We start from the raw sequence: 127,799 nt of genomic DNA, 5'->3' as shown, positions 1-127,799 counted from the left end.
CCAGGAAACAGGTTTAATGTGGCAGAATTTGAGCCCACCAATACGCTTCTTCGTCCATGAATCCTAAAACGTCACAGGAACAAAGGCCACCAGCTTTACACATCATGTTACGTGAGAACTGGCCTTTTTAAAGATGGATTCCTGATAGAATTGTCGAGAGTTGGGTCTAGGTGATGTGATAGAAGTCTAAATTCATGAGGGATGTCATAGATCCTAATAGCAGAACTTCACGATGCCTTAGCCTCAGGTCGACTGGAGAGGCACGGATATAAAAAGAGATTCTTCTATGTGCTAGGCACTGCCCTGGGGTATTTCTTACCACATGTGATACAGTTAAGATAAGATTTGACTGAAACACCACACTATTGTACCCAGAGCTTAGAAGGAGTCGTCTGGGTTTGGAACAGTTTTTACAAAGACCGTTGTACCTAGAGAAGCATGAGTATGTGTATAACTGACTTGTTTGGGGCCTTCCTGAGTGCGGAAACTGCAAAATTTACCCAGGTAACTTCAAGGACCGAGCAAGTAAACAGCCCAGGGCCAACTTAATCTACTCGGTTTTAAATTTTTAAAATTTTTTTTCATTTGAATAGTTTTACACAATCCTGCAAAGACCAGAACCTCGCAAGCTACTTCATATTTTCTGTTACTCATCTTGTGTCTAGTTAACCACGCGTCACCTCATACAGGCATAGCACGGAGATATCGTGGGCTTGGTTCCAGACCACCGCAAAAAAAGCAAATATTGCAATAAAGCAAGTCAAATTAATTCGGGAGTCTCCCGGGACATATAAAAAGTTCCGGTTACACTCGACTACAGTCTTTTAAGTGTGCGATAGCATTGTGTCTAAAAAACAATGTACCTTAACTTAAAAGATATGTCTATTACTATTGTTATATATTATATACATATATATGCATATGGCAATTTTGTAAAAGAAAACAACAATAGTTTGCCACATTGACGGACTCTTCCTTTCACAAACAATTTCCCTGTAGTGTCTCTTGCTGTTTGATCGAATTTCCCCCACAGTAGAACCTCCGTCAAAACTGGAGTCCATCCTCTTAAACCCTGCCCTGCTTTAACTTCTAAATCCCGTGTTGTCACGTCAACCAGCTTCACAGCATCTTCAGCAGGAGCACAGTCCATCTGGAGAAACCACGTTCTCTGCTCAGCGGTGAGAAGCAGTCCTCACCCCATCGCGTCCTGTCACGAGATCGCGGCATCGCCGTCCACCTTCAGGCCCCGCTTCCAGTCCTGGTTCTCTCGCTGTTTCCACCACATCCGCCGTGACTGCCTCCACCGACGCCCCGAGCCCCCAGAGTCATCCCCAAGGGTGGGAATCCACTTCTGCCAAACGCCAGCAGATGTTGATATTTTGCCCTCTGCCCGTGCATATTGAATGTTCTTAATGGCATCTAGAATCTAGAATGTTCTTAATGGCATCTAGAATCTAGAATGTTCTTAATGGCATCTAGAATCCGTTCCAGAAGGTTTTATTTGCTTAGCCCAGATCTATCAGAGGAATCACTATGTATGGCAGCTATGACCTTACAAAATCTACCTATTAAAATATAAGACCTGAGGGGTTTTGTACACAGCAGGGCTCTCGGGTGACCAGGTGTATTGGTCCGTGAGGAGGAATATTTTGAAAGGAATCATTTTTCTTAGCGGTAGTTCTCAACAGTGGGCTTCAAATATTCAGTAAACCGTGCTGTAAACAGACGTGCTGTCATTCGGGCTTCGGGGTGTCATCTATAAAGCACAGGCAGAGTCGATTCAGCATAATTCTGAAGGGCCCGGGGGTTTTTGGAATGGTCAGTGAGCACTGACTTCACATCACCAGCTGCATCAGCCCGACAAGACAGAAGCTTTGAAGCCGGGCACTGCAAGTCCTCAGTGGCATCTTCTTCCACTAGGAGGCCATTTCGTCTACACTGAAAACCTGTTGTTCAGTACTACCACCCTCGTTACCATCGTACCTAGACCCGGATACGTTGCCGCAGCTCCATACCGGCATTTGCGATTTTATGGCACAGGGACGGCTTCTTTCCTTAAAGGTCATGAGCCTTCGAACGTTTCTTCTGGCGCTTCCTCACCTCTCTCGGCCTTCACAGAAAGGATTACAGTTGGGTCCTCGCTGTGGATTAGGCTTTGGCTCAAGGGAATGTTGTGGCTGTTGTGATCGTCTCTCCAGAACGCTCAGGATGCCTCCGTATCAGCGATAACACTGTTTCACTTGCGTATCATTTGTAACACAGCACTTTAAACTTCCTTCAAGATTGTTTCCTCTTCATTCCCAGCTTGGCTAGTGTTTTTGCTGCAGAGGCCCAGCTTTCGGCCTATGTTGGCTTTCACCATGCCTTCCGCACTAAGCTTAATCACGTCTAGTTTTTTTTAAAGCAAACTTTTTTTTTTTAAAACGTTTATTCATGTTCGAGAGACAGAGCAGAAGCAGGGAAGGGGCAGAGAGAGAGGGAGACACAGAAGCGGAAACAGGCGCCAGGCTGTCAGCACAGAGCCTGACGGGGGCTCGAACCCACCAACCGCGAGATCGTGACCTGAGCCAGGGTCTGATGCTCAGCCGACAGAGCCACCCAGGCGCCCCTCGTCACTTCTGGTTTTAAGTGAGAGACATGTGGCTTTTTCCTTTCATTTGAGCACTTAGAGGCCATTACAGGGTTACTAATTGGCCTAATTTCAATATCGCTGTGTCCCAGGGAATAGGGAGACCCAAAGAGAGAGAGAGAGAGGATGAACAACCTGAGCAGTCAGAACACACACATTTATTGACTGAGTTCATCGTCTTATATGGGCGCCGTTTGTGGCACCCCGAAACAATTACAAAGTGATTGTGGGATCACTGATCACAGATCACCACAACAGATACAATAATGCAAAACGTTGATGTATTGCAAGAACCAGCAAAATATGACACAGACACCATGAAGTGAGCCAATGATGTGGGAAGAATGGCCCCACCCACGACTGCCACAAACCCTCACAGTAAAACGCACAATGAATGTGAAGAGCAACAACACGAGTTGTGCTTGTGTATTTCCGGCCATTTGTCTTCTCCCTAAAGGCATCTGGATTTGTACCAGCTCACATAAATAAATGGAAGTTTGCTTGGGGGGAGGGGAAGTAAGTGGGGGGGAGGGGGGAAGGAAGTGGGGGGAGGGGGGAAGGAAGTGGGGGCGAAGGAAGTGGGGGGAGGGGAAGGAAGTGGGGGAGGGGGAAGGAAGTGGGGGGAGGGAGGGGGAAGGAAGTGGGGGGAGGGGGAAGGAAGTGGGGGGGGAAGGAAGTGGGAGGGAGGGGGAAGTGGGGGGAAGGAAGTGGGGGAGGGGGAAGGAAGTGGGGGGAAGGGAGGGGGAAGTGGGGGGAAGGAAGTGGGGGGAGGGGAGGAAGTGGGGGGAGGGGAAAGGAAGTGGGGGGAGGGGAGGAAGTGGGGGAGGGGGAGGAAGTGGGGGAGGGGGGAAGGAAGTGGGGGGAGGGGGGAGGAAGTGGGGGGAGGGGGAAGGAAGTGGGAGGGAGGGGGAAGTGGGGGGAAGGAAGTGGGGGAGGGGGAAGGAAGTGGGGGGGAGGGGGAAGTGGGGGGAAGGAAGTGGGGGGAAGGGAGGGGGAAGTGGGGGGGAGGGGGGAAGGAAGTGGGGGGAGGGGAGGAAGTGGGGGAGGGGGAGGAAGTGGGGGAGGGGGAAGGAAGTGGGGGGAGGGGGAGGAAGTGGGGGGAGGGGGAGGAAGTGGGGGGAGGGGGAGGAAGTGGGGGGAGGGGGAGGAAGTGGGGGGAGGGGGGAAGGGTGGGGCATAAGACATCCATAGTGACAGGTAATGCTTACTGAGGACTTTTCGATGCACCAACTTACCAGATCCTCCTAACAACCCGGTGAGGTAAGTGCTATTATTATGCCCATTTTCGAGGCAGGGAACCTGAGGCACAGAGTTAACTTTCCCTAGATGGCACAGTTAGTAAGCAACGGAACCAGGATTTGAACCCGGCTGCGAAGGCCACATTTGTATCCGCTCCGCTCTCCCAGCTCATGGAAAAGAGCCTCCTTTCAATTCTAGCACAATGAGGCCGAGAGGCACTGATACTAATATACGTATTATATACATTACGCCGTATAGAATCCACTCTGACCTACGTCCTGAGGCATTTTGCGACCTCGGTGAACGCCTGTAGGGTACTTAAAACAACGCCTGGCACTTTAGGGGCCGATCTTTCCCTTATTCCCCCCTCCTCCTCCGCCCCCTCCCCTCCCTCCCCCTTCCCGGCTTCGTCTCCGGTCCTCCCCCCTCGGCCACCGTGCTCCTCTCACGCACGCCTCCCCGTCGCGCCTCACACCGCGACGAGCTCCGTGCCGCCTGCGCCTGCGGGCGGCCCTCGTCCCTGGAACATCCTCCGTCCCTCGGCCGGTCGCCTCCCGGCCCTTCCCGGACCCCGCCCCCCCCCCTCGGCGGGAGCCGCGTGACGACCGACCGGGGCCTCGTCGGCGAGGCGAGCTCCGCCCCCCAAGGCCGCAGGGCAGGCGGGACGGCCGACCGGACGCGCGGCGGCCTCGGAACCGAAGCCGACGCCCGCCACGCCCGAGGCGCCTCCGGCCCCGGGGCCCCTGAAGACACAGGGATTGCGACCCGCGGAGGGGTTCCGTCCTCCCCGGCCGACGCGACGGATTCGAGGGCTCTGCGGGCGCCTCGCCGACCCGCTCCGGGCCGGCACGTCCCGTTTGCACCTCAGCCTCCCTCCCCCACCCAGTTCCCGCGAGAAGAGCCGCCGGAAAGAAAGACGGAAAGAAGACGGCACGTCCGCGGGGCTCCAGCGTGGCTCGCACGGCCGCGGTCGGCGCTCTGGCCTTTCTCGTGGCTTCCGGTCTCCCCCCCCCCCCCCCCCCCCCCCCCCCCGAGGAGACGGCTTCTCCGGGCGTCAGGCGTCCGCCCCCTCGGCTCTGCAGGGCGGCGTTTTCCGCGCGCTTCGCCAGAGTTCGCCCGCGCGTCTGGAGCTCGTCAGGGGCCGCTTGCCCCGCCCCTGGATTTGACCTTCGCCGTTGCCCCTCAGCACCCACCGGGCCTCCTGGCCACGCGGCCTCGGCCGGCCGGGGCGCCTGGCGACGCGTGGCGCCCCGCCTGGGGTGTTCCTGAGATGCTCCCGCCCGCCGTCGCCGTCGGTTGACAGAACCGGGCGCGAGCGGCGCGACCGCCGCTCCCTCTTTCTGAAGATCACCCTGCCACGCTCGCCGAGCGGAGCCCCGTGGCCCCGACGCCAGGCTCCCGAAATCTATTTAGCAGAAAGGAACTCCTGCCGGGTGCACCAGAGACGGTTCGCGGGCCCGGGGTCGAGGACGCAGGAGCGTCGGGGGACGAGATGGAAGCGGGAGTTTTTCCTGTGCATATATGTTTTGGATACTTTTGGGGGGTTGAATCACCGAGTGTATAACTATTCCAAAAATTAAATAGATTGAAGATTTTTAGAGCTTCAGCAATATATTGACGCGACAACATATATGTTTTTACATGTAAATGTTTATTTACTCTCGAGAGCGAGAAGGAGAGAGAGAGGGAGCCAGAGGGTCTAGAAGGCTCTGTGCTGACAGCAGGACCCCCAAAGGGGGGTCTTGAACTCAGGAACCAGGAGATCATGACCTGAACCGAAGTCGAACACTTAACCGACCGAGCCACCCAGGTGCCCTGATGTGACAATATTTTTTTAATTCCTAGGCACAGCCTAAAATTGTTTTCTTCTCCGGGCGCCCGGGTGGCTCAGTCGGTTGAGCATCCGACTTCGGCTCAGGTCAGGAGCTTGTGGTTTGTGGGTTCCAGCCCCGCGTCGGGCTCTGTGCGGAGGGCTCAGAGCCTGGAGCTGCTTCACCTTCTGTGTCTCCCTCTCTCTCTGCCCTCCCCCGCTCATGCTCTGTCTCTCTTTCTCTGTCAAAAATAAATAAAACATTAATAAATTTTTTTTTTTAAATCACCGAGGGCTTGTAGACAAAACCATGCCAATTTGTTCACCTATGCTGAGTTCCTTCCTCCCCTGGGCACCGAACACACCAATCGCTCCTATCATGTTGACTTGCCTACAGGTTCACCTCTTCTGCCGCCCGGTCTACTCCAACCGTAGGGGGGCATGTCTTCTCTGTCCTTCCACGGATCTGCCCTCGGGTACCTGCTTCCCTGCCCATCTGCTTCAATACTTCTCCTTCACGGACCTCCCTGGTCCCAGGAGGCACGTTGACTCCTTCTTTTCCACCCGTGCTGACCCCTTGGATACAGTGACTCAGCTTTTGGATTGGCCTCTTGCCTTGGCACTTGGCCCCTACACGATTCAGCTTCCTGTACCTGCTCCCTGGCCACTCTCCGTCTGCCAAGCAGCTGAGGTCATTTTCCGCTTGTCACCCTGTATGGGAATGGACAGCAAAAGCCGCCATCACCCAGTCTGGAAACTTCAGCATCATCCGTTTCTTCTGCTCCTCACCCCCTGGCCCTCCATGCAAGTTCTTTCCACGGCAGCGTTCCCTCGAGTATGTCCTTCCTTCTGAACCCACCCTTCCATGCTGCCTGAGATCAGGGGCCCATCCTCCCTTGGTGAGCCACGGCACCAGCCTCCCGTCTGGCTGCTCTTTAGTCTGTGTCCCTCCGGTTCTCTCTCTACATGCCCGGCAGAACTCTCGTCCCCAGATGCACATCTGATCATGGTGCTCTCCTGCTGAGAAAGCTCCCCAGGTCCCGGATGCAGTCGGAGTTCTTGGCTCACCAGAACAGGTCCCTCACGCCGTATCCCTCGCCCTTCGCTCCAGCCACAGCCCGTCCTCCGACTGCACCACACTCCTTACTCCGACGCGCCAGAGGGCTGGCCTTGCCCGGGCTGTTTCCACCATCCTCGCCTTCTCCCGCGTTCCTCCTCCTTCCAGGACTGACCACGTGGCTTGGTTTGCCCAGAACGGTCTCTGCTTACACCTGTCATCCCGTGTAATTATTAGGAGCCTCCCTTTCACTCTCCAAATGCCCTGGTTTGGTCAACAGATGACGCGGCCCCACTGCAGTCGGTCTGACTCTTCACCTGGAAAATCTCTGCTCATCTTCGAAGATCTGCTCCAAGTGCCGGAAGAAGCGCTGGGAAGCCTCGTGTGAGTTCCCTGGAGGAAGTCGGCTGCTCCTTCCGTGCCCCTCCAGCCTTGTACGTGTAATTCATGACAGCGTTAACCATGGTATAGTACTAGAGACTTGTTTATATGTCTGTCTTCCTTGCTAGACTTCTTGAGTCTTGTGTACCTTTGCATCCAGAAGAGTCCCGGACAGGTAGTAGGTGTTCATTTACAGTTTGCTGAAGAGGAATGCGAAAAGGAATTCGTGAAATGTTTATTAAGAACTACGTGCCAGGCACCGTTCTAGGTTCTTTGGCAAGACAGATGAACATCCACATTCTCGCAGAGTTTACACTTAGTCGGAGGAAACAGACCAAGTGGGTTTCTGAACAATCTACTGGTGAGAGCGTAAGTACGGGGTTGGCTGTAACTAGGCAGGCTCACCCCTGGAGCTGGGGGCGGGAGTCAGCTTCCCTCGACGCACCGGGCTGTCTGAGGGATGGGGGCCCCCCTGGCCGATACAAGGATTCAGTCAGAAGGGAAGAAGCAAAGAACAGATTCAGGTAAACAGTGTCCGTGCGGGGCGGGACTGGCAGAGTGATTCACTTCCACGCCCCAGCTGCCTCCGGTAATGTCTCCCTTCAATCCTGTCAGGGTGTCTCTGGGACGGTATGTTTAATCTCATTTGAATATAATCCAGAATGTTATTGTGAAGTCTTGGATGAAAGGCTCCCCTGGCACACACGACATTTAAAGCCTGTTGTTCATCTGTGTTCACGGTCAAGATGGGTCAACCTTGTCATGAAAACTTCCCTTGACCCCTGCTGCTCCAACTTTTGCATCAATGGTGTTTCTAGTCATCATAATATCAAATCTGTAGAAAAAAACATACCCACGGAAACTGTTACCATTCAAATATTAAAGTAAAAATAGATCTACAGGCATGAAAATGACAATATTATCTATTCCGTGGACATAGTTCTGATAGAAGCAAGGCACCCAGGGACACTAGCTCCAAGAGAGATCTCTTTAGGATTAGGCCCCAGCCTGGAGAGCCCTAAATACCTTCCCTCCTGGGTCCATAATTATGGTCTGAGAAAGTCTCAATCCTACCAAAGGCACATCAAAGAAAATTTCTTCAAATTGTTTTTTTCCTTATGAGATGATGGAGTAACAAGTTTACGGATGAGACTATCAAGTAGACGCGTTGATGACGTTGATAATGAAATCGGTTGGAGAACATGCAAACTAAATCAGAAAATACTGAATGAAAATCCTCCTGTGCTTTTTCCTTTGAACGCCTAGGTCAAAGCCACCCATGCCGTTTTCTGCAATACTGCACCAGTGTTCCAATGAGGCAAAACCCGCTCAATCCGAGTGATCCGTTATCTGTTGTAACCTGAAAGGTGTCACTCTCACTTGATCCCCTTTTATGCCATACCACAACTTCAATTTAAATAATTTTCCTGCTCCCGATATTGCCGTAGCTTTCTTCCTCTCTTCCCCCCTTTCTTTCTTTCTTTTCTTTTCTTTTTCCTTTCCTTTTCTTTTCTTTTCTTTCTTTCTTTCTTTCTTTCTTTCTTTCTTTCTTTCTTTCTTTCTACTTTGTATTAGGAAATGTTCAAACATACTTTAGAAAGTAGACAGAATAGTAAGATGAACTCACCTAAACCATTACCTAGTTTTTCTACATAAAATGTACATATAGTAAAATGCATAAACTTTAAGTGCACAATGTGTTTTGACAAATGTATGTGCCTGTTTCACTGCCACTCCCAATCAATATATAAAACATTTCCATCACCCCAGAAAGCTCCTTAGCCATCCCCCAATTTTACCAGGTATTAATACATGACATGCTTGGTTTATCCGTATCCCTCCCCCCACAACTCCCAGGATGATTTTGAAGCAAACCCAGACATCGTATTATTTTACCTGTAAGTATTTCCTTATGTTTCTCTAAGAGATAACCAAAATATTACTATCACACTTAAATGAACAAGAATTTCTTAACATTATCAAATATCCAGCCTGTGTCCACGTCTCCTCAGTTCTCTTTTAATAGATTTATAATTGGTTTCTTTACTTTGATCTATCCCACTGATTTTAAAAAAACACCCCAGATGAATATTTCCAAGCCGTTGTCACGATTGCCTACTGAGTACTCCTTAGGCTACTAGAACCTGGATTCAATACAGAACTTTCCAATTTCAGTTTCCAATTTTCCTCTTCATGCAGCTTAGCCTTCAGCAAAAGTAGGCTAATTTTTGTATGAAAAAAACAAAACCCTGGCTTCCACGACTCTAGAATTTGATTATGTGTCTCTTCTCTTCACCCTGCACGCAAATGGTCATTAAATAAATCTCTGTTCAACACCTACCAGGCATCAGGGACCAGTTAGTAGCTAGAGAAGCCAGCAGTCAACAAGATAAGTACAAATCCCGCCCCCACAGAGGATTATGGCATCTCCTCTCTCTACTTACTGAAATCGCATTTACTTAAAGGTGAGGTCCAAATGTCGCGTTCTGTGCGAAGTCGGCCCTGATCACTTCAGGCAGAAATACTCTTGCTCCTCTTAAACTCTTGCTTTACTTCATTTAAGCTGCCCCTAGAGTATATACCACATAAGGAATCTGAACCAAAGACATGTAGAGAGAAGTCCTTCATTTTTGTAAGACCTTCAACATCTAATGGGAACATAATGAATGAGTAAATGAATATGTTAAGAACAGTTACAACACACACACACACACACACACACACTCAGCTCAGCTGACAGTGTGTCAAACTCACCATGTGAAGGCCCTGAGTTCAGTCCTCAGGGAGAACAGCTCTCTCCTTCCTTCTTTAGCAATTGGTCTGGCCTAACATTATGTTGGCGAAAAGAAAGGGTATATCAGGGGCACTAAGAAAAAAACAAAGAAACACATGCACAAAAAAAAAAAAAAAAAAATCACCCACTGACTGCTGAACCTGAACCAACTGTTTTAAGAAAAGGTATTATTGAGACATTCTTCACTCGGTACAAGGGATTACACTGCTTTAAGGACACTTCCAGGGACCCCTGGGTGGCCCAGCTTGTTGAGCTACCTACCGACTTCGGCTCAGGTCTCACAGCTTGTGAGTTGGAGCCCTGCGTCAGGCTCTGTGCTGATGGCTCAGAGCCTGGAGCCTGCTTCGGATTCTGTGTCTCCCTCTCTCCCTGCCCCTCCCCTGCTCATGCTCTGTGTGTGTGTGTGTGTGTGTGTGTGTGTGTGTGTCTCTCAATAATAAATAAACATTAACAAAATTTTAAAAAGGGGCACCTGGGTGGCTCAGTCGGTTAAGCGTCCGACTTCAGCTCAGGTCACGATCTCGCGGTCCGTGAGTTCGAGCCCCGCGTCGGGCTCTGGGCTGATGGCTCAGAGCCTGGAGCCTGCTTCCGATTCTGTGTCTCCCTCTCTCTCTGCCCCTCCCCCGTTCATGCTCTGTCTCTCTCTGTCTCAAAAATAAATAAACTTAAAATAAAAAAAAAATTTTTTTTTTTAAAAAACAAAAAAAGGACACTTCCGGGGGAAAGTCCACGTATAAAAGCAAATGAGAATTGGCCTGGAGATGAAGTGGATACACCTCAAAGTCTTTTCCATCTTTTAGTTATCTCATTCCATTAGGGTACGTTTCTGAACGTGGTGCACAGAATTAAAAAGCTGATTTTCCGCAGTCAGAAATCCTGAAAAATTCTTCTCTAAATTTTTGAAAACGTAAAAAGACATAAAGAAGAAAATTAGAATCCCCCATAATCCACCAGTCAGACAAAAATCGTTCTTGGGGAGCTTGGGTGGCTCAATCGGTTAAGCACCCAACTTTGGCTCAGGTCATGGTCTCACGGTCCGTGAGTTTGAGCCCTGCATCAGGCTCTGTGCTGACAGCTCGGGGTCTGGAGCCTGCTTTGGATTCTGTGTCTCCCTCTCTCTCTGGCCCTCCCCACTTGTGCTCTGTTTCTCTCTCTCTCAAAAATAAATAAACATTAAAAAAAATCGTTCTTAACATTTTGCTGTGTTTCTTTCCAGTCATTTTTTTGCTGCGAGTAGAAAAAGGTTGCTTTTGGGGCGCCTGGGTGGCTCAGTCGGTTAAGCGTCCGACTTCAGCTAAGGTCATGATCTCGCGGTTTGTGGGGTGGAGCCCCGCGTGGGGCTCTGTGCTGACAGCTCGGAGCCTGGAGCCTGTTTCGGATTCTGTGTCTCCCTCTCTCTCTGCCCCTTCTCCACTCATGCTCTGTGTCTCTCTCCTTCAAAAATACATAAACATTTTTTTAAAAATTAAAAAAAAAAAGAAAAAGGTTGCTTCGGAGTACTAGATTTCACACTGGTGCTGAGGATGGGTGGGCTTACCCAAGGAAAACGTTTTGTTTTCCATATTAAGCAGGGTGGCCTTTGTTCTGCCTTTCCTCACAGATGACTCTCTTTTTTCCCGACCTTTTGTTCTCGCCCTTTGCCCACCAAACCCACAGTTCTGATCTGTGACCCTAATTGGAGTCTTTACTCCCATCTCTGGTCCCAACATCATGTCCCAGATCAGGATCTCAGAGTCCTATCCCCCTTTGTATCCATTCACCTCACTGCCTTGACTCAAAACCAAGTTCCTGGGCCACATCTGATCTTCACTATAACTTGTTTTCATTTATCAGCATTTCCCCCACGACATTAAAGAGACTTTGTGAATTAAAGTTGAATAGTTGCATATTATTCTCATCTTAAACATTCTCCTCATATTGACCTGATGTTAGTTTCGATTATGAATTATGAATAACTCCGTAATGAATATGTTTGCAAACAATCTTTACCCATATATCAGATTACTTTCTTTTTGTTAATTTTTTTAAGTTTGTTTATTTATTTTGAGAGAGAGAGAGAGAGAGAGAGAACACAAGTGGGTGAAGGGCAGAGAGAGGGAGAGAAAGAATCCCAAGCAGGCTCCACGCCATCGATGCAGGGCCCAATGTGTTAACCAGGTCTCAGACTCAGAAACTGTGAGATCATGACCTGAGCTGAGATCAAGAGTCGCCTGCTTAACCGAATGCCCTCTCCAATCAGATTACCTCCTTAAGTCAGACACATAGAAATAAATGTATTGACATAAAATATGGCCTAAAAACACCTGATACATACCGCTAACTTGATTTCTAGAGAGCGTGCAAACTTACCCTCCCACAGCAGAGCGTACTGGGTCTATCTTGTTGACTATTGCCAACACGGGGTGTTATTGTTAACACAGAGAACAAAAAGGAATTTGGGAATAGAAAAAAGCTCTCGGTGTAGTCAAGAGCATCTATGAAAAATGTACAGCTAGCATCATACTTAACAACGACAGGCCACATGCTTTTCCCCCAGGATCAGGAACAAAGCAAGGATGTCCACTCCCACCACTTTTATTCAACAGTGTATTATTTTTAATATTTACTAATAGGAGATATTTAAAGCCACTGTACTTTCACATTTGCATTTCTTTGTGAGAGTAACTTGTTTATTAGCAATTTGCATTTTCTCTTTTGTGAATTATGTATCTGTAGTCCCTGCCCATTGGTATCCTAGGGCTTTTTAAGTTATTTCTGTAGGCTGCCTGTATTTTTGTCTTGAATATTTATTTCTACACATCTTGTTGTTGGCTTTGGTTTGAATGCCATATTTTTTGCTTTAGAGAAGTTTATGTCATTTTATTTTATTTTCTGTGAGCAGAACTACTGAGTCTATCTCATTTTATTTATTTTTTTATTTTTTTTATTTTTTTTATTTTTTTTTATTTTTATTTTTTTTTTTAAATTTTTTTTTTAACGTTTATTTATTTTTGAGACAGGGAGAGACAGAGCATGAACGGGGGAGGGGCAGAGAGAGAGGGAGACACAGAATCTGAAACAGGCTCCAGGCTCTGAGCTGTCAGCACAGAGCCCGACGCGGGGCTCGAACTCACGGACCGCGAGATCATGACCTGAGCCGAAGTCGGATGCCCAACCGACTGAGCCACCCAGGCGCCCCAGTCTATCTCATTTTAAATTGCATTTATGCTTAACCATTTCTTCTTTTTGTTGTTGTTGTTACATAAATGAACACAGTTACTATAGGCCAACCGGGTGTCAAATGGTGGAGATTCTACTGGTCTGGAAATTCCTTTAGTCTTTTGCTTTTGGAAAATTGTTTTATTTTAGAGATAGCGTGCAAGAGGGGCAGAGGGAGAGAAGCGTAAGCAGTCTCCATGCTCAGCATGAGCCCGATACGGAGCTCGATCCCGTGACCCTGAGGTCATAACTTGAGCCAAAATCAAGAGTCAGACACTCAACCGACTGAGCCACCCAGGTGCCCCAGTCTTCGACATTTTTAATTTTCAGTAGGCCCCGTTGTCCAACATGGAGCTTGAACTCATGACCCTGAGATTAAGAGTCGCATGCTCTACTGACTGAGCCAACCAGGCGCCCCTCAATTCCTTCAGTCTTTTGATGGCTGCCTTTACAGTGGCGGCAGAAGTGGTGTTGAGGGTCCAGGCACCACCGGCTGCTGTTTTCATGAGGGAACCACAACCCCACAGCTCATCCCTTCAACTTGGTTTTGCCACAGAAGGAGCAAGTGTATTTGGCACGCTGGCTTCTTTCACTTTTCTTCACCATTTTCCCGAGGGAGGCACCATAACAGGGTGAGGGGGATCTTCTATTTACCGATGATTCCTAACATCTTGGCGTGTTTTACCAAGTTGCTGCAAACCAGGTCCCAGCCCAGAGAGTAACCTTTTTTTTTTTTTTTTTTTTTAGATAGTACTGCATGGTACTACAGTAATTACATTGCTTCTATGTTCAAGAACTAGTAGGTTAGTGGGGCGCCTGGGTGGCTCAGTCGGTTAACCGTCCGACTTCTGCTCGGGTCACGATCTCCCGGTTTATGGTTTCGAGCCCCGCGTCGGGCTCTGTGCTGACGGCTCGGAGCCTGGAGCCTGCTTCGGATTCTGTGTCTCCCCCTCTCTCTGCCCCTCCCATGCTCGTGTTCTGTCTCTCTCTGTCTCTCAATAATAAATAAACATTTAAAAAAATTAAAAAAAAAAAAAAAGAATTAGTGGGCTAGTACACAGCCCTGTGATTTCAACAACCAATTTTGCTATGAAAAGTAGTTCTTGTATCTTGCGATTGGTGTTATTTGTTTCATTAGGGTGCATCAACAGGGGAAAAAATGGCTCAGAGAATCCAATTTGCAATATTGGCTCAAAGTTATAATGTGCAGGGTTTATACTCAGTTCTGGGTCATGTTTTCATCTATAAGACTCAATTAAAAGGATAGCGAGGTTCATATCAAAAATCATATAGTAGCTAAAGAGTATCATTTTATCTTGTCTGAACCAACGCAATAGAGCCAAAATCTTTAAACAATTATATAGGTGCATAAAATTTTATGATAGAACTTCACAGGGAAAAATACTTTTTTTTTTTAATTTTTTTTTCAACGTTTTTTATTTATTTTTGGGACAGAGAGAGACAGAGCATGAACGGGGGAGGGGCAGAGAGAGAGGGAGACACAGAATCGGAAACAGGCTCCAGGCTCCGAGCCATCAGCCCAGAGCCTGACGCGGGGCTCGAACTCACGGACCGCGAGATCGTGACCTGGCTGAAGTCGGACGCTTAACCGACTGCGCCACCCAGGCGCCCCGCAGGGAAAAATACTTTAATGTGAATCGAAATTCACCTAACTATTCAAAATGGAAGTGGAGAAGTGTTTCCTCCTATTCGAGAATAGCTACAGAGTAAGGAGAACAAATAAGTTATTTTCGTGTACCACCAATCAATAGAGTCTTCTGAGCGTTCGGAGTATTGAATTTTCCAAAGGTTGCTACTCTACAAAGGGATAATTATTTAAATGTTAGTCTGCTTGTAAAAGTGACACTGAAGAATCTTTTATTTTACTTTATTTGTGGCTTAACTCATATAGAGTCCCTCCAGGTTAATACCTGCCAAATTACTGTATTTTTACCCTACCTCGTATTCTCTTGTTTGATAATGAGTTGGATGTCAGTCACTAAGACAAGATGTACCTCGGAGTAACTATCTTCCAGAATTATTATAAGCATGTGATGAATAAGATGTTTATGATACCAAAATTCTCAGCATAAAACAAAGGGAAAATTCAGATGAAGCAATTTAGAAGAAGAATTTAGAGAAAAGTACAAAAAGGAGTCCTGGATTACTGAACTTCAAAAGGAATTCATCAATCACCATTTCAAAACACATCAGAGGAAAGAGAAGAAAATGGCACCAAACAGCACAGCTGCAAGGTGTTCTGGACCCGCAAAGGACCCTCACTGACTCTGCTTCCCCCGTGTTCGGTACAGTTCAGCCTTTCTAGAATGTGCTTTCTGCACCAGCACAGTGCCTGCTCGTAGCAGGCACTAAGTGGATGATCGCTATGATGAACACCTTTTGGTAGGTCCTTGGGGAACAGAATCCACCTTAAAAAGGTGTACCGAGGGGGTAGGCTCTGGGGCCAGACTGTCCAGATGCAGATTCCAGATCTGTAATTTACCCACCGTGTGACCTTGAACACGGTCGCCTAACTTCTGAGTGGCAGTTTACTCTCATTGGAAATGAAAAGAATCATATGCTTTGTGTCAAGATTAAATGAGACAAAGCATAAGAAATAACTGGTGTACAGGGAGCATTTGGTATACTTGAGCTATTCACACACAGAGGAAGGAAAAGCATAACCCACTAGATATTTCCTATCTGTATCAGCCTATGCGAGTAAAACAAAGCAAAACGAAGTATATACAAATGCATTCTCAGGGCTATTGAGTCTGTCAGGATTAGGATTTGCTGCATAGATATTCAAACCAGCAGTTTAGAAAAATAGAAATTAATTTCCCTCATGCAGAAAATAAGCCAGAAAGTAGGACTTTCTACTGAAAAGCCCAGGGCTGGTCTAATGGATTCACCATTAGCTGGATCCAAGTTCCTTTTCTTGCACTGCTTCTACCTCCTTAGTGAGCCGCCTCTTGGTTCTGGAAGGTAGCTTGACCGCCGTGATCTCCTTGTCCAAGCAGTGGAAAGGAGAAGGGGGGTGGGGGGCCGTTCTGCCCTAACCCTTTAGAAATATTTGCCAGAAGCTGCATCCAACACTTCCACGAACACTCCACTGGCCAGAACTTGGTCTCAGAATCACATCCAGCTATAAGGAAGGCTAGGAACGGGGCACCTGGGTGGCTCAGTTGGTTAAGCGTCCAACGTCAGCTCAGGTCATGATCTCGCAGTTCGTGGGCTCGAGCGTCGCGTCGGCCGGGCTCTGTGCTGACAGCTCAGAGCCTGGAGCCTGCTTTGGATTCGGTCTCCCTCTCTCTCTCTGCCCTCCCCTACTCACCCTCTGTCTCTGACTCTCAAAATTGAACACGTGTTAAAATAATAATAATAAAAAGGAAGGCTAGGAAGTAGTCTTTACTCTGAGTGGCCTTGTGCCCAGCCAATAATTAGGGGTTCTAGTACAACAAAGGAAAGAATGGACATTAGGGAGGAAAACAGGGTTCCTTACCACAGCCTGGTAGGTAACAAACTGACTCTGAGAGAGAAACAGAATGATGATATTCAAGAGAGTAAAGGCAATCCTAAGATTTATGTATTTGCTCGCTTATCTGCTAGGGCACAATTGTCAACGGTTTGTCTTACTGCATTTTATGCTTCGGTCCTAAAACTCATAAAAAGGGATTATGTTCTCAGCCCTCCTAGAAATGCTCACCAGAGTATCCTTCCCATTCTGCTCTCCTTGGCTTAAAAGAGAAGGAAAGCTCTTGGGAGGATTTCAAAGAAAAGCCACCAGAATGACTCACAGCTCCAAACAATAAGACCTAGAACGGACTTTCAGGAACAGCAATGAGTCAGACAGAGAAAGAAATGGCTAGAAGGTGACTACATAATGATGTTCTGCTACAGAAAGGGTTCTGACGCAAAGGCGGGGGGGGGAGGACAAGGAGGAAGGCCAGCTGTTCACCTCCACCAAGGACTGAGGAAGGAAAAGGGAGGCCGAAGTGACTTCAGGTGACAGGGATTATACAGTGAACTCTCTGAAGGCTGAGATGTGCTCCTCTTGAGGGCAGGGACTGGGGATTGGAGGGGCAGGGCACAGGCAGGGGGCAGGCGGGCGACTTGAACAGCTACAGTTGGCTTCGTTTCCTGTGCCTCAGTTTCCCTCATGGAATACTACGGTTTCGAGTTCAGAAAACAAACGCTACGTTGACTTGAAAGTTAAGCTCTGGTTTCGCATGGGTGCAAAAGAGTCAACTGTGCAGATGTCAGTGTGCTGCAGAATAATCCTAGGAGGAGAAAGGAATGGCTTTTCTGTTTTCAGATACCTTTTTTTTTAGTTATACCAGGAATGTGATGGCAGTCCAGTCAAGACGGTACCAGAAGATGCATTTCACCCACGGCAAACATTAAGCGATGCCAAACAAAATATACAAGGAGAGAAGAAAGGGGAGGGGGCGCATGGTTGAAAAACAAGGTGATCACTTCCGGCAGGGGGGGAGGGGGTGGGGTGGGGGCACAAACAGAAAAGAACAGGAAGAGCAGAGGGAGGCAGAACCCGGGCCCTGGGTCTCAAAACAGGCAGTGGGAGCTGAGAATCTGGCTGGGGCACAAAACCTCCTTCCTCCTCCTCTCCCCCCTCCAACCCCCACTCCCCAGGGGTGACTACTTTCCCTTTTGAGCTCTCCTGGTGGCTGCTCAGGAGATGAGGCCCCTCAGCATGGGGGGGGGGGCTTCCTACCTCTGTCCCCTCCCCCTTGTTCTGTCGGAGTGTGCCATTGTTCTAACACTTTCACTCTGTGCTGGAACCCTAACCAAGTCTTCTGCACTCTTGATTCAAGTTCGCTGTGAAGGCAAGTAATGGGACTGGACCCACAGAAAATGAAAAGTAGCCTATGTCATTACACCTGTGTCATGATTGAATAGAAAGTTTTCTAAATTCTACATATGGGTCAGAATCATGTCCTGTTTTAGTTGGCTTCCTATTTGGATCATGGCTTTCTTTTTTGGGGAGGCAATGTTTATTTTTTTTTTGAGAGAGACAGAGACAGAGCACAAGTAGAGGAGGGGCAGAGAGAGAGGGAGACACAGAATCCCAAGCAGGCTCCAGGCTCTGAGCTGTCAGCACAGAGCCTGACGCGGGGCTCGAACTCATGAACTGCGAGATCATGACCTGAGCCGAAGTCTGGCACTTAACTGATTGAGCCACGCAGGTGCCCCCGGATCACGATTTTCTTATAGAGCATTTGTTTCCCTCAAGGGAAGTTTCTTATCTCCGTGTGTGTGTGTGTGTGTGTGTGTTTGTAAGTAGTTATCGAAATGTCTTCATTTTATTGTTGACAACTTCCAGGTTCCTCAATACTCGGTGTGTGTAATGACATCTATTTTGTTTTTTAAAGTTATTCTTTGCGGAGCCTGTTTACTCCCTCCTTTAATTTGAAATGACAGCTTTGCAGGCCCAGTGGCACAAATGACCCCCTGCGGTTTCTTTTCAATGATTTCCTGAGCTGGATTTGTGTCTCCCTCTTCTTGGATTCCTTCTCAGCTTGGGAGGAATACATCCTCAATTAATTAGTTTTGTTTTTTTTTTTCCAGAAAGGGTATGTGTAGACATAACCTTTGTGGGTGTTTACCGTTTTTATTTTATCCTCGCCTTACTTGTTTGACCGGATATGGAATTCTCGGTTGAAATAATTTTTCCTTATCAATTCAGAGTCTTTGCTTCACTGCCTTCTAGCAGACAACACTGCTTCAGATATGTCTGGGGCCAGCGTGGGACTCATTTCCACCTGCGAAACTTATTTTCTTTCCTTTCTGCAGAATCTTAGTATTTTTCTTTAAGTTGGCATTCTAGGGGCGCCTGCGGGGGGCGGGGGGGCAGTTTCAGTCTGTTAACCTTCAGAGTCTTGATTTTGGCTCAGGTCATGATCTCATGTTTCAGGAGATCAAGCCCTGGGTCAGGCTCCGGGCTGACAGTGCTGGTGCCTGCTTGGGATTCATTCTCTCTGTCTCTGTCTCTTTCAAAATAAAATAAACACTGAAAAAAATAAAGCTGGCATTCTGAATGTTCCCCTGAATACATCTAAATGTTGACTCAGACCGCCCTCTGCCCTCCCCAGAATGGGAGGTGGGCAAGAAGTTTCTTTCAATCCCAACACTGCAGTTTTTCTACCACCTCAGGGGAATTATCTGCTATGTCTTTTTTTTTTTAATGTTATTTATTTTTGAAAGAGCGACAGAGCGAGTGGGGGAGGGGCAGAGAGAGAGGGAGACACAGAATCCGAAGCAGGCTCCAGGCTCTGGGTTGTCGGCACAGAGCCAGACGCGGGGCTCATGAGCGGGGCTCGAACTCATGAGCCGTGAGATCATGACCTGAGCTGAAATCAGACGCTCAGCTGACTGAGCCGCTCGGGTGCCCCAACTGCTCTGTCTTTAAAAGCTTGTTCCTCATCCACCATCTCTTCCCGGAGGTCCTCACAGATAGATGTCGGCTCCACGTTTGACCTTCCCTTGTTAGGACTCCATAATTTGGAGCACCTTTCTGCCCATCTCTTCCAGATCCACGTTCGATCGTTTGCTTCATTCAGTTCTTTTATTCTCAGTTTTCATTTTAGGGATCCTGCTTTTAATTTCCGAGAGTTTTTCACTTTCTGAGTGTTCTTTTTTCATGGCCATCTGTTTCTATTTTTTTCCTCAATAGATAGTATGTCTTTTTGGAGCTTAGATTAGAAAGTGTTCTCAAGTCCTATTTCTTGCCATTATCTGTCTCCCACTCTCTAAAACGACGTGTTCTGTTTGTGCAAATCGGTCTTTCACAGCATGAATTTCTTCCAAATGCCTCATGATTTTGATTGACATGGCTGATAGACGATGGGATATATTGGCTTCTCTGGTCAACACACCTGAGTTTGCTTTGCAGATGGGAAGGCCTGTTTACCCCAAAGGCCTCTCCTTCACCCCACTGCCACCCTCCACCCCCAACAGCCCAGGAGGAGAGCAGGAAGACTCTGGGTAAATGGGTGTGTCCTCCCCACAGACAGGATTCTCAGAATTGCCAGAATAAGGAAGAATCTCCCCCCGAGAGTGGAGTCTCCTGCCTGTGGCTTTCTGTGGAGGCCCTGAGTCTCTCAGCACCTGGTCTGCCTCAGTCCACAGCACCCCCCCCCCCATTTTCCCTCACCCTGGTAGCTTTTACTCTGTTGGCAGAGGGGTGCACAGGGGTGCACCTGGGGCAAATGGTGCTACTCCAGATATTTAATGGAGGGGAGGGGCTGATTGAGCCATCCTGTAGATGGTCCTTCAATCCATCACCCCTCCTCTCCCAACCTGCTGACTCCGTATCTTGGAATTTCTGCAGAGTTCTGCCAGGCAAAACAGCCACCACTTCCATGGTGGCTTAGGGTTACCATTTTATTCTGCTATAATCCTATCTACTTTCCTTTTTTTTTTTTTAACGTTTTATTTTTGAGAAAGAGAGCACATGCGCACCCCCAAACTAGCCAGGGGAGGGGCAGAGAGAGGGGGCGGACAGAGGACAGGAAGTACGCTCTGCACTCACAGTAGAGAGCCCAATGTGGGGCGGGAACTCACCAACTGCACGAGATCACGACCTGAGCCAAGGTTGGATGCATAACCAACTGAGCCACCCAGACACCCCCCCATCTACTTTCTATCGTCTCTAAAGTTCAAAATGTCTTGTCTGTGGATGGGGCTTTCTTGTTTGAAAGGCTCCCACTGTCATTCCACTGGTTTTCTGTCTCCTTTCCCATTTCAGTGGGATCTGCTCAGCTCTGGGATTACAACTGGGAAGAAGGCAGACACAGTCCCTTCTCACATGGAGTTTATGTTCTTGAGCAGTGAGTAGTAGTAAGCAAGCAAGTACAGTCGAACGGACCAATCTGGCATTAACACAGTAAGTCTTGCAGGAGGGATTCCCTAACCAGATTTTCGGGTAAGAAAAGGCCTGGAAAGGAAAGGATGTCCCGGCTGAGATCTGAAGAATGGGCAGGTATTATGGCAAAGGGAACCAGCACTTATACATGGCTTCTGCTGGAGATGCTTCTGCACATTATCTCCCGAATTCTCTCAGTAATCCGGTGAGAGAGGCATTATCGATACCAGTTGAGAAGTAAGGAAATTGACGATGCAGTTAAGTAACTTGCCCAAATCGCACAGCCAGTAAGTGGTGATGCTGGAATTTTAATCAGTTGGGATATCTCTAAGAGCTACATGCTTTTCTACATTAGGTGCCAATTTCTTTTCTAGCTTTTAAAAATTGTAAAAGACACATAATGTGAAATTCACCATCTTCACCATTTTTAATCTTACAGTTCAGTGGCAGTAAGGACGTTCACACTCTGGTGCGGCTACTACCACCATTCATGTGCAGTACTCTTCATCTTGCAGAACTGAAACTCTATCCAGTAAACAACTCCCCACTCTCCCTCCTTCTAGCCCTGGCACCCACCGTTCTAACTTCCGTCTCTAGGAGTTTGACGACCCTAGGTACCTCATATCACCGGAATTGTGCAGTATTTGTCTTTTTGTGACTGGCTTATTTCACTCAGCATAATACTCTCAAGGTTCATCCATAGATGCCAGTATCTTTTTAATACCCTGTACCTCCTGATAAGCTCTAAAAGGAAGAATGTGTCCCAGCCTGAGCTGAAAAGGGGAGGATTAGGTTGTGATAAAACTCGATTATTATTAGCAATACAGTTGAAACTATGATGAATCAGCAGAGGACCCTAGAATTTTCAAAACCTCAAATCCTGCACTAAGGAGCGCATACGATCTGTCTCCATTGTACATTAAATAGTCAGAAAGTACATCGTGTCCTGGCAGTGTAACTTCAATCAATGTGATCCAGAGAGCTTCCTGTCCAATGACATGACTCCTAAATTCTATGTCTGAGCAAGGGACCCTCCTTTAACATTGGATCAGGGTCCATTTATTCTTTCGTATACAAATGTGCCCTACATCATGTACCAGTATGGTGAATGGTCGCCATGTGCAATTCCAGACCCCATCTCCACCTTTTCCATTCTGCCTTGGGTCCTCCAGGCTGACCCATAGGGATGGATTTCAGTTGGATTTGGCTAATCGGAGGCACTAGCAGGAGACTGGGGAGTGGCTGGCATATTTATTATCCTGGCTCTCTCTCAGCAGCGTTGCTGTGAGTTGGCTGCTCCAAAGGCAACACTTTCTGGCACCTGGTATGCAGCTAATGACCTAGAAAATGCTTTCACTACTCCCCTTCTCTATCGGCAAAAATAATTAAAAGTGGTGTGCCTTCCTATGTCAGGGACAGCACTATATCTTAACTGTCTTGCTTCAGGGCCTAAATCAAATCCTGCTGTCATAATTTAATCTAGAGGGATGTGTTTGTCTTGATATTCTACAAAACATCACACTGGTCCATTACACTGATGGCATTATACTAATTGGATCCAAGAAGTGGGAGGCGATAAGCACCTTAGGCACATTGATAAAACACATGCATGCCAGGGAGTTGGGAGATAAACCCCCAGAAGTCCAGGGGCTGCTGAATCAGTGAGGTTCATAGGGGAGCACTGGGGTACCACGTTGTTCCACAAGTGAGGCACAATTGTTGCACCGTGTTCCAAATACTACACAGGAGATACAATGCTTCTTGGCTTTCTTTGGATTTTAGAGGCAACTTAAACCAGAGTTTCATGTGCTGCTCTGACCTAATTATTGGGTAGCTTACAACGCCACCAGTTGTGAGTGGGCACAGGGTATGAAGAGGTTCTGCAACAAGTCCAGGCTTCCTTACAAGCAGTCTGACCCGCACATCCAATAGCATGGAAGAATCTGTGGTGAGCAGGGATGCTGTAGGGAGCCCCTGTCAAGACCCACTAAGACCCAAGTGAAGTCAACTGCTGACAACTATTTTCACTTGAAAAGCCGGTCCTGGACTGCCTGAGGTTCCCAATAGAGGCTGAATATCTGACCCTGGGTCACAAATGACTATGTGAGTTAAACTGCCCACCGTGCCCCGGGCACACTCAGCAGGATTCATCGTAAAATATAAATGATATATGTGAGACCAATCTCCAAGCAGATCTGGAAACCACAGACTTCCGGACCAGGTGGTTTAGGCTCCCGTGGTGCCTCTTCCTACTGCTGCGCTGCCCCTCTCTCAACACACATCAATGGCCTTATGGGGAGTTCCCTGTAGCCACTTATAGAGGATGAAGAAGTGGGGGCCACATGTATTAATGGATGTACATGGTATGATGCAACCACACAGAAGTGATAAATTGCCCAACTCTAGTCCCATTCAGGGATGGCCTGATAGAAAAGAGTGAAAAGCAACCTTCCCAGTGGGCAGAGCTTCAGGTACTACACCTGGTTTACTCTGTACGGAAGGAAAGGTAGTCTGAGGAATGACCCATCTGATTCCTGGGCCGTGGTTAACAGGTTCGCCAGATTGTTCAGGGAGTTGGAAAAAATAAATTGCCTGTTTGGTGAGATGGCTGGGGCAGAGGTTTGTGGATGGATTTTTGGAATGTGCGTGGAGTATAGAGATAGGTATATCGCATGTAAATGCCCACCGCAGCATCTGCTGTGAAAAGAGTCTGTCAATAATGGTATTAGTCATCTCAGGCTGCCGTAATAAAATTCCAGACCGGGGGGCTTAAACAATAGACATTTTACTTTTTCACAGTTGTGAAAGCTGAAAAGTCCAAGATCAAGTTGCCATCAGGGTTGGTTTCTGGTGAGACTTCTCTTCCTGTAGAAGGCTGCCTTTTTTCATGTCCTCACATGGTTTTTTCTTCAGCGCGTGCAAGTAGAAAGAGCTCTCTGATGTCTCTTCCTCTTCTGGTTTTTCCATCATTCCATTTATTTGTTTCTTCGTTTATTTCTGTATTTCTGTATAACCTTTCCCCCAGCTTTATTATGATATAATTGACATAGAATCTTCCTCTTTTTATAAGGAGAACAGCCCTGCTGGTTTAGAGCCCCACTCTTATGGCCTCACGTAACCTTATTTCCTCCTATGGCTGTCTCTCTAAATACAGAAACACTGAGGGCTAGGGTTTCAACATATAAAAAAAACTCTAAGACAATTGGAGAAATGCGATCAGTAACTGAACACTGACGGTATCAAGGGATTGTTGTTAATTTTTTTAAGTGTCCTAATGGTATTTGGGTTACGTCCTTTAGAGACGCACATTGAAATATTTATAGATGAAATGAGCTAATGATTGGATTTTCTTCACAACAGTCTAGAAGAGTAGGAAGTGGGTGCTGACATTGATGAAACAAGATTAGCCATGAGTTGGTAATTATTGATGCTGGGTCAATAGTATATGATGGTTCACTATACTGGACTATTTTATGTATGTTTGAAGTTTTCTATAATAAAATTTTTTTATCTTTAAGAGTCAGTGTAAAAATATGAAGCATTGAGGCTTGAGGTGGGGTTCAAAGGAAAATCATCCTGGGATGGGGGTGAGGATGTTGGAACAGATGGACAGGATGATTGCTACCTCGCACTTTTGCTCAAGGTAAGATTGGAGATTCTGACTTTTCCCACTGGGAGGTGGAATGTCGATTATTTGTTTATTTTTTAAAAGTGAGATATAGTTGACATTACATTAGCCTCGGGTTTACAATATAGAGATTTGTCATAAGAAATCTAGTTAATGTCTATCACCACACATAGTTACAATTTTTTTTTCTTGTGATGGGAACTTTTAAGATTTACTCTCTTAAGAACTTTCAAATACATGATTTAAGATTTACTCTCTTGGGAACTTTCAAATACAGTATTGTTGACTGTCGTCACCATACCGTGCATTACATCCCCAGGACTTATCTACTTTATAATTGGAAGTGTGTATCTTTTGACCTCCTACACCCGTTTCTCCCACCCCCTACCCCCTACCTCTGGCAACCACCAATCCGTTCTTTGTAACTGTGAGTTTGTTTTTGTTTTTGTTTTTTTAGATTCTACATGTAAGTGAGGTCATATACCATTTGTCTTTCTATGTCTGGCTTATTTCACTTAGCATAATGCCCTCAAGATCCATCCATGTTGTCACAGATGACAGGATTTTCTTCTGTGTTTTGCTGAATTCTATATAATATGTTTTCTTTATCCATTCATCCATTGATGGACACTTAGGCTGTTTTATGTCTTGGTTATTATAAATAATGCCACATTGAACATGGGGTGCACATATTTTTCGAGTTAGGGTTTCATTTCCTTCAAATAAATACTCAGAAGTGAAATTGATGCATCATATGGTATTTCTTTTTTCTTTTCTTTTCTTTTCTTTTTTGAGGAACCTCCATACCGTTTTCCACAGTGGCTGCACCAATTTATACTCCCACCAACAGTGCACGAGGGTTACCTTTTCTCCACATTCTTGCCAATACTTGTTATTTCTTGTCTTTTCGATACTAGCTATTCTGACTGGTGTAAGGTGATATTTCATTTTGGGTTTGATTGCATTTATCTGATGACGAGTGATGCTGAGCACTTTTCATGTACTTGTTTATCTGATTATTTCTTTATGATCAGATTCATCAAAATGATGATGTGAGTTGCCTCCAGATTAAAGTGGGAACAAGAATCTTAAAAAGAAAGACCTTTCCCCAGTCTTTCCCCAACCTCTTGATCGAAGATGTAGCAAAATGGCATGCAGAAAGGAAAGCAATTCTGATGACCCAGAGCTTCTCAAACTTTATGTTAGCCATCACCTGGGGACTTTGTCAAACTGTAGACTCTGATTCAGTATGTCTGGGCCAGGGCCAAGATTCCAAATTCTAACAACATCCCAATGATGTTGTCTTTGGACCCCACTTGGAGTACAGGCGATGGCTCTGTGGTTCACAAAGCTGTTATCGTTTAGAATTACCTGGGAACTTCTACAAAATACTAATGGCTAAGTCCTTTTAAGAAATACTAATGGCTAAGAACTTTAGAGATTGTGATTCAATTTAACTGGGGCTTGGGTATTATTTTTTTAAAGTCTCCCATATAATCCTAATGATTCCTTAGAGGAATATTTTTAGGACCAAGCGACATAATCTATTCTTCCCATTTACTAATGATGCATTTTGAATCAACCATTCATTCAATCATCCTTTCATTTATTCAATTTCCAACTCTAATGATTGAATGCTCTATTTTAGAGAAATTACGTCTATGCATTCCTCATTTTTCGAATAGTTTTTAGCATCTTCTAGAAATATCTACATTCTTTCTACTGGATTTTCACTGGGTTACTGCATAATGAAATTAAACTCTGAATAGCATCCTTCCCACAAATTTCACACTAAGCTGCTGCTTTTGGAACTAGACAATGGCACAGGAGAACAATATTAAATAGTCTAGAAAGGAAGAAGAAACACCTATTTTCAGTTGATATTTCATTGGAGGTGACATGCTAGTCAGATGGTATTTAAAATTATCTGGAATAAAAAAAGAATGAGTAGTTTTATGAACATTTCCTTTGTTCAATCTTAAGCACTTCCTCAAGGAATTATGCAGAATGAGCTTTCTAGGTGACTTCAGCTCTGGGGCAGAGATGCAGACCTCGGCATTTATCGAATGCTTTCAGAAAGCAAGGTAGAAATGTGAAGTTTTACTCTTGCTGTGGAATGTCCTTATGGATGTCTCCCTAGGCACACGTGCAAAAGTCATGATGGTATACACACAGGCGGAACTGCTGGGTTTCAGGGTATGTGAATGTTCAACTACCAAGATATTACCAAATTGTGTAGTATTTATGGAAGTGCTCGTGTATATTTATCATCCCACCAGCAGTATGGTAGAGCTTCTATTCATCTCTGAGACTTGTGATTATGACTTCTTAATTTTAGCCACTTTAGTAGGTTTTGTGTGTTATCTTGTTATAGTGTTTTTTTAAGTTTGTTTATTGTGAGAGAGAGAGTGTGTGTGCACAAGTGAGGGAGGAGCAGAGAGAGAATCCCAAGCAGGCTCCATGCTGTCAGCACAGAGCCCAATGCGGGGCTCAAACTCAGGAGCCCCAAACCCTGTGAGATCATGACTTGAGTCATAATCAATAGTCAGACACCTAGGGCGCCTGGGTGGCTCAGTCAGTTAACCGTCCCACTCTTGATTTCGGCTCAGGTCATGATCTCTCGGTTCAAGGGATCAAGCCCCACATCAGGCTCTGAGCTGACAGTGTAGAACCTGCTTGAGATTCTCTCTCTCCCTTTCTCTCTGCCCCTCCCTGTCTCTCTTAAAGAAGTTGAGCAATTTTTCATGTTTATTCTCCTTTTGTGTTTCGTCTTCCTGGGAAACATGTTTGGATGGTTTTTCCATTGGTTGTTTGTCTTTTTCTGTTTGTTTCAGAGTATTAATCTGAATACTATCTTCTTTGCCAGCTACAGGTGTTGCAGATATCTTCTCCCAGTTTGTAGACTGTTTTTGCCCTTCCTTGTTGGCATCGCTTGATGACCAGAAGTTCTTAACTATAATATAGGCAGATGTAGGGGCACCTGGGTGGCTCAGTCGGTTAAGCCTCCGACTTCAGCCCAGGTCATGATCCCATCCTTTGTGGGTTTGAGCCCTGCATCAGGCTCTGTGCTGGCAGCACAGAGCCTGGAGACTGCTTCAGATTCTGTGTCTCCCTCTCTGTCTGCCTCTCCTCTGCTCACATTCTGTCTCTCTTTCCCGAAAAAATAAACAAACGTTAAAAATTTATAACATAGCCAGATACATCAATCTTTCTGATTTGAGCTTTTTGTGTCTTAAGCACTTTTTCCTTACACAAAGATAAGATAGTCTTCTATTTCTAAATGTTTAAAGGTCTTACCTTTACACATTTACATGTTTAATTATTCTGGAATTAAGTATCAAAAGGCCACCTTTTTTTTAAAATGTTTATTTATTTTTGAGAGAGAGAGAGACAGAGTATGAGTGGGGGAGAAGCAGAGAGAGAGAGAGAGGGAGACACAGAATCCGAAGCAGGCTCCGGGCTCTGAGCTGTCAGCACAGAGCCTGACGTGGGGCTCAAACTCACAAACCATTAGTTCATGACCTGAGCCAAAGTCAGACACTTAACCAACTGAGCCACCTAGACATCCCATCAAAAACCCACTCTTCAGGGCTGATTCACATGTGGAAAAGGTATCCGTAAATTCCTCCCAGGAAAAGTTGCCTGGTGTCTGCTCTATGGCTTATGAGATCCTCCCCTTATACATATTTTGAGGTTGTCACTTGCAGGCCAGGAACAGTCTAACATGGGGACCCTTACAGTCATAGTTACTTCAGGGTGACCTGGTAGAGTAGATTAATTTCTCAGTTCTCGATCCCAACAGATCTGATAAAGGAAGTAAAATACTTCTGAACATAAAAGGCAATTATAAGGCTATGGGCTGAACAAAATCCCCCCAAAAAGCATAGTTTTAGACCTCCATAGGATGCGACTGCATTTTTGATAACCGTTAAAAGGATCTTCTATGAAAACAACTCTAGTTACTCCCGTATAAATAAGTCAAAGAACACACACAAAAACAATTAATGATGCTGAATTTAAAAACAACAATCACCACCACCACCACCACAAGCCTACCCTGCTATCAAATCCACATCTTAATGGCAGGAACTTGACTAAAACAGGGAAGCAGGAAGCCAACACTGATACATGACTCTACTCCCAACACAACCGAGCACTTCAGAGACGGCAATAAGGAAAAAAGTAAAGCACTTTGCATTCTGAGCGAAATTAAAAATAACAGGACCACCCTAACTGGCTTGGGTCTCCAAGCTCTTAAAATATGGAACATCCCATAAACCTGGTTTCCAAACAAAAGCAATTCCGCTCCTGATCTTGTTATGTTGGCATCTGAGACTATGACTTGGTCTTTGTGACTATAACGTCACGTAAGGAAGTTGTCTGTTGCCGGCATTAACACACGGATATAAACTTGGGAAACTTGATGACTTTATGGTTTCTTGAACCAAATGCTTACCAGGTTCTCCACTGGGGGAGCAGATCTTTCTGAAATCTGACTTCCTTCTTGTCTTTGCAAATACTTTCCCTTTGAAAGCCTTCTGTTTCGGAGTCCGCCTTTAGCTTGTGCAGTTGGGTGCTTCATCTGCCTATCGGTCATCTTTCTCGCTTGGCACGTTAAGCCTTCAATGTGATGACGTCTTCTTTGTTCGCAGCTCACCCACACACCTCATGTTTTGACTGGGAGTATTTTCGTTGGCATTTTACACAGATTCCTCCTGGATACTGTCCACAGGCTAGCTCTTGGTTTCCTTCTAAAGCAGCCATTCACGGCTCCGTCCTTTCAGAAACATGTAAGAGGAAGCCAAAGGACACTTGTAACGCTACCTCTTTGGTTTGTTGTGGCTCAACCTAAGCAAAACCTAGCAGTTGGAGGTAAGCCAGTCATTAAATTAGTGACTTCTTGGGGCGCCTGGGTGGCTCAATCGGTTGGGCGTCCGACTTCAGCTCAGGTCATGATCTCACAGTTTGTGGGTTCAAGCCCCGCATCAGGCTCTGTGCTGACAGCTCAGAGCCGGGAGCCTGCTTTGGATTCTCTGTCTCCGTCTCTCTCTCTGCCCCTCCCCTGCTCTCTCTCTCTATAAAAAAATAAACATTAAAAAATTAAGTTAATGACTTCTTTTAGCAATTTTTATCACAAGCCTTCCTTATCAGGAGAAAAAAAAAACCCCAGTATCCTCAACTTTATAAACACCTGTAATGACAAAAGATCTTGGGCCTATAGGAGTCAACAGTTTTCTTCCATTTGCTCTTTACTTTGGACAGAGTTTACATGTCTTCTTGGGGTGACTGTGGCCAAAGTGGAATATCTGTGGCTCCCTTGGGACAGATCTTCACATTCTTACCCCTAGAATCCTAGAATAGAGGGTTGATGCAAAGGCCCTGAGGTAGACACATTTTTTTAAATGTGAAGAGATGCAAACCATCAGAGGCATCAAAAAATGAGTTGACTTTTAGGTCAAGCCAGGAAGATGCTCACCTTCTGTAACTTTGCATGTGGAGAACAGTCCTCGGTTCGGATAACACAACTTCACATACTCCTGTGAGGCTCCCAACACTAAATCTGAGCTCTGAAGACACAGGGAATGTTCCTTGACAATGGGCAGATGCCAAGCAAACACCTATATCCCATTTCTACCTCCCTCCCATTTCCATCTTCTAATCGTTGCGGCCAGAAGTGAAGTGGAGAAGCCAGGACGCCAGCGGCGGAGAGGAATGTCTCAGGAGTCTCTACCAGACTCGAGCAGACATACCCTTCTGACACCTCACATGTCTCGGAGGATGTGAGACAGTCGGTGGTGGTTAGTGAACCCAAGTTCACATTCACATAAAATCCGAGCCTACGGCAGCACGGGCTTAGCGCAGGCGTGAGCACCTTCGTCTCAGCCACCCTCCCAAGGGCCGTGTTGATCCGGATCTTGCGTATCTGAGGAACGTCCAGATGCTGGCGAGAAATGAATAGCCCGTCTGGTGCTTTCTCGCCAAATGCTGAAGGCAGGGGAAGCATACGTTGTTGGCAAGATGTCAAGCAGAGGTCTTCAAAACAGTGCAGGTAAAAGGAAGAGATGAGTCTTTTCCGGTCTTCTGTCACGGTCACACAGAAACCCGCCGACCTAAGGCCCATGCTCAGGGCTCGACTCCAGAGTCCAACTCTCTGAAAAGGTCCGCCAAACGTCCTGCTACCGGGTTTTCCTGGCCTTACTTATTCTGGGAGAACTGAAAGCACCCGGAGTGGATGAAAAGCCTCGTCAGTCTGCATCACCGAGGGGCCCAGGCACCTTGGACAGAAGGTGCGTACGTTATGGAATAGGGTTCCTCAGAGTAGACCCCACAGAAGGGGCAGGTCGATGATTTCAGGGCTCGGCCACAAATCTCCTCAGGCATCCAACTCTCAAGACTCCCAGATAAGTCGGAAGGGATCTGGACCGGATGCTGTCCTTTTGTTGGAATCGGGAATACCACACCCGTGTCACCCATTCTCTCCACAGGACAGACGTCTCTGAAAACAGCAGAGTAGACAACTCCAAACCTTCATCCCTTCATAAAAGCAGTGGACAAGCTGGCAAGAATTGTCACGATGAAGTTTTTCAGAACCCTAGAATCTTATAAAAGAAACTTTCAGCAACCAGAATAAAGCTCACTGGAAAAAAAAAAAAAAAGCCGGCTGAATTTTGGTAAGAGAGCATTTTGACTTACCTTGTTACCATCCCCAACGCAGCTACAGACTTGAAGACAGAAGTCCATTTTCCTGGTGCAGGTTACTGGTACCGGAGGGACCAGAACCAATCTTATCTTACCTCAAAGAACTGTGGATCCACGTTTTGACCTTAGTAGCTCCCGGAAGCTCCCCAGAAGCTCCTTGGAGGATCTGCTCAAGGACTTGCCTTTGTTTCACACGCCTCAGCTCCAAGGCAGTTTCCTGGGTGACATTTGCAAATGTATAAGCGGCTGCCATCTGTGGCAAAGGATAACAATTAGGGCAAGCGATAGAAAAGCCAAAACACTGGGAAGAAAGAGGCTGGAGAAGGGCATATTTCAGGGAATAAGGGCTTTGAGAAGCTCCCATTTAATCCAGAGAACTAGAAGACTCCATGCATGCCTGGGCTGGATACATGCTCAGAAAAGACCTGAGAAGATTCAAAGATCTTCTCATTGGCTGACCTTCAAGCTCCATGCAAGCAGGAAGTAAATGGCCCGGCCAAGTATCGAGGAGTGCCACGACACAGAGCCCATCTGAAAAGACTGGAGAGAGTTTTTAGTGGGCTTTTTTTTTTTCCTTTTTTTTTTTTTTTTTTTTTTTTACTCCAGGGATTAAAAGAACTCTCTGCCTGACCACTAGCTGACTAGTAAACTAATGGAACAGAAACGTAAGTGACCACACATGACAAAGAATATACTTTGAAAATTAGTTCAGGAAAGCCATTTAAAAAACAAGCAACAACAACTACAACAAACAGCAACAACACGTCATGGAGAGAGAGGGAAAAAGTGATTTCCAAAGTTGCCACATGATAATATTCAAAATATTAAGTTTTCAATGAAAGATTACAAAGTCACATGTGAAAGAAAGAACCATTTGTAGGAAGAAAAAAATTAATAGTTCTTGAGGAAGCCCAAATATCAGACTTAACAGACAAAACTTTATTTTTTTTAATATTTGTTTTTGAGACAGAATGCGAGTGGGGGAGGGGCAGAGAGAGAGGGAGACACAGATTTGGAAGCAGGCTCCAGGCTCTGAGCCATCAGCACAGAACCCAATGTGGGGCTCGAACTCATGAACCTGTGAGATCATGACCTGAGCCAAAGTCGGATGCTTAGACTGAGCCTCCCAGGCACCCCGAGAGCCACTTCTTAGAAAACATCTATATACTCATTGCCCAGTTTTAATATTAACATCTTGCCATTTCTGTTTCATCTATTTGTTTTTTACTGAAGTGTTTGAAAGTAAACGGGGTGTAACATTTGTCAACGTTTTGGTTATGTCCCACTTTGTCTTGGCTAAAGTTTCTCATGTTTCCTTACATTCTCAGGGAAATCTCCTGACCTTCTTTTCTCCCTTTCCCTCACATAAAATGTCCAACATTAGTTCCTTATTCATCGTTTAGTCCCATTCTCTCATACTTCTTTCCAATAATACCATGGTAGGCTCACATGTAATTCTTTTCTCAGAATTGCCTCCTTCTTCTGAGAACAATTTCCCGTCATCCTATCCAAATTGTTCTCTCAGGATCTCCAGTTATGACACAACGTCACACACACATCTCTCCTCCTCCTGTTACAGTTGCTGTGTCTAGATCTTGTGGCCCAGTGAGGGTTTTCCCACTGGTCTTGGACCTAGGGCCCAGAGAGTTGAGGTGGTTTCTCTGCAGGTGGCCAACTTGGTCAGCTGCAAAGCTCAGGAGCTATCAGAGGTCAAGTTTCTCTCATGTGTTGAAAGAATGCTTGCAACGAGAGAGAAGAATGAGGTTGATACTCAGAAAAAGGGGAGCAAACAATCCTTTACTGTTGGGACCCTGACTTTTTTTTCTAACCTCACTTGAATTGGGATTCTGTGGGCACCTGGGGGTCTCAGTGGGTTAAGCATCTGGCTCTTGGTTTTGGCTCAGGTCATGATCTCATGGGTCATGAGTTTGAGCCCCACATCAGGCTCTGCATTGACAGTGTGGAGCCTGCTTGGGATTCTTGCGCTCTCTCTCTCTCTCTCTGCCTTTCCCCCACTTGTGAGTGCACTCTCTCTCCCTCTCCCTCTCTCAAAATAAATAAACTTTTTAAATAAGTAAGTAAGTAAGTAAGTAAATAAATAAATAAATAAATAAATAAGGATTCTAGCGCCTGCAGCCAAAAGAGCATGTAAGTAAGTGTGGTCTGGCCTAGGGGATATCAATAGGGAGAATTAGGTAAAACCTTTAGTCTACCCCCAAATAAAAGTTATAAAGACCACTCTAACCAATCCATCCAACCTCAAATTCAAAAGACTTGAGAAGCTATAGTTCTGTGTATGTTTTCAAGGTCAAATATTAATACATAAATCTATAAAACTTAAAAAAAAAAGAAAAGAAAAGGCAAGGAGCTCACCAATGTATGTAGGACGTAGAATTTCAGATTGTTACTTTTGTACATTACACGTTCATTTAAAAATCGAACAAAATTTTATTTTGTACCTACTTTTTGTAGAAAGTGCCTCAGAAAGTATAATGTGTTTGCTGTTGAACCGGAAAATCTAGTTTGTGGTTCTGTATTTTATTCTAAACATGATCAAATACACCTCCACACACACACACAAGAGACAGGAATGTGTATACATTTTATGACTTGTTAAACATACCAACAAACAATAAAAAACAACTGACAAGCTAGAACAACATTATTAAACTGAAAAATTCAGTTAATAATTCTTCTCAAAAATCTATGTAGCCACAGAGATTTGTGAGTCTTTTTCCTAGACCATACCCTACTGAGCCAAAATGATTACTCACTTTTGTATCCTATGGTGAAACGTATACGTCTCAAGGGTACAGATATAATCATATAGATCAACACAAATCAAAACGTGTTGAGCACATGTGCCGATACTGTCACCTACTCCAGCAAGTCTTTCCTGATCTCGCGGATGAGGATCGTACCCTTGATGTTCTCACAGTCTCAGCTGGTCCTTCGTGGCACATATAAAAATAACTCTTAAATTACCTCCCAATGACTAGTTCAGTATTGTCTCCCTGGAAAATTCATAATTTCCCAAAAGACACGGGCTTTGTTCCCCTCTTCAGGAATGGGCCCCAGTATCAAGCAGGCACATAATGAAATGCTTAGTAAAGATTAATGAATAGGGGCGCCTGGGTGGCTCCGTCGGTTGAGCATCTGACTTGGGCTCAGATTATGATCTCACGGTTCGTGGGTTCGAGCCCGGCGTCGGGCTCTGTGCCGACAGCTCGGAGCCTGCAGCCTGCTTCGGATTCTGTGTCTCCCTCTCTCTCTGCCCCTCCCCTGCTCATGTTCTCTCTCGCTCTCTCGCTCTCTTCCTCTTAAAATAAAAATTTTTTAAATTAAAAAAAAGATTAATGAATAAATAGGTCACACCACAGAGAATTTTATAAAGGAAGGACTCCGTGATTTCTGTCGGTTGTCTTATTTCTGGCTTGTGCAGAGAATGAGAACGGAGAAAGGAGCGCGTACTACTGAGGGTGAGCGAATGTCAGGCTCTGGCATTTGCGGGCTTGTTTCCCTCCCAGCGTCCCGTCAACTGTCAAGTGCAGCAAGGTGTGCTTTGTACTACACACAATCGTAGGAGTTTCTCAGCTCGGTGTCCTGTGTTTCAAAATCTTTTTAACTACATGGTGATGGATGCTAACTAGACTTATTGGGGTGCTCGTTTCACAACATGTACAAATACCGAATCATTATGTTGTCCACCTGAAACTATATAATATTCTAAGTCAATTTATGTCAATAACATAACATTTCTTTCTTTCTTTCCTTTCTTCCTTCTTTCTTTCTTTCCTTCTTTCTTTCTTCCTTCCTTTCTTCTTTCTTTCTTTCTTTCTTTCTTTCTTTCTTTCTTTCTTTCTTTCTTTCTTTCTTTCTTTCTTTTCTTTTCTTTCTTTCAGAGAGGGAGCAAGTGGGCCAGAAGAAGGGAGAGAGAATCTTCAGCAGGCTCCACACTCACCCTGGGATCATGATCTGAGCTGAAATCAAGAGTCAGATGCTCAACCTACTGAGCCACCCAGGTGTCCCTGATCACTCTATTTTATTTTTAACATTTACTCATTTTTGAGAAACAGAGACAGACAGAACGTGAGTGGGGGAGAGGCAGAGAGAGAGGGAGACACAGAATCCGCAGCAGGCTCCAGGCTCTGAGCTGTCGGCACAGAGCCCGATGTGGGGCTCGGACCCACGGAGTGCGAGATCATGACCTGAGCCGAAGTCGGAAGCTTAACCGACTGAGCCACCCTGGCGCCCCCCTGATCACTCTATTTGAAACTGTGATATCTCATTTCCTCTTTCCTGCTTGAGTTTTTTTTCTCTATGGCACTTGTCTCCATCTGTCAGAATATACACATTGTAACAGGATAGTGTAAATAGTGTACTATTTACTGTCTTTCCACCACTAGAATGTAAACTTCGAGAGGATAGGGATTTTTGTCTGTTTTATTCCCCTGTATCTCTAGCATTCTGCCATGTAGCAGGTGCCCAATGAATGTATGCTCCATGAATGACTGAATGAACGAATGCCCTGAGCACTGCTTGAGGAAACCCGTCAGCTGGGCAGCAGACTAAGTTGGATTAATTGTCAATCTCAAATGGATCCTAAATATCAAATCGTCCTGTTACAAAAGATGCTGCTACTGTGAGTGATCATTTTCTTCAAACTCCGTTCATGTTATTAAAATTACCCCTATTGACACTGATTCAGTGGGGTCAGCTTGCTGCTCCCTTTTCCCCCGTATTTTCCATCTCGGTTTCCAAATATTTTTGAGCCTTTACTATATACGGTATGCTAAGCACTGGATACAAAGTGATAGGCCTAGAGTGACAAAGTCCTTACCTTTACGAAGCTTACAGTTTTCTGAAATTCACCGTGTGAAAGTCACCAGACCACTACCTCTCCCCAGTTTCAAGTATCTTCTCTCAGATCAACTAAAATTAAGTAGAATTCTAGCAAATGATTTCAATTCAATCTTGTCCAATTTCACGCACATAAACCAGCTTTCAAAGACCACCGAAACCTAGCTTGAAGCACCACAGATATCTAAAAAGTAGTTTGAATAGATGGCACTGGGATTGCATCTATACAATATGAAAGCTGAGTGCAAATTAGCAACATGAAACTGGTATCTGACGAAGGTTCTTCATGTAATTTTACGCTTTGGCTTATATAAATCCCAGCGCTAAAACCTTTAAAAGCATTTGTATCAATTATTTTGCAGAAATATTTTGATGTCATTGTGGTTCATTATAATGGTTAAAGTTATTGTCAGTTTTCCAAAAAAAAAAAAAAAGAGTTTATTTCAATAATTCCGGGCATATATGAAACTGTAGCCAGAGTAATTTTTCTAATGGCTAAAAAGGTTTTAGTCTTTTGTCAGCAAGGACTGTAGTTAAAATTTTTCAACCGCAGAATCTTCTTATCCCGTTGGAGTACAGCCAAGTACCTGCGGAATAGTTCGGAGGTAGAAACAGGACACTGCCAGTCAGCAGAAAATTTTGAATCTATCATAGGACAGAGGCCTAATTGCTCCCCTATTTCATTTGACAACCAGAATGGCTGTTTTGAGAACACTTTTGTGGGTTTCTTTTTAAAGTGTTTCCAAGTTTAATTTTAACAGGCACAACAGAGTGCCAGTCCCCTATCTGATTGTCCCACAAAATTTGACCTGCTTGACTTCATCAGCAGTTGCACTGGAAATCTAAGGACATGACAGGGTAACAGTGAAGCAAAATCAGTTTAGTTACAGGATAAATTAACAATTGCAGACTGTCAGCTCAAGGCAAGTCAGCAAAATTGTACCAAAGCTTGTTCAGAATCCACAGGGCAAAATGGAAAATAATCCCACGTGCCCATGTTTCTGGGTAACTTTGCAGGGGCAAGATTACCCTGGGAACATGCATATTTTGACGTGGAATTCACCCTAATAGTTAACAGTCAAAGTTTGCGACAAATAGGGGCACCTAGGTGGCTCAGTCGGTTAAGCGTCCGACTTCGGCTCAGGTCATGATCTCACGGTCCGTGAGTTCGAGACCCGTGTCGGGCTCTATGCTGACAGCTCAGAGCCTGGAGCCTGCTTCTGTTTCTGTGTCTCCCTCTCTCTCTGCCCCTCCCCCATCCACGCTCTGTCTCTCTGTGCCTTTCAAAAATGAATAAATGTTAAAAAAAAATTAAAAAAAAAAAAAAAGTTTGCGACAAATAGGGATTACTTCCAGAATCTGCAGGGACATCTCTGGCTCTTCTCTGGGGATCAGAGCACATGCAGCGGTAGCAGAAGTAGGGGACTAGGACAGTGTTCATAAGCTTTTGATCCCAGGACTCCTTTACCTCTTAAAAATCACTGAACTTTCGGGTGCCTGGGTGGCTCAGTCGGTTGAGCGTCCGACTTCGGCTCAGGCCACGATCTCACGGTCCGTGAGTTCGAGCCCCGCGTCGGGCTCTGGGCTGATGGCTCAGGGCCTGGAGCCTGCTTCCGATTCTGTGTCTCCCTCTCTCTCTGCCCCTCCCTCGTTCATGCTCTGTCTCTGTCTCAAAAATAAATAAATGTTAAAAAAAAAAATTAAAAAAAAATCACTGAACTTTCATTTATGTGGATTTTCATCTATCAATATTTATCAGACATTAAAATAAAGAATTTCTAGAAATATTCATTAACTTCTATAAAAATAATAATAGAAACCTCATACATGGTCACATAAATATTTTTATGACAAGTGACTGTATTTTCCAAAATAAATTCCTTTTCACTGCATTTCTTTTTTGCTGCACCATTTGGTGACAAGTGTGGCATTGTCTCACCTTTTTGTGACATCCTTAAGGTCTAGCTCGGTCGAACACAACTGGACACTCATCTGCCTCTGCATTGACTCTATTGCCATGTGCATTTGGTTGAAGTATATGAAGAAAACCTTCTCACACAGGTGTGCTAGAAAAGGGAGCAGTATTTTAATAACTTTTTCAGGTAATTGTGGCTAATCTTATTTGGTACTATACCAACACTCCACAGTGACAGATTTGTTTTTAAAAGAGTAGTTGCAACGTGGAATCTAAGTAGTATCAGTGACATTTTCATACTGGTACATTAAATTCTGTTGGCCCACGTAGGAGTGCCTGGTGGCTCAGTCGGTTGAGCTTCCGACTTCTGCTCAGGTCATGATCCAGCAGTTCATGAGTTCGAGCCCCGCGTCGGGCTCTGGGCTGACAGCTCAGAGCCTGGAGCCTGCTTCGGATTCTGTGCCTCCCTCTCTCTCTGCCCCTCCCCTGCTCGTGCTCGCTCTCTCTCTCTCTCTCTCTCTCAGAAATAAACAAACATTAAAAAAAAGTTTAATTCCATTGGCCTATCTTACACTTCACATGATCTTTTCCCATTTCTTACTTTGTAACATTATGTACTGATCATTTGAAAATATGGTTCACTCAGTTATGCAGATAATCCAAATGTGGAAACATTTAACTATATAAAACAAACTGCGTTTGTTCATATCACCAATGATCTTAACAGAAGAGTATCTCAGTTGTAGGAAGCTGTCAGGCTCCCGGTGGTGGATACAAGTTCTCCAAACTGTAACTTTTACTTAAAAGCTCAAATTTTCTCCCTTGTTTCCCTTGAAGTAGCAGTAGTCTGGTTTAGCCCATCAGAAGATGTCAGCCAAATACCCAACTCTGAATAACCCTAGTTTGTCTGTTCTTTCAAGTAAAAATAGTATTCAGTGGGAAAGGTGGTGTTAGTTCAGCTTGCAACTCAAACAACAGAACAGGTGCTTTTCCTCCAGACAATCATTGTACTGATTATATAGCACAAATGTCTTATCCACAGTTCCCATTTTGTCACACACAGTTTATTTAAAAGATGTGTACTCAGATGTGGAGATCAAATAAAATTAATGAGTTTTACTGCCCTCATCACACCTATTATTAAGTGAACTGGTTTTATTTTTATCTTAAGAGTGCATGGTGGCGAAAAGTACAATAATGGCCAGTGCCACTGCCTTGATTCGTGGTAAAGCACTAGGTTGTTTTTCCCATTGTAGCTTTTGCATCACCAGAGAAATGGCAATGCAGTAAAAAAGGCAAATAATGTCTTAACACTGTTCTGAAAATAATTTTGACCTCACACATCCCTTACAAAGGTCCCAGAGACACCCAGGGGCCCACAGACCAGACTCCAAAGGAGAGCAAGGGAGAGGACATGCTTTGGGCCTCCCGGGTGCCAGTGCTGTACAAAATGGAAAAGATGTTCTACATTCATTTTCCCAGGTGGGCTTATAAGTCCGAGATTCTCTTCAACAAGTATCTGTGTTTCCACTCTAAAGAAACAGGCTTTAGGAAGTGACAGAACATAGAATCTAGTCTGTCGGGCTCCAAAACTCATGTTTTTCCTCCACAGTGGAAAAAGATACCTTCTTTCCAGCTTTGATTTAGGGACCCTCTTGCAGACTGCCCACCACCATGATAAGCCATGCCCCACACTACCATCTAACCTGTTTCCAAGTCTGGGCAAACCTTTTCCTCTAGCAGTAAAACTACTTCTCTTATACTAGTTATCTAAGCCAGAAGTGAGAAGAATAAGGTATAAGAGGTCTTCCCCCCCTCCCAATAAGCCCCCACTGGACATTAATAATCTTTACTTTTCAGTTAGCCTGGACTTGGCCTCAGAAACATCTCAACTCAGGTCCAGGTAGCCATAATCAATCAATCAATCAATCAATCAATCAATCAATCCGAGCTAACAACAGACTTGAAATTTGTCAGCCCTCATTTCTAAATCATTATGAGGCAAGTATGTGGGAACAGAGCACGAACCTCTTCCTTTGTTACTAAGTTTGCCAGGAAGAGATGTGCACAGCTCCAAGTGATTGAATTACCTAGGAAAAAAACCAAAACAAAACAACTAACATAATCATTACGAGCAAGGACTGTTGACCCTAACTGAGGAGACTCCTGGAATTTATTACAAGTTCAACGGTCCACTAGATGTTTCCTACCTACTACAAAACTCTACATCGTATCTTTTCCCACTTTTCCAAATTGTACTTGACTGTCTAAACGTAACTAGGCTTCCGTAAATCACTGCAACGGCTTCTCCTACTCTCACGGCAACACTCTTCCTGTCTGAACACTTCTGATACTTGACTAGCTTCTTCCTCACGTTGCACTGGCCTTAAAGTCTAAGGTAGTTGAAGGTATTTTGGAAGCTGGAGCAAACGCAGGATTTGGGAACAGAAACATCTGCATACAGACAATGAAGACCTGGGTTAGAGGGCTGAGACTCAATCAGAATGTCCAATCACATGGTCACAAGCCTGGTAATGCTTCACTGTTTGCAGGTAGAAAAATTCTGGAAGAGTGCAATCTTTGCCTCCTTGATTAAAAAATAGATTTTATCTTGTTCATTTCCACCTCCCCCTTCCCCTCGCTTCTCAGGATCTCAAATGAAAATTTTTATGGGGAAAAAATGATTCTTTTACATAATTATTCTTCACTATACATTTTTCCATTATTCATAGTATTTCAGTTCCCATGACTTCAGTTATCATTAGTGACATTTCCCTGGAGACAAGAATTCTCATTATATACTTTCTACCCCAGAATTTCCTAATCAGTTCTCATTTGAAATTGTTCTCCTGCCAACCTACCAAGACAAAGGGCAAATCAAAAGGAGTCGACTGAGACTCATAGGGACTTCCTAACCACAGCCTCACACAGAAGGTGGATCCAGGTTTCTTCCTAGCTTGGAAAATTTTTTCCTGCTGGAGTTAAACTGCCAGTGTCTTCCGAAAACCAAAAAAAAACAAAACATACACTGAACTTTATTAAAATTCCTTCACAGAAGAAAACATGAAAATGGACATAGCTTTAGCTTATGACTTTAGCTTAATGACCAAAAATTATGGGTTTTGTTTCGTATTTTTATTCAAGCCTGGTGCACAATTAATTTCCCTCATTTTAATAAGTCACGTTCCTGTTCATTTGTTGACCTTATTTTCTAAAGCTGTTGGATGACCTTCATTTCCCCGAGTTTTGAAAGTTGTTATTCAAAACAACTGTGCTTTTACAAAAGTTAAAATGCCTTGGGGCGCCTGGGTGGCTCAGTCTGTTAAGCGTCCAATTCTTGATTTCGTCTCAGGTCTTAGTCTCGCGGTTTGTGAGTTCAAGCCCCAGGTCGGGCTCCGTGCTGGTGGCAGAGCCTGCTTGGGATTCTCTTTCTCCCTCTCTCTCTGCCCCTCCCCCCACTTGCATTCTCTCTCTCTCTCTCTCTCCCCTCACAGGACCAATAAACTTAAAAAAGTTAAAATACCCTCTACCTAAAATACCCTTGCTACTTGTTCTATGGTCAAAGCGTTAACTGTTTCCTCGAGTCCAACCTCCTCCGTGAGGCTTCCTTCTCGTCCGGGGGCTCGTCTCTCATCCACTCCCCCCTCTAACGCACACACACGGTGGCATCCACATAATGCCTGCACTGCTCGTGTTCAGTGTCCTCTCCTAGGGCACTTAGAATATTGGAACACACTCACCTTTTCCTTCCACCAAACTCTCTGTGGAGTCCTTGAGGGCAAGGCTCATGTTTTATTCATGTTTATAGTTCCATCACTCAGCACAGCACCTGACTTAATCTGGATGCTAATAAATATTGAACGACTTTCGAGTTTCCCTTCTTTCCACGTTCAATTACTGCACACTTCTTTTTAAGTTTCAACGCTGTTCTTATTCTTTACGTTAATGATCTCAAAGTAGAGACAAATTGACTGTTAGAGACTCAGGAAACCACTTTGGTTTTCAGATGTGTATGACAGAGCTAGTGACACAAACCGATTTTAAAAGCTTGCAGTAGAAACAAATGCCTTACATTCTTTGGAGGAATATGCTAAATAAATAAAATGGGGTTCACTTGGAGAAACCGTTTGACAATTTTTTATGAAGTCAGAGATACACCCACCTTACGGTCAAGCAACGTCAAATCTAGGTATTTCCCCCCCAAAGACATTAAAACATATTCACAAAACGTTTACGACAGTTTTATTCATAGTATCAAAAAATTGCAAACATCCCACTTTCCCTCTAGAAAAGAATGTCTACATAATTTGTAGTATATTCACACAGCGGAATACTACTTAGTAATGAAAAAGGAATCGCACTATTGGTCCAGATGACGTGATGCAATCTTGAAAACACTGAGCTGAACAAAAGAAGATAAGTAAGAGTGCAGACTGTAGGGCGCCATTTATGTGAAATTTCAGAATAGGCAAAACTACTCTATAATTGTAGAAATCAGGATATCAGATGGTTGTGGTGGGGAGGAGGGTTAGCTGGAAAGGACCATCAGGGAATTTTCCACAGGGATGGCAATGGTCTATACCTTTGTCGTAAATACTGGTTGTAAAGTTATAAAAATTAGTCAAAAAACCCTCCACGTATACACTTAGATGTGTGCATTTTAGTGTATGTATTTTAAAAAAATCTCTCAGTCTCTCTCTCTGATGTATACACACATATATACCTATGTGTCCATATGTGTATACACACATAAACGTACATTATACTGGGGTTCAATTACTTATTATTCAAGATAGTCAAGAACAATATACAAAGTCTAAAGTGGTGGGCCACACCAAGAACACATTAATTCTGGATTTGTTGTACTATTATTTTTATCTTCTTAATTATGATTTTCTTAGGCTAAAAGTAATATGATTTTGCTTACACTTAGCCTGGACCAACTGATGAGTGACGTAAAAGACTATGCTAAAAAACAACTGCCGCCTTCCAATTATATTTTTTCCTATGACAAAAATCTTTAAAATCTCTAAAAAAGATTTTTAAAGAGTTACCTCAAATAGAAGCACAGTAATTGCCAATACTTTGGTCACAGCATCTGGATTTGTTCTATAATTTAAACACCTTACTAAATTCCTAACTATGCAGATGCTAATGCTTAGGAAGCAAAAAAGATGAGAAAGAATGAGCCATGGGAAAGGCAAAGGGGAAGAGTGTGCATAAAACCCCTGAGGCTAGAAAGCCTCAGGCTAGGGAACCACAGAAGGCTACAAATGAGCGGGGGGGGGGGGGGGGGGGGGGGGGGGGGGGGGGGGGGGGGTTGGAAACCAAGTGACCCTGAGAAGATAACCCAGAACTGGTTTATACAGGACCTTGTAAACCAAGGTAAGGAGTATAGATTTTATTCTAAGAGCAACAGAAAGCCTTTGGAGGACTTTAAGCAAGGTTATGACACAATTGAGTTTACATTTCTAAAAGATCATTCTGGCTGCTATGTAGAAAATGGACAGAGCAGAAGCAAGAGAGAAAAAAGTGACCTTAATGGGGCCATTGCTAGTCTGGGGGAGAGATTCCAGTGGTGGTGGTGGAGATGGGAGGAGGTAGGCCATCCGGAGATATATTTTACAGGTATTACTGGAAAAAAATATGCTGATGGATGGGATATGGTGGGGGGAGGAAAACTTAAAAATGAAACTGAGGTTTCTGGCTTATGCCACTTACTGACATGGGAAATACTGCACTGAAAACAGGTTTAGGGATGGAAAGGTAAGTTTTATTTTGGACACATTAACTTTGAGATGCCAAAATGTATCCAAGAAGAGATGTCAGGCTGAATAGTTTTGAGAAGAGTCTTGAATTTAAAAAAATAAATGTGGTAGTAAGCAGGATAGAGACGAAATTTAAAATTATAGGTATACGTGGATTTCCCCAAGAAGAGGGTGTAGAAAGAAGAGAAGGGAACCAGTTCCAAGTCTTGAAGAAGTCTTTTAGAGGGCAGGAAGAAAAAGAAAACCAGCAAAGCAGGCGGTGGATTGGTCAGAAAGGGTAGTGTTTCAAGGAGGGAGCGGCCAAAGCTTGTCAGAGATTAAGAAAACCATGAACATAGAATATCTTTTGGTTTTGGCAACGTGGAAGCAGTCTGAAGAGCATGATTGGGGCAGAAGTCAGATCAAACTGGAAACAGAATGGGATGTAAGGAAGAGATCATAATGATCACGTATTAGGTTAAATCATAGGACACTGCTGAACTCTGACAGTTTCTGATGTACAAAAACAGTAATTTCACATGATTCTTTTCTAAGGAGCTTGATGGAAGAACATAGAAGGGAAGATGAGGTCAAGTAGGGCCCGGAAGGAGAGGGGAAAGACCAAAGCGTGTTTGTACATTGATAAAAATGAAGCAACTGTCAGCTGAAAAAGGGTGAAGTTTCGAAAGGGACGGAAGATTTGGTTACTGAAGAAAAAAACATGAAATAATCTTCACAGAGAGTAGGTACGTAAATTAACTGAACTGCAGTGGCGATGTTAGGCACCACTTGAGAGCGGTGTGACCATGAATTTGTGGCACAGGCTAAAAGCTCCAATGCCTACAGGGGCCAAGACAAGTGAACCTGAAGCAGGCTAAGTGGACACGAAACTCAAGAATATATATCCCGTCTCAAGGGGGTGGCCACTGGACTGCTGCCACCAACACTGTCAATCCTATGTTGTCACATCCCCTGATTTAAGAGGAGCCAGAAATCTTGGTTTTTATGTAACATATCTTAATTTAAAAAACACTCTATGAGCCACCGGGGTGGCTCGTCAGTTAAGCATCTGACTTAGGCTCAGGTCACGATCTCCCGGTTCATGAGTTTGAGTCCCACATCGGGTGAGTTCAAGCTCCACTTGTCGCTCCACACTCTCAGTGCGTGGGATTCTCTCTCCCTGCCCCTCTCTGCCCCTCGCTCACCATGCCCTCTTTCTCTCTAAAAAACAAAACAACATGGGGCGCCTGGGTGGCTCAGTCGGTTGAGCGTCCGACTTCGGCTCAGGTCACGATCTCGCGGTCTGTGAGTTCGAGCCCCGCGTCGGGCTCTGGGCTGATGGCTCGGAGCCTGGAGCCTGCTTCGGATTCTGTGTCTCCCTCTCTCTCTGCCCCTCCCCCGTTCATGCTCTGTCTCTCTCTGTCTCAAAAATAAATACACGTTAAAAACAAAACAACAACAACAACAAAACCACTCTATGTGTTGAAGAAAACAGGTTGCATTTATCCAAGGTGGTACATTTTTTAGGAGAGTGATACGGAAGACTGATTTGAGTTAGTTGAGATAGAGTGACCGTAACAATGAACTACTAAAAATGAAGCTGGATAAAGAATATAGAGACCAAAGGAGGGTATAATAGTTACAGTGAAGGTAGTGGACCAGTTTTGTACATTGTTGAGTTTTTGGGGGGGAGGGTTTTTTGCTTATTTTAGAGAGACAGAGAGGGAGAGGGAGCATGGGCAGGGGAGAGGGGCAGGGAGAGAGAATCTTAAGCAGGCTCCACACTGAGTGTGGAGCCCAACATGGGGCTTGATCCCATGACCCTGGGATCATGACCTGAGCCAAAATCAAGAGTCGGATGCTCAACCGAGCCACCAGGTGTCCCAAATTTTGTACAGTGTTGTCAACTGAAGGCCACGGTTTATTCAGACTTCCTTAATTTTTACCTAATATTATTTTTCTGTTAGGATCCCATCCAGGAAACCACATCACATGTAATTATCACGTCTCCTTATGCTGTGGCAGTTTTTCAGACTAACCTTGTTTTTTACAAGCTTGACACTTTGAGGAATGCTGGGCAGATATTTTGTAGAATGTCCCAATAGCGGAATTTGTCTGATCCTTTTCTCATGATTGTATTATTTTTATGATGTTTTTTTCTAAAAATAATCTAAGCAACAAAAATCTTAACCTGCTTGAATTTAAATAATGTTATTCCATTGATTTTGAAATTTGACTTACAACCCCTATGCATCTGGACTTTGTAATTTTTAAAAACTGCATAGGCTTCAAAATTTTGAATTTATACATTCTGTCTGTAGTTTCTTGCCTTGAGCTCACTTGCTCAAGAACTTAAGGAATCAGGAGACAGTCTTTATCGAATCCTTTTTTTTTTTTTTTAATGCTTATTTATTTTTGAGAGAGAGAGATAAAGTGTGAGCGGGTGAGGGATAGACAGACACACAGAATCTGAGAGAGACAGAGTTATCAGTGGGGGAGGAGCAGAGAGAGAGAGAGAGGGAGACACAGAATCCCAAGTAGGCTCCAGGCTCTGAGCGGTCAGCACAGAGCCCAACGCGGGGCCTGGAACCCACTAACCACAAGATCGTGACCTGAGCCAAGTCGGATGCTTAACCCACTGAGCCACCCAGGCGCCCGCAAAACCCTTTCTTGTACTACTCTCCAGTTCTTTTCCTACTGGACGTAAAAATTCTAAGTTCGATTTTTACCCCCTTTTATTTCTTGAGTACTTCCAACACATATGCATATATACCTAAGCAATATACGGTAGCTTTACATGTTTTAAGATCGTATGTATATAAATTGTCATGCTGTATACTTTCTACATCTTCCTCTTCTGGCCTCATATTTCTGGGTTTAGCACTGATTTACTGGCATATAATATTCTCTCATATGAGCATCCCATTCATGTATTTGTTCTCACCAGGGGGGGGTTTCTAATCTTTTGCTTCTACTCAGTGCTGTTACGCATTCTTGCCTAGATGTCAAAGGTTCTGTAAGATACAAACTTAAAAGCAGAATGCCAGGATACAGTATTTGAAAATTTGCGGTTTTACTTCATTCTGACAAAGTGCTTCCCAAAGTGGATGTAACATTTACGCACCTACCAGCAAGAACGTGGTTATGCCGTGACTCATAGAGGAAAAAGAACTTTTGAAAGACACAAACTGGATAATATGCTTTCCTCATTGTAATCTGCCCTCTGTGCTCACGTAATCATTTCTGCAAACAAACATACGACTGCTAGGAGCCCCGCAAAAGGCTTAAACTCCGTCAGGCCAGCCTCTCCCCGGCGCCCGGAGACGCCAATACACGCCCACTTCCGGCGTAAGCTCAACGTAAAGGCGAACGTCGGCACGCGTAGGACGTCGGCGCCCTGTTTGACGTCCTTGAAGGCCCCTTTCCGGGCTGTCTGGAAAGATTCAAGTGTCAGCTTGTGTAGGTCTATTGCCTCTTTTTCACAAAAAAAGAAAAATATTCTAAGGGTTCCCCTTGTTCTCTGAGAAGATCCCTTTGCCCGGAAGAGTGGCTTTCGGCTGGCGTTTCTTTCAGGCAGTGCCGCGGGCAGCCCGTAGGCCCTTGTAAGGCGCGCGCTGCAGCCCCGCCTCCTTCCTTTCGGCCGGAACCGCCATCTTCCAGGTAAGGCCTGCGCGTGGCTCTCGGTGCCGCTTACCCCCCAGACCTGAGTCCTGACCCTGTGACCGCTCCGCCCGTGCAGTGAGGCCTTAAAGGGACTGGTTAGACTGTTCGGGGCCCACCGGCCTGGGCGGTGGAGCCATGTCCAATCAGACCGGGAGCGGCGTGCGCCGGGTCTGGGCCGGGGGGCTGAGGACCGGACCGCGAGGCCGGGGCCCTGCGGGGGGAGAGGCTCCAGAGAAGCGAAGTCGAGATACAGGGGGGAGGCGACTCGGGTCAGTTTAGGGAATCGTTGGTTTTTCTTCGGTCCCCGCGGCTTTAGACTCCATACTCTGGGCCTTCGGACAGGCTTTGTGGGGCCGCGTGGCCCAGGCAGGCCTTTGGAACCCAGTGTGGAGTTTTGGCCCCTAATGTGCAACCTAAACTTGAAATGAGTTGGGCGGGGACTTACGGTCGTTTGGGATGGGTTTAAAACGGGCTTAAAGTCAGGAGCTTTAACCTCCAAGGAGGCCCCGGGGTGTGTGTGAAAGCCCGGGCCCGTGGTCCGAGAAAAGAGTGGATGCCCGCTTCGTCGCCTCGCAGGATGTGAATCCCAGACCCCTCGGCGTTAGTGCTTGTGAAATTATCCCGGCTGTTACAGATTTTAGGCCCAAGTCGCATTTGGACAAACGCAAAGTGCGTTCAGGTTGCCGCAGGTATTTTGTTAAGGCCGGGGCAGCCGGTGAAAGGATTCCCGAATAGTTGTGTGTCTCATGTAGACTCTTGGGGGGGGGGGGGGGTGGAGTTAGTGAATTACCACTTAATCTTAGGTTTTTTGGGGAGGGGGGTTCTAGTTTGTAAATTTTAGCTACCAGAGCTGAGCAAACCGCAGGTGGGGCGCAGGTTGGTGCTTTTGGAGACTCTAAAGAAAGCATCACTATTCCCTACATCAAGTATCATTTTCAAAAGCGTGTGTTGGGTGATTTCTTACTGGGGAAAATGGATCTGGTGAAAGAATGGTTTCTGGAGTCCGAAATTACTTCCATTATCGAGTCTGCCACTTCGTGACCGGGGGAAGTGATTTGGACCTGCAGAGCGTCCCTTGTATATATGATGAACTTCACGCTTTTGTATGCGCTGGGTACAAATGTAGAAAATTTGAGGATTCACGCAGGGTAGCTGGCACTTCATAGATGCTTAGTTATGTTTTTAACCCCGCTTTGGCGGGTCGGGTGAAACATTGTGTCCCTTTGCGTCTCAAGTTACACGAAGAAGGTGCTTTGGAGTCACTTTTCTTTTAAGGAGTGTTCATAAGTTAAGGGATTTATGTTAGGGTCTCATCAAGTTAAGCCTGACTTCCATATATTTTGCCTTGTGGTTGGAGTAGTTCCCAGCGATGGGAGTTCTGCTCTCCAGCGACCTGAAGCATAAAAGCCATTGTTTCAACCTTTTGGGGAACAGTGAAAGATGCAATTTGAAATGCCTATTTGTGAATTCTTAGATAGCGATAAATTAACTACCACTTAATATTAAACACATACACTAGAAGTTGCTCGGTGGGGCCGCCTGGGTGGCTCATTTGGTTGGGCGTCCAACTTCGACTCAGGTCATGATCTCAGGGTTCGGATTCGGACCCCACGTCAGGCTCTGTGCTGACAGCTCGGAGCCTGCAGCCTGCTCCAGATTCTGCCCCTCCCCCATTCGCACCTGCAAGCTCCCTCTCTCTCAAAATGTTAAAAAAAAATTGCTGAGTGCTTTGTAGATGTGACCCTATGTAAGAGATACGGGGTCACAAAAAATTATCTCAAGAGAAGGGGTTTAATCCACCACTTAAAAATGTAGGGTTGAGTTGTTTTGCTCTCCAACGGTAAACTACTGTCCAGTTAGTAATTCCAGTGCCTTTGGCATTCTCAGATGGGTTCTACAGAAGTGGGGTAGAAGTTTTGTTTTATGTTCTAACAGGGAAAGTACTGGTGTGGGTTCCAAAATTCAGGTCTTCGTAGCTTTAGTGTTAATAGCACTTAGGCAGTTTGCGTGAAGATCCTACATGCCAAAATGATGGGGTTTTATCCTTTATGGGAAATAATTGGTGAGTCAACTTAGATTTTTTTGTTGTAAAGCAAGCATTTGAAATTTACGGGGTTTGATTGGGTTTTTTTTTTTTTTGTTTAAAAAGACAATTACCAATTTTGCGGTTTTGTTTGATGTTTTATACTTACTGTTTTCAGTAATTCGCCAAAATGACCAACACAAAGGGAAAGAGGAGAGGTACTCGCTATATGTTCTCTAGGCCTTTTAGAAAACATGGTAAGTAGATACTTCCTTCTTGAGAGCAAACATAGTATATATTCATATAATGTGTTTTTAATAAATGGTGTTAATTAACCAGCATCTACCTAACTTGTTCTTTGTAGTAAATAAAAAGCATAAATTTCATATAGTTGTTTTTTGTCAACAAGATTTTAAAAACACAACTGTCAAAGATAAGAGTATGTTGAAAGCTAGTAAGCTTACATGTATTTTTTAGTCTGGACTTTTTAATCTTGATACTAACTATACTGATTTTTTGGGGGACAGGAGTTGTTCCTTTGGCAACATACATGCGAATCTACAAGAAAGGTGATATTGTGGACATCAAGGTAAATTCTAAAATTGGGTAAATAACCTACAGAACAACATTAGAAGCTAGAAAAGTGTAATACTGAAATTCAGATGCTAGTGTATATTGTATTTTACCTGTTGACTTTTTATTCTCCTAAATGGGAAATTTTTGGCCTAAATAAGAGCTCATAAGTGTGGAATGGCTAATTTAACTTCCAGAAACCAGAGTTTTTAAAGTGCTATTCTTGAATCTGAAAACTTTCTTACTACTTGTTTGTTAACAGGTAGTGGAAAAATCAGGTGTTTTAAGGTGGAAAGGAATAATACGTTAGTACAGAATTTAATTGTTGATGAAGATGGAGATTGCTATTTTTTAAAAAACGGTGAAAGTTATGTTCTTTTGTAATGGGTAAATGAATCCTGGTACTCTAGAGCTTAATGATGATTGTCTTTTTGATTGCTTAAAGCAATGTGAAAAACCCATTTCACCGGCTCTGAAAGCTCTTGAGTTGCCATTTAAAAGAAAAATTCTAAGAGTGTCTTAGTTACTTTAGTAAGAGGATGTAAAAAGAAGGGAAAATTGCTGGCATAACTTTGATCTCCTTTTAACAGGGAATGGGCACTGTTCAAAAAGGAATGCCCCACAAATGTTACCACGGCAAAACTGGAAGAGTCTACAATGTTACCCAGCATGCTGTTGGCATTGTTGTCAACAAACAAGTTAAGTAAGTAATGTCTGGTTTCTTTCTAGCTGATTGGTATTCCCTCATACCCCCCCGTTTCACTTTGCCAATTGGACTTGTGTCTTTATTGGTCATTCAAGTGGGGCAAAGGAAATATCCTTTCAAAACTCAAGCAAACTGGGTGTTTGTCTTGTATCCTGTCAGAGGAAACAAATTGAACTAGACCTAATGAAAAATGTTCATTAGAACTCGGTGTTAAGCAACTCTGGTGTTCAGAGTATAAAAGGATGTGTAACGATGTAAATCTAGTTAGCGATTTGGTTTTGCTTATTTAGTATTGGAAGGTCTGTCACCTCATTAAAAGAAAGCTTACAAATGGGGGGTGTTTGCCTCAGCGCCTCTTCCAGTACAATCAATAAATGATTGTAAGTTAGCTGTACCTTGCTGTTTAATCCTATTTGTTGGTAAAAGGTTTGTGGTTGATTTATTTTAAATGGATTGTGGTTTTTTTGTTTATTTTGGGGAGAGAGTACATGACAACAGGGGAGGGACTGAGAGAGAGGGAATCCCAGGCTCCACGCTGTCAGCACAGAGCCCAGTGTGGGCCTTGATCTCCCAAATCAGGATATCGTGGCAAGAGTGGGACACTTAACTGACTGACCCACCCAGGTGCCCTTAATGTTTGTTTTTTCTTTTTTTTTAATAAATGAAATTGGCAGAAGTGCTTGTGGACTTTGTTACATTTTTGCTGGAGCATTTATAGGAATTTCTGTTCTCCAGGGGCAAGATTCTTGCTAAGAGAATTAATGTACGTATCGAGCACATTAAGCACTCAAAGAGCCGAGACAGCTTCCTGAAGCGCGTGAAGGAAAATGATCAGAAAAAGAAGGAAGCCAAGGAGAAAGGTACTTGGGTTCAACTGAAGCGCCAGGTGAGTGCTTGGCAGATGGCTTCTTGGTATTGATCATGGGAATTTTAAAACTTGCTCAGTGGTCATTTTCTTTTATATGAAAGTTAATTGACTGTGTTACTTTTTTTTGGTTCTAGAGTACTTTGAAATTGATGATTGTAGTTTACATGATTGTTCCCTTGCCTTTTTTTTTTAATAGCCTGCCCCACCCAGAGAAGCACACTTTGTGAGAACCAATGGAAAGGAGCCTGAGCTGTTGGAACCCATTCCCTATGAATTCATGGCGTGAGAAATGTAAAAAAAATAAAAGACATCAAGACTGTACAAATGTTTCTTTTAATTGAGTAGCAGCGTGGTATTGTCTTCCCCAAAGAAGTATTTAAAGCAAACTTTATATCCGAATTCACTGGGGGATGGCTTTATTCAAATTTTGTGGGTTTTGAGGCACCTGGATGACTCAGTTAAGCATCCTACTTTGGGTCAGGTCATGATCTTGCAGTCCATGAGTTTGAGCCCCGTGTCAGGCTCTGTGCTGACAGCTCAGAGCCTGGATCCTGCTTTGGATTCTGTGTCTCCCTCTCTCTCTGCCCTCCCCTGCTTGTGCTCTCTCTAGAGTCTCAAAAACAAACGTTAAAATATGATGGGGTTTTTGTTTTTGCTGAAAGATGTGGTTTATTGTACAATATACTCAATTGATTAGGAACTGCCAGATAGTACCTATAACATATTTTATAGTAGTTTGAAAATAGTTCCTCTAAATCACTAAGAAAAAAGATTTTTTTAAAAACAAATGAAAGGTTATCTGTTGAGATTGCATTTAAGCACGGAAAGTTGAGTACTTGTAATTGTATTAAGTCATAAGTAGCTATGTTTTAAGGATAAAGAACTTCCATTTGAAGCCCATTACTTAAAAAGATTGTTTAAAGCATTCTGGTTCCCACTAAATTGTTTTCCCTGTCATTTCCTGTTAAGTGTTTTTCTGTATGGTGTTAGGAAAAATTTGTTTATTGGAAACGCTCTTTGTTGCCCCAGGTCCTTTGCACTTGCCTTTGCCCAAGACTGCCTGTGCTTTCTAAAGTTGGTGAATTTCTGATTGTCCTTTGTTCACCTTGCATGTCATAAGTGAACCTTCCCTAATGTATTTTAAGGAGAAAGGAGAGGAATGGAACTGGAATCAAAGGAGAAAATCTGCTTTGGGATGATAGAATTAAATCCCTTATATCTATTACCACGACAGATGTGTTTGCTTTTTTTTACAGTGTTTATAATTTTTAAAAACTTGTCTTCCCCATCACACCTGAGGTTAGCGATTGTCTTCGTAACTTTGCACTCCTAAGGCCTGGCACATAATAAGCATTTAATGAATGCTCTTGGGATTAATGAGGAAAGCACTGTCCTTTTTTTTTTTTTTTTTTTTTTTTTTTGATGTGCATTTTCTCATTCGTTGAATCTTGTTTTCCGGGATTATTTAAATCTCCCGCATGCTGTGGAAACCTCAAGAAACCTCAACAGTTCTTGGTTTGTCTTCCAGCAGCTCGTGTTAACCTCACTTTCTGTTGTCCCCTGTGAAATAAGGGTGTTCCCCACAGGAGTATAGGGATCGGACCACACGGTTCCCGGAGGTCCTTTGTGCACTCAGGGCCTGTGATTTCCTGTTAAACCATGACCCCCATGACATACTTGTGAGAAGAGGCCTGGCGGAGGACAAGATGCGCTCGGTGCGGGAGGGCTGGCGAGGCTGAATGTTGAGGGGAAGAAGGGCCGCAAGGAGAGCTGGCTTAGGGCAGTTCATCAGGACCCAGGAGCTCTCCCATCTGGGGTGCAGTGCAGTCCGTGGCAGCGGTGGTCCTGCGAATGTACGTAAGGCATTTGGGGCTTTTCGGACGACGCTTTAAAGATCGTTCTTCGCACACAGCGTGGAGTCTAAAATGTGTTTTCCAAATTCCCAATTCATTGAGAATAAATTGTTTTCCCAAAGGATTATACTAGTGTGCCCTCCCGTGAATGAAAATGCCGGTGTCCGCACCCTTCAAATTCAGCCTTTGCTAACTTGGTGGGAGGATACTGCATTCACTATGGAGTTGGCTTCACCTCCTGCAGCACTTGCCTGGTTTCCCTTTGCCTCTTCATGCAGTCTTGGCTGTGTCTTGACTGCCTTTCCGACCTCCAGATTCTCAAGGGCCTTGTAAAAACCCACATCGTCTGGTCAGTGCCTGCCTTTCTGACCTCCTACTCCTTGAGCCCAAGGTCCAATTCAATTACGCTACCTTTACGGTGCCTCAGATAAGCCAAGTTACACGCTTGCTTTTGTACTTGGTACGTTTTGTTGGGGTGGTTATCAACTTAACATTCTTAGGGTAGGGAATACTTGTTACCTACTCTACCAGAGAAGTGGGGACAAACTGCAAAGATGACCGTCTAGGAGGAGCAGTTAAGACTTCAAGCTGTGTCAAACAAGGTAAGCTAGGACGGCACGGTGTGTAAAGGGACAGCAGAGGGGAGAACGTTGGTGTTGACATGCGTCTGCTCTCGTTTCGCTGATTATTCCTGGATCTTGTACCCTTGACCCTTTCCGCTTGCTTTTCGTGGACTTCAGCTGGCAAATTAAATGACGCGGCTTCTCCTGTGCATGCCTTGTCCCGTTTGTAACTTAATTTCCTAGCGCCCCAGTGCAAATCTGGCTTCTGCCCCCACCGTTCCTATGAACCTCCTCTCGGGTCACCAAACACGTCAATTTTGATTTTACCTCCTTGATGTTTGACGTGCCAACGACTAACTTTCTGTTCCAGAGGCTTCTGCCATCCTACTTCACCCAGGTTTGCCTGCCTGTCTGACTCTGTACCCTGTTTTTCTGGCTTCGTGATGCTCCGCATCTGTCTCTATTCTCTGTATTTTCTGCATGACCCGCCAGTGGTTCTCAAGTATGGTTCCCCACATGGCATCTACGTTTTTTGGAAATTCGTTAAAAATGTGGGCCTACTGAATCAAATTCCGGGGCTGGGCCCAGCACTCTTCACAGCCTCTCTGGGTGGTTGAGGTGCTTGCTCAAGTTTGAGTCCTGTCTAATACACTTGAGACTCAAATTTCAGAGCTCACCTTCTCTGAAGCTCCGACTGTATTTCCAGCTTCCTCTTGGGCAGCTCCATCTTGATATCCTGCATAGACACAGATTCATTTGGAGGGGTTTTATTACTGGTGAAATAAATTGCATCCAGTTCCCTGAGCTTTGAGTAGTGTGTGTGTGCACTGGTCGATTACGTACCCGCCTTGAAACGCAGGTCCTTTTAAAAACGAGTAATTGTTACAGGTTGTGAAATTGTAAGTGAATCTCTTACCATGCAATTCCCTTTTTGTACACTTGACGAGAATGAAGGAAAATGTTCTAACTATAAAACTTTTCACCCTGTTTTTCAGTTAGAGCCATGACCATAAGTGAAGGTGCCTGGCTCCTTGAACTTTTAATTCTTTTCTCATCTAGCTAGGTGTCTTTTAAGGCCTCTGTTTTTGTTCAGTTGAGCCCAATCCCGAGGGTTGAATAAAATTTGTCACGCTCTGTGGTAGTGGGGAAAAAAAAGCCCCATGGTTTGATATCTCTTTGATGTTCTCACTGGTGTCTATAGGATCTCTGTACTCTGGTGGGAAAAGAAATAGGAAAAATATAAACAATGTTGCTAAAATATAAACAAAACAGGTTTATTTTTTGAGCGCAAGAGAAATAATTTTAAACAATTGGCTTTGGAAGACCAGTATTTGTCCCATCCCCACTGAAAAGGAAAACAGTTGGTATTGTTCGTACGAAAACCTTCACGGAATGTGCTCGACAGGTTATTTGGTTATGAGTAACAGTGAGGCAGCATCTGCTTGCTGTTCTTGCTGAGGTGGGAAGTGTGTGCAGAGGAGGGAGTAAGCAGCCCGGGGTTTCTGTGTTGTGATTCTTTTCAAACTGCCAGAGTGTGTGGTGAGGAGTAACCGACAGGCTAGCTCATGAAGCCCCAAACGGGAAAAGCACAGAGAAAATGCTCTCATACGTACTTGGCTAGCAAGACTGGAATGTATAGAAATCATTTGGCTTGGAAAAGAAATGCAGTGAGGTACTCTGTTGTCTCTGAGATGGGGTGATGATGATGGCTCAGCTCAAGTGAAGATGTGATTGAACTTTTTGCTCCTGAGCCAGAAGGAGATGCAGAAGAATTGCTTCTGGGAGATGAGTAAGTAAATAGTTTCAAGATCCTTGGGAGCAGAGATGATACTCTGTTTTTCACATGCTCCTAGCACTGACAGTTGCATATTGTTCCCTCCTCGAGAACAGTTCAGTGGTTTTCCATGGGCCCCAGATACATTCCCGAGCGAGCGTAGCGTTCATTGCCGTCCGTGGCGGGGTCGCCAACTTCTCGGATCACGCTACATCCTAATGTTGGAGTCTGCCAGCTCCCCGAACTTGAATTATACTTTCTACCTCCATGATTTTGCTCATGCTCTTCCTTCAGCTTGACATGCTCTCTCCTGCTCTCTGTGCTTCCACCTATCAAATATCATTGAAGCTCAGAGACCAGGCCGTTTCTCCCCGTAGTTTTCCCTGATGACCACCACCACCCCCGCCCCCTTCAGATTTAATTCTTCCCGTTGTAGCTGTACTGGGAGTTGGCACCCTGACCTGCTTTGTCACTCCTTGTCCACGACTGGTGCGTTTTCCATCCTGCTCTCTACCTTGATGGGAAGTGCCAAGACTGGACATCAGAGGGGCTGGGGCGTCTACTGCTGAATGGCTCTGTGACTTTGGGTAAGGTACCGAACTTGTCTGAATCTCAATTTAGGAGATATTTAACCCGTTTTACAGGCTTAATCTAAGATTAAGGAAGAAATGGGGCGCCTGGGTGGCTCAGTCAGTTAAGCGCCCAACTTTGGCTCAGGTCATGATCTTGTAGTTCGTGAGTGCAAGCCCCATGTCAGGCTCTGTGCTGACAGCTTGGACCCTGGAGCCTGCTTCAGTCTGTGTCTCCCTCTCTTGCTAACACTCCCCCGCTCACACTCTGTCCAAAAAAAAAAAAAAAAAAAAAAAAAAGATTAAAGAAAAAATATGAGAATTTTTTTTGTAAATTAAGCAATTTTATAAAAGGGAATTAATTTCACTGTTTAACTAGGGATGTCTGTGATGGCAGGCGGGAATGTCTTACACTTTGTCTCCTCAGTAAATGGTAACAAAGCTGTTCTCTGTGTTTTGTACCAGCACTTAATAGAGCTTTGCAATGACTAGATTTTCAATAATTTTGAAGATTGAAATAAAGTAGGGAGCTGGTACAGAAGCACAATTTTTATTCTGGGAATACTACCAAAAGGTAGTCTGTGAGTCCCCAGTAAGCTCAGTGTTCAAGGATTTAGGATACGCAGGAAAGATAGTTGATATTAGGAGATGATGGGCGGTGGGGGGAGAGATGTTCTTGAACTAGACAAGTACCCTCAGCAAAGTTTTGCCTGAGGGCTAGAAATCAAGCTTACTTGGCTGGTAAAGGGTTAATAACTTCCTGAGGCTGATACTTGCAAATTCCCAAATTCTGCCCCTCACACGTATTCTAAACACCCACAGGATTTGTGTGTCTACATCTGTGCCTACGCATCTCCATTATGTTAAAACCACTTCAGTATGCCTGTGAATTATTGGTTGCAGTGCAATTTTACAGCACTCTGGACACAAAGAAATCCAAAATGAAAGAGAACACAAGCTGCAACCATTTAAGGAAGGCTATTTATAATGTTCAGTAACAGTTCGGTAACATATTGTCTGTATTAAAAGGTCATGGATTATCTATCTGCAAATGCAAAGAATAACATTTTGAACTCTGAGCAAAGGTGCGACATGAATGCAAAATGGAACATAATCATCAGTGGACAGAGGAACAGTCTTAGGAATCTTACTTATTGGGTGACCTTAAGTCAAAACGATCTTATTTCTGACGGAATGTGAGCTGGGGAATGTGAGGTGAAGAGATAAGCCCAAGATTCAGCCAGGAAAGTGCTCTCCTTTCCCTTGAGAGTTCTGCATTTTTTTTTTTTTAATTTTTTTTTTCAACGTTTATTTATTTTTGGGACAGAGAGAGACAGAGCATGAACGGGGGAGGGACAGAGAGAGAGGGAGACACAGAATCAGAAACAGGCTCCAGGCTCTGAGCCATCAGCCCAGAGCCTGACGCGGGGCTCGAACTCACGGACCGTGAGATCGTGACCTGGCTGAAGTCGGACGCTTAACCGACTGCGCCACCCAGGCGCCCCGAGAGTTCTGCATTTTAATGGGAAAGTGAGGGGTGTTTGTGGCAGGTCCCATGGACTCCTGCTCCACAGCGATCCCCCTCTTCTATTTCTTGATTTTTAATGGGGAAGCAGTGTGCCTGCTAGCTCCTGGGAAGGGACGACGATTGTCCTAAGGGAGTGGCAGTCCCAGTCTTTGCGAGATACTTGGATAAAGTCTCAACTTCTCAGCTCTGGAGATTCAGAGATAAGAGAAAGTCTGCGGGTTCTGAGAATTATTTTGTCATAATAAAAAAGAGACCAAAGAATAGAGTCCCACCCTCCCTGCTTTGCTGAGGACTTGGTGTTTGGCGAAGCAGGGGCCCTTTTGTGTCCAAGGAGAGCCAAGAGAATCTGGGAGACAACAACTTGGACCCCTATTACTGAGCAGCTGAAGGACCCTTGGAACCGGATAGTTTCAAGGTTTTGTAAATAGTAGCTGTCTTTATGGTACCTTCTCCCCGTCGAGGAAGGAGGCGCCCTGCTTCAAATCTTTCCAGTTAAACCGAGGCTTAAAAGACTGCCTTGTGAGCCGGCAAAGGTCCGTGCAACTGAGATACGGCAGTTCATCTCAGGACACTTCCTGGAACGCTTTCTCTTGAGAGCATTTTGCTTTCAAAACCGAGGTATTTGGATGATGGTTATACATACGGTTTCTGCCCTTTCCAGTTCACACAGGGAAGACATCATTTACTCACTCACTCATTCGGAAAGTCGGTCCGTGAACAAAGGACCTTGTAAGTCCCAGCTACCACTATGTGCTGATGCTAAAGGCACAGACGAGAGTCTCTGCCCTCCTGGAGACAGGCAGGAAACCAGTTGAACAGCAAGTGACAGTTGAGACCTGTGCTGCCAAGGGCCTCCCAAGAGAGAGGAACTGGGAGACAGGGGTGGGGGTGGCAGCAATGATCAAAGAAATCTGAGAGAGGAGAGATTCCTAGTCTACTGCAGGAGCCCTGAAGAAGCCAACTGAGAAGCGAGGACAGCAGTGGGACGGAGAGGGGAGACACCAAGGTGTGCAGGCCGTAGAAATGGTGGAACTCAGAAGTGAGAGTGGTTGGAATCAAGGATGGCTCACAGGTTGCCGGTCTGGACACGTGGGGAGCCGGAAGGAACATGCATTAGTGTGGTTGGTTGCAAACATGGATCCCACTCTCTACCCCTCTCTGCATACACTCAGCCCTTTCGAATGTGACTTCAGCTGCCTCCACTAAGGAGTGGGGTGTATCTTCCCCCTCTTGAATTTGGGCCGGCATTGTGTCTCGCTTTGGCCCACAGAATGCAGCAGGGGTGATGGGTTCCACCACGGAGCCTGGGATTCAAGAGGCCTTTTCTGCTTCTGCTTCCACTCGCTGCCCAGCCGCCACAGGAGCAAACTCGGGCCAGCCTGCGGGGTGGGGAGAGACCTGTGACTCCGTCACTGCTCGTCCCCCATCACAGCTGACTGCCTGCCCGCCACCGCCCACCCCCCTGCCAGCTCTCCGCAGATACGTGAAAGGACCCAGCCTAGGTCAGCTGATTCTGGCCTAGATTAGGATAACCCCTCCACTGACCTACAGACTTGTGAGCAACTGTGGGGGATTGTCGTTTTAAACCATTAAGTTTCATGCAGTTTGTCCTGCAGCCAAAGCCAACTGACTCAGCCAAGAGAAAGGGGTGTAAGGGTGGGGCCGCCCAATAGGCAACCGGACATTTGAGGTGGGTACACAGGAGACCAGAAGCATGAAGTTCTGAACCTACAAGGATAAAATCCCAAGGCTTCTGCCTTCCGACGGTGGGCTCCCCAAACCCGAGAGCAGGCCACTTTTCCCTTTTGTGTCCTCTTCTTCCACTCCCCATCCTCACCAACTTTCATTTTAGTACTTGAGTAATAAAGCAAATGCCTGACTCAAGTGTAGAGAGCAATGGAGAATCAGTCCAAAGCCAAAGCTCCCAGGGGACGGAATGTGCATTGAGGGTTCCCTAATGAGTGGATTCAGCCAAGGCCAGCGGCGAGGGGCGAGGGTCGGGCGGGGAGGCCGAGTGGTTCCCTAATGAGTGGATTCAGCCAAGGCCAGCAGCGAGGGGCGAGGGGCGAGGGGCGAGGGTCGGGCGGGGAGGCCGAGTGGCAAACAATTACTGCCCGGAAGGGGCCTTCACATATCCGGAGCCAGATCACCGTGACCGAGTTCCCTTATACTGACACGAATTCAGGACTCCACCCCCCTCTTTCTTCCCTATTAATGTCATCCCTTAGCACCTTTTGGAAATAAACAGGGCCACTGCACTCAACAGGAATGTATCCCTCCCGTTGTTGCGGAGACACCCGACCGAGTGCACCGTTTCCTCTTTCGTTCCTCCTCCAGCTCACGGGGATCTCAGCTTCACCCACCGGCCCAGTGACCCGGGTTCGTCTCTGCGGGAAGGAGGGGCCTCCAGGGCTACGCAGGCACAGCCTGACGCGGGGCCTCCCACGCACTCGCGGGACGGCGGCGGTCCTTGCAGGGGCCGCAGGCGGGAGCCGCGCACAGCGCGTCAAGCGGCTAGGCGGCGCGCACGCCCGCGGCCACCGGCCCCTCGGCTCTCCCAGCGCGTCCCCTCCCGGCCGCCGCGGGAAGGGGCGGGAGGAGGAGGAGCCGGAGGCGGCCGCCGCGCCCCCACCGCGCGCGCCGAGCCCTTTAAAACGCGCGGGGCCCCGCGCGCTGCGCCGGCCGCCGCGGTGCCCGCGCTCCAGCGTCCCCGCGCGCTCTGCTGGCCGCCGCGGCGCTGCGGCCGGGCTCGGCAGGTTTGCGCTCTCGGCGGCGGGTCCCGCTCGGCCGGCGCGCCCTCCATGCGGCCGCCCAGCATGTCCGGGCACTGTCTGCTCGCGCCCATCCCCGAGTCCTCCTCCGATTGCCTCCCGCCCAAGGACATCAAGCTGGCCGTGCTGGGCGCCGGCCGCGTGGGCAAGAGCGGTGAGTGCCCGGGGGGCCGCGCCGGGGAGGGGGGGGGGCGGGGAACCGGGCTTCGGGGAAGAGCCGGAGCTCTGGAGCGGAGGGAGGCGGGGTGGAGCGCGAGGAGGAACCTGGAAGTTTCGGCGCGGTCCCCGGCTCTCCCCCGCCAGCCCGCTTTTCCCGCTGCTTCCCCGGGGTTGTCTACTCCAGGGCTCCCTCCCGCCCGGGTTGGCACCTGCTGGAGAATGGCGGGGGGCTGGTGCGGCAGGCCGGGCACCTGCAGTCACACCCCGACGCGCGGGAGACCGCGACGGCCGCACCCTGGGTGTTGCAGAGCCGTAGGACTGGGGCAGTACCCGCTGTCCTGCGGCCCATCGCCCCCTCCTTTTCCTCGAGAGCGTCCGGGGTGACTGGTTCCAGTCGTTTAGCGGACTTCCCCATGGTTCCCTTTCAGCAATGATCGTGCGCTTCCTCACCAAGAGATTCATCGGCGATTATGAACCGAATACAGGTTAGAATAATTTCGTGCTCTCTGCTTCCGTGGCTGCATGCCCCGAGCTCCGGCTTTCTCTCTCCTGATAGGAGGCTAGGAATTTAAAAGCAAACTCTCCTTCACTCTCCAGGCAAGTTGTATTCACGGCTCGTCTATGTAGAGGGGGACCAGCTATCCTTGCAGATTCAGGACACCCCCGGGGGCATCCAGGTAAGGACTGCCAGAAGCAAACAGCTCACCACCTTGCATACCCCGGGGGCGGGGGGGGGGGCTCCCAGGCTTGAGCAAGATGTCTAAACACACCCGTTTTGCCTTTAGATATAGAAGTGGGCTGTCCCCAGGTGGGGGCTTAGAAACCCTCCTGGGGGCTTGGGCAGGGTGGGTGGATGGTTAGGGAGGCAGCATCCTGGTGTCCGTCACCTCCAAAGGAGAGAGATACTTGACCTTTCTTTACAACCCTAGTGGGGCATCACGGCTTGTAGGGATGGGTCCTCCCCAGCTTCCAGCACTGGGCCAGGAAACCGTTAACAAAATTATTGGGGTGGGATTCTGAGGAGGGGCTCCTCCCCTAGCAGGGACTGCTGACGTGCTTCTAACTGTTCCCTCAAGTTAGTAATTGCAACCAGATAAGCCCTTGGCAAGCAGTCAGGAATTTAACTTGATTAACAAGTTATTAATTGCACTCTCTTCTAGGGAGGCAAGGTCTAGTGGAAGAACAGAAAGAAGGAATTTGTTTCTGTAACATTCTCAAAAAGGGCATGCTAAAAATATTTTTATGGGCTTGGGAAAAGATATTTACTTTGGCTTGTTTTCAAAGTTTTGTTTATTCCCAGTTCCCTAAAGATTGCGCCATTCTCATTTGAAAGTTCTCGTTGAAGTCATCCTTCAGTCAGCCAGGGCTCACCACAGAATACCTGCCAAGCAGGGGGCCGAAGGATCGAGCATTAGTGGCAGCCAATAAAATAACCCAGGCAGGGACCTGGCCGGAGAATCTGTTCTCCCCGCAGCCAGAGCCGCCTTCCGCAGAAGCTAGGTCGAGTCTGAAAACTGTACTTACGATTTCTTTTTCGAACTTGTTTTCCCGAGGGTCCCTTTGATCTTATTTTGAGTCCGCTCCCACTGCGGGCTTCCTTGATCCAGACTCGTGTTGATCTTTCTCAGGTCCAAGACAACCTCCTCCAGGTAGCTGATCCGCTGTCCAGGTGCATGCAGTGGGCAGACGGCTTTCTGCTGGTCTACTCCATCACGGACTACGACAGCTACCAGTCCATCCGCCCCCTCTACCAGCACATCCGGAAGGTCCACCCTGACGCCAGGGTCCCCGTCGTCATCGTGGGCAACAAGGGGGACCTTCTGCATGCCCGGCAGGTGCAAACGCATGATGGCGTTCAACTAGCCAACGAGCTGGGCAGCCTGTTCCTTGAAATTTCCACCAGTGAAAACTACGAGGACGTCTGCGATGTGTTTCAGCACCTCTGCAAAGAGGTGAGCAAGTCGCACGGCGTCAGCGGGGAGAGGAGGAGAGCCTCCATCATTCCCCGGCCGCGCTCTCCCAACATGCAAGACCTCAAGAGGCGCTTCAAGCAGGCTCTGTCTTCCAAAGTCAAAGCCCCCTCTGCGCTGGGGTGAACCCGGCTCACCCAGACTCGCCTCCTTTTTACTGCCCGTTTGTGCAGCCGAAAAGACTGGGGATCTCCCTTTTTAGCCGCACATTCAAAGTTTATTTTTATACAGACCGTTGGTTTTCGAGTGTATGTGTGTTTCTGAAAATTCAGTGATTGCCTAGAAGTTGGATAGTTTGTTTGTTTTTTTTATTAAACTAATTTTTTTTTTTTTTTTTTTTTTTTTACTGTAACTGCTAGCCACTTTTCCATTAAAGGCAAAATGGCAACATGGCTCCTTGTTTTCTAAATGTCTTTTTATAGATCATACTTGCACCAGAGCCCAGAACGGCTCCACACTTGCCCTCAGTCTGAACTCCTGTTGGTGTCTTGCGGTAAGGGGGTTGATGTAGGGGGATCTGTTGTGGGAGAAAGGAAAGAATGTGCAGGAGGAAAGACTTGAGCAACTGTAGGATGTCTTTAATTAGGGCGCTTTGCCACAGGCATGAAATTGACACCATGTGATTTTCAAGGAAAGGGGTTCATTATCCGCTGGTGCTACAAAATTACGAACAGGAGTAACAGTTTTATTTGTTGGTGCAAATGCCGGTTTACCCTCTCCACCCTGTTCTAAAAACTAAACATGCCTAGGTCAGTAACCGCACCCTACCCAGAGTGGTGAAAAATTCTTCCTCCTCTGCCTCCCGGACCCTCACATCTGACAGGGCATCTGAAGGGTCCATTCCCCTCTTTTGCTCTAAAGCGTCACTCTGCCACAATCTAGGCCTGTACGGGTGTCGCCGAGACTGGCAGGGAAGGTGAGACTGGTTTCTTGGTTTCTGGAATGACACCCTTCGCATGCTTTCTTCACATCAGGACAACCTGGCTAAAACCAACCCTAATCTCTTTATTTTCATGGCTAAAGAAACTCAGCTGTTTTCCCCTTATCTACTGGGTAAAATATAAATGAGGCATGAGATCATTTACCACCTCTCCAGCCTTATCATCTCCTTCAAGCACGCGCCCACACACACACACACACACACACAGACACACACACACGATGGACTGAAAGCCCATTCAACAGAACGGTCTGCCGTTCTCAGTACATACAAAGCTCTGTCATGCTTCCTGCCTTAGCACGAACCAGTCCCTGTGCCTTGAATACATTTTCCTCTTCTCCCCCGAAAAGATCACAAACTCATTTTTCAAGCCCCAAGTCCTGTGCTGGGCTCAGCTCCCGGGGTGCCGTCTCTGAGTCTCCCTGTAGCATTTGTGTGAAACCCAGCCACACCATGTAGCTATTTGTCACCTCCGTTGCAACTGCATTTTATGACTTTGTATCCCAAGCTTCTGGCCTCCGGCTTGCACAGAGTAGTAAGTTTTCAGTAAATATTTGATGAATAGTACGAGCTGCATGCGTTGATTTTGATGCCAAGGGACAGTGATGGGAGGTTACGATCAATGTCACTTCCGCAGAATAAGGAAAGGAGGTGTTCCGAGTAGTTAGAGGTACTTGATTGGCAGCGACAGAGAGGAAGTGACACATATGTAGCTTCTGGTCATTTCAGACAATTACCCTGCCTTCCAGGGACCCCTGTGTCCGCATCTGTGCTGTTACCACCATTCTTCCCTGCACTTGAGGGGTGTCTACCTGGCGTGACTACCTGTGCTAAATGGCATGAAGGATTACAAAAATCAGGTAGTTCAAGGGGCGCCTGGGTGGCTCAGTCGACTGAGCCTCCGGCTTCCACTCAGGTCATGATCTCGTGGTTTGTGGGTTCGAGCCCTGAGTCGGGCTCTGCGCTGACAGCTCGGAGCCTGGAGCCCGCTTCAGATTCTGTGTCTCCCTCTCTCTCTGCCCCTCCCCCACTCACGTTCTGTCTCTCTCAAAATAATAAACATTAAAAAACACTTTTTTTTAAATAAAAAAATTAAAACCCCCCAAATTAGTTCATGCCTAAAGCAGCATCGAAATAATCAAGGGAAAATAATATAGTTTTGGATTCTATTATGTTTGAAAAAGTGCCTACTTCTCCTTGCTGATTCGCAAGCACAAAACTAAAGCAGCTCTTTCTATCATCGGCCATTCCTGCTTCTAACCATATATCTTCCCTTCGGAGGTTAGGACACGAAAAGCACAGTTGTACTAGTTACTGCTATGCCCACAGCCTGCCGAGATCCCCACTGCGCAGGGAGGGGGCTCCTTTGCCTCTAAGGAGCTGAGCCCAAATCCCATGGGAATAAGGCATCCCACATCCCAAGGGGAAAGCCCTACTGTAGAAGCGAAAGAACAACCCAAGAGATGTCCCAAGGCTGCTTATGAAGAAGTTCCAAGTGAGGGAATGTTGAGGACAGGAAGTACCCTTGAGCTCTCCAGGGGAGAGCACAGTGTGGACCAGAGGGGTCAAAAGTCATGGGGCAGTTCCAAAGGGAGGAGCAGAGCCTCTAGGGACCCGGGGCCAAGCAGAAAGCACCCCACATGGTATTTTTCCCGGCCTCGGCATCACAAATAACTGACCTGGGCCTCAAAGCTTCCCTTCTTTCTGGTTGCCAGAACGGACCCAGGGGACGACCCGGCTCCCTGGTCTCACAGGGACCTCCATGCCTGTTCCCCAGACCTCCTGCTGAGGGGGCGAGGTGCACAGGGCAACATCCAGAAGGCCCCCCCCCCCCCCCCCCGGTAGCAACCGTGCAGATGTGAGAGGGGAGCATGGAGTTCATGGGGGGGGGGGGCACTTAGGGTGGGACGTTGTTGGATTTGTGTTCAGGAAAGAGGATGTGAGGATTTGGCCTTGACTGGGTGCCGAGGAGGCCCTTAGAGTGGAAGCTGAGCTCCCAGCTAGCGTCCCTCTGCCTCAGGAGTGGGGGAGGCAGAGCCCTGGGTGTCGCTCCACCCCTGGTGGGGACACACCTCCTGGAGCTTTGGGGAGAATATCGGGCAGGTGGGGAGGTGGGGCGGAGACTGTCTACATCTCCATCATAGGTTTGCCGTCCCTCCGGGCTGTCATCCTCACTGTCACCTCCGTCCTCACGCCCCGCCCCCGCCCCCACCCCTCACTCCCCAACCCCCCCCCCCCACGTCTGTTTTTGAGATTCCCCCGTCTCCACTGACACCACTCATCCCCCTTCCGGTCAAGGCTCCATGCTCATGCTGCTCTGAAGCTGCAGAATGATTTAATTAATGAGCCTATTTAATTAATGGTCCTGGAGATAATGGAGAAGGTCCAAATGACTACATCCGGGAAGCGTTCTGTACGCCATGTGCCACTCGTGGAGAGCAAACTCGAATAATGGAAAACGAGACCCATTATAGCCTCAGAAGATAAATCTGCTTTGCCTGGGTTGAGGTGAAGGGCACAGCGGAAGTCCCGAAGTTTATTCATATCTCCTTGGAGGAACGGATGAAAATAAGTCGCCGTGGAAGGCAATGGAGCAGATGGGAGAGACAAGGTGACTGTTTAGTCATGAACTTGGGGCTCGAATCGCCTTTTTGTTCCACGTGTGTGCTGTCATTTCGGCTTCTCGCCGTGCACAGTCACCGGTCCGAATTTACGACGCGATGAAATTTGGGATGATTCATAACTTATTCTTAACCATTTGACCCGTCTCCAAAAGGTGCAGTCTTTTTCAGGACTTTGTTAAAATTGGTCTTGAGCCACTCGGACACCCAGTGAGAGAGGTGTGATACATAAAAAAAAAAATCCCAACCACCCTGAAGTTCTCTAGGGGTCTAGGAAAAATGAACCGTGGTAAGCAATGATTAGTTGGCAACCGCAAAAACGGTCTTCCATAGACCGCGCAGAAATTTGCCCATCCTGGCTCGGTCGGCCCTCACCTTCGGATGCCCGCATGCACCTCTGCCCCAGGAGGAATGAGCTCCTCTAGTGCTCGTCTACTGGCTCATCCCCAGCCACCGCACCTGCTGTAGTGTCCGGTAGAAGCCAGGATCCTCAACGTTTGCTAAGGTGAGCCATCAGAAAACTTAAGGAGCATTTCCAGTTACTTGGGTACAGCCGGGAGGGCAGTGCTGTGTGTATCTGTATTCTGGGCTCCCGCTGTCAAACGATCCGAATTGGCCCTTTACCCATTCTCCACGGCGTGGCTTCGTGAACAAAATGAGTATTATTGCTTTTGGTTTTCCTCCTATCTTTCTAAAGACCACCACGGTAGTGATTTGCACGGTTTCAAATCACATTTATGGAGAACATGCTTCCTACAAAGCTCTGTGCCAGATGTCGTTGTGATCAAGAGAGCTGTCCCTCTCCAGAAACACGGTCCCAAGGGAGTTCTAGGGAGTCCGCTTTGAGGGTGGGACTCTGGGGGATGAAAGGCGAAAACAAGATTCAGACCCGAATCTCAGGGTGTTGGGGAGCCTGGGTGGCTCAGTCGGTTGAGCGTCCGGCTTCGGCTCAGGTCATGATCTCGCCGTCTGTGAGTTCGAGCCCCGCGTCGGGCTCTGTGCTGACAGCTCAGAGCCTGGAGCCTGCTTTGGATTCTGTGTCTCCTTCTCTCTCTGCCTCTCCCCTGCTTTCACTGTCACTCTCTCTCAAAAATAAATAAACATTAAAAAAAAAAAGAAACGTTGTTAACAGCAAAGCTTACTTACATAAACAAATTTTGCCTGGAAATACTACCGTGTATTTATGACTGTGGAAAATCAGGGAAATTTCGGGAGCTCCTGCTGATGAGACAGTTATTCACCAGCTTTATGAAGGTAGCACAGCGTGGGTCCCAGACTGAGATTGGGTTCAAAGCCCACTTTACCTGGGTCAAGGTGCAGTATGGGTTTCCTTCTCCAGTACCCATCAGGGAGGATTGTTGCCAGAGCTTGACACATAGAAGGCATTCAGGAAGTTGTAATTTATTATTATTATTAATAGTTTCAGTTATTTTTTTTTTATTTAAAAAAAAAATTTTTTTTAACGTTTATTTACTTTTGAGACAGAGAGAGACAGAGCATGAAGGGGGGAGGGTCAGAGAGAGAGAGGGAGACACAGAATCTGAAACAGGCTCCAGGCTCTGAGCTGTCAGCACAGAGCCCGATGCGGGGCTCGAACCCACCAACCGTGAGATCATGACCTGAGCCGAAGTCGGATGCTTAACCGACTGAGCCACCCAGGCGCCCCTTTATTATTTTTTAAAGGTACACTGGTACATTTATGAAGCTGCTTTTGGAAAAAGAGTGCTTTTTGAACTTGCTCGTGTACTCCAAAAACTATAGTAGGTGCTCTGCAAGATGTGACTTTTTCCATCTCACATGTGGGAGAAAGAAAGTTTTCAGGGGAGCCGTTATTCCCTCAGTGATAATGCCTAACGATTACTGATCCTTTACTCTGCACCGAGCACTTTTATTTTCTCTTGAATCCTTTGAGGAAGAGCCATGATCACTCCCATCTTTCAGATGAGGAAACTGAGGCTCAGAGAAGTCCTGCGATGGCCACAAGCCATATAAACCCAGGAAGCAGGAGGTCTGGCCCCGGGGAAGGGGAGAGAGTGCCTTTCAGCTCAGGGCTGTTTCCCTTGGCCAGACGCGTGCAGGCCCACGTCTTTTGGAGAAGCTGTTCAAAGCAAAGATCCCGGGGCCCAGTTCCAGGGATTCTGTGGGTCTGTGGAGGAGTCTGCTTGTTGACGAGCTCCCTGAGTGGTACGGAGGAGGCCGGATATCTCACATTTGCAGGTTTCAGCAAGATCATCCCGGCTTCCTGTTTCCCCAGGGGAAAGTGGCACCTGGAGGGAAAGGCAGGAATGCCACAAGGGACGGGCGGGGGACCCCCGTGGCTGGCCTGGGGGGCCGGGGCGGGCTGCTCTGCTGAGTTTCTGTCTTCAGCAGCACCCGGTAGCATGCAGTCTTCTCCAGGCTAGGAGGGTCTCTCCCAGAGTCACCGTTTTGAAAGCCATGGGTGGGGGGGGTGGGGAGGGCGTGCAGGGGGCACTAAGTCAGAGGCCCCGGGGCACCCCACCCCCGGCCATGCTGTCTCTTGAGGCTCTTCTCCGACCGGGGCCCTGAGAAGCAGCCTCCACAGCGGCCCCCAGAGATTCAGGCATTTTCTTTTCTCCTGGAGCACCTGGCGGCTGATGTCAGCGTCCCAGGGGGCTGTGGGAGCCAATGGCGTAGGGAAGGTGCCAGAAGCAGAAATTGCCAGTGCACATCCGGGAGCTAAAGACGCCTCCCCACCCCAACTCAGTGTGGCGCAGGGCAAAGTCTGAGGCTGCTATGGCGATATTCGAGGGGGCTTTGCTGGGGGCTGTGTGTTGGCTCCATCATTTATTTGTAGCATAATACTAGAACTCACGCAACAAACAGCTACTGTAATCGCTGAATGGGCACTATTGTTCCGTGTATTCCAGTGTATCGGGATTGCCCAGCGAAATAGAATCAACAGAAAAAAAAAAAAAAAATATATATATATATATAGTATAGTGTATGTATAGTATAGCATTATTATATTATATAGTATATATAGTATAGCATTATATACATAGCATTACATATACATAGTATAGTGTATATATAGTATATATAGTATAGCATATATATAGCATTATATATACGTAGTATAGTATTATATAGTGTATATATATGTTATAGTGTGTATATATATATACTATATGTTATATAGTATATATTATATAGTATATATAGTATAGCATTATAAACATAGCATTACATATACATAGTATAGTATATATATAGTATAGTATTATAGTATTATATAGTATATATAGTATAGCATATATATAGCATTATATATACATAGTATAGTATTATATAGTATATATTATATAATATATATAGTATAGCATTATATATAGCATTACATATACATAGTATAGTATATATATAGTATATATAGTATAGCATATATATAGCATTATATATACGTAGTATAGTATTATATAGTGTATATAGTATAGCATATATATAGCATTATATATACGTAGTATAGTATATAGTATTATATAGTATTATATAGTGTATATAATATATAATATTATATATTATATAATATATATAGTATAGCATTATATATATAGCATTACATATACATAGTATAGTATATATATAGTATATATAATATAGTATTATATAGTATATATAGTATAGCATATAATAGCATTACATATACATAGTATAGTATTATATAGTGTATATATATACTATATATTATATAGTATATATTATATAATATATATAGTATAGCATTATATATATAGCATTACATATACATAGTATAGTATATATATAGTATATATAGTATAGTATTATAGTATATATATAGTATATATAGTATAGCATATATATAGCATTATATATACGTAGTATAGTATTATATAGTGTATATATATACTATATAATATATAGTATATATTATATAGTATATATAGTATAGCATTATGTATATAGCATTATATATACATATAGTATTATATATATAGTATAGCATTATATATATATGTATTGGAGGAGCTCCGCTTACAGGAGGGAAGTCAGCCTTTCTAGTCTACGCAGGCCCCCCCAGGGACTGGAGGGGGCTCATCTACATTCAGGAGGGCAGTCTACTTTTCCCAGTTCACTCATTCAGGTGCTAACCTCGTGTGGAAACACCCTCACAGACCCGCCCAGGATAACATTTGACCAAGTATCTGAGTATCCCGTGGCCCCGTCAAGTTGACAGGTCAAAGTAACCGTCACGGCGCAGTAAGAGTCTCAGGCATATTATCTCGTTTAATCCTCCCAAACAATTCTGAGCAGCTGAGTATTACCATCGCCGTTTGACAGACCAGGAAAACGAGGCTCAGAGAGGTTCATCAACTTCCTCATGGTCTCTCGGCCAGTAAGGGGCACAGTTGAGATTTCAATCCACAGCTCTCTTTTAAAAAAAAATTTTTTTTAATGTTTATTCATTATTGAGACAGAGACAGAGCATGAGAATGAGCAGGGGAGGAGCAGAGAGAGAGGGAGGCACAGAATCCGAAGCAGGCTCCGGGCTCCGAGCCGTCGGCACAGAGCCCGACGCGGGGCTCGAACCCACGCACCGCGAGATCGTGACCTGAGCCGAAGTCAGACGCTCAACCGACTGAGCCACCCGGGCGCCCCATCCACCCACAGCTTTCTGATTTGGAAGCCACCACGCTGTATTGCCGCCCATGCCAACGGTCCTACTCTCTGCACCCTGAGGTCACCTGGAAGCTGCTAGCATTCTCCTGATCAACCATTTTGGCCTTGAAAATGCCACAGGGTATCACTAGGGAAGACTCTGCCTCATCCATAAAAAGGGGCTAGTGAGTCGTTACCGCATCACCGGGCGAGCTGGAGAACCACAGCTGGGGCTGTGCAGCTACGAGGGAGGCCGAGAAAGTGGCATTTTCGGCATCTGTTGTGGCAGATGGTCCCTGTCCCCGACGCGTAAGGTACAGGCTCACCCCAGACCCTGGAAAGGGGCTTGGGGGACGAGCAGGCAGAAAAGCGGGCAAAGGCCACTACATTCGTCTGATGATTAGACGATGCGAAGGGGCGCCTGTCCTCAAATGTAGACGTGACACTGGCACAGGCCAGACCCAAGGCACGGCCCGGGGACTTCCTAAATACTAGGCCTCGAGAATGAATATATAAACCTGACATTGGGGAAGCAGGTAATAAGGCATTAAGGAAACACCCAAATTTTATGAGCAAAGCGAGTGTTGTGGGCTGAACTGTGTTCCTCAAGAAAACCCATACGTTGGACTCCTAGGACCTCAGAATGTGACCTTATTTGGAAATAGGGTCTTAAGGGAGCTAATCAAGTTCAAACGAGGTCATCAGGATGAGTCCTAAATCAAAATGGCTGGTGTCCTTATAACAAGAGGAAATCTGGGGCCTGGCTGGCCCAGCCGGTACAGCATGGGACCCATGATCTCGGGGTCGTGAGTTCAAGCCCCACGTTGGGCATCGAGTTTACTAAACAAATGAATACATACATAGTTTTAAAAAGACACAGAGACAGACACGAACAGAGGGAAGGTGATGAGAAGAGATGCAGGGCGAAGGCCATGTGAGGGTGGAGGCGGAGATTGGGGTGAACGCCCACAAGCCGAGGGACCGCCAGAAGCTGGAGAGAGGCCTGGAACGGATCCTTCCTTAGAATCAGAATTAGGCGTGGCCCTGCTACCAACTTGACCTCGACCCTCCAGCCTCCAGAAGCAGGAGACAATATATTTCTGTGGCTTAAGCCATCTGGCTGGGGTGCTTAGTTACGGCAGCCCGAGCTGACTGGTACAGTTAATAGACGGCTGGGCCCATATTTGAGTCTGAACCTAAAGCCGGGACTCTGCCCACCGCACCCTTGCGGCCAGGCACGGCAGCCCAGAGCAGGGGGAACCATGGCTCTGTCCTCTAAGTACAGTTCTCCACGTCTGTGTCAGGATTGGGATTAGCTGCCCTGACATCTGCATGGCCTGACGAGAGACAGTTTGCGTCTCCCACACGGGCAGTTGAAGCTGGGTGGGTGGCTCTGCTCCGACATTCCGGGGCCCAGGAGGCCCAGGAGGGGCCCAGGCTCCACCTCTCTGTCACTCTGCCTTTCCTGGTGTCACCCTCATTCCAGGGTCTACGATGCCTCTCAGCCAGTCTGCAGCCAGAGAGCAGGAAGGGGCCAAGACAGGAGGCTCTGTCTCTTTAAGGTGGAGACCCAAAAGTCGAGGCCGTCCCCTCTGCTGTCCTTCCCTCATGTGACTGAGGGATGCAGACTTCAGCTGGGCGGTTTGCTCCCTGCCAGAAATTCCACTGCTGGGGGCACCTGGGTGGCTCAGTCGGTTGAGCGTCTGACCCTGATTTCCATTTTTTAAGGGACAAGAGAATGGATATTGGAGACAGCTAATGGTCACTGCTACAAAATCCATCTCAGGACAGATTCATCCTCTGGATTTTCACGGGTTGGTAGAGGACAAGGAAGAGAAGGGAAGAATTTCCTTCATGTCTGGCTGAAGAAGGAAGGGGAAGTTTGCCCCCAAATGGCTCTGCCCAGTGTCCTCTCAATGGCTTGTCTGCTCCTGGTACCTGAGAATCCTGGGGACTCTGGGAAGTGACTTCAGCTTCTCCCAGGCCATGCACACAAATCATAGCAAGGTCCTCTGCCTTGGAGGGATGGGGTCAGACTGACGAACAGTCTGATAGTCAGACATTCTTTTTTTTTTTTTTTAATGTTTGTTTATTTTTGAGAGAGAGAGAGACAGAGCACAAGTGGGGGAAGGGCAGAGAGAGAGGGAGACCCAGAATCCGAAGCAGGCTCCAGGCTCCGAGCTGTCAGCACAGAGACTGACTCGGGGCTCGAACTCACAAACCGCGAGACCATGACCTGAGCCGAAGTCGGACGCTTAACCGACTGAGCCACCCAGGCGCCCCAAGGGCATTCTTATTTATGAACTTGAGTTGCTTAGAACGGAGGAAATGGAGTAAGTGGTAATTCGTGGGCTTTGCTTCTCTGGCTGCAGATAGGAAAGGAGTTGGGTGTATCGGCCAAAGCTGGACTTCCTGCCCAGGCCAGTTCTGTGGCCCTGGTCCCCTCTGGGCTGCCCTGGGTGGGGAAAGCATCTGAAAACCAAAAAAAGTTGGTCTTCTTGAGCGTTCAAGCCCCTGAATGATGAAAGATACACTAAACAGTGGCTTATGCAAGTCCTTGTGGGGCCTGGGTGAGTCATTTCCCCTCGCTGGTCTCCAAGCTCCTCGTTTATGAAACGAGAGGTTTGGGTTTCGTTAGCGGTCCACACATGCCAGGATGCAGTGGACTCGCCTGGGGGTGCTTGCTTAAAATGCAGTCTCCTGGGCCGACTCCCAGAGACTCTGATACAGAAATTCCACGTGGAAATTGCCCAACAAAAATACCTAAAACCTACTGAGTCCTTGCCGTGTGCCAAACACTACTTAAAAGAGTTTTTCGTGGATTAACTAATTTTATCCTGCAACGATCCCGTGACATATACTATTCTTAGTACATTAGGGCTAATTAGTATTATCAGTAAATTATTAATAGTATGAACGATGATTATCCCCTGTTACAGATGTGCAAATGGAGGCACACGGCTGCGGAGAGGCTGTCCCAGGTCACGCCCCCGTTGGGAGAGGCAGAGCTGTGACGCAGGCCTAGTCGACCTTGGCTGTGGGTCTCAGCTAGTGCTTTCCCAAGAGGCTGTCCTCAGCCACGCCCCATCCATTCTGCTGGCTGCTAGCATACACAGTCGCCCTGAATGGATGACTTTGGTAAAAAAGATAAGATAGACAGACACCTCACAGAGTACTGGGCAAACCCAACAGAAGCAACCAGAAAGGGACAAGCAATGTGCTCTGGGAACAGAGGGGGTGGTCAGTGAGGGGGTTCCAGGAGGGGTGCAAGTAGGCATCAGAGAGAAGGAGGCATTTAGAAGGAGTTGGGTCCAAATCAGTTGTTTGGACTCCCTCTGAGTAGAATCTTCAAGAAATGGTTGGTCTTCTTCCTCTCTCTTGTCTATATCTAGATAAGAAAGAAAGAAAGAAAGAAAGAAAGAAAGAAAGAAAGAAAGAAGGAAGGAGGAAAGAAAGAGGGAAGAAGAAAGAAAGAATGAAAGAAAGAAAGAAAGAGAAAAAGGGAAGGATGGAGGGAAGGAAGGAAGAAAGAAAGAGAAAGAAAGAAAAAGAAAGAAAAAGGGAAGGGTGGAGGGAAGGAAGGAAGAAAGAAAGAGAAAGAAAGAAAAAGAAAGAAAAAGGGAAGGATGGAGGGAAGGAAGGACGAGGGAGGGAAGAAGAAAAAAGAAAGAGAAAGAAAAAGGGAGGGAAGGAGGGAGAGAAGAAAGAAAGAAAGAAAGAAAGGGGGAGGGAAGAAGAAAGAAAGAAAGAAAGAAAGAAAGAAAGAAAGAAAGAAAGAAAGAAAGAAAGAAAAAGGGAGGAAGGAAGGAAGAAAGGAAGAAAGAAAGAGGGAGGGAAGAAGAAAGAAAGAAAAAGAAAGAATGAATGAAAGAAAGAAAGAAAGAAAGAGGGAGGGATGGAGGGAGGGAAGGAAGAAAGAAAGAGAAAGAAAGAAAGAAAAAGAAAGAAAAAGGGAAGGATGGAGAGAAGGAAGGAAGAGGGAGGGAAGAAGAAAAAAGAAAGAGAAAGAAAAAGGGAGGGAGGGAAAGAAGAAAGAAAAGGGGGAGGGAAGAAGAAAGAAAGAAAGAGAAAGAAAAAGGGAGGGAGGGAAAGAAGAAAGAAAGAAAGGGGGAGGGAAGAAGAAAGAAAGAAAGAAAGAAAGAAAGAAAGAAAGAAAGAAAGAGAAAGAAAAAGGGAGGGATGGAGGGAGGAAGGAAGAGAGAAAGAAAGAAACCCAAATGAACAAACAAAAAGCAGAATCAGGCCCATAAATACAGAGAACAGACTGACGGCTGCCAGCGAGGAGGAGGGACGGGCAAAACGGGTGAGGGGGAGTGGGAGACACAGTCATGGACTGAACGAGTCACAGGGAATACAGTCAGTGGCCCTGGAATAGAGCTGTCTGGTGACAGGTGGCAGCTGCACTGTGGCGAGCACAGCAGAACCTACAGGGTTGTGGAATCACTATGTTGTACACCTGAAGCTGTCACGCTGTGCGTCAACTGATGAGGTTTGGGGGTAATGGGGGGTTTTCGTGAGGTCCGGAGCCAACGGCCAAGAACGAATTCTTGAAGACGTCTTTGGTGCAAAAAGGTGATTTCATTAAAGCTCGGGGACAGGACCCGTGGGCAGGAAGAGCTGCCCGGGACCAAGAGCAGAGACTGGTTATATACCATGGAGCTGGGGTAGGTCAAGTCCAGGGGAAGTTTCTGGTGAGATTTTCATATGCTAAAGAAGACTCACTCGGGGTACTGGAGGCCTAGCTATTGCCCAGCTCAGGTGGTTTTTCCCTCTGGCAAAGCATTAACATCAAGGCAGTAGGAAGTTTCTGGAGAAATATTTTACTCTGCCAGCCCAAGTTATTTGTCAACGGGCGGCAGGTTATAAGGAAATTTAATTTTATCTGCCATTTCCTTCTGCCTTTGTTTCCCATGTCATCAACTATACTTAAATAAAAAACAAATAGATAAAAAAGAAAGTATGAGCTGGTCAAGGGTGGAGGGAGGTGAGCACCCTCAGGCTGAGGGAGGGGCCTGAGCCCAGAGTCCCAGGTGCTCCTGGGACCTGCCTACTCTAAGGAACAGGCCCTATGGTTTGGCGGGTGTGTGGGGGCCAAGCAAGAGGGGAAGGGGGCAGGGTAGGGAAGGGGGGGGGAGGGGCTGGGGGGGGGGGTGGAGGTGAAGTGAGCCTGTGAGGAACTTGATGATCTCCTAGGTCGGGAAGGTGGAGACTTCATCCTGCAGGCGGGAGGGAGCTGGTCACAGGAAGCTGTGCTATCTTGACTGTCTCTAATCTCTGGGCCGAGGCGGGGGTGTGGGCAGGAGGCAGCAGGTGCAGCGGGACAGGGGTGGCTCAAAAGTGGAGTCCACTGGACAACTGGAGGAAAAGAAACTGGGGGACAACTGGGGGAAAAGAAACACTCTTTACCAACGAGGGCAGCCCCAGAGAGCTGGGTGGAGCAGAGAGTTCAGTCGAGGAGATACGAAGATGCCCTCACCTCGGAAGATGACTCGGGGGACAAGCGGGAGGACTCGCCTGGGGAGGCGCTCGTCCATGTGAAGTGGGCACTTGTGTAGCCCCGGAGCAGAAGTTACTGCCCACGAAGAGTGTCATGTTCCCTGGCTTAGAATTTAATGTCGATCTTTTTCTGTAAAGTCACTTAATTTTACAGTAATTACAATAAAACTTTCAAGAAGGGGAAACTAGGTTGTTGTTAAGACTCTACTTTTCTCAGCATAAGGAATAGGTACACAAAAAGCAGTGTTTGTTTGTTTTTTTTTAAGAAATCTATAAAAACAATGTTTTCTTTTAAAAAAAAATTTTAAACGTGTTTATGGTTGGGAAAGAGAGAGAGAGAGAACATGAGCAGGGGAGGGGCAGAGAGAGAGAGGGAGACCCAGATTTGGAAGCAGGCTCCAGGCTCTGAGCCATCAGCACAGAGCCCGACGCGGGGCTCGAACCCACGACCCGCGAGATCACGACCCGCGAGATCACGAGCCGAGCCCGAAATCAGGAGTCAGACGCTTAACCGACTGAGCCACCCAGGCGCCCCAATGCCTATGTTTTCTAGGCGACGCTTCAGGCGGCTGGCACAGTGTCCTCGTTTTCCGTAACACGTATTTATTCAGCCTGTGGTAGACACTTGGCACATTCTCTACTTTGTCACCGTTCGCCCTCGGCATCCTTGCACAATTACCCATTTTCTCTCTTGCAAGGGGCTCACGGGTCACTGCTGCAGATGACTTGACCTCTTCTGGAAAACTGACTGTTTCACATCAGTGGTGAGGATCCCCTGTGGCCAGTGCCCTCAGGAGATGGTTGGTTTTCCTCGTCTTCGGTTTTTCTGTCCTGGCTCCTTGTGACCAGGAAGGAGCAAGAAGACAGCAGGGCCCCGCCACACTGGGACTGTGCACGAGGGGCCTCGCCTGTTGGGTTTTGGCCAATCTTAGCCGCTTTTAAGGAAAAACGTAAGTACTTTTAGGTTTACGGGAGCGTTACAGATACGGTGTAGAGGCTGCTAGTATATCCTTCCATCAGCTTCTCCTACTGCTATCCTCTTACCTAACTGATGAGGGAGGGTGAGTGAGGCGGGCTGAGGGCCAAACACAAGCTGGCATTATCCGACCACCCCCAGGTGGGATCTGTGTGACGTTCCTCAGGCCCTCCTGGCTGCCCAAGAACAAAGGAAAGGAAAGAAAACAAATGACTGAGATAGAAATCACAGTCTTACAGGAAGTGGGTCTCCATCAGTTTACAAGTATCTTAGTCAATTACAAGAAAAAGGCAATCTTATCAATAGCTTAATGCCCAGTAACCTGTGGACTCCATTTCCCCGGAGCCCCAACGTCACCCTTCCATAGCGATGTGGGGACCAGAGGCAAGAAGAAAATGGCAGGTAGACTTACATTTCCTCATAACCTCAGCCCATTGACAGATACTTGAGGCAGGCGAGGAAAATGCTCCTCCAGGAACTCCCTGTGTCTTAATGTTAATGCTTTGCTAGAGGGAAAAACCACCTGAGCTGGGCAATAGCTAGGCCTCCAGTACCCCGAGTGAGTCTTCTTTAGCATATGAAAATCTCACCGGAAACTTCCCCTGGACTTGACCTACCCCAGCTCCATAGTATATAACCAGTCTCTGCTCTCGGTCCGGGCAGCTCTTCCTGCCCACGGGTCCTGTCCCCGTGCTTTAATAAAATCACCTTTATGCACCAAAGATGCCTTCAAGAATTCCTTCTTGGCCGTCGGCTCCGGACCCCGTGAACCCCGGCATCACCCCCAAACGTCATCATAACCACCACACTGCATTCAGCAGACAACGCCACCGCAGGAGCTTCCTGCGGCTGCTGTTAACAAATCACCCAAACTCGGTGCTCTGAAAACAAGATTCATTCCCGTACAGTCTGGAGGGCAGAGCTGGGGCTCGATGCCTCATCAATCGTCTCAAGACGAGGCTCAGATCTACGTGTTGGCAGTGCTGTGTGTCTTTTGCAGGCTCTGGGGAGAATCCATTTGTCTTTTTCCACCTTCCAGAGGCTGCCTGCGTTTCTTGGCTTGGGAGTCGCCTTTCGTTGTTTTTTGTTTTTTGTTTTTTTTTTTTAAATAGACTTTATTTCTAGAGGGGTTTTTGGTTCATCAGAAAATTGATCGGAAAGTACAGACCTCTCCCGTACATCTCCCGTCCCCACATATGTCCAGCCCCCCGCCGTCAACATCCCGCACCAAAGTGGTACATTTCATTTAACTGAAAAGCCTGCGTGGGCATATCACTCAAGTCCATGGTTTACCCCAGGGTCCAGTCCTGATATCGTCCAGTCTATAGGGTTTGGCAAACGTTTAGTGATGTGTATCCATTATTGCAGAATCACAACAGAATAGTTTCACTGCCCTAAAAAAACTTCTTTACTTCTCCCTCCCTGTTAACCTCTGGCAACCTCGAATCTTTTTACCGCCTTTGTAGTTTTCTTCTTCCAGGATGTCATAGAGTTGGAATCCTAGAGCATATATAGCTTTTCCAGACTGGCTTCTTTCACTGAGTAATATGCATTTAAAGTTTTCCTGTGTCTTTTCCTGGCCTATTAGCTTCTTTCTTTCTTTTCTTTTTTTTTTTTAATGTTTTTATTTATTTTTGAGACAGAGAGAGACAGAGCATGAGCAGGGGAGGGGCAGAGAGAGGGAGACAGAACCTGAAACAGGCTCCAAGCTCTGAGCCGTCAGCACAGAGCCCGACGCGGGGCTCGAACTCACGGACCGCGAGATCGTGACCTGAGCCGAAGTCGGACGCTCAACCGACTGAGCCACCCAGGCGCCCCAGCTCATTTCTTTTTATTGCTGCTTGGGCGTACCACCTTTCATTGGTGTGTTTGTCAGTTAATGGACATTTGGGCTGTTTCCGTTTTCGGGCTGTTATGAATATGCTGCCATGAACGTACGCGCGCATGTTTTTGTCTGGACATACGTCTTCATTCCTCTTGGGTACACACCTAGGTACGCCTTGTTACGTTCCCACTAGCAATGTGTGAGGGTTCCATTTTCTCCACCCCCTTGCCAGCACACGTGCTTATCTCTGGTTATAGCCATCCTACTGCGTGTACAGCAGTTTCTTACTGTGATTTTGGTAAGGGTCTAGTATCCAGTAATATTTTTATGGCATTTTTTTTCCATCTCTAGCAGAAGATCCAGACACACAATGTATTCAATTATCAGGTCTTAGCCTCCCTTAATCTAGCTCTAATGTTCTGAGATTCCTTTCTTCCCCAGCCCAACATTTCCTGATGGAGGCATTTTTAGAAAACAACGTACTTCAAGTAGCGTTTTGCATTCTTTTTTTAATTTTTTTTTTAACATTTATTTATTTTTGAGACAGAGAGAGACAGAGCATGAACGGGGGAGGGGCAGAGAGAGAGGGAGACACAGAATCGGAAGCAGGCTCCAGGCTCCGAGCCGTCAGCCCAGAGCCCGACGCGGGGCTCGAACTCACGGACCGCGAGATCGTGGCCTGAGCCGAAGTCGGACGCTCAACCGACTGAGCCACCCAGGCGCCCCGCGTTTTGCGTTCTTAACACAACCTACCTGAACAGCATCACCAGACCTTTCCAGTATGGTGGTGTCTCACTTTGGCACAAAGCAGTCCACCCCTTTTTGGTTTTCGTACTCCAGAAGGGAAGCAACACACATTTTACAAGTTTCCCGTTATTGTTTCTTGGGTGCCCCGAAAACCCTGAATCCCACGGGCAAGCCAGAAGGAGCTGCCTGGTTGACAATTTGGGACAGGAAGCCCCTGCTTACTTGAATCATCCAGCTGCATTGAACACTTAGGACGGGCTGCCCGGGAACCCCATTGGTCCTCTCAAACTCCCCGTAGAAGGGGCTGTTCTGCAGTCTACAGACCCCTCTTTTTCATTGTCCCACCCCACCCGCACCCCAGCATACTTTAGGAAGCCAACGTGTTCACCTGTGATTCTGTTCTAGAACTGGCAGGTGGGGGTGGGGAGCTGTCTTATAATAGGAACTAACTCCCGTCTAAGAAGCCAATCTAAGCGTAAGCGTCTCTTGGCTGCTATCTAACTGTGCTTTGAAAGGAAGCATCTGCACGAACATGTATACCATCCGGTGAATGGTACACAAACAAAATCGTTCAGCCGGTGAGAGATTTAGATGCTCGACCATAGACAATCAAGTCACGTTTCCCACACTGCCATGCAAATCTGAACGCCCACCAGGATGGTCAGAGTCCAGGTACAATACATTCCAAATAGAGGGATACTTGGCCGTTATAGTCGGAGCACCATGTGATTGTCGCTGTTCCCTTCCTGTCTCCATCCTTCCCTGGAAGGAGGAACTACCTGCCTGCCTCCGGGTCTCCCGCCCCTTCTCCTTGGTCTCTGCAGGTTGACTTCAAGCTTGTGGGAAGTGAAGGGCAGGTGGTGAGGTGGGGTACCCCTCTAAGGCACAATCACATCTTACCTACCCTTCTAGACTGGCGCCCTCGCTGCCCTTACGCAGTCCTCCCTCCGTTCCCGCGAGACCTTATCTACTCATTGACCCTGAACATGGCTTGTCTTTCCTGTTTCCTGGCATCTATGCATGTTCTCTGTCCACCTGGAGTCCCTTCTGCTCATCCAGATCTCAGCCAGACTCATCTTGCCTTGAGTCTGCAAGGGCAAACTCAAACGCCACTTCCTCCACGGACCCTCCGCACACCTCCTTCCCCCTCCGCCCTGAGCACCAAGCACATAGTAGATGCTTGATCAATATGTGTTGGGGGAGGGAGGGAAGGAGGGAGGGAAGGAAAGAATAAAATGTTCACTGCCTGAGTTGCCTGGAGACACTGATTAGAGAGGCAGAAGATTTGAGCACAAGTGGTCTTGGGGGGCATCCAATCCATGGGACGCTGATGGTTGTCACAGGCTGGGCTGAATCAATTTCACATGTTCTTATTCTATTTGTGCCAGGAAGCTGGACGCGGAGATATGCTGTAGCAGGGCACGTGGCCCCGGTTCTTCTGTTTTACGCGGTCAAGGATCTAGTCTTGCTGACCCTAAGTTTGTTCAGGAACCAGAAGTCTGATGTTGGCAAATAGCCTTTTTGTTGTTGTTGTTTCATGTTTGCTTATTTTTGAGAGAGAGAGACAGAGAGACAGAGAGACAGAGCGTGAGCGGGGGAGGGGCAGAGAGAGACGGGGAGACCCAGAATCCGAGGCAGGCTCCAGGCTCTGAGCTGTCAGCACAGAGCCCGATGTGGGATTCGAGCCCACGAACTGTGAGATCGTGACCTGAGCCGAAGTCGGACGCTCAACCGACTGAGCCATCTTCATTCTGTCCTCAGTGTCAACATCAGTCCAAGGCTCCTCTCTTCTTGGAGGCAAGTTGGCGGCCCAAGGGCACTGGGGCTTCATGGCAATCAGGAAAAAGCAAACATCTTTCCTCCACCATGGAATAGATTTTTTACTCAGCCTGGGCCATTCGAGGACTCATACCAACGCCCAATCCATGTCAAATGTCAGGGGGTGCCTGTGCTGATGGACTTGACCAAGTGGGACGTTGGGAGGGTGGACACTGACCACTGCTTCTCTGTCCTCTCCTTACTGTGGCGTTACATCACACCCTTATGAGCGAAGTCTTATTATCAACCCCCTTTTACAGATGAGAAGACTGAGGTTCAGAGAAGTTAAGTATCTTGCCCAAGGTTGCGTGGCCGGTAAGAGGCAGACTCGGAATTGACACCCAGGCTGAACGGCTCCAGAATACTCCCTTAGCTGCCAAGCGAAGCCATCTCTTTCGATTAGCCTTTGTCTGTGGTCAAGGACATCCGCAGACCGGGAAGGTCACTGCTTGCCACCCCTTTCTACTTGCTGGAGGGGCAGGGAGCATCGAAGGGCGTTGGAGCAGAAATGAGTGCTCTGTGTCTAGAACCAGACTCCTCGGCTGCTGTCCCTCCCGCTAGGGTTGTGGCTTAGTGTCCCCAACCCGGTGGCCACGTGGTCAGCAACAGTGAGAGCGAGAGGCTCGAGCTTCCTGCTTCCTCTTGCTCCTGAGCAATCTGGTCCAGAGCCCAGAACAGAATCTTTCCATGCTGCTGAGAGGCGCCGTTGACAAGGACGGTGATTCAGGCTGACTGCCTCGAGGTTTAGAACAGGCTGAGTGCATCCTGATGGTTCCGCCCGCTCCTTTTTTGTGTGTCAGGGACAGCCGAGCTGTTGAAGAGGCTTTATCAAGCTAGTAGAAACAGATCCTGGTAGTTCTCTGCTTGTTGTTAGTGGATTTGCATTCACCAGAGGGGACAGGTGTCTGTGTGGCTGGGGACAGGGCTCTTCAGGGGACAGTGGGAAACTGGGGCTGGCTGGGAAAGGGTCTGTTACACAAATGGCTGGAGGTGGAGGTGAGAGCAGAGAGAAGGGGCTCGGATGTTGAGCTAACAGGCGTGTTTTACACCCGTGGTCCTCACCAGCTCTATGACCCTCATCAAGAGTCATAACAATAGCATGTATGGACCACTCATTACACATCGGGCCCTATGCTAAGCATTTTATCCATATTTATCTCATTCAGTGTTCACAGCAACCCTGAGTGGAGTGGCTGCCTCGTTTTACAGACGAGGACATCAAGGCTTAGAGTCAGCGAGGCTGAGTCACTTACCCAAGGCCATAAGTTTAGTATAAATTGCTGGGTTTTGAGTCAAGATTGTTTCCATCTTTGTTCCCTCTTTCCTGGGCTCCCTACCCCCCTCTCCTTTCCTCCTCTCAACAAATGTTCGTGGCATCTGAGGTGTTGGGGTGCTTTAGAAGCTTCCGGAGATGCAGTGCTGAATGAACACAGGCACAGATTCCTGCTTACTCTTCCTGTCTCCCAGGTCAGGCAAGCCTGTCCCAGCATGGCGCCATGTGGACAGCTTGCTCTGTGAGGCCTCCCAAAGTCTTTGCTTGGCTCTTAGATGCATCTGGAAGCGGGCATGTTGAGACTGAGGAGCCTGCAGGGCACGTGAGCTGAGCTAGTGGGGCCCTTGGTTACACCTTTCGAAGCTTGGGGAGAGACTTGGGAGTGAATCCCTTTGTCCAGAATCCGGCCGTGGCAGAGCTGTGGGAATTAATGGGTGAGCAAAGAAGGGCAGCCCAGGACAGGACCAAGGAGGAACGTCAGAGATCGAGGGAGAGCCAGAGGAGCACACTATTCCGGAAGTCAAGGAAGGCTGGAGCGCCAAGTCACAGGGTGTGGTCAACAGTGTCACCTGTCCATGGCAGTTCGGCCATTCTTCCGCAACATTTCTTTTTTTTAAAAGATGCTTACTTATTTATTTAGGGAGAGAGACAAAGAGAGAGAGAGAGAGAGAGAGAGAGAGAGAGAGAGAGAAAGAGGGAAAATCCCAAGCAGACTCTGCACTGTCGGTATGGAGCCCAACCCGGGGCTCAAACTCACAAACCGTGAGATCATGACCTGAGCTGAGATCAAGAGTCAGATGCTTAACTGATGGAGCCACCCAGGAACCCAACAGCATTTCTTTTTGGTGGTCTGTCTCGCTGATTGTTAGTTCCCAACGATGATTTCTTCCGAAATCGTTTTTTGTTTTTGATAGGAAGTGAGCGATCAATCTCCCTCCTAACTCCGACTCTTTAGCCACCAGGACCACTCCCCTGAACCCAACCTCCACTCCACCAGTGCCTTGTCTATCCCTTCCAGAGAGGTTCTCTCTGGTTCATTTCTTTGAAGAGCAAAACCCTTAAGGTACGTACCCATTCACCCCTCTGACGTGCTTGTGTTCAAGTCCCGTGAACCCAGAAATACCCCCAATTCTAGTTTTTGTGGGTTTTGCATTTTTCTTCATGTACTGCTTTAAATATTGCAAGTTTTGTACTATCTTCAACCTACGGCAGGGTTGGTGGTTTGAAATAGTATGTGCCTTAACCGCTCGTACGAGTTTTAGGTATTTCAAATGTATAGCATTCAGATGATGCTTGATTTGAGCCCTGTTTTTCCCCTCCTGAAATGTGGATTCATTTGACAATGTCAAATAGTTTAGGGAGGAAAACACGCCTGTTAAAGCTAACTTTTGACTTTGAATTCAAACAAAAGATCTTATTGTAAACGCTGTGAGTAGTCTTTTTTGTTAGAGTTATAGAATTGGTTTTTTCTTTTCACCTTGTCGGAAAAGCAGCCCGTCCCCCGATGTTCAAGTGTTTATGGTGTTCAAACTGCCTTTTGAACAAATTACATTCCCCAACGAATAGTCATACCTCTTGAGTCAGTACCTCAAGGACTTTGACCCAATAAATAATCTTCCCATTGGGTTACAAATTGTCTTTTGCCAAAGAGCATTTCACAGTGCCTGTTAGGATTCAAAACAGGGCAGAATGAAATACTGTGTGTGAGTTCCCAGGTGCCTTGAGTCAAGCTGTCACTGTTTCTGGTGCAAAACCAGTCGCAAGGTACACAGTGATATTAAAGGCTCGTGGGCAAAACACCTTCCTCAGCCCGGGAGCAATGCCTGTGGCAATATAATTTGATAAAGGAGGCATCGCCGTTGAGTTATTGGCTTTCTTTTTAAAGTAAACACTTCAGGCGTCCTATATCTGAGTGAGTTTTGGGCTTCGAAAGCAGTGCTCAATGATATATTTCCCCCAAAGATGCTTAAATTCTCTAAAGTGTTTTACGACTCTAGTCGCTCTCTGAGCCAGGTTACAAACTGTCTAATAAAACCAGTCTCATTACTTTATATTTATACTGGATTTATAAATCAAAATGGCATTTCCTTATCTGGGAATAAAATATAGTTGTATTCTTAGTCATATCTTACACCAAAAGAAAAAAAACAAACGGGTAAAGCCTTAAACATTAAGGAAAGAAACCATAAAAAGGGTGAAAAAAATTTATGGCAGAAAATGGTTTTAATAATCTCAGCGTGGGGAAAGTCTTTCTAAGTATGACATAAAACATCTATTAGTCAGGGTTCTCTTGAGAAACATAATCAACAGAAGACACACACACATATACACACACATATACATTATAAATATTATACATAGACACATAGCAATGTATGTATATAGCGTGTGTGTGTGTGTGTGTGTGTGTGAGAGAGAGAGAGAGAGAGAGAGAGAATGGGATTAATTGGAATTGGCTCATGGGATTGTGGGGACCTTCAAAGTCCAAAAGCTGCATGGCAAGCCAGCAGTCTAGACAGTCAGGTAAGAGTCGGCATTATAGCCCTGACTCAGAGTCTGGAAATTCAGGGAAGACTTCTACATTGTAGTCTTGAGGACAGTTTTTTCTTCTTTGGGGATCCTTAGTTTTGCTCTTAAGATATTCAACTGATTGGATGAGGCCCACCCGCAGGATGGAGGGAAATCTGCTCTACTCAAGGCCTGCTCCTTTAAAGACTAACCACACCTAAAAATACACCTTCGTTTGCGGTTCACAAAGATCACTCAAAAAGCAACAACGAAAACAACACACTTCCACGGTAACATCGGGGCTAGAGTTTGAGCAAACAAGCCGGTCCCATGGCCAGGCTAAATTGACACATGAAATTCACCATCACGGCAGAGAAGATGGAAAAGAGGGGACGAAGAAATGTGACCAAAGACACAAAAGTGACGGTGGCCGTGTGTCACAGGACTTGCAATTCTTGCGTCATGGCTGCTGGTGCAACTTTGTCCTACCCTTGGAAGTGGCAGCTTGAATGAACCATGAACTTAGGAAATGCTCCTCTTTCTAATGGTGTTTTTAAAGGGGTGTTTTCAAAAGAAATTCTTAGGCTGAGAATGGAACCTCGGTGATTCTTCTGGAGTGAAATGATCGACTTGTTTGGCACCTGGAGCATCATGGTTCCTGGGTCTGTTTGTGGTTTGGGAAGTTTTTTGAATGAGTTACTTTGTATTTAATGTTATCTTGTCGGATCAACTGGAAACGGACATTTTCTTATTAAAAGAGGTTTTTTCTTCTCTTTTAGGGACTCCATTTTTGAATTTGAAAGCCTTCAGAAGGGGCGCCCGTGTGGCCCAGTTGACTAAACGACTGACTTTGGCTCAGGCCGTGATCTCGCGGTGCGTGAGTTTGAGCCCCTCACTGGGCTCTCCCGCTCTCAGCACAGAGCCTGCTTCAGAGCCTCTGTCTCCCCCCTTCCCCTCTCTCCCCAAAATATATAAACATTAAAAAATTTAACAATAAATAAGTCAAAGCTCTTCGTGAGCAAAAAATCCTGCCTTCTGTGGCTTCCCTTTATAAGTACCTGGGAATTTTTATTGGCTGTTCATTGCTATCACCCAATTTCTGGAGGATGGTTAGCAACGTGTTTCTTTATGGGGCTGATTTGCATAAATCTTCTCTGAGAGTTTCTAACCCTTATGGACCTACAAGTATGCATATCTCTTAACCCCAGCTTCTCATGAAAGGAAGGGGAGGGATCAGTTGCTGGCTCACACACTGCAGACCGAGGACGCGTGGGGACACACAGCTGTCTCACTGAGGCCGTGCGGGATTAATTGTCGTGGGCCTAATGTTGAGGAGGTCAGACCCCACACCGGTGATCTCTCCTTTTCTAGTTCTGCGTTGCCACCTTCTTGCCAGTGGACCCTTTAAAAGCACCACCAGGGTAAAGCTGTTACAAGGATCGGTCTCTGGGGAGCAAAGTAGCCACAGTCTTCTCTTTTTATTTTATTTTTTTAATTTTTTTTTAACGTTTATCTATTTTTGAGACAGGGAGAGACAGAGCATGAACAGGGGAGGGGCAGAGAGAGAGGGAGACACAGAATCCGAAACAGGCTCCAGGCTCTGAGCTGTCAGCACAGAACCCGACGCGGGGCTCGAACTCACGGACCGCGAGATCGTGACCTGAGCCGGAGTCGGACGCTCGACCGACCGAGCCACCCAGGCGCCCCCACAGTCTTATCTTTTTAAACTAGGTGGGAATTTATGATGCAGTTGTCTTTCTTCTAGAATGGCCTCGTCCTATTCGTGAAGCGAAAGTCCCTCTTTGGGCGATTTCTTTTCACAAAGGAAGAACGACGACGGCATTAATAATGACCGGGAAAAAGGGAGCAAAACCATGTAAGATAAAGTATCACCCCACATGTGCTCCAAACACAGCAGAAAAGAAAAAGGGATTGTAACGCCTCTTCCTTGCTAAGTGTGGTCTCGTCGCAGCGAAGGCCGTGGGTGCAGGAGAGAAAGGCTGGAGGCTGCAACGTTGAAAATCATGTTGAAGGGCAACCAAGCAGCTGACAGGTGGTGAGGCCAGCAGCACCACAGACACAGGAACCCGCGTGTGTGTGTGTGTGTGTGTGTGTGTACGCCCACTCTCCTACCTTCCTCATCTCCCACTGTCGCCTGCAGTGGTACCGACAGACCGTCACCCTCACCCTTCCTCACCCTGAGGGAGAGGAGAACTGAGCTGAACACTTACCGGCTGGCCCGACACAGGACCGAGGCTGACATTTGCAGAGAAGGCCAGCAGCCTAGAAGGGCAGGTACAGCCCAGACATCCTTCAGTAGGTGAGTGAATAAAATTAAGGAAGACCCCAAATTAAGCCGGGGGCCGTCCAGACAGCAGGACGGTATTCAGCAATAAAACGAAGCGAGCCATCGAGCCATAAAAAGACACGGACGAAACCGATGTGCAAGTGGCTAAGAAGACTGCGTACTGTTGCTTCCCAGCACGTGGCATTCTGGAAAAGGCAGAACTACGGAGACAGTAAGAAGACCTTCAGGGAAGGGAGGGATGAACAGGGGGTGTACCGGACAGTTTCAGGGCTGTGAAACTCTTCTGTTTGATATTATACCGGTGGATACCTGTCATTATCATTGTCAAAACCTACAGCATGTACAACATAGTGACCCCTGATGATGGACCTTCGTTAATAATAATGCATCAGTATTGGTTCATTGATGGGTAACAAATACACCACCCTAGTGCGAGATGTTAATAATAAGGGAAACTGTGGTGGGGCAGGGGGGTGGGGAGGAGAAGAGGGTACGTGGGAACTCCGTACTTCCCACTCAGCTTTTCTCGTGTGCGTCGCCCTCGTCCTCCAGGTCAACCTCGTGGTCCAGGATGGCTGCTGGAGCGCCAGCCATCTAAGTTCCAGGAGGCAGGAAGGAGCATCCCAGGTGGCCTAGCTTTCGCTAATTCACCTTTCTAGAAGTCCAACCCAACACGTGCGCTTCGTCACATGGTCACTCCCAGCTGCAGGGGAGGCCCGGGAAATGTCGTCTCTCCTCTGGGTGTAGGGACACCCCTCGTGATACTGGAGGTCTGTCACTAAGGGAGAACAGGAGGGTGGGTATTGGACAGCCACTAGCTGTCTCTGCCTAAGGAAGGCGCCCCCCGTTCCTGAGAGCTTAGAGGCTGGCCTTTCAGAGAAGCCCTGTGGCTTCTCAATGACCCTGCTTGAGGGACACTGCTGAGTCTTTCCCAGCCCGGAAGATTCCAGAAGAAATGCCTGAGTGGTGGGGAGGATCGCTCTCCTACCAAGAGGACTGGGAAAGACCACTGTCTGCGCTTTGCCCCTTCAGAGGAAGACCTCCCTGGACTGTCTTCTGACGTCACTGTTTCTCCACTGAGGGGATAAGCGAGGGGATAAGCGAGGCCCCCCGGTGACTTGTGTAGTAATATAATGTGCTGGGGAGGCACAGGCCTCCTGCTCTTGTTTCAAATTTTTTATTTTCTTAATGTTTACTTTTTTACATTGGTATTTATACTTTTATAAAAATATATTTCTATATTATTATAAGTTATGTATGAAAATGTTTTCATATTTATTTCTTGAGATAGAGAGAGACTGAGCAGGGGCTGGGGAGGGGCAGAGAGAGAGGGAGGGAGACACAGAACGGGCAGCAGGCTCCAGGCTCCGAGCGGTCAGCACAGAGCCCGACGTGGGGCTCGAACTCACCAACCGTGAGATCACGACCCGAGCCAAGATTAAGAGTTGGAGGCCTAACCGACTGGGCCACCCAGGCCGCCCCCCCCCAGGGACGCCCCCAGGCCTCCTAAGGAAGGGGAAACCTTGCCTATGTGCCGGGCAGGGCCTGAGAGCCCAGGCCGCAGGCTACAGCACTCGTTTCGTGCTCAGTGGGAAGCAGGAGCCTGGAAGGAGCGAATGCCTGAGTTCCTCAGGCCAGGCTGGGCACCTCCCCTGCAAGGACAGTGGATCACAGGCCCCGGGGGGGAACGGAATGGCCCGGATGGGGTTTCCATCTGACTGCACCCCCTGTGACCTTCTGGGTGCTGGGCTAATTGCCTTAAGTGATCGCACAGCATGGAGGGCAGGGGAGGAGGGGGGAAAGAGTGTGTGACAGTCGCTGAGTGTCCCTGGGTGCTTTGCACACCTTTCTTTTTCTTTCTTTCTTTCCTTCTTTCTTTCAGGTGGAAATGGGATTTCTTTTTCCTTTTTCCTTTTCTTTTTTTTAATTTTATTTTTTGAGTTTACATCCAAATTAGCGTATCGTGCAACAAGGATTTCAGGAGTAGATTCCTTAATGCCCCTTCCCCACTTAGCCCATCCCCCGCCCCGTGCTTCGCACACATTTCAGGCAGAATTGTCCTGTAAACGGGACACCTACTTCTCCGCCCCAGCCCCCTTTGCTGACCCCACCAAAGGGACCAGAGCCCAGGTAAATAAGGTCACGTATCTCTCGTGTGCATGTGAGGAAAGCGCTTTGTTTTTTGTTTTAACGTTTATTTATTTTTGAGACAGAGAGAGACAGAACATGAACGGGGGAGGGTCAGAGAGAGAGAGGGAGACACAGAATCGGAAACAGGCTCCAGGCTCTGAGCCATCAGCCCAGAGCCCGACGCGGGGCTCGAACTCGCGGACCACGAGATCATGACCTGAGCTGAAGTCGGACGCTTAACCGACTGAGCCACCCAGGCGCCCCGAAAGCCCTTTGTTTTAAGACCATGATACATCCGCTTAAATATTAAGCTAGTTGACAGGGTGGGGCCGGAGCCTCTTAGAAAACTGGTCACAGTCACAGCCCAGGATGTGAAAACCACGGGATAACGGTTATGTGGACTAGTCTGCCTTTCTTAAGAGATATGTTGTGTTTCTGTATCAGCGGAGAGAAAGAAGTTTAAGGTAATCTGGGGGCAAAGCATCCATGACAAAGAGTCACCGTTGTGGTGTTTCTCTACCTTCCCTCATTTAAAACACACCGAATGGCTATCTCCCTGTAACAGGGCCTGGTGCTGTTTTGCCCACCGGTGAGAGAGGGTACAAGGGAGCTATGGGTGGGGTTGTCTGATCATCAGGGACAGGTCCTGGCTGGTTACTGCTGAGATGTCGTGGTTGTGGACAGTGGGCCTGCCGGGTCCTTGCGGTCTCTGTGCCGGACTGGGAACGCCCTCCCTGAAGATTGCTGTGCCTGTCAGCGTTTCCCCTCGGGGCCCAGCCACCTGCCCTGAGGCCTGGTCTGCAACACTACTCGCCCCCACCCCGGACTCCTCGAGTCAAGGGACCCTTGCTTTGGTGTAGGAATAAAGGACAGTCCAATTCCTACCATACCCTAGCTTCCCCAAAAGATCATTTGTCTTCCCCAAATCTTCTCCTCATTGTAAACACATAACCTCTATGCGCCTCACTATGGCATTATATCTGTATACAGAATCTTCTGGTAGCCTTTAAGTGCTTGGGCTTCTGCAATATGAAGCCAAGAGATTTGTGGGCTGTCCCTGCTTTCTGTCCTGCTGTATCTCTTTGGAGCAGATAATCTCACCTGGCTCACCAAACACTCATCCCAACTTCTTCTCATAAAGCTCGTAGGGTCGTAAGGGCTCTGCTATAAAAGCCCAAATAGGAAGCCCCTAAACTGTTTTTGGGTGCCTGTGACATGATCATACATGCATTATTATTATTTTTTTTAATTAACGTTTATTTATTTTTGAGACAGAGAGAGACAGAGCATGAACAGGGGAGGGGCAGAGAGAGAGGGAGACACAGAATCGGAAGCAGGCTCCAGGCTCTGAGCCATCAGGCCAGAGCCCGACGCGGGGCTCGAACTCACGGACCGCGAGATCCTGACTTGAGCTGAAGTCGGACGCTTAACCGACTGAGCCACCCAGGCGCCCCAGATCATATGTGCATTAAACGAAGGGTCATTTTGGCTGCAGTGGGATCCGCTGGTCAGGAAATTAACAAGAGCTGGGGACAAGTTGTGGGCACTGGAAGATCCTAGATGACAAAGAAAGATGAGTTCTAGCCATTCATCAGGGAAAACGAAGCCTGGGCAAAGAAGATCCAGATAATAGTTGGAATGTATCATCAAATTATTTGTGAGAGCTTGGTTATAATTAGCCCTAAATCATAAGTAACTTTTAGGGACACCTGGGTGGCTCAGTTGGTTGAGCGTCGGACTTCCACTCAGGTCATGATCTCGCGGTTTGAGTTCGAGCCCCGCGTCGGGCTTTGTGCTGACAGCTTGGGGCCTGGAGCCTGCTTCGGATTCCTTGTCTCCCTCACTCTCTGCCCCTCCCCCGCTCGTGTTCTCTCTCTGTCTCAAAAATAAATAAAAACATTAAAAAAAGTTATTTATAATATACATTTTTTTTTTACATTTATTCATTTTTGAGAGACAGAGTGTGAGCAGGGGAGGGGCAGAGAGAGGAGAAGACAAAGAATCCGAAGCAGGCTCCAGGCTCCAAGCTGTTGGCACAGAGCCCGATGCGGGACTCGAACTCAGGAACTGCGAGAAGATAGTTACAAGCAACAATGGGATGAAGTCTCAAGGTGGTACAAGTGTGTCCCATTTGGATTAAAGAACTCTGTTGCGGGGCGCCTGGGTGGCTCAGTCGGTTAAGCAGCCGACTTCGGCTCGGGTCATGATCTCATGGTCCGTGGGTTCGAGCCCCGCGTCGGGCTCTGTGCTGACGGCTCAGAGCCTGGAGCCTGTTTCAGATTCTGTGTCTCCCTCTCTCTGACCGTCCCCAGTTCATGCTCTGTCTCTCTCTGTCTCAAAAATAAATAAATGTTAAAAAAAAAAAAAAAAGAACTCTTTGTTGCTATTGGAATGCTTGTAAACATCTTGCAGAGAGAGAGAGAGAGAGAGAGAGAAAGAAAATGGTAAGAGACTTTGAAATGAATGAGAACCTAATAGCAAGATCACATAACAACAGTTCTTGTCAGATCAGCTGCTCTGCCCAAGATTTTCCTTAGCAAAACCATTTCCCGTGTTATTGTTCCAAATGGTCGTTTTTATCATTCATTGTTCATCTTAAATGCAGGCTGGACAAGAGGTTCTGTTTTTTTCTCATTTATCACTCACATCAAGTTGCATTTTATGGTAGTGTTGGGGGGTTTTGCATGAGGATAAGGCTAATTTAGGACAATTCTCCAACCCAATCTTGGGGTGAGGATACGGTCCATCTGTGAAGTTTTACAGCTTCTTCTACTAAAACAATGTTTCGATTGACTTTATTTTTTAGTGCAGTTATAGATTCACAGGAAAATTGAGCAGAAAATAGAGAGAATTCCCATGCGCTCCTTGGCCCCCAACACATAAAGCACCCCCTCCCCTCTAACAACATCTTGCACAGAGGGGCGCATTTGTTACAACTGATGAAACTACATTACACATCATCCTTATCAACCAAAGTCCAGTTTATATTAAGGTTCACTCTTAGCGTTGTCCATCCTTTTAATTTTTTTAACGTTGGTTGATTTTTGAGAGGCAGAGAAAGACTGAGTGCAGGAGGGGAGGGGCAGAGAGAGAGAGGGAGACACAGAATCTGAACGCTTTTAGCATTTTGCAGAGAGAGAGAGAGACAATCTGAATCTGAATCCGAAGCAGGATCCAGGCTCTGAGCTGTCAACACGGAGCCGGATGTGGGGCTCAAACCCACGAACCGCGAGCTCACGACCTGAGCTGAAGTTGGACACTTGACCGACTGCCATTTTTGTTGTGCATTCTATGGGTTTTAGCAAATGTATAATGACATATGTCCACCATTACAGGATCACACAGCATAGTTTCCTTACCTTGGAAGATCCCCTGTGCTCTGCCTGTTCATCCCTCCCTCTCTCCTTCCCTCCTAACTCCTGGCAACCACCAATCTTGTTAATGTCTCTATAGTTTCCCCTTTCACAAAATATCATACATGTAGTTGGAATCCAGCATGTAGAATTGGTTTCTTTCACTTAGTAATTTGCATTTAAGTTTCCCTCCTGTCTTTTCACGGCTTGATAGCTGTTTTCTTTCCACTGCTGCGTAATATTCCATTGTGAGATGTACCACCGTTTGTGTATCCGTTCACTCACTGAAGGACATCTTGGTTGCTTCCAAGTTTCGGCTATAAAGCTGCCATAAACATTGTAGCAGGATTCTCGCACAGAGAGTCGTGACGTTGAGGCTTTTCTTTCGAGAGAACAACTTTATTGGTGCCGGCACAGCTCAGTTGGGTTCATACCCAAAGAACTGAGCGCCGAACATCATGTGGCATAGTTTTTGTAATCCGTTTTCTATTTCTTTATCTTCCATATATGGTAACACACACAAACATGTAGTCTGATTAAGTGGTCTCATGTTACAAAGTTATGAGGGATGTTGTCATGTAGGCGCATAGCCAGGTTACCTTGAGGTTGGTTTGTTTTTTGTTTTTTGTTTTCCTTTTTCTCTTTGTCTCTTTTTCCCCCCCTCTCCGTAAGGAGGGGACCCTACCACAGTATGTGTGCAGGTTTTTGTATGGACATAAGTTTTCAACTCCTGTGGGTAAATACCAAGGGGTACAAATTGTTGGATCGTATAGTATGGCATATTTAAGTTTATGAGAAATCTCCAAACTGTCTTCCAAAGTGGCTGTGCCATTTGACATTCCCACCATTTTGCAATAAGTGAGATTTCTGGTTGCTCTATATGCTTGTCAGTATTTGGTCGTTTGGATTTTAGTCATTCTAATAGTATGCAGTGACATCTGATTTTTTTCTCATTTGCAAGCTCCCTACTGACTTACGATGTTGATTGTTTTTTAATGTTTATTTGTTATCATTATATCTTCTTTGGTGAGGTGTCTGTTCAGATCTTTCGCCCATTTTAAAATTGGGGTTTTTGTTTTCTTATCGTTGGGTTTTAAGAGTTCTTTGTCTATTTAAGATACCGGTCTTGATCAGATATGTGTTTTGCAATTATTTTCTCCGTGTTTATGACTTGTTTTCTCATTCTCTTGACAGTGTCTTTGATAGAGCAGAAGTTTTTAATTGTAATGGAGGGTTCCACTTATCAATTGTTTTCACAGATTACGCCTTCGGTGTCGCGTATAAAACGAACAAAAAGTCATTGCCAAACCCGAGGTCGTCTAGATTCTCTCCTATGCTCTCTTCTGGGCGTTTTACAGTTTTGCATTTTACATTTAGGTGTCTGGGCCATTTTGAGTTAACTCTGGCGAAGGGTATAAGGTCTGTGTTTAGATACTTTTTCTTTTCCCCTAGCACCATTTGTTGGAAAGACTGTCCTTTTTATGCTGAATTGCCTTTGCCCCCTTTCAAAGGTCCATTGACTATATTTGTGTGGCTCTATTTCTGGGCTCTCCAGTCTTTGCCATTTTTCTGTCTGACTATTCTTTCACCAACGCCACATGATTTTGATTGCCAACAACAGTCAGTAGTTACTTACGGTAGCTCTTGAAGCTTGTGTCAGTGCTCCAAACTTGTTCTCCTTAAACATCGTGTTGCCTATTCTAGGCCTTTTGCCTCTCCATATAAACGTTAGAATTAGTCTGTGACGTCCACAAAATAAGCTTCTGGGGTTTTGATTGAGATAGCACTGCACGTGATGTGTATGCATTTAGTTGTGTCTCTTCCTAATGGCAGAATTGCCGGATTGTAGAGTAAACATATGTTCAGCTTTGATTCAGTTTATGTTCGGTTTTCAAAAATGGTCTTGCAAATTTACACCCCCACCAGAAGTATGTGGGTGTTGTCGTTGCTCTGAATCCTGGCAAGGTTTGGTATTTTCCTTTGAGCTTTTTTGGCAGGTGTAAAATGGCGTCACTTTCTCATTTCAATTTGCATTTTCCTGCTGACTGATGAGGTGGAGTACTTTTCATATGTTGATCAGCCATTTGGATATCCTCTGCCGTCAAGTTTCTGTTCAAGTCGTTTGTTCACTTTGTTCTGTTGGAGTGTCTCTCTTTTTCATATCGGTTTGAAGGAGTTATTTTTCTATTCAAAATGTGAGTCCTCTGTTGAGCCTGTATTGCAAGTTATCTTCTTCCAATACATAGATTCATTTTTTACTCTGTTAGTAGTGTCTTTTGATGAATAGAATTTTCTTTCTTTCTCTCTTTCTTTCTCAATGTTTTTGGTTTTTTTAAAAACAATTTTATGTTTATTTATTTATTTTTTTCAAAGACAGAGACAGAGAAAGCAAGCCAAGGAGAGGCAGAGAGAGAGGGAGAGAGAAATCCCAAGCAGGCTCCACACCATCAGTGCAGAGCCCAAAGTGGGGCTCGAACTCATGAACTGCGAGATCGTGATCTGAGGGGAAACCAAGAGTCGGATGCTTAACTGAGCCACCCAGGTGCCCCCTAGAATTCTTTTTTAAAATAAAGTTTATTTATTCTGGGAGAGAAGGAGAGAGAGAGGAGGAGAGCGAGTGTGTGTGTGCACATGCACGTGCACACAAGCGGGGAAGGATGGGGTCGGGAGGGGAGAGAGTCCCAAGCAGGCTCTACACTGTCAGCACAGAGCCCAATGCTGGGCTTGATCTCACGAACGAGGAGATCATGACCTGAGCCAAAACCAAGAGTCGTGTCACTTAACCAAGCCACCCAGGCACCCCTGATGATGAACAGAATTCTTTATTTTCATGTAATACAACTCATATTTTCTCTAATAATAACTTTTTGGGGGACCCTGTTTAAGAAGTCTTAGCCTCCTTCAAAAATCATGAAGATGTTCTCCTCTAAGAGTTTAATTGTTTTTACCTTTCACAGTTAGATCTGAAATCCATTTGGAATTTTTGTTGTGTTATATTGTGAAATGGGGGTCAAGATCCTTTTTTCCATATGACCTAGCATCATTTGGTTAAAAAAAAAAGTCTTCCTTGCTGTAGCTTTGTAATAGGTCTTAATATGCCAGTGTTTCTTTTTCTTCAAGACTGTCTGAATATGTCTTTTTAAAAATTTTTTTAAATGTTTTATTTATTTTTGAGACAGAGAGAGACAGAGTATGAACGGGGGAGGAGCAGAGAGAGAGAGGGAGACACAGAATCGGAAGCAGGCTCCAGGCTCTGAGCTGTCAGCACAGAGCCCGACGCGGGGCTCGAACTCACGGATCGTGAGATCATGACCTGAGCCGAAGTCGGGCGCTTAACTGACTGAGCCACCCAGGCGCCCCTGTCTGCATATGTTTTTAAACAGAGCATCGGGTAATTGAGCCATTCCTCAATTTCGACTCTGCCAAATGCCTCAAATGTCCAATTGACTTCAAAGCGTCTGGTTTGATCTGATCACACTGGTCCTTGTCCGAAACCTTTCCTTCACTTTCAGGATAGCTACTGTCAACACAATGCACACCACCAACACTGGCAGTGGTGCACTTCAAGGGTTTCCGTGTTTCATCACAATCAAACTTACGCAGTATAAGTGTAAATAATGTTAGCTGCTATTACTAACAATTAGAAATAAATGGGTCGGTAGGTTGCATGGTCCGCTCGCCCTTATTCTGAAAAAACCAGAATAGTTTTTAATCGCTGTTAACAAAAACATTCCTCACATATGGTGTCTAAGAGACTACAGCAGAAAGAAAACCTTTTAGGATTCGGCTAATTGTAGCCCCAGACTGTTACAAGCCTGGAATTCCGGTGCGAAAACGAGTTAGATGCATAAATAAAAGCACACAAAACGATCAATTATTTCATGCAAACTTACCTAAACAAGAAGCCTGAACTTCATCATAGCATCTCAGCATAGAACCTTTAGGATTTTCTAATGTTTGTTTCTTCCCCATATACATATACCTAGGATGTCCAAGGTGTGGTTTACAGAGGAATTACTCGGTGTTCTACTGTTTCTTGTGCGTGTTTACATCTAAACTATTCTACCAAGTGTAGTGAGGCACTAGTACAGATTACAAATACTCAAGTAGTGAGACATCTCTGGGGGCAGGGGAATCATTCCCTGAGATCATGTCATCCATCACATGGATAGATGGGACAGCTCTCAGAGGAGAGTGGTCAGCCTACTAAGAGAAACCTAGAAATCATAGTAAATAAGAAATGACAAAAGGAGAAGACAACTGTGACCACGGAAAAGGGAAGAACTTGGGTGGAGGGCGTATGGAGGGAGTGGGGACAAAAGGCACCTGCTTGTAACTTGCAGGCATTTCAGAAGGGCCGTGAAAAGGAGACAGATTTCTCGAGTGTCTCTCTAGAATGCAGACTAACCCTCCAAGGGTGGGAGGTACCCGGAGTGAGTTTCAGCTGAGTAGAAGGAAGAGCTTTCAAGGTGAAAGTTACCAGTGGAGTGAGTGTCCTTATGAAGCCGTGGGCTCCTTAATACTCCATGCATTCTAGCAGGTGGCTGGCTGTTCATTTGCCGGGTGTGTGTGTGTGTGTGTGTGTGGTGAGGGGGGTGTCTCACTAGATAGGTATCGAGTTACGTGTTCTTTACAGTCTTTTCTTCTTTTAAAAGTAATTGACTGGGGCACCTGGTGGCTCAGTCAGCTGAGCCTCCAACTTCGGCTCGGGTCAGGATCTCACGGTTCATGAGTTTGAACCCCTCATGGGGCTCACTGCTGTCGGCACAGAGCCTGCTTCAGATCCTCTGTCCCCCCCGCCGCCCCTCCCCTGCTTGTGCTCTCTCAAAAATAAAAACTTAAAACATTAAAAAAAATAATTGACTGGTTGGTTTATCACAAAAGGTTTCCCAAGTGTAACTTAGATTTAGATTTCCTAATTGAAGTGAAATAACCCCCAGGGATTTATTAAGGTGGAGAGGAGCTGGGTCAGATACCGGTTGAGAAACTGGGCTGGGCATGATGTAGAGGTTGTGATAGGGCCAACGGGTGGGAAAAACCAAACAGTTTTGAGGGAACCAAAATTGATGTTCAGAGCAAAATTCAGTTGTCAAAAAATGGGGCAGGGTGTGAGAGTATATTTATTTATTCACGTATCCGTTCACCCCATACATATTTATTTTCTGGAACGTTTGCGCAATGGCATTCTACACCCTGGTTTAGAATAAACGAACTACAGCTGCATGCGTTAAGAAGGATGTATCTCAAGGGCATACTGTTGAATGAGAAAGGCAACTCATAGAAGAATGGAGAATATAGGATTCCGGTAATATAAAGTAGAATAATACGCAAAGCTAAAAACAAAACAAAACATGTGGTGTAGACACACATCCGATTGTGGCAGAGCCTTCGAGAAAAACAAGGGAATTATTGATTTAAAATTCAGCCTGTTGGAGGGAGGAGAGGGGTGCGATCCGGGAGAAGGACAGAAGGGCTTCTAAGGCACAGGTAGAGGTCTAGCTCTTAATTTGGTGGTAGACACACGGGTGCTTACTGCATTTCTCATAGTCTAGGCACTCTTGACTGCAAGATATAGCCACAGTAATAAAAAGAAAAATAAAGAAAAGAAAAGCTGAGCATTTAGATCGAAGGGTCACGCCGGGTCTTAGATACAAATAAGTCCGCACACGGACGAGGCAGAGAGCGACAGGGCATCAAAAGCACAGCCCGAACCTTCAAAGCCTCTAGAAAGACTGAAAAGCACCGACACTGGAATGACAGCTTTAAACCGCCGAGGAAAAGAACCGTATGCCAGAATTTCTTAGCCGTGAATTATGCCCGGGATGTTAAGGCGCAATCGACACACCGTCAGACGCTGAGGCCTAGAGAACTTTCCTCTCACAAAACCTCACCGGAAGAACTGCCGAAGGATGTTTTCCAGCCCAAGAAAATTGGACCCGAAGGGACGAAGGGGAAACAAAAAGCTGGATGAGCAAAGGAGCTAGTCAACGCGTTGGGAAATCTAAATCAGCATTAGCGGTAAAACACACAAGAAAGCAGGTTTGGGGGATTTTAATGACAAGTCGGAATGAAATAATAATGTGCATCATCAGCGTGACTGATGATGGTTAGCATGAAAGATTAATGAGGTTCTTGTCCTGCCCTCTAGGAGGAAGGAGTGAGATACTCACTTGAGACGTTTGCTAAGTTACACACGCTTAGAAGTCTTCAGGGTAACGCTACAGTCATAGAAGTCGAGTATATATTTTTCAAACGGGAAGACGAAAATAAGAGAATAAAGAAAGTAGGTCAATGATAGGTAGGAAAGGAGAAGAAAGAAACACGAAACACGCACGATAAACAGCAAGCTAAAAATCACATGGTAGAAGTAAGGCCACCTGCGTGAGCGCTCGCAGTGACCGTGGACAGTTCCACCGCATTCTCAATCACATACCAAGGAGCAGAAGGCAAATTGGATCAGGAAATTCACAGAATCTGGTTCTCTGCTGGCTTCAGAAAACAAAGATCCAAAGTGAGAGGACAAAAACAAGTGCACAGGTACAAACTAACCACACAAAGCAGGCGCTGTGGGTTTTGCACTTGGCATTGGGAGCCAATGGGGCGGGGCGGAGCAAGGGAGGCCTCACTGAAGAAATGATGCGAGATTTGAGGAGGAAATGATAGGAATGAGCATCTGTCTGGCCGGAGTTCTTCAGGCGGAACATCCCGAGGGTCCTAGGGGAGGAAGAATCTCGGTGTGTTTGTTCTTGACCCATATTTTTCTAGCCTCTCTTCTCTCATGGACAGATTCCAGGAGCGAATTTATCTTTTCGTTTTAGTCTTATGGAAAGATACTCTCTAGCAATTGACAGAATCATTCACCCCCAAAGCATTGTGATGGGGAGAAGTGAAGGATTGGGGAGGAGCCCAAAGTCCTTCCAGGTCACAGAGTGCTACATAAATGCCTTGCTGGGGGTTCTCTAGAGTCCTTTCTCCTTCGGAAGGAGCAATGGAGGGACGCCTGCATGGCGCAGTTGGTTAAACGTCTGACTCTTGGTTTCGGCTCAGGTCACGCTCTCCCGGTTTGCGAGTTCGAGCCCTGCCTTGGGCTCCGTACTGGTGGTGCAGGGCCTGCTTGGGATTCTCTCTCTCCTTCCATCTCCTTCCATTATTTATTATTTATTTATTTATTTATTTATAAATATATATAAATTATAAATATTTATTTATATTTATAAATATTATAAATTTATAATATATATATAAATTTATAATATAAATGATAAATATTTATAAATATATAAATATATATAAATATATATATTTATAAATAAATAAATAAATAAATAAAAAAGAAGCAATGGAAAGGGGTGGCTGCTTGACATAAAAGATAATCTCACCAGAAGGCCGGGATTTCCGAACACTGACCCCAAACCACAGGACCCCAAACCACCATTTGGGTGGCATGCACTGTTTTCTATATTTTTATTATTTAAAATTTGAGAAGTGCAAAATTGCTGAAAGCCTAGCATAACACATATCAGTGAATTCTTTCTACAGAATTAAACCATTGATAACTTTTTGCTATACCTGCTTTGTCTTTCCACATATTCATATATATCTTTTAGTATAGAAATTAAGCTACAGGGGCGTCTGGGTGTGTCAGTGGGTTAAATGTCCGGCTCCTGATTTCGGCTCAGGTCCTGACCTCATGGTTCGTGGGATCGAGCCCCACGTCGGGCTCTGTGCTGACAGTGCGGAGCCTGTTTGATAATCTCTGTCTCCTCTCTCTCCTGCCCCTCTCCCCCGCTTGTGCTCTCTCCCTCTTTCTCCAAATAAATAAATAAACTTAAAAGGAATTAAGCTTACAGACCTCATGACATTTCTCTCCTAAATAATTCAATAAGCATCTTCTAACAATAAGAACACTGTCCTACCATAAACCGGAAGAAAAAATTTTTAAATTTCTCAGTACAATTTAGTATCTAGTTTATGTTTCAATTCCCCTCATTATCCCCCAAATATCTTTCTTAGTTGTCCCTTTTTTCCAAGCTCGGATCTAACCAAGCTTCTCTCATTATATCTGGTTAGGGTGGCTCTTTAGCCAATTTAAATATGGACTGGTGGTTTCACTTTTTTGTGTGATGCTGATCACTTGTTTCGGTTTTAAAAATCAACTGTATCAAAGTATAACTTACGTGTAATAAATTCAGTCACCGTAAGTGTACTGTTCGTTAGTTTTAACAATTGTATACGCCAAGGGAACCATCATCCCAAACAAGACACAGATTTCTATCACCCAGAAAGCTCCACGGTGTCCCTCTGCAGTCATACCCTCTCTGCTCCTGGTTCCAGGCAAGCATTGATCTGCTTTCCATTATCCTATTGATTTTCCGAAGAGACTAGGCCAGTTTGTCTTGTAAAACATCCCACATGTCTAATTGTTTCCTTGTAGTGTCATTACCTCCATATTCTGGCTATTGAATTTCCTGTGCGCTGGAGGTTACATCTAAAGACTTGGTTAAATGCAGGTTAAGCACATCTGGAAAAAATACTGCACAGGTGATACGGGATACTCCCTGCTGCATCCTTGTCAGGAGGCCATTGCTGGGGATGCTGAGTTTGCTCCCTCGGTGGCGCCGTTGACTGCCAGCACTCGCCTTTGTGGAAGTAAATGGTTCTCTTGGAATTGGCAAGTCACCCCTGGGGTGACGCTTGGGTGATGGCCGAAGATCCTACGTCCCACAACCTTCTTGTGGCGTGTGCTTGTGGCATTCGTTGATCGCCCTTACCCCAATCAATTATTTCATGGGGGCTTGCAAAATGGTGGCTTCCCAATTCTATCATTTCTTCTACCTTTGGAAGCCGGCATTCTTTGGTGAAGAAGACTTTTCTTTCATGAACTGGGGGCTGCATCTCCTAAACAGGAAGAGTAAAGGCTGATTTCTTTTTCTTTTTTGCTTATTTATTTAGAGAGAAACAGTGCATGCACGCAGATGTTCATAAGTGGGAAGGAGCAGAGAGCGAGGGAGAGAGTGAATCCCAAGCAGGCTCGGTGCTGTCGGCACAGAGCCTGACTCAGGGCTCGTTGTCACGGATCGTGAGATCATGACCTGAGCCGAAATCAGGAGAAGGATGCTCACCAACCCAGGTGCCCCAGGCTGCACGGTATTTAAATCTTCACTTAATGTGTAGATTTAAGGCTGGCACACACCTGCCACATTTCCCCCTGTACTGACATGGGGTGATGCGGGAGTTGGGGCGGGGAGGACGTCGATTTTGGAATCAAACGGATCTGGGCTGAATCTTGGCCCTGCCACTTGCCTGCTGGGTGGCTTCAGGAAAGTCTTTAAACCCTCGGAGGCTTCGTTCTTTTCTCTGAAGGTAGAGTCACGTTGAGAACCAACAGAGGTGCTGTTTGTGAAATGTTTGGCCCAGGGTGAGGGACTGGTCGCCATCTTGGATCTTCTCCTTGGAGGAGAAGTGGGGCCACAGTGAGAGATATTGCTTGAGCTATCGAAGCCAAGAGAATTTGGGCTGTTCACCCACTCATAATTGTGCCCACGAGCACAAAGTCACGATTTGCTGCTGGCTTTTTCTTCCTTCATTTACTTATCCAGTGTCTGTTGAGTGGCGTCTTTATGGAAGGCAGAGTGATGTAGGCTCTAAGTAAGGAGGCAGCCCGTGTGCAGATTGCTGGCCGTAGAGTTAGCCCATCGTTGAGCACAGGGGTTTCTCCCCTCCTGGGCCCCTGATGCTGATACCCGTTCAGCCTCTCCCAGGATTTCTGAAGCCAGGGAAGGAGAGCAGTGGGGGGGGGGGGGGGGGGGTAGGGGGTGGGGGAGGGGCCAGCAGGCTGGACTCCAATGGAGAGAACCAGGAGGGAAGGGAAGACGTGTTTTATCACAGCTTCTAGAAACCACTCTAACCGGAGTGACGTAACCAATGAATGAACGAAGCAGGAAGTGTGTGTGCCTTACACGATGCAGGTCAGGGCCAGAGCTGACGTGAACAAACGCGATTGTGTGGCCGGGCGAGCAGACACCAGCCCAGCAGGGATGTCATCCTAAACAGGATGTCTGAATGTCATCCTAAACAGGGACATGCCAAAAGGACCAGAGTGTTCCCCCAGTTTCGATTTCCCTCTGTCTTTTGGTTTCTGTCTTGATGAAAAGTTTGCAACTTTTAGAGTGTTCTGGAGGAAATAATCTGACTCGTAATACCAGAATTTACATAGCTGATTTAATGTAGTTTGTCTCCTCGCAAATAATTGGGAGCCTCTTGACTTTTTAAAAATACATTAAGATCGTTGGTTTTAGAGGTTCTACAAGTAACAGGATTTCACAAAATCTGTTGTGGAGCTATGGCCTGAGGGGATTTGAAAAAAAGCAATAGCACCCTAAGAAGATTTGAAAGGGAATACTGTTGCAGAGATTTCATACCTGTTAAAGAAAGACACAACGTAGAGCGTTATGTAGATATTAAAAAAAATATTTTTAATGTTTATTTGTTTTCTAGAGAGAGAGAGACAGACGGAGTGTGAGCCGGGGAAGGGCAGAGAAAGAGAGGGAGACACAGAATTTGAAGCAAGCTGCCGGCTGCCAGGTCAGCACAGAGCCCGACGTGGGGCTCGAACTCACAGACCGCGAGAACATGACATGAGCCGAAGTTGGACGCTTAACCGCCTGAGCCACCTAGGCGCCCTGTATGTAGATTCTTTTTTAAAGTACCTCATTACTATATTATAGGCATATTTGTAACAGAGTTATAATCCACTCATACACCAGACATTCTATCCCTGAGGTCTTGTCATCAAAAGATGGACAGCTGGGCAGTTAATATAACCACCTGAGCTGCTCAGAGGGCCATATCAAGAGTAATTCCGGATGTGCTGCCTAATGAAAATGGACCCTCTGCCCTCAGCATTAACTCCCTCGTAACAGACCTGATAGGGCCAAGGGTCAATAACATTGAAAGCTATAAAGTTTTTGAGGAAGCCGCCGGACCCAGCAACCCCAGCTGTGCGGGGCGTAGAGGAAGCCTTTGGCACCATCTGCGAGAAAAAAACCCCCGGATACATCTGAAGACCTTCAAATTTCCAAATTCTCCCTTCGTGAGGATTTGTTGGTAAGTTCCAAGGAGCTCACTGGCCCTGATAAGATCGGGCAATGTCTCAGGAAGAATGTCATCAATGTCACGAGGAGGGTGAGGGGTCCTTCCCACGGGGCCTTCTGCTCAACCGTGACTTAGAAATTTGGTTTACAGTCTTGTTGACGTCCATGCACAGCTGGTTGACGGCTTTCACTTTGCTCTACTGGGTTATATCACCTGACCCAAGAACCCTCCCCCACCAAATTCCCAGGCTCAGAGGAGATACCCACCACAGGAGTGTGTGTGTGTGTGTGTGTGTGTGTGTGTGTGTGTGTGTAAAGATACATGTTCTGAAGGCACCAAAGGGGCATGATGCTATCTATGTGATAGCAAACTTGGCAAACCGGGGGTGGTTGGAATTATTTTTGTACTATGACATTGGGCCTTCATATGGCCCTTTTGGCCACATTTGCAACACACTACTCCACCCAACTTCCTTGGATTAGTTCTTACGTTTTTACCCTGAAGCTGGGCATGCACCTGTAAGGGGTCTATTCCCTTTAAGGCGGCTGCCAAAGTAATGCCCTGAATATAAGATGGTCCAATCTCAGCACATAGCCTGATATAATCCTCCAAGGTACCCTGATTTTTCCAAGGACGAATGGCTGCCTGACATGCAGAATTAGCATTTTCATAAGCCAGTTGTTTTACAGTAATGGTACCTGCCTCCCCATCAGTAACGATACGACTGACTGCAGTCAAAAGGCACCCAACGAAATCCTGGTACTTCTCATCTGGCCCTTGCCTAATTTTAGACAATTCCTCAGTTCTGCCACCTGTAGAGGGGAGTTTTTTCCAAGCTGTAATGGCACAGGTATTAATTTGATTATACGCAATTTCAGGATAATTCAGCTGGAGGCCCACATCATAATATTGTCCTGTACCTGTGAGCATGTTAAAATCCACTGGTATGTTAGTTCTTTTATTATACATAGCCTGTTTTTCAGCATTCTCTGCAAATTCTGCTTTCCACAAGAGGTTATCTCCCACACTCAAACAAGCCTGAGCGATGACCTTCCAATCTCCTGGGCATAATGCCTCCCTGCTCAAATTATCAAGCACAGACAGGGTAAAGGGAGCTGTTGGACCATACTGGGCTGCAGAGGATTTCAAATCTTTCAGCAATTTAAAACTTAGGGCGGAGTACACTCTCTGTCCCCCCTGCTGAATAACAGGGTAAGCGTGAAAAGCAGAGGTGTCTTCCCCATACTGTGTTGCTTGATACAGAGTCCGCTGCAAAGGAGTAGCTCCCATAACGGGGTAAGGTTCAGTGGACTGTTGATTCTGAGTAATAGGGAAAGCCAGCCGAGGTAAGCCTCTATCCTGTGCCTGAAAAGAAGGTCGTTTTAAAGGTACCTTCTGGACCAGCGGGGCCAAGAAGGCAGGCTTCCTCTGATCTTCCAAATACGGCCCATCATCTCCCTGATCCCCAAAAGGAGAGTCATCATTATTTTCTGGATCTTGCACAGATAACTGTTCTAGGAGGGGGAGAGGAGGTAAAGGTGAAGGCACCCGTGACTGTCCCGAAAGGGCATTGAAAGTAGTTTCTGGAGGGAGAGGAGCATCTGAAGTCACTAAGGGTTGGGCTGCTTCCGAGCTAAGAGAAACTATTTCAATAGAATCCTGCGGATCAAGGACCTCCTTAATACAGGTCCAAGTAGACCACAAAGTCCCTGGAACCGAAGCTCCACGAATCTTCATTTGATTTTTAAGTTCCTGACCAACTCGCTGCCAATCCTTTAAATCAACTGTACCCCCGTCTGGAAACCATGGGCAATAATCACGCACTATGTCAAAAAATTCCCTAAGGGCTGACTGAGAAACCTTAATTCCCTTCTCCTTCATAAGAGCCTGCAAGGCAGTTATAAAATATCCCTGTTCCCTAGACTGTTTCTGTCCCATAGTTTTACTCCCGTCGCCTGTGCTGCTGGCACAGTTCCCCTACCTGAATTAGACGCCGCGCTGGCCGCTTTTGCTTTCCTCCTTGTTGTCTCAGGTCCCTGTTCGGGCGCCACTTGTCGTGACCGGCGCAACAAACACCGAGATCAGGGTCCTGAGGGTAGGGGAATGTAAGAAAAAAAGAGAGAAGAGAAAGTTTGGGAACAGGAGGGTCCCCCGGGCTGATGGCCCAAGTGACGGCTTTATTGTTGCTGTACACAATCTTTTATAACCAGACTCTTATGGGTTAGGTCATTCTAAGGATAAACAGGTCTCACATAATTGCTGCCCACCAAAACATTTAGTTCTGTGTTTCTTGTGCATTTTCTAGACGGGTCACAAGACCTTGTTGATAAGATTGCTAGCAAAACACAATTCCCATGTTTGATTCTATCTGACTCGGGGTAGAAAAAGGGAGGTAGCATTACTGCCAACACCTGCAGACCACAGGCTTCGGGAATTAACTTTCTCAGCCTTGACAAGGCTTTCGTATGCCCTTGAAAGTGGGGGAATGGGAGGGGGAACCACCGGGTTGGCTTGAGTCAACAGGGAACGTTGCTCAACCCGGTCTCAGCCTGGCACCGGGGCCCGGCCCCCCACAGGCGACTAAAGTGAAGGCGAGGTGGGAGGCCACCGCGATCCCTCCTCCGTCGTGTCGCTGGTCTGATGAGCAAGTGAGGGTTAGGTGGGGCTCTAATCAGGAGACGCAATTTTGTGAAATCGCCCCTGCTGTTGTGGCAAGTGTCAGCTGCTTCCGGGGACCCCCAGGGGGCAGTAGATTTTCTAGGATGGGGCGCCCCCGTGTAAGCGTGCCCTCAGACGTTTGTCCTATCCGAAGGAAAGGATCATACCCGTGCCCTGGCATGGTGTGGGAGGCATTGGTTTAGAAGCTGATGGAGTCAAAACACGCTGAGTTCCGGGGAGGCGACAGCAAACACAACACAGCAGAGGTGACTCGAGAGGTTCTGCGAGGAATTCTCTGGTGCTTGAGCCCCGGACCCTGGCTGAGGCTAGTGAGTCAGGGTCTAACGCTATAGCTTATCAGGCTTATTATACCGGATGTGCTTGTTCTAGAACGTAGCTGCTTGGGTGTTAGTCATGGATTTTTTTTTTAAAGAATTCTTTCTCGGGGCGCCTGGGTGGCTCAGTTGGTTAAGTGTCCGACTTCGGCTCAGGTCACGATCTCACTGTCCGTGAGTTCGAGCCCCACGTTGGGCTCTGTGCTGACGGCTCAGAGCCTGGAGCCTGTTTCAGATTCTGTGTCTCCCTCTCTCTGACCCTCCCCCGTTCATGCTCTCTCTCTGTCTCAAAATAAATAAACGTTAACAAAAAAAAAAAAAAATTCTTTCTCCTGGAGCTCCTGGATGGGTCAGTTGGTTAAACATCTGACTCTTGATTTAGGCTCAGGTCATGATCTCACGGTTCCTGAGACTGAGCCCTGTGTTGGGCTCTGAGCTGAGTGTGGGAGCTGCTTAAGATTTTCTCTCTCTCTCTCTCTCCCTCTGCCCCTCTCCCACTTCCTCCCTCCCTCCCTCTCTCTCTCTTTCTAAAATAAAAATAAATAAACAAAAATAAACTCTTTAAAAAAAAAAGAACTCTTTTTTCCCCCAAGCAACAGATAAAAGGAAGGAAAACAATCAGCTTTCCTAGTCAGGCAGTTTGATTCCCCCAATATTTTTTCTCTTCTAGGAGGTAACTGTAGTACGACATCTGGGGGGATACACCCAACATACTTGACGTGAACTCCTAGCCCGAGCGGGAGTTCCCGAAGCTTCTGCCTGGACACCGCTCCCCCCCGTCCGGTGCTACATTCACACAGACAGAGCGCTGTCGCCAAAGGCTGCAGAGGAATTCATCTGGAAAAACACAGGTAATTAATTGGCATTAAAAGGTTGCTCCAAATCCCCATTTTAGGTAAGTTTGAACTTTTACCTTTTTCTAAATGCTTACCAGGGGTGCTTGTGGAAAATAAAATCGTTCTCTTCCTGCCTTCTAGAAAACACGCCTAACAGCAGTGGCAAGGTCCCAAGGGGGATAGGAGGGAGAGGTCAAAAGGCAAAATGCCTGTGTGGGTAATCTGTGAACTATCTGCCTCCAGAATGTCACGGCTTTGTTTTTATTACTATTATTTTTAATGTTTATTTTTATGAGAGAGCACAAGTGGGGAAGGGGTACAGAGGGGGGACAGAGGATCTGAATGGGCCCCACACGGAGAGCCTGATGCAGGGCTCGAATCATGAACCATGAGATCATAGCCTGAGCCAAAGTCGTACGCTTAACCGACTCAGCCATCCAGGCACCCCATGGCCTTGTTTTATCCTGTTATCTCTCTTTTTTTTTTAATTTTTTTTTTTAATGTTTATTTGAGAGAGAGTGAGAGAGCATTAGCAAGGGAGGGGCAGAGAGAAAGGGAGACACAGAATCCGAAGCAGGCTCCAGGCTGTGAGCTGTCAGCACAGAGCCCGATGTGGGGCTCAAACTCACGAACCGTGAGATCGTGACCTGAGCCGAAATCGATGCTTAACCGACTGAGCCACCCAGGCGCCCCATAAAGGAACACACTTTTGGTAATGCTCAAAAAACCATGTAGGTTCTGCAGAAATTAAATTAAATGAAATGAAAGGCTTCTGGATCCAAGATCAATATAAAAGCAATTACATTTTGATATAATAGCAGCAAACAGAGGACGGCATAGAAATCCCCCAAACAAATAAAACTAAATGTTTACAAGACTTCTGTGGTCTTTATTGAAATGCGTGAAAGTAGACCCAGAGGAACAGACAGATTAGAACAGACTTGGAGGGGCGCCTGGGTGGCTCAGTCAGTTAAGCATCCGACTCTTGGTATCAGCTCAGGTCATGATCTCACGGTTCATGAGTTCAAGCCCTGCATCAGGCTCTGTGCTGACAGCACTGAGCCTGCTTGGGATTCTCTCTCTCCCTCTCTCTCTGCCCCACCCCTGCTCGCACACTCTCTCTCTCCTTCTCTCTCTCTCTCAAAAATAAATAAATAAGCATTAAAAAAAAGAACAGATGTGGATTAGAGACTTGATGTTTTAAAGATGTCAATCTCACTCTAATTAATCTAGAGAGTCAATAAAATCTCAATTAAAAAAACCCAACTGGGTGGCTGGGTCGGCTAAGCGTCCAACTTTGGCTCAGGTCATGATCTCGCACTTTGCGGGTTCGAGCCCTGCATCGAGCTCTGTGCTGATAGCTCAGAGCCTGGAACCTGCTTCAGATTCTGTGTCTCCCTGTCTCTCTGCCCTTCCCCCACTCACACTTTGTCTCTCTCTCTCTCAAAAATAAATAAAACATTAAAAAAAAAAAAACAGATTAGTTCTCCAGAACCCCAGAATCTGACTCTGGAATGTGTGTAGAGAATGCAAAAGCCTAGTGAGCGTCGGGACCGTGGTCCTTGTCAGGGGGAGCGAGAAGGAGTCCAGGGAGGGCTGCATGGGCCACTAAGGAAAGGGCAGTGCTCTCTCTCTCTCTCTCTTAATCTGGGTGGTGATGAGTTTGGTTGTCTGGGAAAGAGCTGGGCTGAAGAGGGGGGTGGGTTAGGAGGCCACTGCATGATCCAGGCAAGAAGTGATGAGGGCAATGGGGGAGAAAACGCAGAGGCAAGGGCATCGTGAACCCCCCGGGGGCTCGACCTCAGGGCTTCAGCAACAGGTGTTGCACTGGATGAGCGCGAGGGGATTGTCCAGAACATCTAGGGACTCCGTGGTTTCCTGCTAGGAGACCAGATGGTCCGTGGTGGGGAGCGTGGTCGGGTAATGGTTTGGAAGGGATGATACATCCTGTTTAGGGCACGTTGAATTTGGGGTCCTCGTGGGAGCGTCCGAATGGATTGTTCAGTAGTCGGTCAGATAGAAGGATCTGAGCTCCGCAGGGCCAGAAACCAGCTGCCATTGCAAGGTGTCCAACCCCTAAACATTGCCCTGAGTACCTCCTTCTTTCTACTTGCCAGGAGAGGCCAGAAAATCCATCCCCCACCCCGCGTCTCACACCAATGGTTTTGCAGACGGAGTCCCTGGGAGGGCCTTCTCTCGTGGCTCATCTTCCTTTCCCCAAGCACAGAGCTTAATGATTTTTCAGGCTCTTTTCCCCTCAGTTATAATGTGGAACTGCTCAGCCTGGTGTTTAAGAAGCTCATTTCCGACACAGACCTTATTAGAAATCTAATTCCTTCACTGTGAACAGGGATGCAGTGACTTCGGCTTCCTGAGCAACCTGGAGGAGGGAGCCTGAAGCTACCAGGAAGCAGGAAGAGCAGAGAGAGCAAAAGAAAAGAGAATCCTTATTCCAGGCCCCGGGGCCTGGCTCGAGGCGTGAGGGGGGCTCCCTCCGTCCGCTCTTTGGGCACCTACCTGGGACTCCGCAGTGAGGTCCGCTAATGCACCTGCCACCCTGGGGAGGAACGATCATGGGCCCTTTGAGAGAGGGGGGGGTCCTCCCTCCACCTCCCGAGCCAGCCCAGGGCCTTTCAATGAAGAAGCGGAGCCCAGCCCGTGAAGTGACTTGCTAAGAAGAGAAAGCTAGAGGTGGAATCCAAGCTGGGGCCTGGGGCAGGGGTGGCGAAGCCAGGGCCCTGGGGCTCCCGACTTAGGGAGCTGCTCAGCCTGCGTCTGCACGACCCTGACAGTGATGTCTCCTTATGTTCTGCACCCTTGACCCTTCTCATGCCTTGACTTAGCCCCCACGCCGTGGTCAGAGACTCAGGGCAAAAACCCAGGGATCCCGAAGACGCATTCAGGGTTTGCTCTGCTATAGCACACCCTGTGGGGTCATCTTTCACAACTCGGCTCAAAATTCCTCCTCCGCGAAGCTGTCCCCAGTTCACCCAGGTGCCCCTGGGACTCCCCCTCTTCTCCCGGGCACTCTGCTCGTCCTTACCTTAAAGTATGGATCGTGTTAAGGCTTCTGTGGCTGTCTCATCCGACTTCATCCCAGAATGCTCGCTAGAGCACAGAGCTTGATGTATATGTGAATTAAAAAATGTTAGTTCAATGGCGAATGAATGAATGAGTGGCTACCTCTCAGGGCCGAGCCGTTTGCCCCTTGTAATGTAGGGATGCAACCCGGGAATGGGGTGCTGGGGACAAAGCTGGTCACAGGGCCAAGCCACCTGGTAGTGTGGCTCTCCCTGCTCTCTGCAGGCATGCCTTCAGCCTCCCTGGAACCTTCTCCCAGCTGGGCTCTGTGGGGGGACGGGTCTTGCCTGCGCGGCTGTCCTCTCTGCCCCCGTTCGCTGGATTCTTTCCAACCCCTCCCACCCAGCAAACCTTGCCCACTGCTTGCCTCTCAGGCTGTTTCCAACCCAGAGGGAGAAGCCCCCCCACTCTCTCCCAGGAGAGCCCAGGCAGTGCTGAGTGCCAAGGGCCGAGCACGGAGGCACACGACAGGGCCATTCCTGATGTGTTCACCTAACTGGCGAGAGCAGGGATGTTAAGAAGTCCTGGTCCTAAGAGAAGTCAGCGCCTAATCCTCACCCCTGGGCTTCACATTTGTCTCTTGAGTTAGAGGCTTTGGTTGTCAATCAGACCTTTTATTAACCACATGCCCAGTGACAACCCGTCTCAGGCTTTGTCAGAATAGCCCCAAAGAAGCAGCCCTGAAGCCGAGACATATAACAAAGTCCCCTAATTCTGCAGCCTGCCTCAGCAGACCCCCTCTGGACCGTATTCTGTTGGGTGGTCTTCTCAGTCTTTTTGGGAACTGCCACGCCCACACTCCATCCATCCATCCATCCGTCCGTCCATGCATCCATCCATCTATCCCTGGAGGCCGCCATGTTTAAAAACCTTTTTTTTTTAATGTTTATTTATTTTAGAGAGAGACAGAGCAGAAGCAGGGGAGGGGCAGAGAGAGAGAGAGGGGGAGACACAGAATCCGAAGCAGGCCCCAGGCTCTCAGCCACCAGCACAGAGCCCAACGCGGGGCTTGAACCCACGAACCGCGAGATCATGAGCTGAGCCAAAGCCGGATGCTCAACCGACTGAGCCACCCAGGCGCCCCAGAGGCCGCCATGTTTTTAACAATGCAACCAGGCTTCCTTCTAGAGTCACTTAGCCCCCGGGGTGGGCAAACTACAAAATCTGAGCCATCCCCTCACAAAGGAGCTTACCACCGGGCCTGACAGAAAAATCAGTCTCTCTTTCTCCGGGCGGCGAACCGTGGTGTGGACGTTGTTGGCCACTTCCGTTTGCAGCTATGGGGTCTGAGAGACAGAGAAAGCGGATCCAAAAGAGAGAAATGAAGCAAATTGCAGAGGGAAGCAGAGACAAGGACCCCAGGGGGTGGTGTCGAAGCTCCTCCATGATTCCGTTTCCGGTTTAGGTTCCTGGGTCCAGCATCAACTCTGCTCTTGGCTTCCACGGATAGTCTAGAATCCTGGGCTCCCCTAGGTCATGGTGGGGTTCTGGTCCTTGCAGTTGGAAAAGTCCTAGTGGACTCGGTCTCAGCACAAGGTCTTTTGGTAGCCCCTCTACCCTGACATTGGGGCCCAATCCTGCAGCAGGGTTGGGACCCTGTTGTGTGGCAGGCCTAGGGTCCTCGAGGCTCTGAGCTGCAACTTTGCCTCTTCTCACCCTAGACGTGTGGCCGGGTCTTGCCTCTCCTGACTGGCTTCCTTGGGGTGACCGCTGGCCCTGGGCCTCCAGGCTCTGCCCAACTGTGGGGACACCAGCTCTTCGGTGGGACCTCCCTCGTCTACCGTTGTGTCCCCGGAACCTCACACTTTGCTGCCTTCAACCTACTTTCAGCATCTGGTTTTGGGTCACTTTCCCCAGGGGTTTCTTTCCCAAGATTCCCTCTGCTGTCCTAACAGTGACGTACATCCTGGGGACAAAGCCTCACAGAGTCCTAAGATAAACAATCTGCTTGTTTGTGTCTTACGTTTCTTTAAAACAAAGAGGAGATTTGGGGCCCAGGTGGCCCAGTCGGTGAAGCGTCTGACCTCGGCTCACCGCACGATCTTGCAATTTCTAAGTTCGATCCCCGCGTCGGGCTCCGTGCTGACCGCTCAGAACCCGGAGCCCGCTTCGGATTCTGTGTCTCCCTCTCCCTCTGCGCCTCCCCTGCTCACACTGTGTCTCTCTCTCAAAAATAAAAGAAATGTTAATTTTTTTTTTTTTTTTAATTAGGAGGAGGCTTGTCACTCAGTCTCTTGAAAAGGGTAATGGAAGATCACGATCAGTACCAAAGGCCTGACAGTTTTAGAAACTGAGCGGAACCACTGTGCTCCCCCCCACCCTGTGCCCATGGCCCAGCAAGGGGTGGACAGCTGTGCTATGGTCTCTTCCAGGGCAATGAAAGTGGCCCCTGCCATGGGGTCCAGGACAGGCTGGGTGCTCGAAGCCTCCCTTCAGACAGAGGACCGGCATGGTGCGAGTCAACCTGGACTTTGCTCGGCAGTGTGCTCACGGGACATCGAGGGACAGGAGCCCCCGTGGTGTCTGTGGCTTCCTTCCCACCGAGAGAATTAGAGCTGGCCTGGCCCCGAGGAGGCAGGCATCCTAATTCTGGCGAGATCTAAAATACAGAGGTAGAGAAACGGCATTTGTTTTAACTTTTTACTTGGACGTAATGTCGAGTTTACAGAAAAACTGCGAAAATCAGAATAGTACAAAGGATGTCTTACACACCTTTTACTTAGAGTCGCCGTATTGGTAACATTTTAACCCATCGGCTTTACTGTCCTATTTTCTTTGTCCCCCTGCCCCCTTCTTTCTTTCTCTCTCTCAATTTTTTTCGGAACCATTTGGGAGTAAGCTACATAGCACCAAGGACCTTTGCTCTGGAATACTCCAATGTGTTTTCCAAGAACGAGGATATTCATTTACACAAACCCAGAATCGTCAGCTTCACACTTTTAACTCAGTCTACTGTTCATTTCCCAAATTTTGTCAGTTGGCTCAATAATGTACTTTACTCCACGGGCTCCTGGGTGGCTCAGTCGGTTAGGCGACCGACTTCGGCTCAGGTCATGATTTGCAGTTTGCGGGTTCGGACCCCGCATCGGGCTCTGTGCTGATGGCTCAGAGCCTGGAGCCTGCTTCCGATTCTGTGTCTCCCTCTCTCTCTGCCCCTCCCTGACTCGTGCTCTGTCTCTCAGAAATAAATAAACATTAAAAAAGTATATATACCTATAATGGGCTTTACTCCAGGCCAGGCTCCAGCCTAGGATCAGGTATTCTGTTTAGTTGTGATGTCTCTTTAGCTTCTTTTAATCTGGAACGTTTCCTCGGCCTTTATCTTTTATGACAGCAACATTTTGTTTTAAGTAGGCGTCACAGCCAGCACAGAGTCCCAGGCGGGGCTCGAACTTACGACCCTGAGATCAAGACCTGAGCGGAGGTCAAGAGTCGGACACTCAGCCGACTGACCCACCCATGACAGCAACATTTTTAAGGAATTCAATTCCTCATCAGCGCCTCCCTCCCCACCTTGTAAATAGAATGCCACTTATTTGGGGTTTGTTTGGTGCTTCCTCATGATTGGATCGAAGCTGTGAATCCCCCACTGGCGATGGAAAAAGTGACATTATGTCCTTCCCAAAGTCTCGCAGCCGAGGGCACACGATGTCTGTCGCGCCTCAGTGGGGATGGTAATTTCCATCACTTGGATGTGGTGTTGACTGAGTCGTCTACTGTATAATGACTATCTTCAAACAAAATGTCTTTTTGAAGGCTCATATATATTTGTCGTGTAACAAGTGATTTTCTAAACTACGCCCGCACACACGCACACGCACGCACGCGCAGACACCACTGTATCCGTAATTCCTTTTCCCCTAAAATCCCTTCTTTGCAATGCCATGCACACAAGAGCTGGGCGGTTTGCAGACCCTGAGTCTGGGTTCAGGGTGGACTTGCAGAGGACAGAATCCTCCCAAGTGAGTTTCGTCAGAAAGGTGCCCCGTAGAGGATACTAGCTTGCTTACAGAATCAGTGCCACATGGAAAGTGGCTTATAAATCGGGTCACACCCCAGGACTGGTCTTTCAGCCCTTGAAGAGCAGGCAGCCAGCCTCTAGCTTCATGATTGTACATCTAGGTCGCCGTCAAAAGGCCACCGTGAACTTGGGCTGGTTCTCGTCACCCTGCCCCTGTTGCCTCCACGCCATCAAAATTGCGGCCGGGGGCCCTGCCTGTCTGGACCCCCGGGAGGCCAACCTCTGCTCACCGGGTGGCAGGAAAGCCCGGTGCCTCCGTGGCTGTGCTCACCAGCATGTGCGGGGGTCGGGGGGGGGGGCAGCTGTCCGTTCGTAAGGAAACTTCTAAATATTAGAGGGCAGCTGGCTTTGAGATGATCCTTCCAGCTCAGGCCTCAGGCAGCTTTGCTCTGGATGCTACACGCGTAGCTTTCGGTTCTGCATTTCTCTCTAAATGCATTGTTTCAGGAGGGTAAGGCTAACAGGAAAAGCAACTACCAGGGTGGGTAGATAAAAGCATCCCTCGAGATTCTGATGGCGCCGTGGGCCAGCAGGGGGCGACTGAAGAGCTCCCGTGCCCATCAGAAGGAGAGCCAAGGAGGGTGGAAGGCATTTGGCTCCGCATCCAGGGCCGGGTTTGGGCTGGGGTCACAGTTGTGGGGGCGTTTCCGGGGGTCTGGTATAGACAGCTCAATAGTGCAGGGGGGCAGGTGGGAGGCCATCAGACCAGGCAGGGATGGTCCTGAGGCCATTGCTGACAGATTTCCCAAGGGCCAGCCGCTCCCATTTTGGAAGTCTCCAGAACAGCTTCTGCTCCCCGCACCCCCCCCTCCACCTTTCACTCTCTGCACTTTCATCTGCCTGCAGGTCGGTGAGAAAGGGACTCACCCTGGCCATGTCACTCCCTGCGGGTAGCTGTCCACAGTTCTTGCGTGACCCAGCTCTCGGGGCTCACCATGGCCGTGGACACTTCTCCATGATGAGCGAATGGCTTTTCCTTGAATGACTTTGGCTTTCCCGCAGGCAGCCAACGCGAATGTTTGAAGGGCACCGCGCCCTTAGCCCTCGCTGGCCTTCTCTTAAACGTTGCTGTTCCGCTAACCTAATTCCCGTCTTCCTTTCTAGAAGCTGAGCAGGCGGGCCGTCTATCCAACTCCATCGTGCTTGAAGGCGACGAGAGGCTGGAAGGAGGCACAGGTAGGTTCTAGCGGGGAACCTTCTCGGTCAGCTTCAGACGGGTTGAGTTTGAGGTGACTGGGTGACCCCGTGAAGAGACAGATGCCCAGGAAGCAACTCTGTCTCCAGGTCTGCAGCTTGGGATGGGTCTGAACTGGAGGCAGTGACTGGCAGTAAAAAGTCACCCATTTAAAAAAAAAAAATGCAGTGGATCCTAACGTTACCATGGTAACGGCTAGGCGGGTTCCAGTTTTAGCAGGTGGGGGTGGGGCGGGGCATGTCTGTGACCTCCGTTTGATAGGGGGGCAGGGAGGGGGGGAGCTGCCTTCTAGGGAGGCAGGTTCCAAGCCCGGCTATCTGATCCAGCCGCTTACCTTCACCACCTGTAAATGCGCGTGCAACCAAACCTCAACCACAAGCTGCAAGTTGGAGAAAGCATTGTTCTCAGGATTGATTTTGAACTTTCCGCCGCTCCGCTTCCCACCAGACGCACTATAAGTGGGCAGTAAATACCCGAGAGCAAAGCGATAACAACACGCTTTGGGGGGAACATCACTCAGGCCCGCCCGTCCGCTCTTTTCCCTCACCTCTCAGGAATGTTCGGCCCACGATCACCAATACGCAAGAGTCTGGGAAAGAAGGCTGAGTCATTACTGGCCCCTTCGCTGCTTCAAATTCTCATCTAGGGAGAAACTCCTCGCGCAGCCATTATGTTCAAGATGGGGAGGAGAAAGGAAATGGATAATTAGGAGGAATTGAAGAGATGCGAATTTCCCTTTGCTGGGAGCTGCTGCTGGATGAGGATGCCTCTTCACAGAGCATTTTCGTCCTGGTTAATTTGCTTTACTTTGGAGCCAAGAAAGAAGCGGATGTTGGCGGACAGGAAAACACACAGAGGCAAATGAGAAGAAGAGGAGGGAAAGAAAGAAAACCTTCTTGCTACAGGAAAGGCAAGTTACTGCTATTTCGTCAGCAAAATAAAGCTGCGAGAAATCACCGTGGGCGAAGATTCATAAGCCCTTATGGGAAGCCCAGGGGTCTCAAGGGAAGTGTGTCCCTGCAGGTGTCCTGGGTCCGCTGTCATGTGACTTCTGTCAGTAACCCGCACCTCTGCTGAGTCCATGGAAGAAGGAGTGTTTGGTAAATGACTACCCTAATCAGATAAGCCCCTCTCTTTGGCTAAAAGCCTGGAAGGATTAAAAAAGTTCCCTTTTCCTTTCACTGACTTGCTCTGGGCCAGGCGCGGTGCTGCTGGGCACGTTGCTTGGGTGCGTCAGGCTCCCAGTTCAAGCCCGCGCGGGGCATCCCCAGGATGGAGGGCTGTCCTTGCCTGCGCCACCCGTGGAGTGCCCTGTGGGGAGTCTGTTTGAGGAGGCTTCTGGAAAGAGGGCCTCCCAGAGGTGAGAGAGCTGCTGGCCAAGTTTGGAGCCTCTGGGAAGCCTTTCCTGACCTCACGGGTGCCCAGTACCCCAAGACGGAGCGCCCTATGCGCCCTTGTCAGAGTATTTACTGCAGTGGCTTACAACTGTCCCCTACCAGCCTGTGAGCTCCACGCGACCAGGGACTGCCCTGATTTTGTTCACCACTGTATCCCCAGGGCCCAGCACGATGCCTGGGGCATTGTAGGTGCTACAGTTGGAATGGTTAAAACAGTGGATGGATGGGCTGGGGCTGGCCGGGGGCGAGGGGGGGGTGGCGGTGGCGGGGAGGAACAGGTCGGGTTCAAAGACCTTCTGGGATCCATCACCTGTCATCTGCCCGCCCACCCTGAACGTAGCCTCAGTGGAAGAGGCACAATGAAATGGCCAATGGAAGCGGAGAGAAGTGCCCCCTTGCCATCCAGAGCATGACCACAACAGGCTCCACGGGGTCCCAAGTTCAGGGCCCACGGGAGGTGGATCTGTGCCCTTGCCAGCCTTGATCTTTGGGTTTCTTCTATGGCCTCAGTTTTGGGGGTCCTTGAGGCTTCGAGACCGGCATCCGTGGTCTACGTGTCCCATCCCACCAAAGCAGGCTAAGGCAGACGCAAGGGCATGCCCGACACCGTGGCTGGGGTGCCGTTCATGAGGACCTGAGGGTCCCTGCTGGGGCATGACCTGAGTCAGCTGGAAAAGCATTTGGTGGAGAGGGAAGGGCCACACAGCTCATGCTTTGGAAATGCCAAGGGTTGTTGATTTAGGAGCTTACATAAGGCTTAGTCGGCATAGACCCAGACCTAGCATAATTATCTCTAATGTGTCATCCGCCTTTTGAGGTAGGTTCTCTTTATTACCCTCATTTTGCTGGGGGAGGAAATGGAGCCGAGAAGGCCAGGTCGCTCGCCCTGAGTCAGAAGGCCGACGCCAGGCTCAGGGACCCGCGCTCGTCCCCCTACAGACTGCCTCTTGTCAGGGGTGCTGGTGCACCTGCCCAGGTTCTGCGTGGCCTCGTGACCCCGAAAGACAACCTGGCTTGGGGGAGACATCCGGAAAGTGGAAGAGCCCACCCGGGAGGCAACCGCACCGGCTGAGAGATGTATCCTGGAACAGTAGGACCAGCCTTGCTGAGTGGTGGAAACTTGTCCCCAACAGCAGACAACGTCGGCTTGCCCGGGAACCGTAGCCTCTAGGCACAGTCTTGGTCAGCGGAGAGGATCTTGCAGCCAGGAAGGCAAGATAGGGCACCCGTCCCACCAGCCCAAGAAGATCTGTGCCAGCTCCTTGCACGGAAATGGGGACGCCAAGGAATGGTCTGAATAACTAATAAGCACACGGCTTCAGGTATTACGAACAGAAGCAATAAAGTGGATGCTTGGATGAGTTATCAGGGCGCAAAGAGGCAAAAATCCAATTTAGGAGATGATGTCAAACGGAATAAATCCGAAGTAATTGGCATGCTGAGCATTAACCACCATAAAGGGAAACCGTAACGTATCTCGGTTAAAAAATACGCGGAAGATCAACACACGCTGACTTATCGGCTGGGGAAATAATAATGATTTTTCCTGAGAGAGCTGCAGTCAAGGCCTGTGCCATCAGCGTGATGCATTTAATAAATATCTGCCGAGAGTCCTTGGGCTTTGCGTGTTCTCGATGCTCCCGGGCCGTGGGTGTGCCTCAGACCGGGCGCTGCTTGGCCGGTTGCCATCTAATCTCATGTTCATGCCGTCCGGCTTGAAAAAGCAAATAAGGTCCAAGGCGGTTAGGGACAGGGGTGAACGAGACCTCTCTCACGGAAAGATGTGGGTTTGGAGGCCTGACCCCAACCTCTCAAGGACAGTGTCCCGGAGAGGTCTTTTGCGCCCGGATTGAACGCTGGGGTGAACGGAGGAAAAGCCGGGGTCACTGCCAGACAAACCCAGACGCCGCGATCCGCGTCCGAGAACCGTCAGAGAGAGTTCCGCACACGGTCTCTGTGTGGGTGTCGTCATTACCTGAGTCTGGCAGCTGACAAAGCCGAGGCCCAGAGGAGGCAAGTAACTGGCCCAACGTGACCCAGCCAACGAATAGCAGAGCTGGGATGGACTGACCGCTTCAATCCTCCTCCCGAGCGGGCAGGCTTCAAGGCTCAGTAACTGGGGAAACAGCTCTCGGTGGGTGCCGTTTAAGGCCACATCCTGTTCTGGAGTTTTCTTCGTGTTGGTGTTCTGTTTTGCCCAGAGAAGGAAATGATGCAGACACCCACCGACAGTACCTTCCAGGGCTCAGACAGCGTCCGTCGGACAAAGCACAGGTACGTGTCGATGCAGACTGGTGTCACCGGTAGAGAGCGTCCGGGTGTGTGACAAGCCAACAGCACACGCTTAAACGTGACAGGCGGACAACCGATGGTTTACATGAGAAGCACGGATGATTCGATACACAAACAGTGGCTGAGATTTGTCTCCTAAAAGAAAATCACTGGTCCAGAGGCGGGGAAGTCACACGGCCCGTGGCCCTGGCGGGGAGCACAGAGCTGTTACGGACCAGCTGGTTTAATCCTGGTCCGCCCGCAGCTCCGGGTCCTGGCGCAGAAGACAGACAGGTTCCACATTCTGCTCTCTTGCTGCTGCTGTCTGCCTGTCGCCCGGAACCACCCGGCCCAAGGACGGCCACGACCCGGTCGTGAGGACGGTCAGATAGGGACCGGGAAGAGCTTCCACGCTCCCGAACATCCTTACGTCACTCCAGTCAGGATGGTTAGCATGACATGTCAGTCATTCATTCGTTCGTTCATTCATTCATTCCCCCAGCCCCTCCCCTCTTCATCACTCTCCATCCGCTCAGCGCTCACGGTCTACCAGGTGGCCGGCTGAGCCCCAGGGTGACACACAGAGATAGAACATAGCCCCCGTCTTCAAGCTGCTAACCGTCCAGAAAGGAGATAGACTTGTTTAAAGAAAAAAATAAGAAATGCAGTTCCGCGGGCTAAGCTGTGGCCGGGCGGCGCCTGGGAGCTGGGCTGGGGCTTTTCCAGGGAGAAGAGCCTCAGCCGAATCTTCCAGGTGGATGGGGGGCTTCCCAGGGGGGAGGGCAGACCGGGCAGGAAGGGGGGCAGTTCAGTCGGGGGGGGAGAGGCACGGACATGAAACCACTAATCCACTCATCCTTCTGGGAACCCGCCCCCCCCAGCTCCCAGTCTGGCCCCACAATCTGAGACCCACCCCCCGGATTGTTTCCTGAAGGCTGGTTTGCACCCCGCCGTTCCCCGCTCCAACCCTTTCCTGGCTTAGGATGATTGGTGCCCGAGACTGTCTGCCACCTGAGAGCCAGCCAGTGCTGGGCAGATTTCCTGCCCCCGCCCCCCCTCCCGCCCCCGCCACCCCTGCCCAGCTAGCCTCTCCTTTAACCAGCGCAGGCCTCCGTAGACTCAGCCCAGGTGGGAAAGTCAAAGTTTCAGAGGCCGCAGACAGCAGTAAGGCGGGACACGGCAGAGGGGGTGACAGCAGCGTGCCGATGACAGCAGACTGCTGACCAAAGCCGTTTCTACCCCGGGAAGACTCAGCCTTGCCCGGGCGGGGCTCCCTCCCGACCTGCTCTTCTCTCCTTTCTCTATTCTTCATCCTTTCTCTATTCTTTCTTCAGCACTCACCTCCCGGGGAGACCTCCTAAAATACTTCAGGGAACAAAAACTCCCCTTCCGCCATCCAAAGGGAACACATTTGTCCAAAACCAGAGTCACCTTGCTGTTTCCAAATCAGTCCTTCCTTACAATTTTCCCGTCTCCGGGGACGGCCCTGCTCCCCCCCTCCAGGCACCGAGGTCTACACCATACATTCCTCCCGCCTTGCGTCCCCTCGACCCTGACACACACAGAGCATCACACTGCGGATTATTGTAGTTGGGAGGGACTTTGGGCGTCTCCTAATCCACCCGCCCGCAGACCGGGAATCTCCTTGCGACATTCCTGGATCCTTCCTGCTTCTCCCCATTGTAGCCCCACACAAGGGGTCTCATGCCTGTCCCCAGTGCAGTTCCGTTATCTTCTTCAACTTCCCGCTTGCACATCCCTTAAGTAGTTTTTAGGCGACATTCCCATGACTGTGACCAAGCTGGTTACCTCATTTTACTTTTATGGTCCTTGCTAAAGCAGAATTTTAATTCGATTGAATCCTGCTCGAAAGGCATTCCTCAAGCCTTCTAAGACAGAAGCAATGTGACGTGACAATGACAATGGTGAGCATGAATTCCGAGTGAGGCAGCCTGTGGTCAGATCCTGTCTCTACCCCTTACTGATGATGCAACCTTGGCTTCTGTTTCCTCATCTGGGACCGGGGACCCCAATAACACCTGCCACGCAGGGCTGTTATGAGGCTCAAGTCAGTTAATGGACGGAAAATCGTCAAGAACAGTACTAACAATCCGGTAACATTCAATAGATGTTTGTTTTGTTGTTGTTGTTTAAAAATATGTGCTATGAAGGGGCACTTGGGTGGCTCGGTCGGTTGAGTGTCCGACTTGGGCTCAGGTCATGATCTCATGGTTTGTGAGTTCAAGCCCCACATCGGGCTCTGTGCTGACAGCTCAGAACCCGCTTTGGATCCTCCGTCCCCTTCTCTCTGCCCCTCCCCCACCTGTGCTCTCTCAAAAATAAACATTTAGGTGACCCGGGTGGCTCAGTCGGTTGAGCATCTGACTGGGGCTCAGGTCATGATCTCATGGTCTGTGAGTTTGAGACTCAATCAGGTTCACTCCTGCCAGCACAGAGCCTGCTTTGGATCCTCTGTCCCCCTCTTTCTGCCCCTCCTTCTGTTAATTTCTCTCAAAAATAAATAAACAGTAAAAAATCTATACATGATGATTACGGAAACTGAGTAATACATACATGTGGGACTGTTAAATTACTTTAGAAAACTGTGTATGTTTGCAATTTTCCGTAATGAAATTAGAAGTTAAAATGTAATGTCATATACACATAATGGAATATTATTCAGCCTTTAAAAAGAAGTATCTCCTTTCCAGCATGGATGAACCCGGACCACATGAACAAATTGAAAGGAGCCGGTCACCAAAAACACTGTATGATTCCCCTTACACGAGGTACTGACAGGAGTCAAATTCATAGAGACGGAAGGTCGGAGGGTGGTTCCCAGGGGGCTCAGGGAAATGGAGAATTGTTGTTTAATGGGGACCGAGTTTCAGTTTTGCAAGATGAAAAGAGTTCTGGAGACCGGCGGTGGTGACGGTCGCACCACAGGCTGTGAACTGTGAGGTTAAAAATGGTTAAGACTGGGGCGCCTGGGTGGCTCAGTCGGTTAAGCGTCCGACTTCGGCTCAGGTCACGATCTCATGGTCTGTGAGTTCGAGCCCCGCGTCGGGCTCTGTGCTGACAGCTCAGCGCCTGGAGCCTGCTTCAGATTCTGTGTCTTCCTCTCTCTCTGACCCTCCCCTGTTCATGCTCTGTCTCTCTCTGTCTCAAAAATAAATAAACGTTTAAAAAAAAATGGTTAAGACAGTAAACTTTGTATTACATGTGTTTTACCACACGCCAAAATAAATTTAACCCTTAATAAATCTAATCAATGGAATTAGTTTATTAATTTGACGGATACCCCCAATCGATACCTGGGGATGCAAAAATAAACAAGATAGCACCTGCCATCCCTGAACCCTCAGTAAATAGGGGAGAAACGCGGGTAAATCAGTGCAGCTCTACGAATGAGAGGTGGAGCCCAAGCCACGGCAGCAGGTCAGCAGAGAATGTGGTTAACAGCAGTGTGCGTGCGTGTGTGTGTGCACGCGTGCATGTGTCTGATGGGGGCGAACGTATCTCTTGTTCTGCACAAGGCGTGCATTAGCTGATTTATTAGCCTGCATTCAGTTTGTACCCAGAAAAAAAACCCTGCTTTGTCCTTGTTTCCACATGGGGTAGTTGATTTACTGGGCTCTGGGGTCAGAGTGTCTGGGGTCAGATAGTGACTGTGGTTCTTGGAGCTTCAGGTCCCTTATCTGTACTGGGGCCACTAACAGAACCTAACTGATGGAGTCATAAAGTTACAAAGAGGTAATGTTTGCAAAGCATCAACAACGTGCTGGGCATGTTAAGGGCTCCGGTGATGCCTGCTTCTTCTCTTCCACCTAAACGATTTTTACAGAAAACTCTTTTCTGTCAAGGACTCTGTGCTCAAACCTCACACCTCTTTACCCCCCCACCCCCCCACCCCCAAGAAGCGCGCTTCAGCAAGCTTTCACTAGGGGGCCAGAAGGGCCGATTTCATTAACCTTCCCATTTTTGCATTCACTCCCACTCCTGGGGACACATGGCCGGTGTTGCTGGTGCCGAGGGGGCCTCCGGACACGAGGTGATAGGAAAGGAGGAAAATCAAGGATGCATGTGCTTTTGGGAATGCAAGCTGGGGCAGCCGCTCTGGAAAACAGTATGGACGTTCCCCCCAAAACTAAAAATAGAACTACCTTACGACCCAGCAATTGCACTACTAGGCATTTATCCAAGGGATACAGGTGTGCTGTTTCTTTTCTTTTCTTTTCTTTTCTTTTCTTTTCTTTTCTTTTCTTTTCTTTTCTTTTCTTTTTTTTACATTTATTTATTATATTGAGAGGCAGAGAGAGACAGAGCATGAACGTGGGAGGAGCCCAGAGTTGGGGAGACACAGAATTCAAAGCAGGCTCCAGGCTCTGAGCTGTCAGCATGGAGCCCTGACGTGGGGCTCGAACTCCTGAACGGAGAGATCATGACCTGAGCTGAAGTCGGACACTTAACTGACTGAGCCACCCAGGCGCCCCACAGGTGTGCTGTTTCGAAGGGACACACGCACCCCAGTGTTTACAACAGCACTATCAACAATAGCCAAAGTACGGAAAGAGCCCCAATGTCCATCGATGGATGAATGGATAAAGAAGATGTGGTATATATATATATGTATATATATATATATGTATACACACACACACACACACACAATGGAGTATTACTTGGCAATCAAAAAGAATGAAATCTTACCATTTGCAACTACGTGGATGGAACTGGAGGGTATTATGCTCAGTGAAATTAGTTAGAGAAAGACAAATATGTGACTTCACTCATATGAGGACTGTAAGACACAGAACAGATGAACATAAGGGAAGAGAAAGAAAAATAATATAAAAACAGGGAGGGGGACAAAACAGAAGAGACTCTTAAATTTGGAGAACAAACAGAGAGTTACTGGAGGGGTTGTGGGTGGGGGGATGGGCTAAATGGGTAAGGGGCATTAAGGAATGTACTCCTGAAATCATTGTTGCACGATATGCTAACTAATTTGGATGTAAATTTTAAAAAAGAGAAAAGAAAATAATAAAAAGAATTCATGTGCTTTGAAAAGGCAAAAGCAAGCCTGTGTTAATATTTGAGAGGGATGTGTTTCAGCTTTCCCTCTGGGGAAAGGGAAGAAGATGCAGATTCCAGGCTCCATTTTCTTGGGCGGAGGACCATGCCCCGCTTTTGTGAGTCTACGCCGCCACCTGGTGGCGGCATGCTCACACAGCCATCCATCTTGTCCTAGCCCAGACCATCCCTGAATTTGCGAGACTCTGCCCATGATTACAAGACTAAACACAACATTGAATTTTCTTTCCCTGTAGGAAACCATTAGCCCTGAAAAACTGTATTCATTCCTGTGCTGATGAGATTTTCATCTTGGGCGAAACGTTCTTTTCAGAAGGGGAAATTGCACTTGAACGCGTAAATCTGACGCCGTCTCCTACTCTTCCATATTATGCGGGGGGGGGGGGGGGGGGGGGAGGGTGCCCGTTTCTTTTTTTGATTTAAAAAATAAACCTTTTGGGATGATTCCTGCACGGGTATCCTTCTGCTTGCAGTCATTTCGTGCCCCACTGCAGGGGTGCTCTCCCACCTCACATCTGTGCACCTGCTGGTCTTCTGGGAATGGTCTCCCCCTTCCTGCCTGGCCTCTCAGGGTCATTCCGAGCTGCACCAAACCAGGGGACCCCTTGCAATGCTAAGATTGTCACAAAATATTTACTGTCCCTTATAACGTCAGGAAGTATCTTTGTCTAGGTATTTCCCGGGCGTCTCCCTCCTAACTGCAGTTAGAGCATCATCGACATTTCCCATTTCCATGACGGGTCCTGTCCTCCGCTGTCCTGGCACCGCGAGGTGCCTAGGCGTAGAGGCGCTCCACAACCGTTGGTTGAGTGATTAGTTTTATCTTTCACAGCCGGACTCCTCTGTCAGCTCCGCAGCCCTCCCTGCCATCTGCTGGCTCAGGGACCAGGGAGCGAGAGCAGTGACAAAACACGTGATCTCCTTTAAACAGTTGTTTTGCAGGAAGCAGTGAGAGCATTGAGTACGTGGGTTGGGTTATCTCTCGAGAGATCACGAACTTCACTGTTAAATCACGGAGCAGATGGTTCTGGATCAGTGAATGAGGCTGGGTCTCGCTTCTGCTGGGAGGACATCCACATCCCTTCTCAATAGCCTTTTTCCAAGCGTATCAGCCATCACTGGGCCTTTCCTGTCTCTAACACGGAGGGTGAGTGTGTGTGTTCCTAACAAAATGCCCTTCCTCCCTTCACCCTACACAGAGGGCGTGGCTCGTCAGGGCGCGAGTGCGCGCGCGCGCGCGCGCGCACACACACACACACACACACACACACACACACACAACGTCTGAGAACTTGCTTCTAGTAACAGCGACCGCCAGCAGATGTCGCCATTCCACAAGACATGAAGCGCCCGGACCCACTGGCAAACCTGGGGATGGGGGTGGGGAGGATGCTTGGGAGACCCCGATCCTGAGCAACGGCCTCTTTGGGGTCATTCGTTTCCCGGAGTTTGTCGAAGGAAATGAGTACACATCTGGTCTGCTAACTTCCCGGGAGTCAGGATTCGTTGGTCAGTTAGCTTAGTAGGTTTTATTCTTATTTTCTTCGACTTTAATTTTATATTTGGATGTGCTTGCCTTTATTTTCTTTGCAATGGTCATACTGCTTTCTCTGGGGGCGGCCAGCCCTGGCCGGTGCGGGGGGTGGGGTGCTGACCTGGGAGCCGTCCGGGCTGGGACTTGCCTGGAGCCCACCCAGACGAGCTGCGTGGTCACAGGGTCCTCCCTGCCTGTAGATCTGTAGGGCCCTCCCTGACGTCGCTGCTATCTGGGGACTTGGTTGGACTCCCCTCTGCAGACAGAGGCGTCCTTGTCTCCAGTCATATGTGTTGTCTTATCCGAGGAACTGTTTCCTGCCTCTCATAGAGCTGTTCCTTCCTTGGGGCAAGTTCACTGCAAGGGAGAGGAAGCTGGTTGCCCGGGTCAAGGCCTTGCTTAGGGCCTGACAGGCCTCCAGACCCTCATGGCTGGCAATTTGTCCTGCGTGTCTGACAACTTATGGAACATACACATCATGATACAATGTCCCAGGGGAGATGTAGGTTCGGGTGCTGGTGGGTGCTTCCGTGGGCCAGGGGAGGGAGGGCAGATCCACATGTCTGTCCCCAACAACCCATGTGTTGAACCATCTCATAAGACCACCCCCACCCCCACCGGGTATGTCCTGACTTCCCTCCCTTCCCCGAACCGTAGAACTGACATCTGGTTCCACCTACCTGTGCTGGGAGAGGAGTCCCTGCGGGCAGCTCTCTGGGAGCTGAGGTTTCTGGGTCCCTGACTCTTCTGCCCTGTCCTGGGAGGTCAGATCTTCATTCCCCTGATAAGCT

The 127,799-nt window shown here is 47.3% G+C and overlaps 2 protein-coding genes, 2 long non-coding RNA genes and 3 other non-coding genes across 10 annotated transcripts; 4 read left to right on the top strand and 3 right to left on the bottom strand.

The window, feature by feature from the left end:
• Positions 1–6,725: 6,725 nt before the first annotated feature.
• Positions 6,726–29,607, bottom strand: LOC128776447 (uncharacterized). Its single transcript, XR_008421491.1, has 3 exons — positions 29,075–29,607; positions 9,561–9,764; positions 6,726–7,951 (listed from the first exon to the last, which is right to left on the bottom strand). It is a non-coding gene; the product is annotated as an uncharacterized LOC128776447 (long non-coding RNA).
• A 70-nt stretch (positions 29,608–29,677) lies between these two features.
• Positions 29,678–47,208, bottom strand: LOC109266136 (uncharacterized). 3 transcript variants are annotated; one of them, XR_002079581.2, is made up of 5 exons: positions 46,964–47,208; positions 40,121–40,182; positions 38,117–38,243; positions 31,312–31,570; positions 29,678–31,217 (listed from the first exon to the last, which is right to left on the bottom strand). It is a non-coding gene; the product is annotated as an uncharacterized LOC109266136 (long non-coding RNA). The 3 variants fall into 3 exon arrangements; XR_002079580.2 differs by having other exon boundaries at positions 46,968–47,208; XR_002079579.2 differs by lacking the exon at positions 46,964–47,208 and adding an exon at positions 40,954–41,541.
• A 241-nt stretch (positions 47,209–47,449) lies between these two features.
• RPL21 (ribosomal protein L21) lies at positions 47,450–52,900 on the top strand. The gene is made up of 6 exons (XM_019447907.2): positions 47,450–47,499; positions 49,704–49,782; positions 50,053–50,114; positions 50,689–50,801; positions 51,540–51,690; positions 51,869–52,900. The coding sequence occupies exons 2-6, from the start codon at positions 49,716–49,718 to the stop codon at positions 51,956–51,958; spliced, it is 483 nt and encodes a 160-aa protein (XP_019303452.1). The 5' UTR covers positions 47,450–47,499; positions 49,704–49,715; the 3' UTR covers positions 51,959–52,900.
• On the top strand, positions 50,509–50,579 carry LOC128776609 (small nucleolar RNA SNORD102). The gene has a single exon (XR_008421776.1). It is a non-coding gene; the product is annotated as a small nucleolar RNA SNORD102 (small nucleolar RNA).
• LOC128776616 (small nucleolar RNA SNORA27) lies at positions 50,848–50,974 on the top strand. The gene has a single exon (XR_008421784.1). It is a non-coding gene; the product is annotated as a small nucleolar RNA SNORA27 (small nucleolar RNA).
• A 7,771-nt stretch (positions 52,901–60,671) lies between the features above and the next one.
• On the top strand, positions 60,672–63,234 carry RASL11A (RAS like family 11 member A). 2 transcript variants are annotated; one of them, XM_019447905.2, is made up of 4 exons: positions 60,674–60,884; positions 61,318–61,374; positions 61,487–61,566; positions 62,518–63,233. In XM_019447905.2, exons 1-4 carry the CDS (start codon positions 60,761–60,763, stop codon positions 62,983–62,985), a joined length of 729 nt encoding a protein of 242 aa, XP_019303450.1. In that variant the 5' UTR covers positions 60,674–60,760; the 3' UTR covers positions 62,986–63,233. The 2 variants fall into 2 exon arrangements, with proteins under 2 accessions (XP_019303451.1, XP_019303450.1); XM_019447906.2 differs by lacking the exon at positions 61,318–61,374 and having other exon boundaries at positions 60,672–60,884; positions 62,518–63,234.
• A 7,734-nt stretch (positions 63,235–70,968) lies between these two features.
• On the bottom strand, positions 70,969–71,053 carry TRNAR-UCG (transfer RNA arginine (anticodon UCG)). Its single transcript has one exon. It is a non-coding gene; the product is annotated as a tRNA-Arg (tRNA).
• Between the last annotated feature and the right edge of the window lie 56,746 nt (positions 71,054–127,799).

Source organism: Panthera pardus, unplaced genomic scaffold (genome assembly GCF_024362965.1).
Source record: "Panthera pardus isolate Hobbes unplaced genomic scaffold, ASM2436296v1 HiC_scaffold_1, whole genome shotgun sequence".
Taxonomy (NCBI): Eukaryota; Metazoa; Chordata; class Mammalia; order Carnivora; family Felidae; genus Panthera; species Panthera pardus.
Note: the sequence above shows the minus strand (reverse complement) of the source record. Positions and strands in the feature narration are given on the sequence as shown.

What these genes read in the sequence shown, in the direction of transcription:
- RPL21 (XM_019447907.2), top strand. Translation starts at nt 49,716, where the DNA reads ATGACCAACACAAAGGGAAAGAGGAGAGGTACTCGCTATATGTTCTCT. An exon ending in TAGGCCTTTTAGAAAACATG is followed by an intron (nt 49,783 to 50,052) that starts GTAAGTAGATAC and finishes TTTGGGGGACAG; the next exon opens with GAGTTGTTCCTTTGGCAACA. An exon ending in GTGATATTGTGGACATCAAG is followed by an intron (nt 50,115 to 50,688) that starts GTAAATTCTAAA and finishes TCCTTTTAACAG; the next exon opens with GGAATGGGCACTGTTCAAAA.
- RASL11A (XM_019447905.2), top strand. Translation starts at nt 60,761, where the DNA reads ATGCGGCCGCCCAGCATGTCCGGGCACTGTCTGCTCGCGCCCATCCCC. An exon ending in CGGCCGCGTGGGCAAGAGCG is followed by an intron (nt 60,885 to 61,317) that starts GTGAGTGCCCGG and finishes GTTCCCTTTCAG; the next exon opens with CAATGATCGTGCGCTTCCTC. An exon ending in CGATTATGAACCGAATACAG is followed by an intron (nt 61,375 to 61,486) that starts GTTAGAATAATT and finishes TTCACTCTCCAG; the next exon opens with GCAAGTTGTATTCACGGCTC.